The sequence below is a fragment of the Phasianus colchicus genome, chromosome 25 (genome assembly GCF_987193195.1).
Source record: "Phasianus colchicus chromosome 25, bPhaCol1.hap1.1, whole genome shotgun sequence".
Lineage (NCBI taxonomy): Eukaryota > Metazoa > Chordata > Aves > Galliformes > Phasianidae > Phasianus > Phasianus colchicus.
The window spans coordinates 4429388-4539217 of NC_143460.1; the positions used below are offsets into that span (position 1 = coordinate 4429388).

Here is a 109830-nt window from a genome sequence, read left to right on the forward strand (position 1 = left end):
GCTGGGAGGTGGACACCACGCTGCACGGGGGCTTCTACTTCATCAAGTAAGTGATGAGGGCTGGGGGGAGCAGCTCTGCCTGCTGCTCTGGTGCAGTTTACAGCTGTAACCGATGCTGCACCCTATGCCTGCTTCTTCCCAGGGCACTGTTATGGGGTTTGCCCCTATCTTTTGGGGGTGTTGGTGCTGCTGGTCTTATCTTGCAGCCTTCTCGTGTGGTTCAACCCAATGCCAGGCAGTGTGGTCTGGGAGGCTTTTGAATAGATTGCCTGCTGGTGAATGGAGCTGGAGTTCATGCTGAGTGCCAAAGCATGAGATGGAAGGTGGGCAGGGGGTTCCTGTGGGTCATCCGTGCTGCTGCAGATGCAGTTGTGACAGTGCTGTGGGTACCAGCAGCCAAATGACAGCAGAGCTCTGGCTGGTGCAAGTCTTTGCTTTCCTGACCCTGGTGAGGACATGGGCAGTGCCTGCACTCCTGCATTCCTGCACATGAAGGTTTCCTCCCTGCACAACTTCCTTTGTGCTCCCCTCACCACAAAAGCCATCGAGGGCACAGGACCTGCTCCGTGCTGCAGGCAGCTCCTGCACCAACTTCCCATTGCAGATGCAAACAGCTCTGGGGATCCCTGGGGCGTGTGGGCAGCCCTCTGCCCCCTGCCCCACATCTGGCACTGTTGCTGCCCTTGAGGAAGGGTCCCTAGAGCCACCCTGACCCTGCGTGGGGAGTTTGGTTCCAGGTTGGTGCACTCACTGGGGACAAGAGCAATGGGATCGTAGCTCCACTGGGATATGGGTGATGGTACTGTCTGCGTGCACTGAGGCTGTCTCGCCTCCTGGAGCCTCATGCAGAGCTCCAGGTGAGGTGAGGGGATCACAGATGGGATCTCTGAGCCTTATCTGCCTCACTCAAAGGCTTCACCATGTGCTCAGCCCATGCTGAAGCCTTCAGAGCAAAGATCCTGAGGCGAGCGAAGGGCTGCAGTGAATCACTGTGATTATTGGGCTGATCTGCTGAGCAGAGATGGGTGTCCTTGAGTCAGCCCTACTTTGTGTGGAGCAGCATAACACTGCTGGGAGCAGGGCTGGATGGGTGAGAGCTGCACAGGTGAGCCTCCTTTTCAGGTTTGAGTGCCTGCAGTGCTGCTCCACACCAGGGATCTTCCACCCCACCACTATTGTTTTGTGCTCAGTGTGCCAGTTCCCCATGTGATTATAGGATCAAGCTGCACCATAGCAGCTGGGCAAGCTCCAGTGGAGCAGGGAGAGAGTCATGGCTGTGGCTGGGGGGCTGCCACCAGGGCTGCTCCCCCCTCCAGGCTGCATTTTACAGGAGCACCCACGAGGTGCCATTGGGGATGGCACCTCTGCACATGAGCCATTGGTTGCAGGGATGGGGATTCTTGCTGTGGAGCAATGCTGGATGCCATCCCCATCTGCACCAGTCTGTAGGGGGGAAGGAGGCAGCATCCAGCCCCTGCCCCGCTGAGTGTAGCTACAAAGGGCCCTTTTCCGCCCCACTCCTGCCTCAGGCTCGCTGCCCGGTTGGTGCCAGCAGAAGAAAAGGCTCTGCTGTGTCTGTGCCTTGGGGCTGAGACGTGATTGGGACCGATGTGACAGCACTACGTGGCTTTTGTCCCTTTGTAAGGGGGGGATAGGGAACAACTCGCCCCCCCCCCCCAGCCTGGATGGAGTTGCTGCACCCTTCCTGCCAGGGCTCAGGGCTGGTGAAGCTGGGGGTCCCCTTAAGAGCCCCCACTTCCCACGTCTGTGGGCTGTTCCACAGTTCTCAGGGCTCCTCTGGGTGACAACGGGGGGGGGCAGAGTCTCACAGTGTTGCCTGTAAGGTGAAGGGGTGCTGGGGGCAGGGGAGAGGGGTCCCTATGCAGAGCAGGGAGGGAGGGGAAGGAGGATCTCACCCATGAGCTGCAGGGGAAGGAGGGGGAAGTGCAGACTGCAAAGCCTTCAGTGAAAGCCACCCCCCTGCAGCCCCTAATACCTTGAGGCTATGGGAGTGATTATAGGATCAAGGGCAGCCGTGGTGTTTTCCCTCTTGGAGAATCCCATCCCTCCCCACGCCAGCACACGTGTGCTAAGCATGGAGAATCCCTGCGCAGTGTGGGGTCCGGGCTGGGCATAGGCAGGGTCCCTGATGGCTGTAGCTGGCAGAAGTAGGGCGGTGCCATAGATTGGGACACGGTGCCATCGCTGTAGGGCTGGAATTTGCAGATCTGCAGCTCAGGAATTGCTGTGTTGCCAGGCACTGGGGGTGGGTGCTGAGCAGGGCTGGGGAAGGATCTCTGTGCCCCAACCTGTGCCTGGTAAACTCCCCTGCTGCCTGGCCTCTGGGCACCTACTCCCTGCAGGCTGCTCTCCCTGGGTTGCAGAGCCTGGAGGTGCTTCCTGACCCCCCCCCCCCCCACGCCTACATACTCCGGAGGGGTAACAGATGTGTTCCCCAGCCCTGGGAGATGTGGGCTGCAGGGGATGAATGGTCCTGGCTATTTCCCAAAGCTGGGATGCGGGGTTAGGGCTCGTGATCACGGCTGTCCCCCAGTGATGGGATGCAGGGGGTGCGTGGTCACCCCCCTATACTGAGATACAGAGGGGCTGCACCCCCCTCCCCCTCCTCGTGCTGCAGAGCGGCAGCACGATGCGTTCGACCCCCCGGGGATGCAGAGATACGGGGGGCGCACAGCGCGGTCCCCACTTCCCGCAGTGACGCAGGGAGCTCCGAGCTGCTCGGAACGGTGCCGGGCAGAGGGAGGGGGGCACAGTGCGGCGGGGCGGGGGTGGCTGCTCTGTCTCCCCCCCCCTCCGCTCGGTGCCAGCCCGGCATCACGTGCCGCTCACGGTCCCCGAGCATGCCCAGCTCCCGCTCCGGCTCCCGCTCCGGCTCGGGCTCGGGCTGCGGCTCCGGCTCGGGCTGGGGCTGCCCCGGGAGGATGCTGAGCCCCTGAGTAACAGGGGGGGCCCGACCGCTGCCCGCCCTGCACGGTGAGTGCCCCTCGGGGCTGCCCCCACCCCCCTTCCTTCCTTCTCCTTTTCCTTTTCGGGTTTGCGGGGGGGGGTGAGGTCGTGAAGCGGCGGAGCATCCCCAGATCGGGATGTGTGCTATGGGGCCGGCGGGGGGAGTCCTTTCTTGGGGTATCTGTGCTCCAGAGGGGGGGCTCTGAGTGTGCTCTGAGTGTGCCCCGTGGTGCTGCAGAGGTGGCACCTTCTGGCTGTCCCTGGGGAACCCCTTTCTGCAGTGACGTCGGTGAGACGTGGGGCCCCCCCCAGCTGTCCCCACGGTGTGTCTGTGTGCTGAGTCCTGCCTTGTGTCCCCAGCCCCACCGCTGTAGGAGAGATCTGTGCTTTGGTGGGGGGGGTTCTCTGCATCCCTAAGCCCCCACGCTGATGGCTGGGGAGGCTCAGATTGTTGGGTTCCCCCCAGATATGCAAGCTTTGGGCTTGGTTTCATGGCTTCATCAGGATGGGCTGCAAGCAATGCAGCCCGGGATGTTGTCTGGCACTTCCCTTGGCTCCATCTCACTGCCCACTTGTTAGCAGCACTGAGCCCCCCCATGGCTGTGTGTCAGCAGCGAGGTGCTGTGTTTTCTCACCCCCCACCCCAGAGCACTGAGGTGTCTGGCAGAGCTGGAGATGGTCCCTGAGCAGTCAATGGCAGCTTTGTGACGCTGCTGCTATATCTGAAGGCACACGCTCTGCTCCGTCATATGATGGTGCATGCTAAATTAAACACGAGTCTGCGAAACCCATGTGGAAGGGCTTGGATTGATCACCCCATGGCAGTGGGGAGGGGGCACGTGGCCATTCCTGGGGTGTACAGGGGAGTGGGCAGCTCTGCTGGAGGCCAAGCACCAAGGGGACCTGGGTGGCATTTGCTGGGGATGATGTTCCTCCAGGCAGATGAGGCTGTTGGTAGGCAATGCATGCTGCTCTGCAGCTGAGAATTAGCAGCATCCGTCGGTTTCTCCCACTTCTACATGCTAAAGATTTGCAGCCCGCTGTGCATTGCGTGGCATCCCGCTGTTCATCCCATTGCACATCACATTGCATCCCACTGTGCATCGCAGGGCAGAACCTGGGCATTCTGCTCTCCAAGAGGGATTGCTCCTGACCTGCTCCGATCCGCACTTCTTGACCCCTTTACTCTGCTGGGGAAGAACTGGTGCAAGGTACTGGTGGAGCAGACAAGCAGCTCTCTTCACAGCTTTGGGCAGCCAGACCAGTGCCAGCCTCACTGGGAGCCGTGTTTTCCTGCTGAGTTCCCATAGAAACCGGCAGGAGCAGCAGCAGGGCTCGTAGGACTGAGGAGAGGAGGGACAGGCATGGATGGAAGGGCGAGCTGCATGCCTGGCACTGCAGGAGGAAGCTGCTGTGCCTGCTGCACACACACACCCCCCCCCCCCCCCGGCTGCTCCCTGCTGCAGGAAGGTGCATCAGCATCACCCCATCTGCAGTGCTTGTGTGTGTGTGCATGGATGTGTGGATGTGTCCGTGTGTGGATGTGCATTTGCACCCGTTGCTGCCTGCTGGCCGGCCCTGTGCTCTGCTGCTCTGCAGCCAGGCCTGGCATTGCCTGAATGCTACAAACATCACCCAGATGGGCAGCCAGGGCTTAATCCCTCGCCAGGCTGCTGAGCTCAGCTTAACCCTTTGCAGCCAGGCTGGGGCTCGGGGTCCTTTCGTCCTCCATCTGTACCCCCAGGAATCAGCTGGGCTGGGATTTCTCCTGCCTGTCGTTGCTAGCTGGAGGGGAAAGCACTGCTCCTCCGCCTGCCCTCCTCCCTTTCTCTTCTCTCTCAGGCATTTGTAGTAGCATCCCCCCTTCTGTTTTCCATAGCTTGAAACACGATAATCCACAGCAGGCAGAAAGAGTGCAGCAAGGAATGCGCCGTCTCCTCTTTAGCCTCGTTTTCCCCCAGGATCTGCCAGCTCTGTGGCTGCAGGGGGACACCCAGCTGTGCAGTGCTGCCCCATCCCAGTGGTACGTGGGGGTGTTCTGTGCTCCCCCAGCCCCAGATCTGTGTGATGGGGGCAGCGGGATGCTGAAATGTGCTGCTGTCGCGTTGGCTGTGCTGGGGCTCAGGTTGTGCAGAAAGGCTGTTGTTGGGTTGGTTTTTCATTTTGGTGTTGTTGGGTTTTTCTTTTTCTTCCTGGATTTTTGGTGCAGTTTTGCTTTTGGTTCAGTTTTCACCCCGTGCAAAGCAATGAGAGCAGCTGCTGGGGTGAGGTGGCAGGGAATCAGGTTGGGTGATGGCAGCGGCCGGTGGTGGCCTTAATCTGTGAATTTACCAAAGCTCTTTAATAAAGATTCAAAGTCACCAACTTCTCAATTAAGGGATGAGACAGCGCTTGATCCACGTTTCTGGGTCAGCCGGAGAAAGGCCGTGTCAGCCCCGGCTGATGGCTTCCCTTTGATGTTTCTGAAGGAGACATCCTTTGCATAAGGACCGTGCTGTGATGCAGCAGCAGGGCTGCGCTGCTCCCTCACCCCCCGGAGCCCCGAGACCCGGGGAAAGCCTCTCCCATCCCCTGTGTGCGCTGCGGGGACACGGCCGGGCCAGCGCCACCACCCCGGGGGTGACACCGCTCTGCTCTGGGGCTGGGTGGGCTGCGTCCTGCCGGAGCCCCCGGCGACTCCAGAGTGCTCATAACCCTCTGTTTACTCAAACAGCAGCCTCTTGCATGGGTGTTAATTGCAGAAGCTGGCAAAGCACTAATTAGGGGATAATGAGACGGCTTTTGTGTGCGCCTGGCGTCCCGTCGACAGACAAACTCCCTGCTCTAAACATGCTGTTCCGTGTCCACGCTCCCTGCTTGGGTGATCTTATGGGTCGGGACGTTCTATGAGTTTATGGCGATTCCCTGCTCCGTGTTATCATCCTCACTCAGGGTCCTGCCGGCTCACCTCCCCCCCCCCACGCACAGCACTTTGGGTGCTGCTCTCTGCCCCCATCCCAGCATAGCAGGGCAGCTCAGGGTTTCCTTTCACACCCCGTATCACCGGCTCCCCGTGAAGCCGTGCGATGCCCTTCTTTTAAGGGTTCCCCTCACTGCAGCAGAGCGGCTCGGGTGCAGCTGTGCTGCCCTGTGCTGGTAATTAAACGGCAGCCAGAGCCTTCGCAGAGCAGCCCTTTGTTCTCAGCGAGGCTCAGGCTGTCCCCATCCCCCGGTGGGAAGGGGCACGGGATCGGAGCTGAGCGCAGTGGCAGAGCAGAGCATCCTCTGCAGCCTGCATCCTCGGGGCGTTCACAGCTCCGGCACCCATCTCCCGCCGAGCAGCAGAGGCTGCTGTTCCTCTCCTGCTGCCTGCAGTTGCCGGGGACTCACAGCAGCGCTCTCCTCCTTGCCTGCCTTACGTAAGCAGCGGCAGCTCCGACAGCTCAGCACCGCCGGGGCCTGGAGCCTCGCAGCCCAGGTAAGAGTCACCCCTGCAACGTGTCTGGAATAGGTGAAGGTGCTGCTGCCGTGCTCAGCCTTGGGGTCTCACACTGGGGGTGAGCTGGGAGGAACGTGCAGTGTTTGGATCCGTCTCCATCCAGGCTGGCAGCTGGAGGAACAGCCAGGACCAGTCTGGCAGCACTGGGAGCACTGAGCTCCCCATCCAGCTTGGCCGGTTCTCACCCAGCCTTGCACTCCCCATTCCCTGGGCACCGTTTTGGAGATGCAGTGGGCGCCGTGCTCAGCACCTTCCTGGGTTCTGTGCCCCCAGGGGATGGTGCTCGGCGCCGGGTGAGGATGGGGTGTGTGCACCCATGGCACTGTGCCCCACACGCAGCCGTGCTGGGGCTCAGCATCCCAAGGGCCAAACATCCCCATCGTGCTGCGTTGCACCCGTGCTCCAGGCTGGGTATCTGAAAGCCTTTGGCGGACCCTTTGTGGTGGGTGCTGAGCTGTCGTGCAGTGCTGTGATCTGGCAGGTGAGGGCTAATTGTGGCTTCAAATGAGCTGATGCAAAGGGCTCACCTGGCGCAGGTGGTGTGGGTGAGGATGAGCCTGGCTGCTGCTCTGCATGGCTGTTCACAGCACTGTGTTCCAGAGGCTCCTCCTGACCTCTCCACGTGCACTACAGTCCCTGCTCCTCTTTGGGATCACAGGAGGTGAACCCCTGGGTTGTGCAGGGATTCCCTTCCTTTAAATCCACGGGTGATTTGGAGGTTTGGGTTTGAGCATCCCTTGGGTGCGGGATGGGGTTGGGGGCAGCGAGACAACACCCATCCCCATAGAGGACCCTTGGAAGCATTAATTCAGCAGGGCTGGGGGGGCCAAGTTCTGTTGGTTACAGAGGGAGGGAACGTGGCTGTCTGTGCAGTGCCCCAACCCCCCCTGACCCCACAGCTTCAGCAGGGCTCAGCTCTGCTCCTGCTGCTGTTTGGGGCATGGTGGTTCCCCAGAGCCATCTGCTCGATGCTCCGAAACTAATTTTCAAGCCTTTATTCTTCCGGAGAATTTGAAAACGAGATGAAACCCTCAGGGCCCGGGAAGCAAATCGGGAGATGGAAATCTGTGAGTTTCGCGTGTGGCTGATTGCTTTAATTGCAGAGTGCTGGGCAGTTGGGCAGGCAGTGCTGGAGCAGAGCTCCGAGCCGCAGCGCTCCTTTGCGACGCATCCTCCGTGTGAGCGTGGGATTTCTTTTCCTCCTCCTTTTTTTTTTTTTTCTTAAGCGCATATTTTGTGAATGTGCAAACGCAGTGACCTTTGGCAGGGGCCGCCTGCAGCTCCGTTGCTGCCTGCCGGCTGCTCTCCTGCCTGTCAGGGAGATGAGGGATTTGAGAGCTACGTGCGAACTCCGCAGCCCCTGGGCTCCAACTCTCAGCTGCAATCGTGGTGATGAGTTCCCCGAGGGGAGCGCAGAGCTCCTCATCTCTCCCTTTGTGCCACGAGATGTAGGGCCCTTCAGCAGCCGTCAGAGCTGCTGCTTCGTGCCCTGTCCCTCATCTCCTCCCTGCCAGCTGTGAGCTGCTCTTGGAGTGACCTTGTCCTTGCTGGCATCATCGCAGGAGGAACGGGTGCTGGTGCATCCAATGGGGTGGGCAACCAGGAATGGGGCCAGCGGGTCCAACTCCTGCCTGGGACAACCAGCACCTTATGCTGCCCCATCTCCCAGTGTCCTCGAGCACAAGATAGGGCCATGACCTCCTATGGGCTGCAGACAGATCTGTGTGAGCCCACTGGAGATAAGGGCTGTGCCGGCGGGGAGCCAGCAGGAATGTGATTTATGTGGTTAAAGTTCACCTGCTCTTAGGGGCCGTCCCCACTGATGGAGGGTTTGGAGTGGCTGAGGGCAGCGCAGACCTTCCTATGTCTGTCCCCAGTTTGAAGCCCTGGGATGGGGTTTTTGGGGCTCCTGGGGATGCTCATGAGGATGCAGCATCCTGTTGAGATGGGGATGTGATGCAAACGAAGCTCCCACACAAAAACTGAGATCTCTGAGGATGGTACGAATGCAGAGAGAGGTACACCACTGTGCTGGTGCACAAGTGGGGAAACTGAGGCACATCCCTTCAGTGGGGATCCAGGAGTCCTCTCTCTGCTGTCTTTTGCCCTGAGGTTTCCTTGGGTGTGTGTGTGTGTGTGTGCGTGTGCACACGCGTGCAGAATCCTGGCATCCAGCAGTCCCATTTCCTGATCGGGGTTTGGGTGTTACCATAGGATAATTATTCTGTAATTGCTCTCTAATGAGGTAGCAATCCTGCGGCAGGGCTGCAATTAGGGCTTCCCCCCACTGGGCTGTGCCATGAGCCCTGGCCTCATCCACAGAGCCCCTGCAGGTGGGTGCCCCTCACTCCTGGGTTGGGACAGGGAAATCTGGGCTGGGATGTTCTGCAGGAGGACTTTTCCTCTACACCCATCCCCCTCTCCCAACCAGTAGCACTGGGGACACTGGAGGGGGCTGGGGTCTGTCTGTGTGTTCCCACATTGCCAGCACAGTGCTGGCACACAGCCCTGGCACCGACCTGCACTGCTTTTCACTTCCTCCTGGCACCGTCTCCGCTCCCATCAAGGCCCTGTGGGGATTTCCTCCAACTCTCCTCCTTTTGCCTCTGCTGGCACAGCTGCTTCGCTCCTGCTTGAGGCATCCCATCCCCACTCCATCCCCAAACTCCCCTAAGTGCTGACAGACTTCAGCTCAGGATCCATCCTGCAGGATCACTGTGGCCAAGTGGACAGTGTGCATGGTCCCTGAGGCTCAGGCTGGCCCCGGCCAAGCACTGTGCTTTCTCTTTTCCTCCCATGCTGCAGGGCTGTTCCCTTCAGTCCCTTCCTAAATCTGGGTGCTGCTCAGAGCCAGGGATAGTGGAGCTCCGGCATCCGGTGCTGGTATTTATAGCCTGGCATGATGCTCGGAATCAGGCAAGGAGGGGGGTTGTTTTGGTGTTATTTCTCCCCAAATCCTCCTATTTTCAAGGCCAGGCTGATTCTGCTGGAGCTAAAGGCATGCAGTGGGGTTGCCCTATGTCACCCCATGAGGGATGCTCATACCTGGGGACCTCGGATGGGATTTTAGCATCAAGGAGGAGAAGCAGCCAAGATGGGGTCAGGTGAAGTCTGTGTGCCCTGCGCTCACCCTTTGGGTTTGTTTTCCCAGGCAGCATCTCTCCTTTCAGCTCAGCTGAGCAGCAATGATTAGCAATTCCTGCTTTCATTGCAAACCCAATGCGTGCTGCATGCTTTCCCCCCCTCCCCCATCACTTACATTCCCTGCTGGGGGGGACCTGCTCCACATCTTCTGATGCAAACTGTTTGTTTCCGTGTGCCTTTTATTATTTGGTTCTTTCTCCTCCTCATCCCAGAATCAAATAGATTCTCTAATTTGGAAACAACGAGCAGCAGTCAGAGTGGGAATGTAATGAATCTTTTAAAGCTCATTAGTGTGAGAGGTTGCATTGCACTGTGGGGTGGCCAAGGGGTGGCCACGGTGGGGGGTCAGTGGGGGTCCTGTAGGACAGTGCATGCCATGGAGCGTGGGGCTCAGCCCCACATTTTTGGGATCATGGGTCAGGACCAGAGCCTGAAGGGGCCGGGATCAGCCCCAGTGCTGGAGCAGAATTTGGGGTGTGGATGCTGAGACCTTGCTTAGATCCCACAGCCTTGGGGGGGACAGTGCAGTGGGACAGCAGCCACCCCGTGCTGCAGACTGGAGGAAGGGCTGCTGATAGTGAAGAGGCTGCTTGGAGCCTTGTCTTATCCCTTATGTGCTGGGCTTATCAGCAGACGTGCTGGTGCTGGAGATAAGGGGGACCTTGGGTTCAGGCTGAGGCTGGTGGGGGGGACTGATGCTCCTTGTGCTGGCACTGGGTGAGCTGTGGGGATGCACGGACATGGGGGGTGCAGCCTCTGTGGTTGAGGACTGGGGAGGAGTCCCCCCAAGGCTGGAGCATGGAGCAGCCCCTCCAGCTGTGCTCCCACTCCCATGGTGGTGGCCATGGGGAGGAAATCCCTCCCTGAGGCTGTCTGATTCCCACTGCACCCAGTGCAATCTCATTGCTCCAAAGGCAAATTTGCTCTTCTGAAGAAGCATCTTAAGATCTCAGGGTCAGGGTGCCGTGTGGGGTTGGATCAGCTGGGATGAACTGGTCATGGTGCTCTGCGTGCTGCCAGCACTTCCATGGGAGCAATGGGGATGAGGAGACAGGAGGTGGCCCTGCCCTGGGAGGGACAGCAGAGGGTGCAGGGAGCTGCGCATGGAGCAGGGCTTGGCATGTCTCCTTGCAATCAGGTGGAGCAATGGTAGAGGAGGAGGAGGAGGAGGAGGCAGGTGCTGGGCCTCGTGAACAGGCTGTGATTGTTTGTACCGTAGCATCGCCCACAGCTGCTTGTGCAAGCGGGGCAGGGAGTTGGCTCAGAGCTGTGCTGGGCTCGTTACACCTGGGACAGAGGATCTTCAGGTGAAATCCGGCCCCAGGAGCTGGAGGAGCACGGGAGAACCCTGAGCTGTGCTCATGCCCTCTGCTCTCCCAGCACAGGGATGCCACGTGGTGAAGGGTCCTCATGGATGTACCCGCAAAGAATCTCTCTGTGCCAAGGATCAGCAGTCCTGGGGCTTCCATTACCCAGGAGCAATGCCCCAGCCCTGTGTTCCCCTTGAGGGGGCACAGCTCCTTCTCTCCCCGCGGGCAGCTGCAGGATGAAGCAAGCAGCCGAGCGTGCAGCCCGGCCCCGCCAATGGTATGTGGCCGCCCCGGTTCTGGGCTGCAGGTGAGCCTGGAGAATTGGGAAAAACAGGGCAGGGTTTTGTCTTCTCGAATGTTTCCTCCCACTGCAGGAAGTACAGCCACGGTGGCACTGGCACAGAGAAGCCCCACGGTGGCACTGGCACGCTCTGGTTGTTAGGAGATGGCGAGCAGAGGGGCTCTGCTGTGGGGATGGCAATAGGCACTGGTTTAGGGGTGAACCTTTTGGTGGTCATGACCCCATCGTGGGTTGTGCATGCAGCACCGCTGCCTATTGCTGCTGGGTGAGGGATGCAAATGTGCTCGTGAGCACGGGCATCTGCTTGGCTGACCCTGCGTGCTGCTGAACCCCTCCATCCGACGGTGTGAGGTTTCCATACTGCTGCTCTTAGCACCCACGTGGCACTCAGCCAGTGCCCACCACAGGGTCACAACTCCTTTGCCAAGAGATGCAGAGCTGGGAGGGGGGGGGACAAAAGCCCACGTGCAGAATGCCATACCCCAGCACCAGGCTGTGCTTGGAGCCCAAACCGGCGTGCTTAAATCCAGCACTGCTGATGGGGGTCTCAATGGCACGGCTGTGCCCGGCGGAGTGCTGGCGTGGCTGTGAGCAGGCGGGAGTGGCGTGCAAGCTGGGGGTGTGCGTGTGTGCGAGCGCCTGTTTATATAGCAGGGAGCCAACCTGCAGTCTCAGATTTCAGACCTTGCTTATCAGCCCCCGGCAGCGCTCGCTTGGACGTGGCGGCTCTCGGCGGCTGCTTCTCCCTTCCCTGCAGCCTTCGGCAGCTCCCAGAGAGCAGGTCAGGCTGTGCCTGGGTCTGGGTGGTTGGTGGAGCTGGGGATGGAGGGAGGGGTCCTGGAGGAAAAGGTTTGGGATAGTGGAGGGGGAGCAGCAAGCTGGGCTTTGCTGGATGTTGGCTGCAGAGCTGCTCATGCAGCGCTGAGGAGTCGGATTGGAGCTGGCACCGGTGGGCACGGATAAGGTGAGGGTGTGCAGGGGTAGGGGCACAGAAAGGCTGAGGATCTGCAGGGGTGTGGGCATGGATAGGGTGTGGATTTTGTCCCCATTTGCTGGCAAACACAGCATACAGCCAAGGCTCTGTGCCCACGAGCGCAGCACGGTGCCCATGTGCAGCCTGCCAGGGGTTAAATGCCCTACAGGGAGCTCAGTGGCACCTGTGGGAGCACCGATAGTGCTGGCAGGGCTGGGAGCAGGGCAGGGGCAGCCCAGAGGGCTGAGCACACAGCTGGAGTTGCAGCAGGATGCAGGCTGGGGTCCTGCTGTCTGTGCCCATGTTTTGTGCCATTGGCTGGCTTTGAAACCAGGGAGAGCCCCAACCCTTCTGGCTGGAAGATAGTGCAGCAAGTTGCTTGGAATGCTGCTTCGAGCCACCTCTGCAGCTGGAAGCAGGACATGGTTGCATCCTTCTGGTCGTCAGACACATCTCCCCTGCAGTTCCCACAAGCTGGTAGGGCTGCCCGCAGCTCCTGCATCCCCTCCCTGGGGTGTGCATGGATGGGGACACGACGCTCTGCACTGAACCCACGCTGCTTTTCCATGTCTGTGGTCACAGCAATTGAGTGTGGCAGCAAATCTGTTGACAGGGCAGTGGTGGCATCTTGTGTGTCAGGGTCTGTAACCAAGCCATCCCCACATCTCTTATCTCCTGCCCTGCTGAGATAAGGCAGGAAGCACCCATGCGTGTGGTGCAGCTGCAGTTCTGGATGGATGTGCAGAGCTGGATGTCATCTCTGCTGTCTCTGCATGGTGCCTGCACCATCCTGCTGAGCAGGAATGGCACATGGGGAGGGAGAATAGGCCTGTGAGCCCAATGCATGGCTGGCTTCCTTCCACTCAGTGGTCCCTAAGGAGTTAAGTTTGATCACAGCTCCAGGTGCAATCCCTCGATTCCTGAGGACTCCTAACATCCTGGTCCAGAAATTTCAGCCAAATGTGGCTGAGATCTGCAATCTTCATGCATGGTCCTACGGTTCTGAGTGGAGATCTGTGAACGAGCAGAGCCATGGCACTGCATGGATCACTGTGCTCTTCTGTACCTGCCCATGGAGCAGCAGAGAATCCAGCTCTGACACAAACCCATCCAGAACTGCTGGGCTGCCCCAGAACCTGCTGAAGGCGAGCACCCACCTGGATCTGCCTGTCTCTGCCCTCCAGAAACTCAATGCCAGCCTCTGGCTCTTCCCAGCGCCGCCTTCCCGGAGCAAACCAGTTCTTTATAGAGGGCAATAACCAGCTTTGCTCATCTCAACTGGGACAAAGAGGAAGCCTGATGCAATTCCTCAGCCCCTGCTGCTGGGAGCCTCCTCCAGGGGATGCTGCAGGCAGGTGCAGTGGCAGAGGGATGCAACCAGGCTCCAGCACCAGCTCCCCAGCTCCCATCCCACCTGCGTCCCTCCCCAGGCGCAGCTGCAGGCACTGAGGTCGCATCAGGCTGTCACCCACTGCCCAGGGCTGAGAGCAACACCGCAACCTCTGTGGGATGAGGACAGAGTCAGGGCTGGGCTGCAGACAGAGCCTGAAGTGCTGCATCTCCCCGCCTCGCTTGGAGCTGGATTTATTTACTGGATACTGGGGGAGAAAGGGGAACTGGCAACAGGCTCGCTTGCAAATGGGATTTCTGGGAAGTGGAAAGCTGGCTTGCTTTCAGCCTGAACTGTCCTGATTTCCAATTGGAAACATCCCACGGTGACTAAACTTCATTCAGGGGAAGATTTCGTTGTGTGGAGCTGACGCTGCTGTGCTGCACAGCGCAGCCGTGTGGAGGTGGTGACAGCAAAGGGCCGTTTGGTGGCAGAGAGGCATTGGTGGCAGAGAGGCACTGCTTTGGGTTTGCACTGACCTGAGAAGCTCTGTTCCGTGGGGCCGCAAAGCATTGCAGCTCCTTTTGCTTTTCCCACAGCAAATTTCTCGCTTTTCTCCCTGCAAATTCCTTGCTTTTCCCCCTGCAGCTGTCCCTGGGACCTCAGTGGGAGCACTGCTGAGGACACAGCCTCAGTGATTCATCACCAAGCTGTGCCCTCCTGCCCCAGTTCAGCCCTGCGACACGGGGTGTGATGGGCTGGAGGCAGCCATAAACCCAGGGCACGGCCGTCCCATCACTGCTGAGCCTGTCCCAGTGGCAACTGGGCTGAACCCCGGGTACTTTAATGGCTTGTGGAGGAGGCTGATGGCAGGGTGTGCAGTGAGCCCAGCCCTATCTCCTGCAGGCTGCACCACGGCGGTGCCACCCTTGGTTGCATTGCTGCAGCACTGATAGGAACCAGTCAGAGATGTGCCAGGAGACACAGCTCTGTTGGGGGACAGCGAGGCAACACCTTTTGCCCCAGGTCCTTGTCCCATCCTGGGGGTCTGATGGCCGTGCTGGGGAGCTGAGCCCCTCCATGCTTGGTTTGTGGGATTTGCTCTGAGTGCTCTGAAACACTGATCTGCCTCAAGCCGTGCTCTGGATGTGCAGCCCCACTTAGCCCAGCGGTGTTGGTGTCCCCCACCTGTCCATGGTGGCACTGCTACTGTGCCCTTCTGAGCAGAGCCACTCCTGCGGTGAGCTCGGCCAGCCCAGCCCATCCCATCCCTCTGCCTGAGCTCCGTGTGTTTGGTTTGGTCTGAAATCTGTTTGCTTACAAACAAAGCTCAGGCTGTGGGGAACCTTTGGTTCCTGCTCTGTTTGTACGTGGAGGCTGTGGCGTGGACGCGTGCGCATGCTGTGCTGGGGGCTGCTGGTGACAGAGCCAGGGCATGCAGCACATTGCTGTCACACTGGAGGTGCCACTCCTGGATACTGGGGAGCCCTTTTGGCTGCTCCTCCATTGCACACCCGTGCTATATTCACGTGCTTCTCCCAGGGCTGCGTGCAGGGCTGTGGGTGCTTGCAAAAACTGAGAGCCCCATTCACCCCACGTAGATCAGGGCTGCTGCCTGCACCATCCTTGGGAGCTGCCTGGCACCACGCACTTGCACAACCAAGATGCATGTGCTCTTGCATCATAGCACGGTTGCAAGCTGTTTTGAGCCTACAAAGGCATGGGATCAGATCTAAAAACAGTGAGTTTTCCCACTGCCACTGTCACACCCATGCAGAGGTACAGAAACACAGCGCTGTACAAGAAAGGCCCTTGGGATGGCAGTGGCTGTGGCAGGGTGAGACTGTACCAGCTTCGCTGCAGCATGGGGACTGTGAACTACAGCACATGAGCCTCTTTGCAGAGATCCAAGCAGGCTGCTTGTTCCCACCCCTCCTCTCCACTGTAACAGGTGTGGGGCTGCACACCGCGCCGGCACAGCCGGCAATGCCAGGAATGTGCCGAATGCGTCGGGGCTTGACTGCAGGAGGTCTGGGCACAGAGCAGCCAATGAGTCACTTGGAGGGCTGGCAGCAACCCATGAACCCACAGACAAGTGAACCCAAAGTCTCCTCAAACCCGAATCCACGCAAGAAGCAGCTGCCCTCCAACCCACAGCTGGCTGGATGCTCTGAGCCCATGCTGTGCCGTGGTGGTAGCAGTGGGGCTGAGGGTTTGGCATTGAGGGTGGAAGCAGAATGATGTTGTGCCCCCCCAGCATCCCGAGCTGCTGCCCCAGGAATGGGAAATCCAAAGGCTGCACCCATATGCAAAAGGGCCGAGCCCTGCTGCAGGCAGATCTTATCAGCCGCCGCATCTGTGCTTATTTACGGCTCACTCCTGTCTGTGTGGGTTTTTTTGGCCGTTCGATGGTCTTCTATCTTGATTAAAACCATCCCCACGGCAGCCCTCTGCTTTCCAGCCTGCACAGGGTGGTGCCGTGCAGATGTTTGTCCAAAGCTATTTATGAGCACTCGCAGCCTGGACACCCCGGGGTTGCAGCCAGGGCTGAGCTGCTGGAGAAGACAAAATCCACTGCGTGTCGGTGTCCGAAATCCCAATCTGCATCGGGCTGTGAGTACCTCTACCCCATGGCTGCAGCAATGGGGCCGTGCTGAAGGAGGGGAGCATGGGCTGAGCGTGGATGTTTGCTCCATTATTGCAGGAAAAGGGGAAGCATGGGGCTGGGGATGGAGATGCTGCAGCTTTCCTCACCCTGGGGGTCTCCGTTGGTGGCTGAGCTTTTTCTCATCCCCTCTGTGGCTGCAGGCACTGATGTGCTCTGGCATGGGATGGTGGGGGCTGGCGGCAGCTGCAGCCCAAGGTTAATCATCAGCTGCCCCACAGGTTGGCTAACAGCAGTGGGAAGGGGAGGAGATGTGTCCAGTCCCTGCAGCACTGGGGGGGGTCTGTGCCTGGGGAGTGGGGAGATGTTCCTGCCAAGGGATTAACCCTTCACTGACAGCACGCCTGGCTGCAGGTGGTGACTTTTGTTTGAGGGAACATACGCCCTTCCCAGAGACACAGGGACGGTGCCAGCTGTGTGCTGCACACCGAGGTTACCTTGCAGCATCCCCCTCTCTGCTATTCCCCGCTGCTCATTGGGCTGCAGAAAGCTGCAGAGTCCAGCCTCACTGCACAGAGGCAGGATGAGACCCTCAGGATCTGCACTGTGCGGAGACACGGAGCAGCGTGGGATGCTCATAATGAGGACTTTGCAACCCCCACCAGGTGCAGCCGCTCAGTGCTGTGGGGACAGCCACAAATCCCCCAGGATGCAGAGCCCGTTTGCATTGGGAGAGGGTGGATGGATGAGCCGCACCGTGGTGACATGCGAGGGGCTTTGGGACAGCGTAGCCAAAGCCGACGGAAGAATCCTACCGCTGCGGCGCGGTGCCGAGGGGGTTAAAGCAGCCGGGCTGCGGTGGCTGTTAATGATTGATACTGACCGCGGTCCCGAAGGGCTCTGCAGGAAATCATCCAGCGGCAGCGCACAGCCGCCGGCGTTGGCAAACGGTGCGGACGGAGGGGACGCGCGGTGGCAGCGGTGAGTGCGCGCGGTGCGGTGACACACGTGGGCCATTGTCTGCGGCCGGGGGACCGCGGGGTGACGCGGATGTGGCCGCCGAAGTGTCACTGCGGTGCCTGTCGCCGAAAGGATGCTGTCGCGATGATCGTGTGCGGTGGCTTAGGCAGGTGCTGAGGATTTAACCCGAAAGGATTTCCCCACGCTGCTGCCGTAATCCCCCACCCCTGACCTGAGTTGCCCGAGGAGAGCTCGGCTCTGGTTTGCTTTCTGCCTCGATTGCTTCAGACAGGTATTTCTGCTGCTGGAGGTGGTTTGGTAAAGAGCTTAGGGAGAGCTTTATATCCCCTAGGCCAGAGGTTGGTGTGCGGTTCTGTGGCCATATCTGTGCAGCACCTGGTTTGGAGGCTTTGCCCACAGCACCGTGCCAGACCCTGCGCCCACGTCCCCACTGTGACCACAGTGCCAGGGGGATGGTCTGCAGATCCAGAATGGTTCCAGGTTGGTGGGGGCTGTGGTGTGTGGGGGGAGGCTGATGGCTGTGTCCTGAGCTGGGTCATGCACTCCACGTCTCGTGTCTGCTTGCCCTCACTGTGCCATGTGCATCTCAGTGTCTGCACGGCTCTCTGTGGGCACAGTGGGTGCTGGGATGTGGGTGTGTTTGTCCCCAAGGAGGAACAGCGGGGTGATGTGGCTGAAGTGGGACACAGAGCTGTGTCCCCATCCTCGGTCACTGCTGTCACACCGCTGTGACATTCCCCAAATGTCAGCCCATGGATATGGGCTGCCCCAGGCTCTGCATCTCTTCCAGCACCGCATTTCAGCCAGGCTGTCCCTCTGAGGGATGCCTTTGCCTCTCCCACTGCCAGAGCCGGAGCTGTGATGGAGCAGGAGTTACCAGGGAGATCAAACATAAACTCTCTGCTTTCCCTGGACTCCTCTCCTTGGCCGGAGCAGGAGGGGAGCATCGGCCCCCCCGCCACAGGCAATGCTGGCTGCCAGCAGCTGCTTTGTTCTCTGGAAATCCCCTGAGGTCCCTGGGCTCCATCCCGCCCTGCAGTGCTGAGCACAGAGGGGGCTTCGCCATCCTATCTTCCATCTATCAGGGTTGGGACCCCAGCCCCATTAGGTACCCCAACCCCATAGGGTCCCTCAGATGTCCTGCTCAGTGCCACCTCCACCCAGCTGCGTGGTGGTGACGTTATATGTTGTGCTCACTGATGCAGAGTCACCCTGTGGGATGTGGGTGTGCAGGCAGCCACCGTGCTCCCTCCCTTCCGGGGACTTTGCCCAGCAGCTGCCAACCCCAGTGCTGCATGCAGGATCCAGCTCAGGCTTTGTGACTTTCCTTCCTTGTGCATCTCCCATGGATTTACTGCCAGGGTGTGTTTGCAGCCCGGAAAGCCCAGCCTGGCTGCGGTGCTGGTGGGCTCAGTGGCCCACCCCGCAGAGTGCACAGGATGCAGCAAGCCATGGGTGCAGGCTGACATCAGTGATGGATGGTGAGGTGTGGTGCTGTGGCAGCTGATGTGTGGTTTGTCACCAGGGTGGGGTGGCAGAGAAGATGGGTACTCATGGCACTCTCCCTCCTGGGGCTGCTCAGTGTTCCCTCCCTGCATGGCCAGGCTTGGAGGTCCTAAATGGCACGTGATGGCCAAAGTGGCCCAGCAGTGTCCCAACACCAGGGCCACCTCCCAGGTCCAGAACAGGGCAGGAGGTCAAATAAATGCATTGCATCCCCAGCAGCTGAATGGGGAACACAACAGTGCATGGGCCTATAGGAGCAGGGTGTGCAGATGCTGCTCGGATGCGTCCCCGCGCCGTGCCAGGAGCAGCAGGAGCCAGGAGCTCGTTGTTGTTAGCGTGGGGGCTGTGCTGGCTGCTGGCCCCCATCCCTGCCTCGGCGGTGAATGCGGCTCCGGAAATGCTCTCTCAGCTCAGCTGGCGGCGTGGCTGGGGTCAGGGCATGGATTGGGTTACGAAGGAAAACCGGCGGTGAGAGGGAAACCTCCATGCCTGGCTGTGCACCCAGCGCGGGTGTGTGGGTGCCCACAAAGTGCTTTCATCCCACGGCTGAGCTCAGTGCATTTCCAAGCTGTGCTGAGCCCGTGGCAGTGCCTGGTTAGGAAGTGGGGCAGGCCAGGGGGTTGCGTGGAGCTCTGTCCTCCTCTCTTTGCCTCCATCTCCTCCTCTCCCTGCAGCCTTTTCCCTTTCAGCCCCCCCCAAGCGAGCCAAGCCTCACGCATAACTCTTGTAAGCAGAAGAGAATTTGGAAACACTGAGAGCAGCAATTCCCAAACTTCTCCTCCATCAGCTCTGCTCCTGGCCACCGATTCCCCGCTCTTCCCTTTGTTCAACTGAATTCCTGTCCGCTTGCTCTGCCCGTCCTCCCACAGTGCTGTGACCCATGCTGGGGCTGTCACCGTGCACCACACAGCGAAACAAGGAGGGTGCACACCCCTTGTTATCCCACTTGGATCAGTTGGAATGGCTGCACAGGGAGCAGCCCGGCCCCCTCCTGCTGCCTTTGCCACGGCCCCTCGCTTTGCGTGGGGACGGCGGAGGAGCTGAGTGCTGGCGCTCATCCTCTGGCTGTTGGGTTGCTGCTGCGCCTGCAGAATTGCTTCTATTTATTTTTTTCTCTCACATCCAATGTGCAGAACTGAGCCTTGTGCTCTGAGCAGCGCACAGAGGGTCTGGTTTATTATCGCTCAGGGGGAAATAAATCTTCCCAGAGCGTCGCTGATTCCTCGCAGACAAAGCTGCTCCTTTGTGCTCCTGGCTGTGCAATGGGGCTGCTGTGTGGATGGAGGAGAAAGGCTCCGTTTCCCAGTGCTTTGCTCCCAGATTTTTGCCCTCTGCTCCCCAGCAGGTCAGGGCTCAGCAGTTTGCATGGGGCTGCTTGGAGGTGGGTTTTTCTCCCACCTCCTCACAGGGTGCCCATGGATGACACCGTGGGTGCCGCCGTTCCCTTCTTCCTGGGAAAACAAACAGATTTCAAGGGCTTGGTCAGAGGACAGGGATGTGGCTGAGGAGGAGGAAGAGAGGTGAAGAAAGGACTGGAAAAAACAGAGGAAGGAGGCCAGGATGAAGGGAGGGTTTGGCTCACAGCCACCCGAGCCCCTCGCCCAGGAGCTGCCTGGATGCTCGCCCTCGAAGCCGTTGTCGGAACGTGCGTAAATGCTCCAGATTTACACCTCCAGATTTACACTTCCAGATTTACACGGGGCCCCTCAACGGGGCTGGGGCCAGGGGCTGGGGAAGTGCGTGCAGAGCTGAAATTCAGGTTGGGGTGTGGGAGGACAAGGTGCTTCGTTCCTGGTGGCTTTCTGCCAACACGGGAGCTGGGGGATGCTGTTAGCAGGCTGGGAGCGCTTGGAGGGGTTGGCCTGGATTCAGCCTGACCAAGGAGGGGGGGGCAGTCAGGATCCTCTTCCTCACAGATCTGCTCTGGTTCTGGTGCTTGGCTGGTTCCCAGGGATGGGAGGAGAGGCTGTACTCCCCTACTCCCCTCCAGCTCCCAGCCCATGTGGATGACAGCTCACAGCCTCCACACCACAAGGATGGCCACAGTGTGGGAACGATTCCTGGGTTTTGGGTGCAGCTCAGAGGTGACTCGTTCTGTCCCCAGTCCTAGCTCTCAATGTGCTTTTTGTATCCTGGTGTATCCAGCTTGCTGTGCACACTTCAAGGAGCTCTGCCAATGCGTGGTAGCAGTGTGAGATGGGGTTACCCCGTGCAAAGGAACTGCAGAGCAGACTGGGCACCTGCATGGATGTGGAGCCTTATGCACATGACAAGCACTGATGGAGAGGGGCTGTGCATCGTGCCCTGGGGACCAGGAGGGGTCCTGACCTCCTGGGCAGGCAACTGAGGAGGAAGATAATGGGATGCAGAGAAACTCCAGGCAAAAGCCTGAGCTGCTGGGAACAGCTCGTAGGCAGAGGCAGTCAGCTGTGAATCCTGCCAGGAGTGCAGAGTGCCACTGATGGGCTTTGGTGATGTGCATGTGGCACAGTGCTGCTGCTGCTGCTTGCACCAAGGGGGATTGCAGAAGAGGGATGCACCCATGCAGCACTTTGGCCATTGCAGGGTCCTTGGATTGTACTCCTGGCCATGTCCCAAGCTTTTGTTTGCAAACGCTGGGCAGCAGTGACCTTCACAGTGCAGGAAGGGCACCGGGTGAGCCAGGAGGGTTTTCCCCATGGGGAAAGGGTGGGGTTGTCCTGCGCTCAGCAAACTTTAACTTTGGGGAGAGGGAAGAAAAGCAGCACCCAGAGAAAGTTTGTTCTTCACTTCCTGTGTTTATTCCCTTCCCTTTCTCCCTACCTTTAAGAAAAAGCAATAGGAGATTGAAAATATGCTTTTTGTGTGTGTGTGTGTGTTTACCCTAAGGAAAAGCCCCAGCTCTTCTCTCCTGAGAGATCCAGGGCAGCCCCCATCCAGAGCTGCTGCTCAGAGCCCCAGTGTATGGCTGCTCTCTCTGGCACAGATGTGGCCACAGCCATGGCCACCCTGGGCGACTGATGGCTGTGACATGGCCCAGCTGGCACAGGCAGAACAGCGCTGCTCTGAGATCACACAGCCAGGGCTGAACCCCACTTCACAGCTGGGAACCACTTCAGGCCACCACTGAGAGAAGCTCTGTGCCACCCTTGTGTGGGACCGGGGATGGGGCAGGAGGTGAAGCATTGGGGTGTTTGCTGGCTCTGGTGTTGATGCTGGCACTGGGTGCACAGCAGCGGTTTGGCACGTGCCCATGGGCCGTTGGGGGACCTTGATCACTGGTAGCAGATGGTGGCAGTGATTGGGGAGCTGCAGTGGTGTGGATGAGTGCGTGTGTCCCACCCCACAGCCAGCGGCGTGCCAGCAAGAGGAGCAGTGCATTGCTCCTGGCTGCTCCCAGAGCAGTGTCAGCCCGTGGTGCTCTAAAGGGGTGCACAGGGTTGACTGGGAGCTGCCACCTCAGCCTTGCTGGAGCATCCTCTGGCCTGGTGCTGGTGACATGGTTCTCATCCCCAGCTTCTCCCCGCTGCCCTCCTGGCATTGACAAGGACTGTTTGTGCTGGCCAAGGTGAGCATTGGGGTTGGCACCAGCATTGGGGTGGGCACCAGCACTGACCCTGCTCACCCCAGTCTGGTCAGTGAGGGAGGCTGTGCTTCCAGGTCTTGATTTTGGGAGGAGCAGGTGAATGATGCAATGCTGCTGATGCTGAGCTGAGCAGCACTGCATGCTGGCGGTGTCCCGAGGTGGTCCCAGGGCACCAGCAGAGCAGGGACGTGGTGTGATGGAGGCCAGCTGCTTGCTGCGCTCCGCTTCCTTCTTTGGAGGTTTCCTTGGAGGGGAGGGAAGGCAGCGCTGACATCTCAGTGCATTATCATAACAGTCCTGGTGCATTCGCATTGGTTTTTCAAAACGCCGTGCCCAGGGGGAGGGCTGGGTAACCCCGACTGTGCCTCCCCCCTTCTTCTGCTGGGTTGCAAAGGGCTCCCCAGACCCCATCCCCGAGTATCGAAGCCCCACGCGGTCCCCATCCCCTGTGTTGCACAGCGGTGGTTGGTGCTGGTGGGGGTCCCGTTGCTCTCCTGATGTGACCTGGGAAGGGACGGAAGCGCAGCAGGGAGGGAGCGGGGAGGGTTTGGGGACAGAAGCAGGGGGAAGGGACGCAGACAGCGAATGCAGGGCAGAAGCAGCGCCGGCACCGCACGGCTCCCTTCCTCACCGCCGCACCGTCCCCTCCCTGAGCACACCGCTCTGTGCTGGGGGGGGGGACCCCGCAGCCCCGCTCGCCCTTCGCTCGCCGGATCGCTGCACCTGGGTTTGGGGGGGGTTGGAGGCGGCGAGCTCTGCGCTGCCCTTCGCTTCTCCTCTGCTTGGGGACGCGAACGGGAGCCGCAAGCTTGTCCCCGCTTTGCTGCCTCGCCAAGCCGCACCGCATCGGGGCTGCCAGCGCCCGCGGGAGCCGCTCTCTGAGCTCCACCGCTGCCACCGTGGGAAACACCGATGCCACCGGCGCGGATTGGCGCAGCTGGGAAAGGACACCGAGCCCCACCGCGCGCTGCCGGTGTCCCACTGCCCGTGCGGCACCGCCGTGCCCGGGGCACGCGTGGCATAAGCGGTCGTTGGGTGGCACGGGATCTGCCTTGCCCGCTGCTGCCATGGTGGGAGCCGGCAGCCGGCGCTGAGCTTGGAGGGCATCATGCTGAAGTTTCGGGCGGATCGGAGGGTGAGGTAGGAAACCCCGGGGTGGGCAGGGGGAGGTCGGTGGTGCGGAGGTGGTGGCGGTGGCTGGGGACCCTCAGGCAGGGCAGGGACTGCTGCATTGCAGTGCCTGGGAGGCGATGTGAACTCGGAGTTTCTGGAGCAGGGTCAGCCGAGACAGATGGTTTTGGGGGGGGTAAGGAGCTTCTCTCATGTTTCTGAGGCCTGGGGTGGGAACAGTGCAGGGAGGGAGTGTGAGTGCCTGGGTTGGTGCCAGGAGGAGGCACAGGGGCTGTGATGCTGAGCGGGCAGCTTGGCCTGGGGCAGAGCTCGGCCTTTGGGCAGAGAAACCCACAGCAATGTGTGGGTGGTGGGCAGGGCTGGGGACTTAGGGGATCTGGGGGATGTGCTCAGTGGAGGCTGGGTGGTACCGGTGGCTCAGGGCAGCCCCTACTATGCAGGGCTGAGGATCAGGGTGCTGCTTGTTCACTGCATGCACCCTCCCTCTGTGTTAGCATCACAAGCTGCCCTGTCACTGCTGTGCTGTGGCTCTCCAAACTGGGGACAAACGGTGGCAGAAAGCCCCTTCAAAGCTGGGAGCCTCTGCAGAGGACTCACATCAGATGCGCTGGCAGCACAGAAAAGCCCGGTGCCAGGAGAGTGGGTGCTGCCCTTGCTGCAGGTTGCAGATTTTTAGGGTAACCCCCAGCAAAGGAGAGCTGGGTTCAGGACCAGGGTGGGACCTGCATGGGGGCAGCTCCCAGCAGGGCTCTGTTTGGCAGAAAGCAGTGGCTATTCCTGAGCCTGGCTGCAGCCCAGCCTCGGGGTGAAGCGTGCATGGATGGGATGGTCTTGGCAAATATTTTCTTGCTCAAACTTCCCCTGTTTTGCTGACACTCAGCTCTTTGGCAGCATGATGGGCTGTTTGCACGCTGTCTTCTTGGGTGGCCATGGGCAGCTGTGTCCCCATGCGCATCAGTTTTGGGGGACTGTCACCAAGAGGGCGTCCTTTGCACCCCCTGTTGCAAAGCAAACTTCCCAGGATTGATGTGGCAGCCCCCACCCAACATGAAGCAGCTGTGCTGCATTTTGGGCTCAGCTGGCTGCCAAAACCCCACCTGGGGATCTGCTGAGAGCCCCCCACACACACACCAGTGGGGCCAGGTGCTTTGTGACCCTGGCATTGTGGCAAATGGCTCTGAATCCAGCGAGCCCAAGCAGAGGATATGACGTCGGCGTTGTTGCTTTCAGCTCAGCCCAGGCTGAGCCACGGCTGCTGCTCCTGCAGCGATTTATTCTGACAGCTGGGGGGGGTTATGGAAATGTCTCACCACGCGACAGCCGCTGCTGTGTGATGTGTCCAGCAGAAGTAATGAGGTCTCAGCTGGCAGAGACCTCATTCCGGCTCTTGGCGAGGCGAGTGCAATCTGGGAAGCGCAGGTGAAAGGCGGTGCAAATGGTGCAAGAAGCACAACAAAGCGCTGGTGCTGGAGCAGCAGAACGGTGCTAAAAGCAAAGGGATTTGGGGAGTGAGCAGGGATGGATGGAGCTCTCTGCTTTGCATAGGTGGGTGGGCAGCACCTCTCTGGGTTTCTCTGTACCCTTGGACCCCATCCTCCCCTTTCCTGGGTGCTAACAGCCCACTGCATTGTGTCTTGCAGCCACAATGAAAGGCGGAACACCTTCCTGCACCCAGTGACGGGACAACTCCCGGAAGAAAACTCAAGAATAGACTTGCAAAAGTAGGTTGGGTCCCACCTCCCTTTGGTTTCAGGACCAGGGTGGGCTGCGGGGTAGGGAAACATCGTCCGGGGGAGAGGGGAGTGTGGGAACACAGCCATACTGACAGCCCCATCTGTGCCAACAGGCCGACCTTGGACATGTCAAGCAAAGCAGGCAGCAAGCGCCCGGCAAACAGCAGCAGCAGCAGCGAGCCCTCCAACCACACCATGGTGACAGAGGTGGCTCCGGAGCGACCCGGAGGCCGGGTGCGTGCCCGGGTCCACGTGGCACAAAGGGCAACAACGGAGCAGATGGGAAATGTGGGTCCCCCCCGGGCACTGAGCTCATCCTCTCCTCCTCTGCAGGCGTCGCGCTCCTCCCGTAAGGGCATCGCCTTCGGGAAGCGCTCCAACTCCATGAAGAGAAACCCCAACGCCGCCGTCACCAAAAGCGGTTGGCTTTACAAGCAGGTGCCCCAGCCCCTCTGTGCTCCATCCCAGGGAGTGCTCCTCCCAATGGCTGCGTGCTGCCAGCATCTCACTGCTGCTCTCTTGCAGGCCAGCTCGGGGGTGAAGCAGTGGAACAAGCGCTGGTTTGTGCTGGTGGATCGCTGCCTCTTCTACTACAAAGGTACAACGGTTGTGGGCGTTCTTGTTTTTGCAAGTGCTCACTTTTGTGGGTGCTCACTTTTGTGGGTGCACGCTTTTGTGAGTGTTTTTGCTTCGGCAGCTGCTTGCTTTTCATGACTGCATGCTTTTGGGGGTGTCTGTGCGTTTTGCAGGCGTTTTTGCTCTTCGCAGCCGCTTGCTTTTTTGCGGGTGCTCACGTTTATGGGTGCTTGCTCCTGTGGGTGCTCACTACGCTGGGGCACTGAGGGGTTAATGCCCTTCGCCCGCCTCCTGGCAGCTCACTCAGCTCAGTTCTCCTTGGCAGCCGAGGGCGAGCATGAATTATTGAGCAGGTTGGCGTGCTGAGCAGCGGCACTGCTTGCAGGGGAGGGTGAAGCAACAGGAAGGCAGCGCATTGCCACAGGTGGGCTGCTCACCATGCACGCCCGCTGGGTCCCACCTTGCCTCTAAACGCTCCTGTTTGCCCACCAGATGAGAAGGAGGAAAGCATCCTGGGCAGCATCCCCCTGCTCAGCTTCCGCGTGGCAGCCGTGCAGCCCTCTGACAACATCAGCAGGAAGCACACCTTTAAGGTGAGTGTGGGGCCGTGTGGGATTTGGGGGGGTGAGGAGGGGCTGATGCTGGTGGGGTCCCTGCTGTGCCCTCCTCTCGCTTTCTTGGTGGTGGGGCATGGAGCATAGCCCAGCTGCGGAGAGGGGAACTGCCAGAATCCCCTGGGATGTGCTGGGGAAACTGAGGCATGAAGGGGGCAAAGCAGCATCACCTCCCACTGGGTGGGCTGGGAATGCTTTCCTCTCCAAGCCCTGTTCCCATCCTGCCCATTCCAGTGGCGTTTCTCAGCAGAGCTCTCTCTATCAAGCACAGAGCATCCCCAGCTCCATTTTTTTTGGCTTGCTTTGACTGGTGCATTAGTTGCTGCTCATCAGCCCTCCCTGCAGTGGATGTAGGAAGGGAGAGCTGGAAGGCAGAGGATGACTGTCCCACATTTGTCTCTGAGCAGACCCCATCTGTCCCCTCCACAGCGATGCTCAGTGGCACTCACACAGCACTGGTGGGTACCAGTGTGCACCTTGAGGCACTGCTACCCCTGCTGCCATGGTTCCCAAGCACCTCCTTGCTGCCTTGATGCACAGCCCTACTTGTGCAAAGCTAAGCTCACGTTTTCCTGCTCGTGAGCTCCACAGACACATCCCTGCACCTCTGCACTCCCTCAGAATGCACCCAGACAGACCCTTCTATCAATAGAAGTACTGAGCCAACCCCCAGTGCTGGAGCTGGGGTTAGGGCACTGCAGCCCTCACCTCTGCACATGGGGTTTCCCATCCATGAGCAACGCACACCGCCAGCTGTGGGCTCCAGCACCTCAAGCACTGCTCTAAGTTTCACTGTGGGGATGCTTTTGCAATCTGAAGGGCATATTTTTGTAGTGCCACCCTGAAACCTAGTGCGAGCATGGCTTAGGGTGAGTACTGACAAGCAGTGATTACCATGTGCCCGTGCCCAGGAAGCTGTGTCTGTCTGTCTGTGTTGGGAGCAGAGCAATGACCCAGAAGTGGCTTGTGATGTGGTTGGGGAGGAGCCCTGGAGGGCTGATATTCACCAGCTGAGCTCTAAGGATGAGGGGCTGTGTTTTTGTGTGCACCCGAGGGTGCCCGTGGATGGCTTTGTCCCATCCCTGGAGGTGCCCGATGTCATGGATGGAACCCTGGGCAGCCTGAGCTGGGGGTGGCAGCCTGCCCATAGCACGGATGATCACTAAGTCCCCTCCAACCCAACCACGCTATGGTTCTCTGATTCCTGGGGACTCTCCAACCATGCTCAACATACACCCGAGCGTCCCAAACCTGCGGTGTCACAGTGATCCCCATCCACCTCCAGGGCTGAGCAGTCCCCAAAGCAAAGCGAGGGCTGCGCCCGTGCTTCCCCTGCTGTGCTTTGACCCCATCTCTGTGTTTCCTCCTCTCTCCGCGGGCGAGGATCCCCCAGGGCAGGAGGTCTCCGTGCGCCCGTCAGCCACGCCAGCACCCAGCATAGGTACATCAGCTTGTGTTATGGGTGCATGCAGAGGGTGAGGGGCTGCATGCTTTGCTCACCCCGCTCCCACTAACCTGGGGAGGAATTGGTTTGGTTTGAGCTCTTGTTCAAAGCTCTCGAGCTCTACGAGGGCTGGAGGGACCAGGCAGGAGGGCGTCCCTGTCCCCAAGTGGAAACCCCAAATGGAAACCCAAGGGAAGGTTCTAATCAGAACCTCCTTTTTATTTTTGGTTAATTAAAATGATAAAAATTGAACCCTGAAGGTCTTTCAGGAGGAAGAATCTGCTTTTTTTTTTTTTTCCATTTCTTCCTCCTTGTTGCCTCCTGTTCCTCTCCAGAGAGGGGGAAAGTGGTTGCTTCAAAAAGGCCTGGGGCAACCAATTCTGCCTACAGCACAGGGTGGGGTGTGGGCATGGAAAATGAACCCAAAGCGAACTTTTTCCCCCTAAAACATTGTCTGAACCAAGAAGCCACCTTCCCCCTCGTCCTGCATGAAGGGTAACACTTGGACTGGCTGGGGGTGAGGGCATCACAGTGAGCCTTCCTTCCACCCAGTGCTGTGAGGATGCTCCTGGGGAGGGAAGGACGGAGCACTGCAGCGCCAGGAGCTCTTGCCAAGCAGGAGATGGAGCTCTCACACCTCCTGTCTGTCTCTCTCCCCACTTCTCTGCCTTCCTGCAGGTGACGGTGTGCTGGGTGGAGGAGGTGCCGGCGAGTAACGAACAGTCCCTGTCTCCCCAGGCCGAGCACGCTGGCATCCGGACGTACTTCTTCAGTGCTGAGAACACAGAAGAGCAGGAATCCTGGATCCAAGCCATGGGCGAAGCTGCCCGGGTGCAGATCCCCCCAACCCAGAGGTCAGAGCGTTGTCCCTGTCTCACAGGGCTGGAGACGCTCCTCTGCCTCTTGGGAACGGGGTGGGGAGGCATGGGAGCAGAATGGAACTGGGAAGCGTCAGCATCCCGCTGAGGCTGTGGGAAGAGGGTTGGGATGTTGACAGCCATCCTGAGGGCGTTATGAAAGAAAGGTAATGCTCTGCTTGCATCTCCGTGCCCTCCAGACACGAGAAGACGGATTCTGAGAACATCCCCCCCAGCAAACACCACCACCACCATCGGAATACTGTGCACCACGAGCACCCCAAAGCTGACCCCAACTCCAAGACCCGGGGTGAAGGCGACGGCCGTGGCTCAGAGAAACTCGAGAGGAAACCAGAGAGGATGGAGAGCAAGAAGGAACCCTTGACCAAAGCCAACGGCATTGCTGGGCAAGAGATACCCTCTGAGCCCGGCAGCCCTTACCCCGAAGCACCTCGGGTGCCGACGAGCACAGAGCGGCCGCCCCAACCCAATGGTTGGCCCTACACATCTCCCAGTCGCCCTGGCAGCACTGCCTACCCCCCACCCGATGGGGAGAGTGCTGCCCACCGCCGCAGCTTCGCCCCCCGCACCAACCCCGAGAAAATCGCGCAGCGTAAGAGCTCCATGACGCAGCTGCAGCAGTGGGTGAACCTGCGCCGGGGCAATGTGCCCCCCGAGGAGCTGCGCAGGTAAGGGCTGGGATGTTCTCCTTTTCTCCAGGGCGATGTTCTGGGTATATTTGGCCTCTTTCCACCTGTTAAATCCCCTTTTGGGATCAACAAATCACGTTGGCTCCAAGCTGTAGGATACCCCAAAAAGCAAGCAGGGTGGGTTTTTGGAGAGGATCACCTCATGGTCCCCAGGACGAGGGACACCAGTCAGCTTTCCCAACGCTGCTTGCTCTAAGGGTGTCCTTGCCTACAGTGACCGCTCAGTTCTCACCCCTCTCTTCTCTTCCAGCCCCACCAGGTTTTACCCCGTGTCTCGCCGGGTGCCTGACTACTACCCCCCATACTCACCCCAGTACCCCGAGGACTATCAGTACTACCCACCCGGCGTGCGCCCCGACAGCATCTGCTCCATGCCCGCCTACGAGCGGGTCAGCCCTCCCTGGGCATTGGACAACAAGCGCCATTCCTTCCGCAATGGCAGCCCCTACCAGCTCCAGGAATGGAAGGAGCACCCCGGCTTTGGCCGGCAGGATGTCCCGGTCTGGCTCCCTGGTAGGCAGCCGACTTATTTCGATGAGGTGGATGCTGCCTCGGGGTCACTGAGGAGGATGTCACTGCAGCCCCGCTCCCGCTCCGTGCCCCGCTCACCCAGCCAGGGATCCTACAGCCACACTCGGGTCTACTCCCCGGTGCGCTCTCCCAGCGCCCGCTTCGAGCGGCTGCCGCCCCGTGGAGAGGAGATTTACGTCGACCCCGGCACCTTCATGATGAGGAGATCCATCAGTTCTCCCAAGGTAAGCGCTGGGGTGTGTCGCAGTGGAGGGGGAACCTGGTTGAGGGCTGTAGGGTGGGGATGCTGCAGCGCAGCTTGTCCCCTCCGTGTGCATGTGTTGGCCTCGAGGTGCCACCAAGTCCTTGATGTGCAGCTTTAGTTCCTCTCTTAGGACTTCCATGAGCAAGGCAGTCCCAAATGGGGCATGCTGATGCTCCTGCATGGCTGCTGCATTGCTAAAAGCCAGCCCTGACCCTGCTGCATGGCTGGGCTCTGCGCAGAGGGGAGCAATCCGCCCCAATTTGCAGCAGTGCAGCATAGAAAAGAGGGGATACAGGGAGATACCACGTACCCCTCACCTGTCCATGGGGTTTGATGGGGGTCTCCTCTCTCCTCAGTACGACTACCTGGGTGACAGGCGGCCCATCCCTGCAGGAATGTACCCCTACCACTACCCAGGATCCCCAACGGTCCATGACAAGATGGTACGTATGCTGTCAATGTCAATGGGCTGAGCTGGGGGGTTCACAGCCAGGAGGTTCACAGCTATGTGCTCCTCGCTGCCCTCAGCCCCATGGGATGGGGTGTAGGGTCTGTTGTGGGGCACAGCTCACCCTGCCTTGGATGGGTGAGAAGGAAACGGCTGCTCCAGAGGGTTGGAGATGGGTTGCAATGAGGCAAGTTGGGACCGTGGAGCTTGGACTGATGCCTCTGGTCCCTCCTGGACATGCTTTATGGAAAGCCCCTGGCCCCATGCTGGGGTTGAGGGTGCACTGAAACACCCTTGCACCCTCCCTATGCTCTGCGATGCCCATCTTGTCACTGCTCCCCTGGGGCTGGGGTGAGGTTGGCGTGCTCCCTGCACCTCTCCTCTCCTTGTACCTCACTTTGGGCTGCTGCTGCTGCTGCTTGTCCCTAGATGGTGGTTTTTCTCCTTGATCGTGGAGCTGGACCTGCAGGTTCACATAGTGCAGCACAGCCCTGAAACTTCATGGCAGGAGCAGCCACTGCAGGAGGGAGAAGCAAAAATTTTCATCAGCTGTCCATGCTGCCATCCATCCTCACCAGCAAGAGATGTAGGGACAGTGAACAAAGCCCCAGCATAGGGAGAGGGACCTGCACCATCCGCAGCCCTCCTCGCTTTGGGCAGAGGAGGTGGCACTTTGCTTCCCCAACCGAGGGGTCTTTGCATTTCTGCAGCCTTCACCTAACCGCTTTGCTTCTTCTTTTATATGTTTTGTGTGTTCGTTTCTTGCCGCATGCCTGCTGGCTCCGGGTAGGATGAACTTTTAGACCTTCAGTTGCAAAGAAACCTAGAGTATTTGGACCAGCAGGTAGGCAGAGCTGGCTGCAAGCCTCACGCTGCTTACATTCCCATGTGCCCCATCCCCAGCAGCGTCTCCGTCCCTCCCAGTGCAGCATCTCGTCCCCTAACATCCATGTCACCCTTCTTGGCACTAAAGCAGCACGTGTCATCTTTGATTTGCTTCCTCCATCCTCCCCCTCCGTAGGGTTGTTCATTGCTTGGCAGAAAACCACCCCCAACAGTGTCTTCTGTGTGGTGTGCTGGAGCTGAGGGGCAATGGGGGGACATCCTTGGGTCTGGGGGTGCCTACAGCATCAGTGCTGCAGAAATAGTAGCCCAGGGCTGGGCACAGCACCCTATGACACCCATAGGCACGGAGGTGCTGGGGGGTCGCCCAGCATCCACACAGTGCTGCAGGGGGAGGAAGGCAAGCATGGTGCTTTGGTGATACGCTCACCATGCGCATCCTCCAAGGCTAGAGGTGGGATGCAGAGCTCGGATTGGGTGACCGGCCCTGAAGTGACAGCTCTGAAGTTTGGCATGCTGTGGGGTGTTTGGAGGAAAGCCACAAGCTGACCTCATTCTGGGAGCAGGGTGAGGGAGAGCCTTGGGGACAGCTGTGGGAGTGGTGGGGTGGGAATCGCCAGCACCAGCTGCCACCAATGCGGGGTCCAGAGCCATCGGTTGTTGCTGCCGCCTGGTGCTCGCTGCAGGAGCCAGGTTTGCACTGAGGGAGCTGCTCCAGTACAATCTCATTAGTCTGTGAATCCCCATCGGTGCAGCAATCACCAAGATCTGTGTCTGCCTTGGAGCAGAGCCAGGGACACGCAGGAGCACTCGGTGCAATAAAAGCTCTCTGGATTATTTCAACGCCGTCAGCAGCAACGCTCCCTCACCGAAGCACTTTAAAATGCTCCCTAAAAAGGCTTTCCATCTCCTCCTCCTCTCCTGCTGACCTCTAATTCAGGGCAGTGCTGCCAAGTAGCTCTTTTAAAACAATTCACCTCTTTATTTTCACTCTCCACGTTTATCCAGAGAGCTGTGATGTGTCACCAGTTGGCTCCCGTGGCTGCACCCCAATTGGTGCTGCTCCCCAGCGGGGTCCTATCCTGGATCTGTGCTGCAAGGGCATCACCTCTGTCTGCAGCACTCACATGTAACATATCCCCATGGGAGCACCCAGCTCTGCTGCTTGAAGCCACCAAGCTGGAATGGGGGACACCGCTGTCCCCATCCCCACCTGAGCAGGGCCATCCCTCTGCTATGAAGGCAGGACACAGAGCTGTTTGTTGGCCTGACCTGTCTGTCTGTCTGCTGGGGCCATGCAGTGTGTTGCAGCAGTGGGCATTGTGCAAACTTGTGTCTGTGTGTGCGATTTGCTGCCCAGCCAAGGCTGGGTTCAATTTGTTTTCATCCCCAACAAAGCTTTCAGCTCCTGGGATGCTCTCAGCCTGAGACAGCTGATTCCTGGTGGCTCGAGCCCTTGGGACATCTCTTAGAGGTGGCACCTTGCAGCACAATGCCCTGAGGGTTCCTGGCCAGCGCTGCGCCCTCACCTCTCCGCTGACCTCTGACATTTCCTTCCCTGTCTGTCGCAGATGAGCGAGAGCGAAACCCTGATCAGTATGGTGAACAGGATGGTGGAGAGCTCCTCCCCTAGGGCTCAGCTCTACATGCAAGTAAGCCTTGCTAATGCCCGTGCATGGCAGGCCACGCCAGCCGCCCCATGCCATCCCTGAGGTCACCTCCTGCCATTCTGCTCATGCAAACTCCAGCATCCACACAGTGCTGGCACATCACGCTCTGGGGGTCCCGCTCGTCCATCCCAGGCTTTGCTAAATCCATCCATGAGCCATTCCAGCCCTGTAAATCCTTGTGGTTCTCAGAGCACAAGGTTGGGAAGCAGCGGTCCTGAGCTCTCATCTGTGTTCGGGTGCTTTTGTGTATCAATGTGACCAGAAGGTCGATCTGGAGGAGCCCAGCCCAAAGATCTGCAACCAAAGCAACATCAGGGAGAGGAAGCAGCCCATGCACACGGCTGCTCTTTTTCTGCCTGGAGATGGAAGAGACTGCAAAAGCCTGGGGACATCTGTGCTGATGGGTGCGGCTCCGAGTGCTGATGCCCTGTGAGGAGGGGAGGGTGTGTGGTCCCATCCCTGTGCAGCAGGGATGTGCTTCAGGGTGAAGCTGGAGCTGTTGTGATGCCTTCGTTGGCTGAGCTCTCTGCAGGGTCTGCATCCACCAGGCTCTGGCATTTCCCAGATTCGGGTCTGTTAAGCATTGTCCTGTGGTTTTAAAACACTCTGAAGTAGCATCTAGCTTTCTAGCAATAGTGATCTCCTTCTTCCTATATTATGCCTTTCATCTCGAGGTCTTGGAGGCATTTAATTGGTGAGGTCCCATTAGTAATTTAGATTTCCAGGAAAGGCAAATGACTCACAGAGAAGCTGGATGGTAAACAGGTCCTGATGCAGCAGCTGATTTATAGGCGCTCTGACTCCACTCAGTGGGATTACAGCTTAATCTTGCTGCCTTCATTTCCCTGCCCGTGGAACGGTGGCAGCTGTACACCAGGCAGTTAATGAGTCACGAGACATCTCTTGGCGTCAGGCAGAGAGCTTGGCTCGGTGCTGCTCACCCAGCCCATGGCACTGGGGCTGGCACTGGGGCTTCCCAGGGCTGGGGCAGAGGGGCTGCTCCTCTATGCAGGGTTCCTGGCAGCCCCTGAGACCCCGGAGCCAGGCTGACCCCATGCTCTGCTTGCAGGTGACGACACCTTTCCCAGAAGCCTACAGGGAGACTCTGCATGCCTACAAGATAAGCGAGCAAGACACTGATGTAAGAGCAAATATCCGTGCTGCATGTTCTCAGTCTGTCCTGTGCTATTGCCTCTGTCCCTGTGTGCCCTGTTTCCTGCAGGCTGAAACCCACACATTGTTCCATCCAACCAATGCCATGTTCTATGCCCTGGCTGCATCCTATCTCTCCTGGAGAGAGATCAGCCCACTCTTGGCCCTCCTCTTGGCTCTGTTTGCAGAGGTGCCTGGAGCATCCCACAAACCCATTTCTGGGTTCTCACCCTTCTCTTCCTCTTTTTCTTGCTGGGAACAGAAGCTGTTGGGGAAGCTCTGTGAGCAGAACAAAGTGCTGCGGGAGCAGGAGAGGCTGGTGCAGCAACTCCGAGCAGAGAAGGTTCGTGGTGCGCATGGTTCTGCATGGTGCTGCTGCAACACCAAGTGCCCCAGGGCTGAGTGCATCTGGGGATAAACCCCACTGCAAGGCAATGGGGATGGCAAGGAAGTGGCATGTCCTGCTTTCCTGGCGTTCATCTGTGGGCTGGGGGAGATGTGCTCATGTCATGGTCCCATGCATTCATGGCCCATTGAGAAGGGAGAAAGCTACTCCTGCACCAGGATGCTCACAGCTGCAGCACCTCTTGTTCCCCTTAGGAGAGTCTGGAGAGTGCCCTGATGGGGACGCACCAGGAGCTGGAGATGTTTGGGAGCCAGCCTGCCTACCCTGAGAAGCTGCTGCACAAGAAGGAGTCTCTGCAGAACCAGCTCATCAACATCCGCGTGGAGCTGTCTCAGGCCAGCACGGTAATGGTGCTGCTCTGCATTCCCTGTCCCCACCCATCCATCCCTAAGGCATGGAGCACCCAGCAGAGCTTACACTGGAGGCAAATCCACCAACCCAATCCCCCTAATTCCTTCCACAGGCCTTGGCCAACAGCACAGCTGAGTATGAGACCCTGGAGAGCGAGGTGTCTGCCCTGCACGACGACCTCTGGGAGCAGCTGAACCTGGATATTCAAGTGAGCATCCCACGTTGTCCCCAGTCCTGTGCAGGTGGAAGCCACCTGGTTCCTCTGCTGAGAGCTAATTTGCAAGCAGCTGCTGGTGCTCAGCGTCCTGCTTTGACCTTGCCTAGCAGCACGTAGGTGCTAATGAGGGTGCTTTGCCTTGGGTGCTGATGAGGGGCTGCACAGGGCCAGGGGGGGGGGTTCCACCAGCTCCACACCAGCCTGCAGCTCCCTGTGGGATTTGAGCTGTGGGTGCGATGGCTCAGCACCCTCAGGGCTGTGTCTGTCCCAGCTGAACACCCCAGGCCCCGTCGCTGGGATGCAGCCAGGATGGGATGTGCAGGGCTGGGTGTGGGGTTGGTGGCAGCAGGGGCTGCTCTGACCGCTGCTTTTCTCCCCCTTCACAGAATGAAATGCTGAACCGGCAGATCCAGAAGGAGATCTGGCGGATCCAGGATGTGATGGAGGGGCTGAGGAAGAACAACCCATCCCGCGGCACTGACACTGCTAAGCACAGAGGTGAGATGGCTCTATCCCAGCATGGCACAAAGCCCAGCATGGCACGTCCCTGATGACAGCACTTTTGGAGGCACTGTGCCATGGTGCATGCACTTATTTCTGCTTTTCTCTGCAGTGGCTATTGGCCCCTCAGGCACCTACAGCTCCAACAGCCCTGCCAGCCCACTGAGCTCCGCCAGCCTAACCAGCCCCCTCAGCCCCTTCTCCCTCATCTCTGGCTCCCAGGGTTCACCCACCAAGCCAGGTCCTAGCGAGGTGAGTGAGCCAGGATGTGCTTGGGGAGCCCTTTGTCACCGTCAGGTCCTTCCTTGTCACTTTGCTCATGGGTTGGCCCAGCCTCCTTGCTCTCAGGTGATGGATGGGCACATGGGGGGCTGCGGGGTCTCCTGGAGACATCTGAGTCTGTGCTCCTCACAAGGTATTGCAATCTTTGGGGTCCTACACCAAGACTTGCTCAGCTCTTTTTGGCACTGCAGTCCCTGCTCGCTCAAGGTCCGGTAGTGCTGAGCTCACCCACATCCTTGTGAAGTTGAGGGTGAAACGTGGGGACTCCCCACAGCTGTGCCAAGCAATGCTGATGTCTCCTGGAGGCTGACAGCTCCAGCCCTGCCTGACCCTACTGGGAGGTGGGAAAAATGCCCCTGTGCATGGGGATACCCAGCAGGCAGCAGCCGCTGCGCTCCCTCCTCCTGTCCTGGCCTTTCACTGTGTTTTGTCTCGATCTCTTTCTAACTCTCTTTTCCTTCCCATCTCTTAGTTTCTCTGCTCTCACGCCTAATGCTCCTCTCCACCCCAGGAACCCGGCCCGCCTCGACCTCCCCTCCCCAAGTCGTACATCCCCCTGGAGCCTCCTCCGACCGTACCTCCACTCCCTAGCGAGAGCCGCCCCTGGCCGTACCCCACCTCCCCTTCCTGGCAGCGAGGCGGCGAGTCGCAGAGGGGACAGGTACCAGAACCTCTCCAGAGCAGCCCCAGAAGCGTCCCTTCCCTCCATCCCTCCCTCCCTCCCTCCCCAGAGGCTGGTACCAGAGGATGGAGCTGCCCACAAAAGTGATGCTCGGGGGACAGCAGCACGTGGCACTGCCTCTCCAAGGGGCACAACGGGCAGGGTCCCCATGGTGGCTTCGCCATGTCCTCTCCAAGTCCCCTGTGCTGGTGCACATGCTCAGGACAGGGACAGGCTCCTCCTGGGCAGCTGGAGGAGATGCAAATCTGCTGCAGCCTCTCTGCTTTCCTCTGCCCTGTCCTCTCTTGCTGTCCTTCCACTCACCGCTGTGCCAGGGGCTCAGCTGGCCTGGGGTGACCACATAAGTACACTCAATCCTAAGGATCTCTGGTGACGTCTCTGCCTGGGAATGGGACCATGTTTGTACTCTGGAAGACAGAAGCAACTTGGTGGTCATGAGAGGGGCTTAGGATGTGTGCATGTGGGGCTGTGAAAACAGGGAATGTTTGAGCAAATAGCACCTCCAGCATCCATGCAACCACAGAGTAATCACAGTTGTGCCATGGTTGTGCCAATCTGTATGGTGTAAGGTATGTTGGGGTGCATCATCTCCATGCAGAGTAGAGGACGGCAGTGTGGGGTCACACTGAGCTCTTTAGTCTCTCCCTGACCCTCTCCATCATGCTGGATCTGTTGCACTGTTATCGGGCAGGACTCTGAAAGCAGCCCTTGGCTTGCTCCCTGCTGCTGTCTGCTGTCCTATAGGGCCCCGTTCCCTCCTGCACACAGGGACTGGAGTTCAGCATTGGGCACCTCCATCCTGCAGCTCTTGGATGCCACCTCTGAGCCATGTCAGGACTGTCCTCCTGTAGACAGCTTGTCCCACACAGAACTGCGTCACCAGGACGGCGTTGGGTGCCTGGCCCCAGTGGGTTGAGGCAAGAGCTGTGGAGCCCTCCCAGCCCATGTCCCCACTGTTGGAGCTCATTTGGGGAGCACAGATACTGCCAAACAAGTGCCTGTGTGTCCACCTGCTCCTGAGGCTGTGTGCCAACCCATGGCAGCATGCTGTGCCCAGGCAGTGTGTGGCCACCCAGCAGAGCAGAATCTCACCACAGACTCACTTTCTCCCCACAGCCCAAACCAAGCTTGGAGCAAAACAAGAAGGAGATGCAACGAGTGGCTGCACCCGGCCCCACTGCTGAGGGGCTGCAGAGCCGGCAGGAGCAGGAGGCAGAGAAGCAAGCTGCCCTCAACAAAGGTAGGTGCCACCCAGTGGGTCTCCTCCAACAGGCTCACTGAGCTGCCCCAGCATTTGTACAACATGCTGCAGCTCTCTATCAGCTCTGTGCATGACCAGGACTCTGCTCTGCATCCCCAGAAGGGTTCAGCTCCATGTTTTGCTTTGTTCTGCAGTGGGCATTGTGCCACCCCGAACCAAATCCCCGACGGAGGAGGAGGTGGTGCCCACAACAGGGATGCTGAGGAGGAGTGCCAGTGGCATGGCCAACGGGCTGGGCTCCCGGGTAGGGGCTGCTGCAGGGGGCTGGGCAGGGTGGGCAGTGCCAGGGGCTGGGCTGGCAGCTGGGGGCTCAGCAGTGTGGTCTGGAGAGGAGGGGGAACACATCTCTGTGTCTCAGCACTCGGCTGGGAGACACCCAAAAGTTTGGGTGTCCCAGGAGCAGGCTGAGCGCAGCAGCCCTCTGCAGAGTGATGCAGTACAGGTGGATGGGGTTGGATCCTGTTCCATTTGGGGGGGGTGTGACAATGGGGTTGGGCTCTCCCCAGGAGAGACCGAAGAGCGCTGTGTTTGCCAATGAGACAAAGGTGAAGATGAGCGTGGAGGAGCAGATTGACCGCATGAAACGCCACCAAAGTGGCTCCATGAAGGAGAAGCGGCGCAGCCTGCAGCTGCCTGGCAGCCAGCAGCCAGAAACCCCTGGCACGAAGGCACCCGCCTCATACAAAGTGGTGAGTCCCCGCACCCACACAGCTGGGTGCAAAGCAGGATTGGCTTTGTGGGGTGGGCTGAGGTTCCTGAAGGAGTAGAAGGGGCACTCGGGGCTGTGGCAGGGCACTGTTTGCTGGGTGTGGGGGCTCAGCAGGGCTGGGGTTCCCATAGGTGCGCCGGCACCGCAGCATCCATGAGGTGGACATCTCTGACCTGGAGGCAGCGCTGCGGTCTGATGAACCTGGCAAGGTGCACGAAACACCCCGAGAGGAGATCGCACGGCTGCGCAAAATGGAGCTGGAGCCACAGCACTACGATGTGGACATCAACAAGGAGGTGAGGACAGGAGCTCCGTGGAGATGTGGGCACGGGGTATATCCCCTTTGCTGGAGGATCAATCCAGCCTCTGCACTGTGTGGGGCTCTGGTGCTGGAGTGAGTGCTGCTTCCATGCCTGTGTCTGGTGTAGTGGGAGCTGGGAGTGGTTGTGTAGGGAATGTGTGTGCTGGGGAGGGGATGGGACCCTGCTGAGCAGTGCTCAGCTCAGCCCTGCACCCAGCTCTCCACGCCGGACAAAGTCCTCATCCCTGAGCGGTACATCGAGCTGGAGCCTGACACACCACTCAGCCCCGAAGAAATGAAGGAGAAGCAAAAGAAGGTGGAAAGGATAAAAACCCTCATTGCCAAGTCCAGGTGAGGTGCAACGCCCGCAGTGTGCACCCCAACCCCAGCACCCCTGTGCATCCCCCTGAGCCAGCGCTGTCCCTGCAGCCTGCAGAATGTCATCCCCCTGGGTGAGGGTGAAGTGGACACTCCCCAGGACCCCGAAACACAGCTGCAGGAGCAAGAGAAGAGGATAGAGATCTCATGTGCTCTGGCTGCTGAGGCATCCCGCCGGGGCCGCATGCTATCAGGTAAGGCATGGAGGGATACAGAGGGTCCAGGGCGCCCACCCACTGCCTGCCAGCCCTCCAGGAGAGGGACTGGAGGTACCAGATGGGCAGGAGGAATTGCTGCAGTGTGGAACAAGCAGATTCAGTGAGTGGGTGATGGACCAGACAGGCAACAAAGGAACAGGGGCTGTGCACACAGAGAGCATCCTGCATTGCTGTAAGGCAGCACCGTGCAGCAGCCAAGCCAGGTGATGCTTGCAGCTGCCAGGACAGCAGCACCGAGCATTGCAGAATAGAATGCTCACCATCAAAATCTGCCTACCGCACATCCAAGGGAAGGAACCCAACTCAGGGATGAGGAAGCACTGACCATGTCCAGTGGTGGCACACAGTGCCCACAGCCTTGTCCAGGAGGAGCCCTCTGGGAGCTCACGTGTGCGTGCTGCAGCCGGGCAGTGGCTGCTCGCCCTGCTTCCTCCCTTCCTTCCTCTTGGTTTCCTCCCCTTGCTAACCTGCCCGCTGTGCTGCCTCCTCCCCTCTTGCTGCTCTCAGCTTGTGTTCTTCATGCCCTTCTCCCATTTCTTGTTTCCAGCTCAATGCACTACCCCAAGCCCTCCCACCTCCCCAGCTTCCCCGACTCCACCGACCAACCCCCTCTCGTCTGAACCATCCCGGGTCGCCGACTGCAGCCATTTTATGCGTGTCTGAGCCATGAAGTAAGCACCTTTTCTCTTGTACTTCATCCCATCTTCTCCACCCAGGGATGGGCGGGGGGTGCCACTCCCCCCGATGTCTTTTCCACCCGGCCTCCATCCATCACTGCTTGCTCCAGCTAACACCTCCGAGCCACGTCAGCCCCATCTCCTCCTATGGAACAAGTGCAGTGTCCTCTGTGGTGTGGGATCCAGCCAGGGACCCCGGTGTGGGCATGGGGCTGAGCTGGCTGCTGCCCCCCAGGATGTGTTGTTCCCCAGGAGGTGCTGGATGTGGGTTTGAGTCTGTGGGGTTTTACTCCAGGCTGCTCAGTGGGCATCTGTAGGGATCACAGCACTCAGCTCTGCTCCTCTCCCTCCAGCTCAAGCCCTGGCAGCCGCTGGTGCCATCAAGTCTCATGGGGCCACGTTCTAGTGCAGCACTACGTGCGCCCTGGCTCGACACTGACCCTCTCTGCGCCATCGTTTTTGGTTCTCCTGGACCCCCTCCCTCCTTCCCATCGATGGCATCACCATCGGGATGGATGAGTGGGGAGATGCAGCCCCAACGCTCTGCCCCATCCTGGAGGAGCAGATGCCACAAGTCCCCAAGGACTGGGGCCACCGAGCTTCCACCCAGCACTGGGACACAGCTGTGTTGTCCTGGGTGCGTGGAGGGACGCGTGCAGCTGGGACAGCCCTGGAGGAGTGCAGCATCCCTCAGCTCTCCGTGCGTTGGTCACACAAAGGGGACCGTCTGCACTATGGATGGTGCATTCTCCACGTGCATCTGTGCTCCTGGCTGTGCCCTGAAAGCTTTCAGCACCTTGCTGGAGGGAGGTGCCAGCCCCATCGTGGCTGCAATGGGAACAGGGTGCACGGAGAGGAACACACAGGTGTCCTGAGGGCCAGGATGATGAGGGCTGCCCAGCACAGAGCCACGGAGCAGCAGGTGCAGGCAGGGACAGGGGATGTGGGGAAGGAGCAGATGAACGGAGAAGAGTCGATGGGCCAAGCAGCAATCTGCAGGATGGATGGGGATGGTGACAAGGAAGGGACCGGGCTGGAGCCGTGAATGCATCCAGGTGGTAGCAATGCTTTGCTCATGGTCACCTCTATCACAGCCCAGGTGACCCAGCAGGATTTCCATAGGACTGCACACATCCAGCACTCCCTGGTCAGCCCTCTGTGCTGGAGGAGGGATTCCTTCTCCCGCAGCACCGGGGATGGATGTGGGGACAGGAAGGGACATCTCAGCTGCTCAGCATGGACTGAATCCCTCCGGTCTCACCACACAGCCTCGCCATTGCACTCCAACCACATCAGCTTGGTCATTTCTCCTCCTGCAAGCCTTTATTTCATTTTATTTTCGCTTTCCAAACAGAGGGAAAAACGCTGTTTCTGCCTGAAAACACAGCACCATATGTGGGGGGGGTGGGGGGCAGAGGTGGGGGGTGGGTGGTGTCCCCATGGCCAGATCCTGATGTGTGCCCCCTCTGCATCCCAATCCCTCCCCCCCACTCTTAGCAATACTCATAGCATCACAGGAACCCCCCTCCCCCTCCTTCTGCAGCCCCCTTAGCTCATAAAGCTGGCCCTTTATTTTGCTATTACATGCCTTAATATATGTTTTATGGAGAATTATACATTTATTATATATATATATATATAATATATATATATATATGGGGTTTGGTTTTTTTTTCTCTTCTTTTCTGGGAGGTAGTTTTGTGCTGATCTCTCCGCAGGGCTGTCGGCACAACAAGAGCAGATTCTTTGCCAGTTTATCAGAAAATAAAAAATTAAAAAAAAAAAAAAATTAAAAAACTATTAAAAAAAAAAAAATATATATATATATATATATATACACATATATTTTTTTCTGCTTTTATGAAAAGCAAATTTATTTAAAAATAAAATACATATATATATGTAAAGAGACTGTAAGGTGGAAGAGGTGACGCCTTTATTTCCCCAGCTGGGGGGCGCACAGGGCAGAGCCCTTTGTGCAGGGGGGGTTGGCTGGGGGGCAATGGGCCTCTCCCATGGCTGGAGGAGATGGGAACCCTCTGTGTCCTCATCCCACAGCTGCTGCAGTGCAATGGAATGGGGTCATTTCGGGCTTTTTTTTTTTTTTTTTAAGAAAACGACGATTACAACAACAAAAAAAGGGCAAAAAAAAAAAAAAAGAGTTTCGATGCTGAGTTTTTATTTTGGTTATTGTTTTTCATACCACTTCATACAGCAGCGACTTGTAACAGAGAGAAGAATTGGCATTGGGAGGAAATCTATTTATGCACTGGGTGTGGGGGGGGGTTGGGGGGAAAAATTTTGTTTTCTGGATTTTTAGGGGGTTGTTTTTTGTTTTGTTTTGTTTTTTTGGCTAGCGTTAGAGAAATAAAAGTATCTCTGAAACGACGTGGTATTGGTGTTGTTTGTGCAGAGGTCGGATTGAAGAGGAGTGGGACAGAAAAACCTGTGCAGCCCAATGCTCAGCCCGTGTGTGCTCTCCTCTCATCCTCATCTGGGGTTCCTTTTCCCACTGAGGTCTCTTTTCCCAGCAGGGATTATTTTGGATGCAGCTGCAACTGGAACAAAAAAAAATATCACATTGATACCTAGCAAACGTGCCCAAAAAACCTCAATGGATTAAAGCATCCCCTTGCAAACAGAGCTGTGGGGTGAGCCAGGGTTTGCACGCGCCCCATAGGGAGATCCCCCCCCTCTCCCCTCTCACCCCGAGCAGATCCAGGGCCGTTAATGATTTGCAGGATGACGTGGGGACTAAAGGGCTTTCCAAGGGTCACTGCCAGGGAGCGCCCGACACGAGGAGCAGTGGGGCAAAATGGTGACTCTGAGCGACTTCCAAAGTGAGTGGGCACCAGGGTGAGATGTGCTGGGGGTGCTGACCCTACAGTGGGGCTGAGGGCACAGGGGAAGGGAGAAGGGGTGATGGCAAACTGCATGGTGTTGGGGTCACGGGTTGGATGTGATTCATAGGGGGATTGGCACAGTGGGGTGGGGGCTGTGTGAGGAAGGCAAGCAGGGAGGTGCCCAACCCCTTGCCTCCACCATAGCATCTGATCCACCCTTCGTGCAACCACCTGGGATAGTGTTGGGGATGACCTTCCTGGTTAGTTTGTGATTGATTCTACACCTCGCAGCCACCCTGAATTCATTGGTTTTTCAGCCTCCCCAGGACTTCAGCAGGGGGAGAGAAATCATAGGGACGTTTCTGGGAGGGAATGGGACGGGGTGGCCCTGAGCAAAGCAAGCACTGCCTGGGGGGGAGCAGAGCAGTGCACCCAAACCCTCATTTCAGCCCATCCTCTGCAGGGATTGGTGTGGGGCTGGTCGGCTTCGGCATCTTCTTCATCCTCTTTGGGATGCTCCTATACTTCGATTCGGTGCTCCTGGCTTTTGGGAACGTGAGTATGGCACAGCAGGGGGGATCTCTGGAGCAAAGGGGCCATAGGGCAGGGCTGCTCTCACCCCTCCTTGCTGCCTCGTCCCAGATTCTCTTTCTCTCCGGTTTGGTCTTCATCATCGGCTTCAGGAGGACCTTCACCTTCTTCTTCCAAAGGCAAAAGATGAAGGGCAGCAGCTTCTTCCTTGGGGGGCTCCTCATCGTCCTCATGCGGTGGCCGCTCCTGGGGATGCTGCTGGAAGCTTACGGCTTCATCACACTCTTCAGGTCTGCGTGGACCCAATCCGTGCCACCAGCATCTACCATGGCAGGCTTAACAGAGCCTTTTGTTTCGGTGCAGGAGTTTTTTCCCAGTGGCTTTTGGCTTTTTGGGCTCGCTGGTGAATATCCCTGTTCTGAACAAGGTGAGCAGGGTGCTGGGCAAGGCGTCACCTCTGGATGCGGACCTTGGGGGATGCAGTCCTTGGGGGATAGAAACTGCTGGCATTGCTGCATTGAAGCAGCATTGTGGGCATGCAGGAGGAGGTCGGCACGGTCTCCCTGCTGCTCCTGGAGTGTTGTGCTGCTAATCAGGAACGGTTCATCTTACAGCTCTTGGAGAAACTGGGTGACAGCAGCTCCATAGTGTGACCACGGGATGGATGATGTCACAGGTGGGACAGCACGAGTGGTCCTTCAATCCTGCTGGGGGTTGGAGATGGTTGTGCTGCAGGGATGGTGCCTCGCAGGCTGCGCCAGGCAGGCTTTGTAATTATTATTATTGTTGTTGTTGTTGTTGTTGTTGTTGTCTTTCCCTCATGAGAGCTGGATTTAATTTAAAAAAGTGTGTCTGAGACCATACTGAGGCTGTGATATTTTTCTGGGGCTTGGAGCCTACTCTTAATGCCACTAAGAAGCATAATGGCCATGGCTGGAGGTGACATGGAGACCTTCCCATGGCCACGACTGGAGGTGACATGAAGACCTTCCCATGGCCATGGCTGGAGGTGACATGGAGACATTCTCATGGCCATGGCTGGAGGTGACATGGAGACCTTGCCATGGCCATGGCTGGAGGTGACATGGAGATCTTCCCATGGCCACGACTGGAGGTGACATGGAGACCTTCCCATGGCCATGGCTGGAGGTGACATGGAGACATTCTCATGGCCATGGCTGGAGGTGACATGGAGATCTTCCCATGGCCATGAATGGAGGTGACATGGGGGCAACCCCAGTGGCTGCAGCTGCCTTCCCACGCACCCAGCAGGACCGTGGGCTGTGGCAAGCAGAGCCCAGGGAGCAGAGGGAGAGGGCAGGAGAGGTTAGGAAAACACCCATTAAACCATAATAACATTTCATGACCTGATCGGAGGAGAGTAAATTACCCCTCTGAAATCCAGTCACCATGAAAAAGCAAATGACATCCAAGATTATGAATTAATTGAGATATTGGGGTGGAAGAGGGAGGTTGAAGCACTTGTAGGGCAGCACGTGGACACGGGGCTGCTATCTGAGCACTCACATTTCCCACAGCCCCATTTCCCATGGGATGCAACCAGCTGGGAGCAGGGCTGGGTGTACTGATGGCAGCACAGTGGGGCTGGTGTAGGGCCAGTTCTGTGAGCAGGGGACAGGAACTGCACTGCTGGGGTGAAGAACAGCCTCTCTCCAGGAGAGAACAGGTTGGGTAACACCACAGCTCTGCAGTCAGAGGAACGAGCTCAATGGATACGAGCTGGGATTCTATGAGCACTTGGGAAGCAGGGTGCAAGCAATGAGTTTAATTAAACCAGGGCAATCACATCAAAGCTGGTCCCTGCACAGATACCTTTCTTAAATGGCAGGAATTAATTAATGAGTTTGAATTAAACATGTTCCCTCCTGATTGGAGCGCAGCCTGAGCGTATCTGAGGTGCTGGCAGGGTCTGCAGCAGGTGAGAGCAAACTTGAAAACAGCTCAGCTGATGTGGAGTGGTGTCTCCTCTGCCACACCTGGGGTCCCAGAGCTCCCCAGCAGGAATAAAGCACGGTAGCCCCCTGAGCTTGGGGTTCTTCTGCTGTATGTGGGGCTGTGCTTATGGGATGCTGCTGTCTGGAGGGGGGGGGTGTCTGTAGTGTGAGCACAGGTTGCTAGATCTTCTCCCCTTGAAGCTTCCTCTGTGGTTTCCTGGTGCCTTGGAGGATGGCAGAAGTGGGGCTGGTCCTTCTTTAAGTCCAGCCTTAGTGGCAAAGCACTGAGGATTGGAGCTGGACAGTTGCTTGGTGAGCCCAGCTGGGCTTGGCCACTGTGCAGGTGAGTGGGACCCACAGCATCCCTGGTGTGTGGCTGTGATGCTGTGTCTGCTTGCAGGTAAAAAGCCTCATTTGGGCTATAAAGCAACTTCTTATGGCCAACTTGCACCTTTTGGGATGTTCATAAAAAGATTTTCAGTGTTTTTTTCCCTCCAGTTCAATAGGATGCTATTTCAATGCATCCTGCTGCAGCAGTGCTGGTATTAAGAAATCATTTTAGGTGAAGCCCTGACACTGCTGAAGTCGATGGCCCAGTTCCTTCAGTGCTGGTGCAACCCAGACCCTCCATAGTTCTTCCCAAAAGCTGCTTTGGTGCTCGAGCTTTTCAGTCATTCCTTGCAGGGAAGCTTTTGTTTCCCTTTGGAAAGCATTTTCCTTCGCTTTTAGCTTAGTGATTTGGTTCCTTGAAAGCAGGCAGGAAACCACTGAGGAGTGGCTTTTATTCCCTTTTATTTCCAGATATGTTTAATTTCCATCTCTGTAGGATGAGGAACGGTGTGGAGCAGCTGGTCCAACACAGCAGCAAGCGAATCAAATGGGGGGAATTTCAGCCTGACATCCTCCCATCCTGAGCCTGCAATCTCAGGTTGGGTTGATGTGGGGAGCAAAGCTCCTCTGTGCTGTAAGGCTGCATGGGAAGAGCTCAGCATCAGCAGCTCTGCTCTCCCAGGGGGTGAAGAATAACATCACTGAGTCTCAAAGCAGCTGATGTCACTGGGTTTGTTCCCCCTGTGCTGCCCTCCAGTAGGCTTAGCAGTGCTGCTTTCCCTGCAGCTCTGTGCACAAATGCACCCTTTGCTGGTTGGCTGAAGCCCTGTGCCAGGTCTTTCTCTCACTGCTCCCGTGCACCAGCTGCTTGTTCTACTGGTGGTGGAAAATGCCTCGTGGGGTTTTTCCTTGTGTGGAGGGAGGTTCTGTGCACTGAGGAACATCCTTGGGGTCCTGTGGATGTGCTCCTCCTGGTTACAGCAGAGATGGAAACCTTGGAGCCCCATGCCCTGTGTTCACCTTCTTCTGGCTGATGTGGCCCCTTTAGAAGCGATGCTGTACCCCGAAGTCCCTCCTCTGGGGACTTGTGAGCACTCAGGATGCCCGGAAAGGGGATTTATGCTTGGTGGCTCCTTGCCAGGGATTGGGCTGCTGCCTCCTGACCCCACAAGGCTGCCCCTGGTGACGCAGCCCCAGGGCCTGGCATGGGAAAAGACGTCAAGGCTGGGAGAAATGAGGCCGTGGCAGATGAGGTGCCCACTGAGTTCAGCCCTCTCCTGGCTCCAAACACTGTGACCCAAAGCCCCGGGGAGTTTGGGGTGGAGGAGGCTGTGAATCCCCAGGTTTGGAGGTGAGGTGGGGGGGAGACCCTCCTTGTGCCACCCCAGCTTTTGTGTCCCCAGGTGAGGGTGCCAGCAGTGCCCTGAGCAAATCCTGGCAGCAACAGGAGCACACCAGTGTGTTTGTGTAGCTGAGGGCTTCAAGGAAGGGGCAAGTGTGTCATCAGGTTTTTTTCTGAGAATATTTTTATTGCTGCTGCAGTCATTTCCCACCAAGGTTCCCTGGGTCCTGAGGTCAAATGCTGGGCTTGGAGCCACGGGGCTCAACCCAGCAGCCATCCCCCATGCACCAGGGCTGGGTGCTGAGCAGGGAACTGCAGCAACGAGAGCTGGGAGCCAGCAGCACAACTTGTGTGAAGGAGTCCTTTGCTTTGCAGTTCTTGAGCAGCTCAGTTTGCTGTCTGCATCACCTGTGCATCCCCATCCTGTGCTTCTTGGGCATCGTGAGCTGTGCTCCTCCACACTCTGCAGTGATCACATTGTGCCTGGCCAAGCTGCAGCTGCTCATACAACTGCGATGAGTTCAGCTGTTCTGTGCACGAGTCTCTGCTCCCTCACTGGGGTGAGAAAATGAGGGGGAGATTTTCCCCCGTGCTCAGAGCAACCTGCATGAGGGCAGCAGGATTTGGTAGGTTTATGGCCAAGGATCTGTTGTTGCCATTCCTACCCTCAATCCTATAGGAAATCCCCATTCCTCTTCCCCTCTTTCTCTGCTCCTTAGCAGCATAGCCGGACCAGACCTGAGCCACCACCCTGTGTGTCCCCACCACTGTCCATCTCTCCTGCCTGATGGCAGCAGGCATTTGGCCCATGCCCTGCATGCAGTGAGCTGTTGGTGCTCAGGGCTGACATAGCAATGCTATCATCTGCAGAGAACAGAGGTTATCAGCTCCCAGCTATCCACAGCTGCCCTTGCTAGCCCTGATAAGGGGCTGTGCCCACCTACAATCATGCTGCCCTCCATCATGGGCAGCCTAACACTCCCTCAGCCAACTGGGAGGAGAAACCCACAGGGAGGCAGAAACCCAGCCTATAAAGCATCCTCTCCTTTGGGATGTGGAGAAGTCTCCGGTGAAGGAGGAGGCCACGCTGGGAGCACGAGATGCTGGCAGGAGGCAGCAGGAGGGTGCAGCAGTGTCTGCTCATCGTGACCATTGCATGGAGCGCTGGCTTCTTCCACTCACCAGCCCTGGCTTTACAAAGGTAGAGTTGCTGCTAAAGGAGCACAGCATGCTGGGTTTTACCATCTCCTTGCTTGTTTGTTTGTTTTTTGGTGTTGAGGACCACAGAGCTCTCTTTTCTGCTCCTCCAGGCTGCTGAGAAACACCTTTCCTCCTCCTCCTCCTCTCTCTGGCCCTAAGCACACCTCACCCTCCTTGCTTCTCTTCCCCTCTCCCTCTGAGCACTGCAGCACTTCTCCCTCCATTCCAACCTCCGAAGCCAGCACGACGCCTTCCACTTGCAAAACCAACGAGCCGAACCTCAGCACACCATAAACCCCCCGGTGTGTGTGGGGTACCCTTACAGCACGGTGTCCCATCCCCGGATCCGCGCATCCCTCTGCGGGGCCGGGACCCAGCGGGCAGCTGCTGCCACCTAGAGCTCGGATCTTCCAGGGCAGGGAGATGTGGTCTCCTGGGGGTGTCCCACAGCCCCCTCCTCTGCCCGCAGGATCGCTCTGCGGAGGATGCCTTCCATCCGACAGACGCTGCAGGAGATGGGCGTGAAGGTGTCGGACGTGTTCCCCGAGCTGCGGCAAAAGCGCGGCGGGGCGGGCGGCCCCCAGAACGGAACGGCTCCCACCATCCTCACCAACTACCTGGATGTGAGCTCCTCCCCACGCACGGAGTATTTGTTACCCCCCTCCATCCTCCCCACCTCGCGGGTTCTGTCAGCCGCAGGAGGACCCACCCCGAGTCATTCTGCTGGCGCTGTGCTTCTTTCAGACGCAGTATTACGGTGAGATCAGCATCGGCACCCCCCCGCAGACCTTCAAGGTGGTCTTTGACACGGGCTCAGCCAACCTGTGGGTGCCGTCCTGCAAGTGCTCCCCACTCTACAGCGCCTGCAGTGAGTGCTGGGGGTGGGAGGAGACGCTCTCCATCCTCGCCCTTTTGTTTTCCAGTGGGTGTGGGCAAATCCCTTCATCTCAAGGGATGCTCGGAGCTCTAGCCGGCCCTGCTGCCCCCTCCCTTGCTGTTTCTGATGCCTTCCTGCCTCTCCCCAGTTTCCCACAGTCGCTATGACTCCTCCAAGTCACGGACATACATAGCCAACGGTACAGGCTTCGCCATCCGCTATGGGACAGGCAGTGTCAAAGGCTTCCTCAGCCAGGATGTGGTCATGGTGAGAGCACACCCTGAATTTTGGAGCAGTTGGCTCTGCTCCCCTTATGAGTACAACCATTTACCCAAAAGTATGGGAGCTCTGCTGGGTTTTACCCCCACCCCCCTCCCCATCTCCATGCAGAGACCCTTGTGCCCTCCCCAGGTATCGGACATCCCCATCATCCAGGTTTTTGCTGAGGCCACGGTGCTGCCTGCATTCCCTTTCATCTTTGCCAGGTTTGATGGGGTCCTGGGCATGGGTTACCCCAGCCAGGCCATCGATGGCATCACCCCTGTTTTCGACCGGATCCTCTCCCAGCAGATCCTCAAGGAGGACGTGTTCTCTGTCTACTACAGCCGGTGGGTTTTGAGATGGGGAGGGGGTTGCTTTGCAGGGCTGGGTATTGCAGCCTGAGAGTGCTGGGGATGCAGCTTGGACTGTGAAGAAGCTATGGCTGGGGCTATGGGACCCAGGCTGGGTGGAAGTTGCCTGCAGGAGCTGGGCTGGAATGAGGTAGCACAGGAAGCAGATGCATGCCTAAGTAGAGACTGTAGCTCTTTATCCCATCTAAAGATGGATTCTTTAATAATGCATGAGTCCCAAGGATGCTAGCTGCCATTGCAGCCTGGTTGGGTTGCTGCTTCAGTGCCCTTGGCACTCTGGGATGCAGCCACCCACAGACCACAGGCTCCCAGAACATCTCTCTCTTTGCAGAGCTTCAAAGTAAGAAGATGAAAAGCACGAACTCTCTGGAGGCAGCACCCACTGACAGCATCACAGACCCCAGTGCTGGCTCCTATGAGCTCCAGCCCTGGGCTCTGCCCTCTCCTGTCCTCAGCACCCACCTGCCCCAATCCTCACCCCTGTGGTCTCGCATCCCCTTCACTAACCCAGGGTTTCTCCTGCTTTGCCACTGCTCACTAGGCTAACAGCACTGCATGCTCCCTGCCCCAGGAACCCCAAATGAAGGAGGGTCACCCTGCTGTGCTTTGCACCCTAGGAATGCTCCTCTGAAACCCGGTGGGGAAATCATCCTGGGGGGCACCGACCCAGCCTACTACACTGGGGACTTCCACTACCTGAGCATTAGCAGGAATGGATACTGGCAGATCAGCATGAAGGGGTGAGGATGTGTGGCACATCATCCAAATACTGTCCTGGGCACACAAATGTGGGCTTGGGAGAATGGGGCTGTGGGCAGTGGGATGCTTTCTACTCGAGGAGGGAGAGGGAGTGGGGTCAGTTCCTCCAGCACAAAGCTGCACCACGATGATGCTCAGCTCATCTCACAGTGCTGGGGAATGCAGAGGGGGAGGCACTGTGGGTTGATTCCACTTGGAAGCTGCGGTGGAAGAATTTAACCCCTGTCAGCCTGCAGGAGCAGTGAGAGATGCTGAAACAATTCTGCTTTGTTTAGCTTAAAAAAAAATAAAATAAAATAATAAAATAAAATACCACCGCCAACACCAACAAAAGATACATGATGAAGCCTTGCTTTCACATTTGAGGAACTCAAAGGGAGTGATCCCAGAGGGTTTGTGTGCTGGAGGCACTGGGATCAGCATGTGCTCTGGCTTCTGAGCTGTGAATATCATGAGAGCTCAGGATTCCCTTCCGTCCCAGGGTGTCTGTAGGGGCTGAAATCTTGTTCTGCAAGGAGGGCTGCTCAGTGGCCATTGACACCGGAGCATCCTACATCACTGGCCCAGCTGGCCCTGTGTCTGTGCTGATGAAAGCCATTGGAGCAGCAGAGATGACTGAAGGAGAGGTGAGCAAAGCCCAGCTGCACCCCTATGCTCTCCCCAGCCCATCCCCGGGCTCAGCACCGCCTCCTCCTCCTCCTGCAGTACATGGTTGACTGTGAGAAGGTCCCCCAGCTGCCCAACATCTCCTTCCACCTGGGTGGGAAGGCATACACGCTCAGCGGCTCAGCCTACATCCTCAGGGTAAGCTGTGCCCTGTGTGAGGGCAGGGATGGGACACTGGTGGGGATGCACTTCTCCTGGAGCATCCCTGCAAGCAGTCACAGAGATGCTGCTCACTGTTTCTCCACATGCAGCAGAGATGTGCAGGTGAGGCAGAGCAGCCCACTGCTGCTCCCTTGGGTTGGGGGATGGAGCCAGCAGAGCCAGGCATGGGTATCCCTTTGTGGTAGAAGGGAAATCGATGCCAAGCACAGGGCATGCACTGAGCTGGAAATCTCCCTCCTGCCACCTCTACCATAAAGTCTGCTCCTCTCCGCAGCAAACCCAGTACGGGGAGGACATCTGCGTGGTGGCTCTCTCAGGGCTGGACGTCCCCCCTCCAGCTGGACCCCTTTGGATCCTGGGTGCCAGTTTCATCGGGCATTACTACACCAAATTCGATCGTCGCAACAACCGCATCGGCTTCGCCACCGCCCGCTGACCGCCGGGGGGGGCTGGGAAGCAGCTGGGAGGCAGGGAGCATCGCTGGGGAGAGAGCGATTCAACACGCAAACGAGAGCAGAGCTTCCTTAAAGCACAGCCACCTCCTCTCTCTGCACTGAAGCAACTGCAAAGCGTCGTGTTCTCCCACTCCAAAACCCCCGCTCTGCTTCCCGAGAGCCTCCGCTGCCACGGGGGGAGAGCAGAGCCTGGGAGCATCGCACCGAGGAATCAAAGCAGGATCCTGCAGCTGGAGCTGCACCTCCCGGGGCTTTGCAGTGTGATGTGCATTGCTGCTGGCTGGGGCAGAGGAGCTTTGCAGGTTGCAGACGCTGTGGTGTGATGTTTGGTTGCTGTTCTTGTTGTTCTTAGATGGGAGGCAAATTAATCGGTATCATTAGGCTGCTTACAGTGATGGTTCTTTCAGCTGGTGTTAACCCTGCTCCTATCTGTAATTTAATATTAAACGACCCCAGAGCAGCAGGAAGCTGAGCGTTCTGCAAGGAGGGAGAAATGAGGAAAAGTTCCCTTATGGGAACTGGGGAAGAAGTGTTCTCTGCTGGGATCCACCACTGTGCTGCACTGCAGGCTGCTCTTCCCTGTTATGTTGGAGAGCTGAGAACCAGCTGCAAATCTGAGCCCTTCCCAAAGCCAAGCAGCTGGCAACGCTCTCATCTCTCCCTGCTTGTGAGCACAGCTGAGCCCTGCGAGCACACCTGTAACGAGCACAGCACTGTGCTGCAGGAGCTTCTCCTCCTCACCCTGCCACCAGCAATGGCTGCTGATTTCCCAGAGTGATGGTTGGGAGCAATTCTCCTTCCAGCACAGCATGGGATGCTGCCAACCAGGCTGCAGCCTTGCCAACTTCCTTTCCTGCAAGGCCCAGGCTCTGAGCAATGGCCAAGTGTCAGTTTTTGCCCTTGGCAGGGTGTTGGGCAGCGTGTAGCCAAGCTTGAGTATTCAAACCTCTTACCACCAAGCTGCACATCCCTGGGATGGGAAAGGCACCCTGGGTGCCCCTTGCTGCTTTCCATTCCCTTTCTGCAGCGCTGTAAGGCAGGGAGAGCAGTGAGGATGGCTCTCTGCGTGGGGGCAGAGGGAAGTGACCCCCCCACCACCACCCGCCCTCACCCGGTGCTTCCTGAGCACTGTCACAGCGTTCAGCTGCTCTGCAGCACAGGAAACCCAGGGAATGGGGAGAAGCAGCCGCGGGGGGGAGGGGGGTCTACACGGGTCAGCTCTGGAGCCACAGCCTTACAGCCATAGGGAGATGCTTGAAAGCTGTGGGGCCCATCCGAGACAGGATGCATCTTTGGGTCTGGTTCTGCTCCTTTTCAGTGCAGTCGCTCGGAGCAGCAGGAGAGAAAAACGTTTGGGCTGCTGCTGGCCCTTCAGCCTGCCCATTAGCACCTCTAATAGCCTGTGCCAGGGCCATTTCCTGGTGCCTGCTGTGCAGAGCTGGCTGCAAGGCACTGCTAACCCGCAACTGCCCCGTATTAACACTTGTGATCGTTACAGGCGAGCAATTAGGCCACGCTCGGCCCAGCAAAGAGACCGGAGCAATTACGGCCATCCTATTAAAACTGACAGCGCTCGCTCTATATATAGCAACGCAGGGAACTGGTTTATTTTCTTCCCCTTCCTTGAACGATTTTCCCCAAGTCTCCATGGTCCATTTAGTCGGCTGCAGCCGCAGCCAGCTGTAAACTTTGGAGGGGGCATTCTGTGCTCGGAGCCGTTGTTATTTGCCATGATAATGAACTGAGGCTGCAGCGGTGTCAGTGGGGCCGGCGGGTGGGTGATGCTCTGCCTTTAACCACTCAACCTCTCTGCAGCTCGCCTGTAAATCCCAGTTGATGTGAGGTGAATGTATTGCCTGGGTCCGGAGAGGACAGCACAGGGAGAACTGGTGGAGATTCTAAGATTGTAGAATAGGATTTTTTGATTTGGAAGGGACCCAGATATCAGCTTTTGGGTTGGATGGGACCCACTGAGTGCAGCTCCTGGTGGAGATTACAGAACTTCAGAATATTTTGATTTGAAAGAGACGCAAACAAATCACTGAGTCCAACTTCTGAGCTGGAAAAGAATCCAACTCATGGATGGGCATCACTCAATCCCCAAACCACAGGATGCCACCCAGTTATCTCAGGGCACAACCTGCACCTCGGGGTGCCGCATCCCCTCCCAACCCCATCCTGACCCCTCGCCGCAGCCCTGCTCTAACCTCCTTCCCCTCACATTTAAACCCCGATTCCAAAGCCCAACCCTGATCCCAAATCCCCCAGCAACGTCAGCATTGCCGAGGGGTTTCGGAACGCAGCCCGCAGGTGCGCGGGTCGGAGATGCCCGGAGGCGGCGAGCGCAGCGTTCGGAGCGCTCTCCGGTGCGGGGCCGGTGCGGGTCCCGCTGACCTCACAATGCGGGCGGGCGCTGGTGCGGGAGGCGGGCGGCGGGAGGCGGGCCGGTGACTCATGGCTTCCCAACGACGGGCGGCTCCTCCCCGCGGCCGCCGGCCCCGCGGCAGCCCCCGGCACATGGGCCGCGGGTCGGGGCGTTCGGAGCCGGGGATGGCCGTACCGCCCGGCCGCTGCCCGGATTGCTGGGATACGGAACGGGGAGGCGGTGGAGGTGGAAGTCGTGGGGTTCCCGGCGTGCTTCAGCTCGGTGTGTTGGTGGATGAAGGAGACGTGCTGCCCGGAGCGCTGCGGCTGATGCGGGAGCTGAGACCCAGCTGGGAGCCGGCCAGGGTGAAGACCAAGGTATGGGGGGTGCACGGAGGGGGTCCCGTGAGGGGGGTTGTAGGATGCTGTAAGGCCTGACGTGGAGGGTATGACACACCGGTGCCCCGTTCTCTCAGGGGGTGAGCAGGTGTGCAAAGCTCTCGCACACCGAGCCCCCACCCCACCCCCCCCACAGGCTTTGGGGACACCGTGAGGAGCCACGGAATGGGGACGGTGGGTGCAGAAGGTCTCTCGGGGCTGGAGGCTGGGGGTCGTGCTGTCAACCCCCGGCATTACCCCACAGGTGCTGCACTGCACCGGACACCACATGTCACAGCTGCAGGACTTGTGGCTTAGCAGCAGGCTTGCACTTTTACCAGGTCGGTTCCTTTGCACAGAACAAGTTGAGATGGGTGCTGACATCCTGCATGGAGCAAGGCTCACCTGTCCCAAGCTGGCACAGCAGTTCCTGGGACTTAGCAGCTCCCGTCCTCTTCTTCCAAGCCTCTACCCAGGTGTGGGGTGCAGAAAGGAGGCTGCAGGGGGCTGCAGTGCCATGGGATGTCTTGGGATGGGCATGGAGCAGGCAGGCAGCGGAGCTGGATGCACTCAACCACGCGTACGTGTGCATGCATGTCCTCTGAAGGCACACGCTTCCTGTGTGCCTGGAGTGCCATTAAAAATGTATTAATAGCCAAGTGTAATTAAATCCAAGAAGCTGCAGGAAAATACATACGAAAGGGCAGATGGTAAGGGACAGGAAGCTTGGAGTTTGAGTTCCTCAGGCTGCATAGTTGGGAGGGCAGGAAATGTCCCAGGCGCTGTGCAGCACCTCGCACAGCTCTGTGGTGCTTATGGGGAGCCTGGAGGGAGCAGGACCACAGCTTTGTGGTGGTCAGGTTCTGCCCAGGAATGGAGAGGAGTTTGCGTTCAGCAGCAGCTTGCGTGTGCTGTGAATGTTTTTAATTTAGAAAAGAAAAAGAAAAAAAAAAAAAAGAATAAAAGAAAACTTAGGAGACATCAAGGGGAAATCCTCCAGTTGCATTTCTCTCTGCAAGAGGTATTGGGAGAGGATTGGAGCGGTGTGTTGTTCTCAGCTGGTTCCTATTAGTGTTCCTGTTAGCTTCCCTCTGCAGACTGGAGCAGTGCCTGGTTCACACCGCCTCGGTGTGCAGTGTTGGGGCACAGCTGCCTTCAGGGACTGTACCAGGCTGTGCCTGCAACATGGAAAACCCTCCCGGCGCTTGGGACAGGGTGCAGAAAACAAGGAGGTCGGGTGCTTGGCCTCATCCAACTGCCAGGCTCCTCAGCCCCATGCACTGCATGTTGTGCTGCTCCTCATCCCTTTGGTTCTGCTCCCTGGGCAGCAGTATCTCCATGCTGGTGTGGTGTCACAGTGACTCAACCAGCATAAACACCTCCAAAGGGAAGCAGCAACACTGAAAGGATTCAGGCACGGCAGAGGGCTCTGCTGTCACTCCTAGGATTTGTTTTAGCCTAACTTTGGCAGCAAGATGCTCTGCTGCAATAAGGGCCAGCGCTGCTGTGATGTGCTTGGTGCTCAAGGAGAGCCAGCGTGGGCATGGGGACACAGGGCTGCAGGAAGGGGGCAAGCAGACACAGAGCTGCACCTCTTCAGTATCTTTGCACAAGGCTTGGGGCTGCTGCACAGCTCCTGGTGCACTCGCACTTGCTTTCCCCTTACACACACACAGTGCATAGGCATGCAGGTTGCTGCCGAGCCATGTGCGTGCAAGTCCCCAAAATCAATGGCCTGGAATTCAAAGGGGATAAGGCTCTGTAATCCCATTAAATCCACTGGAAAGGGCTGATGGGGCCATGAGGCAGCAAAACCAGGCGCTGCATGGACCTGGCATGGAGGCAGCGCTGAGCACCTCGAGGAGGAGCTGCTCACCTGTAGATGTGCACGTGCAGCTGGCAGACATCGGCACAGCGCTGCAGCATCTGCTGCATGCTGCATTTCTGGAGCCTGGCAGGGCAAGGAGAGCTGAAATCGTGGTGGGAACACAGATTGGCCGGGTAGGAATTGCAGCTTGGTTGCTTGCAGCATCACCCTGCCCAGCTGCGGGTGTGAGGATGATGGACACCGCAGCTCGTTACGCCTGGCTGTGTAATTCCAGTGCAGAGTTTCCCTCGGCAGGCTGCATAGGGAAGCCCTATATATAGGCACCCCACATAGGAGCGTGAGTTGCCGAGTGAGCCATCTAAAATTAGCTGTCCCACCCCCGAGCATCGCTGCTCCCTACCACGCACCCTCCCAGCATCGCACCGGCTCCGTCTCGCCAAACAGCGAGGAGATGAAGGGAGAACACACCGGGGATGCTTCCCCTCCGTGGCTGAGCATCCTGCCTTTGTGATGGGAACCCAAACCTCTCGTAATACCCATAGAGATGGCGGCTGCTCCGTGCTGCAGCCCAGGGCAGGGTGAGGACCCCGGCGCGGGAGGAACGGGGCCCGCATGTGCGCGGGCAGGCGGCCAAATTGGGGCTCTGGGAGAACAAAACTCTCTTTCCATCTGTGAGGAACCATCAGAGCAATGACAAGAGACGTCCCCAGCAGAGACGTCCCTGCCTATCAGCGACTCGTGGCTCCGCGGGGAGGGTCAGGAGGAGGAGATGGGGTGGTGGTGTTTGCTCAGCCTTGTTTGCAGTGCTTTTGGTGGTTTCTGCCAAAAGGGGTTTTTTTGGGACCGGTTCCCAGGGTCGCTGAGATGCCGGTTGTGCTTGCAGCACATCTCACTGCCCCTGAGCAACAAGGTGAAAAACACCAGTGGGTTTCCCCCCAGAAACACTCACAGTTTGGTGCAGCTGAAGCCTTATGCCCATGCAGGTTGTGCCTGACCCCATGCAATCTTACGCCACCTCCCATAGGAGCTTTTCCTGCCATCCTGCTGCTGCGTGTTCCCCTTTCCCCATTGCCCATAACTGCCAGTGCTGTATCTGTGCCATGAGGAAGGGGGTTCCCAGTGCCCACCCCGCATGGCAGGGACGTGCGGGCATCGCTCTGCCGCCCCTTCTCCCCTGCAGCTCTTCACCGACGGCATCACCAACAAGCTGGTGGCCTGCTACACGGACGAGGACATGGCAGATGCAGTGCTGGTCCGTGTCTATGGCAGAAAGACGGAGCTCTTCGTGGACCGGGAGACAGAGCTGAGGAACTTCCAGGTGCTGCATGCCCATGGTTGTGCCCCTGACCTCTACTGCGCCTTCCAGAATGGGCTCTGCTATGAGTTCCTGCCTGGCATCGCCTTGGGGCCCGACCATGTGAGGGACCCCCGCATATTCAGGTGTGTGGGACACCCAGTGCTGAGTCATATGGGGTCAGGGAGGGAGCAGGATGAAGTGGGACCGTGTTTTCAGTTCTCTTCCTCTCTGCCTTTGCTCCGAACTGGCACCCAGGTGCTTCAGTCCTATCCTTCCCTTGCTCAGATCTGGGTGGTGATGGGGTCAGGATCACCAGTGCTGTGCACCCAGGTGGGGCCGAGTCGGCAGCTGTGATTTTATGCAGCTTTTTGTGAAAGGAGACTGCGTGAGGATCGTGGCTTCTGTCTGAGCTCACCTGGAAAGGTGAATGCTGTCCCAGATGAGCGTTTGAGACCCTTCAGAGGCTCAGGACTTGCATGGAACAGGGAGTTAGCTGGGCTGTGCTTGTGTTTTGGGGCATCTCTGTTGAGCCAGCTCCATTCCCCAGCTCAGACTTAATCACACCTCTGCTCGTTTCCAGGCTGGTGGCACAGGAGATGGCCCGGATGCACGCCATCCACGCCAACGGGAGCCTCCCCAAGCCCATCCTCTGGCAGAAGCTGCACAAATACCTCACCCTCGTGAAGATGGACCTCAGCCCAAAGGTACCCAACCCCAGGTAAAGGCAGAGGGATCCCAAAGAGCCAGGCTCTGGCTTGGGCACCCACTGCCCATCCATCTGTAGGTCTTCCTCCTATGGGACGTGGGTCTCCAGGTAAAGCCTCTGCTGGAGTCTAGGCTTTGTGAGCAGGGGCTTGGGGAGTGCTGGCCACGTGTGATTTGTGGTTCCTCCATGAGCAAAGTTGTGGACAAACCCCTGAGAGCTTGGGGTGCTCATGGGATGGAAGCACCCCTGCCTGCTGCAGGAGGAGCTCTGTGCTATGGTTGCACAGCACCTGGGCAGCATCTGACCTGAGCCATAAGACACCCATGTGCTGTGATAACCCTCCTCCTCCCTGTGAATCTGGCTTGTGTTTTATGCCATCATTAGAAAAAGATGGAGCCCAAAGCCCTTCTTACAGTGGGATCTGAGCAGCAGGGTTCTGCTAGCACTGCTGGAAGGGATGCTGGCAGCCCAGCCCCATTTCAAAGTGCTTCATCCCATTGCTGGGAGGGCGATGCCATGCTGGGAGCCCGGGTTCGTGTCAGGTGAGTGAGGGCACGTCAGCTCTGTGGAAGGATACAGGCAGCTCCCAGAGGTGGCGGAGGTGAACGAACCCCAAATCAAGCAAATAATTAACCCTGTCCCTGGGATGGGACGCAGGGCTGTTCCCAGTGCTTTACCCAACTCTGCACCTTACCTGCAGCCAATGTGGTAATTATTAACGTGCTCCATTCTTGGAACTGCAGCTGCAGAGGTTACTGAGTATGGGGCCTGGAGGATTCAAAAAATTCCCATCACCTTTGGGTCGGTCTTAGAGATGAAGGGAATGGCTGAGGCTGTGCCATGTGCCCTGGGGAACATAGAGGATGCACCAAATTACCCGAGCTGAGCTTCCCTGCCAATGATTGCTCTGTGTCGTTAATGAACTCATTTATAACATGCACAGAGGGAAGTGGGGGCAACGCTTCCCCTCTGCCCCTATGGGAGCTCCCCGTGAGCAGAAGTGATTCCTCCCCTTCCACTTCCCCAGCCTCCACCAGGATGTGCCCAGCTTGGAGATGCTGGAATACGAGCTGGCCTGGATGAAGGACACATTCTCACAGCTGGGCTCCCCGGTCGTGCTGTGCCACAATGACCTGCTCTGCAAGAACATCATCTACAACAGAGCTCAAGGTCGGTGGCAGCAGCAGAGAGGTCACTTTGTTCCCCCCTCCCTGGTGCTGATGGCTCCTGCCCCAACCCATTGCTTTGCTTTGCAGAGCACGTCCGCTTCATCGACTACGAGTACACTGGCTACAACTACCAGGCTTTTGACATTGGGAACCACTTCAATGAGTTTGCAGGTGAGCTGGCTCCTATCCGTGGCTCTGAAGCTCCCCCTGGGTTGGGGCAGCTCCCCACTATCTCCCCATCTTGAAGGAGAGAGCTGCATCTCTTGAGCCACGATGGGAAATGGACGCAGTTCCTCGGGTGATGTGCAAGGCAGCATCTCTGCTTGCCTTGATCCACTGGTTGAGGTGTGATGACTGCAAGAACTTAGCTCTATCTACCACGTGGGTGCCTCAAATCAGAGGGCTGAACACTCTGTGCGAGCCCAGAGCTGCAGTGGTTTCACTCACAGGGGGAAAACACCCTGGCCACATCAATGTGACCTGAAAGAGCCATCCTGTGGCCACCAATAGCCCCTCTCCTCTTGCAGGTGTGAAGGAAGTGGACTACCGCCTGTACCCCAGCAAGGAGACCCAGCTGCAGTGGCTGCACTCCTACCTGCAGGCTTACAAGCAGCTCACCCAGGGGGGGCAGGGAGGCAATGGGGTCACCGTGTCCGAGAAGGAGCTGGAGGCTCTCTATGTGCAAGTGAACAAGTTTTCTTTGGTGAGTGCTGGAGGTGGGAAGGAGCTGACTTTGGTCCCTGTGTTCTCCTTTTCACTCGCAGGGTTCAGGTGCTGCTGGGGTGAGGGCTGGGGGCTGCCCCACAGAGCCTGGCTGTGCTCGGAGGTGCTGAGCTCCAGGGCAAGGTCAGAGATAGTGCTGGGTGAGGACACTGGGATTGCAGATGGGATGGTTGGCAACCTGAGCAGCTTGCTTTTGCCAAGAGCGTTTACGAAACTGAGTTTCAGAAAGGCTGAAGCAGGAGCTGTTTCTGTGTCTGACAGCTGAATTGCAGCCCTTTGAACTGAGGCAGGGAGCTGTGTGCTGGGACATCTGTGCTCTGCCCTCACGCCTTCCAGCAGAGCTGTTTGCTGCAGCAGGGACCTTCCCCAGCATGACCAAATCTCATGTTGCTTGTGGGGTCAGGAGGGATTTCCAGCAGCAAAGCTGTACCCTGGGCACTCTGCACTGCTGCTCAGCATCCTTCCTCACCTGGGCTGCCATCCACCTTTGGAGCTTATAGAAATCCACACCTGGGCTGTGCTGCTTCTGATCCCTGTTCTGTCTGTTGCAGGCATCCCATTTCCTCTGGGCATGCTGGGGCCTGATCCAGGATAAATACTCTACCATAGACTTTAACTTCTTAAGGTGAGTCCATGCTGAGCTCTGCAGAGCTGAGGGGACCAATGTCCAAGTGCTCAATACTGGATGGATCCCAAAACCCTGGCTGGGTGCGTGTCTCACGTCCATCCCTCTTTTGGCAGATATGCAAAGCTAAGGTTTAGGCAGTACTTCAAGATGAAGCCGGTGGTCACAGCCCTGCAGATCTCCAAATAGCAGCTCTGGCCCTTGGGACCCTGAGTTATTTTGTCCTTGCTGCATCCACAGCCCTGGCACCTCCCTCGCCCCCTCCCCGCCCAGGGGTGAGGGCAGGTCCCGATGGTGGGAAGGGAGAAGAGGAGCTTTACCCCAGCCACCGATTAAAGGAGACCCTGGACATACCCAAGACTGGACCATGAGATGCTCAAGAGGACCACGGAGGTCCCTGCCTACACAAGGACATCTCACCATCGCCTTACAGCGAGCCTGGCTCAGCCCTGCTGCCTGACAGCCCTGTGTCCTGCTGGCATTGCTGCTGCTGGGCCTGGCACTGGGAGGAAATGGGACCCCTCATCCATCCATTCAGCACTGAGCACTGCTGGGTTGCTTTAGCTGCCCCATGCTCACACTGTGCCTGTTGGCTTCACTGTTCCCTCTTGTTCCCCTCTGCCCTGCCTGCTCAGCGCTCTCGCCCCCCAAAACCACCCTCCGTAGGTCTGTGTTCACCCCAGAGCTGGGGCTGTATCTGAGCACGGGACCCTTTTCCAAGTGGGATGGGTGCTGCTGTCACCCAGCTCCAGGCTGAGCCACGGTGCTGCAAGACAGCGAAGGCAGCATCCTCAGCAGTGCTTCAAGCACTGCTCTGTGCTCAGCCTGGGGCTGCACCTCCCCACGGCCCCATTAGCTTCACTTGCAGCATCCCACAGAGCAGCAGGGGGGCTCCCAGCCCTGTCACCTCCTGTATCCCCCAGTACTGGGGGGCTCAGTGCAGCCCCAGGTATGGAGTGTGGCTGCCCCATCCCTGCACTCTTCCTCCCATCGGTGCAGCTCTGGAGGCCCACATGAGATGCCCTGGCAGGAGATGGATGGAGCCGAGCTGTCCCTAGAAGTGGGCACAGCTTTGTCCTCAGCTGGCATTTGGCTGCTGTCCCCTCTGTAAGGATGAACCCACCCCACTGAGCACTGCCCAGCTCATGACAGTGGTGGTGCATCAGGTGGGGGCTGGGGGACACGGTCACTTGTCTCAGCTGCTTGGCAGATGCCAAGGGACAAAGCGTCTGCCCCCTCTGCCAGGGCACAGGAACCTAACCCAGCAAAAACCCGCGACTTTTGTTGCATCTGGTGTTTGTTTTGGTGCACAATAAAAGCTGCTGGTAGCTGGAAATCGGGGGCCGATGGATCTGTGGTGCCTGGTTCAGGACTTGGGTTAATGCAGAAGCTGAGGGGGCCTCTCATCACAGGGTGTGCTGCTGCTGCTGGTCCCCTCTGGCAGAGCAGTGTCCCTGCTCCAGGCAGGGCAGTGTGGAGCATTTGGCTGCAGGAGGCAGCGGGCAGAGGAGGCTGAGCCCCAAATGTGGGGATGAGACAGGTAAGAAGGGAGGGGAGGGCAGGGGAAAGAGCAGTGGAACAGCACAGAGAAAGCATCGTATAGAACAGGAAGAGGGGTGGGAAGGGGGAAGGAAACCCCCAGATCTCTACGCTGGAAGCCTGGATCCCAAGCCCTTGGCTTGGCCAGACCCAGTCCTGAGCTCAGCTCCAAAACATCATCTTTATTGTGCCAAGGGGTGGGGAGGGCAGTTTGTAAACAAGTATGTGAAATATACAGGTTAAGTTACTCGTCGTCTTATTAACAAAATAAAGCTCTATCTATATTTACAGTCTTAAAAACAAAAAAAAACAAAAAACAAAAAACAGAGAGAGGAAGAGCTGCCCCTTCGGTGCGCGCGGCCGCAATCCAGCCCCCAGCCTGAGCTGTGCCATGGGGGGAATAAATAAAGCACTGAGAAAAGGGGGGGTGGGCAAAGAGAAAGGACCCCCACTGGCTGCTGTGGCCCTGGAGTGCGAGGGAGCAGCAGTGCTGCTGCAGCCCCTAGCAGAGGTGTGATGCGTGCAGCACGGCTGTGCCTGGCTGCTGCCACACGGCGGTGCATGTGCTCCGTGCTGCTCCCAGTGCTGCATGCACAGCCAGTGCTGCACCCACGCTGGGTGCACGGGTGCTGAGCAGAGCCAGGTATTATTGTGTTTTTGTGTTTTTTTTACCCTTTAAATCGCTGCTATTTTTTCCTCTCCCCCCCCTTTCTTTCCCCTCTCCTCTGCTGTTTCCACGATGCATGGGGTGAAGCCTGCGCTCACAGAGCTGCGGTGCAAAGGAGGCACTGGGGGATGCGTGGACCCAGAGCAGTGCTGTGCACTGGGGCTGCCCAAGGGCTGGGGCACAGCCAGGGAACAGCACCCGCTTTATTTACAAAGTGGGACAGAGCGTCGGAGCATAAAGGGCTCCTCAGTGCCCTTGGCTCGCACTCGGGTCAGGCAAGAGCTAAAAAAGGCTCCATGGGAATTCACTGGCAGGCTGTCACGGGGAACTGCAGTGGGGTGGAGAGGGCTGGGCTGAGCTTATGGGTGCCCCCGCGGCCAGGGGGTGGCAGGTGGCATAGGTAGGGAATACAGGGCTGGAGGTTTCCCACGTCCCAATCATCTCCTCAGGTCCTTACTGGGGGCTGCAGGCTCCTGAACCATCAGCTCTCAGCCAAGCTGCAGAGCCCCATTCCCTACAGCACCAATGGCACCACCACGTACCCAAACCCCCACCATCACCCACCACTGCTCATCTCATCCCTGCAGCTGCTGGCTCTTTGCCTGCACCGCATCGGGGGTCACCAGCGCCTGGTGCCAGCCAGCCCTGCTGCCCCCCACCCGGCCCTTCAGTCTGTCAGCACCACCAGCTCTCCATCGCTCTTCTCCTCTCCCTCCGAGTCCTCCTCCTCGCTGTAGCGATACATCTCACCATCCGCCACCGAGTGCCCGTCGTCCCCTCCGCCGTCACCTTCCTTCAGGCTACGAGCGCTGACGATGACGGGCATGCTGGGGTCCACACCACGGGGCAGGTAATGCTCCATCAGCGGGGACGGCAGCTGCATCCCCACCGGCCGAGGGTACAGCACATCCGAGGAGCCGGGGGGCAGCTGGCTGCCCTGAGGACTGTAGGATAAGGGGGAGGATGGGGAGGGGATGCCATCAGCTGGACGGGAGCGGGGCGAGCCCCTCGCTGCCCCCAGGGCATCCCTCTGTGTTACCCTATTAAATAGCCCTGCCGGGCATCCTGCCGCCGGTTCCTCATCAGCGCTTTGTATTCCCCCACGCGCAGCCGTTTCCCCTCCACGATGCACGTGCGTTTGGGTCGGGGTTTGTACTTATAGTCGGGATATTTCTCCAAGTGCTGCCGGCTCAGCCGGGCTTGTTCCTCGTAGTAGGGCTGCTTCTCCTGGTTTGTCATCGATTTCCAGCGGGAACCTGAGCACAGAGGAGCCACAGGGTGTGCTTAGCCACTGCCGCACTGCAGCTTCCCCATGGAGATCCGTGTGCACGACCCCATGGTAAGAGGGGATTCACGCTCACGGGGGCTGGATTTAGATGATCTTTAAGGTTCCTTCTGACCCAAGCCATTCTGTGGTTCTAGGAATGTTCACACGCTGCCCTATGCACGCTACACTCGAATGCGCAACAGTGGGACACATCCCCAGATTATGGGGCCCTCAAGGAGCCAGGGCTGGGGTTGGTGGCACCCCTGGGATCCCTGCCATGCATGGTTCCCAGTCCTGACCTTCTGGGGCACCTCTCCAAATGGGTGCTGTGGCTGCAATAGGCTGTCCTGGTGTGCGATTCGGATTCCCCCAGTGGCTGACCTGCATTGTCACCTCCACCTGCACCCAAGGCAGGGGGGGAAAGGGGAGCACAGCACAAGGCTGCTGGCTGGGGAGGGGAAGGATGGGATCAGGGGCTACAGCCAGACCCATGTCCAGGTCTGGGGAGTGATGGTCACGCTGGAGGGATCGCATGATTGCACCATGGGGTGAATCTGGGATGGCTCAGCCCAAGAGAAAGTGCAGGGGCTTTAACTGCAGCTTCCACTGCTTAAAGGGCATATGGGGAAGGGTGAGCCCAGCTCTCCTCACAGGTGCACCTTGAAGGACAAGAGGCAGCAGATGAAAGGCAAATTACAGCTGGGCATGAGGAAACAATTCATCCCGCTGGGAGTGGGGCAGCCCTGGGAGAAGGTCCATGAAGGGCATGGGATCTGTGGTTCTAGGAATGTTCACACGCTGCCCTATGCACTCTGCACTTGAATGCGCAACAGTGGGACAGACTGTGGGGCTCTCAAGTGAGATAGGAGCCAGGGCTGGAGTTGGTGGCACCTCTGGAATCACCCTTAGAGATGCTCAGAGCCAACAAGAGAGCCTTGAGCATCCTCATCTGATGATGATGCTAGCAGTGCTTATGGCCTCAGACTTCCAGAGTCCCTGCCCCCATTCCCTAAACCCTCCCTCGGGTCTCCATCCCCTAGAGCTCATCTCCTTCCCCTGCACCACCAGTTGGGTATTCTGGGTAAATCAAGGCATGAAGCCACACGCGCCCCACATCCTCCCCCTGCTCAGCCCCTCGTGCTGCCTCAGCCCCACGTTCTCAGCAGCAGCCACACAGGAGAGCACACAGCAACCAAAACCCCCAGCCTCGAGTGAGCACCGGTCCCAACCCGCTCGGCTGCAGGTTAAATTTGCCCCAGTGAACAGCGAGCAGCCCTGGCTCCCCATGCAGAACTGCGCCAGCTATTTAAAGCCACGGACACTGAATGTGACAGCAACCAGAACACCACACGCGTCCGCTCCCGGACCCCTCTCCGACCCCCAGCGGTTGCGAGCAGATCCTGCCTGTGTGCTCTTTCAAAGGGAGAAGCTCAGAGGTTGTTTCGGTTCTTTTTTAAAGAGCAGAGCTGCTAAAACGAGGTGGTGGCGGCGGAGCAAAGTGTGTGTGAGCCTTCAGATGGGGTATTGGGAGACCACACCGATTGCTTTTAATAGCTGGGGTGACAGCGAACTGCTGGTGGGGAGCTGGGGGACAGGGCTGGAGGATGCTGCCAGGTAATTGGGGATGGTGCAAAATCACACAGCAGCATGGGGTGCAGAGAGCATTGCGGGGGTAAAGGGGTGGCAAGTAAAGTGCTGCACTTGGTGGAGGATAGCAATGAAACAGTGCTGAGCTCTGTACCCTGGCATAGGGGGGCATTTGCCCCAAAGGTCCCTGTCCCACAGGATGCCCACAACCTGCTGCTCAGAGCAGAACTAAGGAACCCAGCAGTGGGTCCAGGTCCACCCTCACCCTGAGCATGCAGTGCGCCCTGCTGCTGCCTCAGCCTCCTCTTTGCACACCTTTGTCAATCTGATATCATGGCCCCATTGCTGTGCCCCCCAGTGCTGTGGGATGCGCAGAGAAGGCTTTCCTTCTCCTTTCCATCCCACACCACAGTTGGGATCCCCCACCCAGACACGGTGAGGCAGGGTGGACGCAGAGCACTCACCCAGGATCTTGCTGATGCTGGAGTTGTGCATATCTGGGAAGGCCTGCAAAATCTTCCTCCTCTCATCCTTCGCCCACACCATGAAGGCGTTCATGGGCCGTTTGATGTGGTTGTTGTTCCTGGACTCGGGGAAATGCCGCGTTCCTATGAGAGGAACCCAAAGGTTGGGTCAGAGCAGGAGGAAGGAGCCATGTGGCACTGCCCCACGGCACCCACTGTCCCCATACCGTCCATCTCACAGCTCAGCAGAGTCTCATCCAGGCGGTGTGTGGGTGTCTCCTCCATCCTCTCCTTCACAGGGGAAGCATCGATGCCAACGTGGTCCTGCAGGAAGAGTGGATGGAGTCATCGTGGGGTGCAGTGATGGAGGGGTTGGGGGGTCAGTCTGGGTTCGGCTCACCTTGCGGTAAGGGTGGCTCAGCGCTCCCTCCATGGCACCACTGTGGCCATGCAGCAGCTGCCGTGCATCCTGGATGGCTTTGGTGATGGCATCGCCCTCGCCCAAGAATCCTGGTGGGAAACCAGCCCAGGGCACCCATCAGCACCCCAAAATCCCATAATGCCTATCCCCAACCCAACAAAAAATGGGGCTGCGTGGCCCTGTGGGGCGGCACGGTGCACCCAGAGCACCCCCAACAAGGTGGGACTCCAAGGAGCAGAGCTGTCTGCTGCCTCTGGGGAGGTGTTGTGGGGAGGTTTTAGGACCCTCCATGGGTGGAGGTGATGGGAACCCACCCAAGGGCAGGTTGGACGGGCTGCTCTGCAGGTCTCGCACAGCCCCATGGCTCGGTGTGAGGGACTGGCAGCTGCTCATCTTCAAACTGGGTGAGCTGGAGGCACTGGGGAGCTCGGAGCCTTTGGGTTTGGCCGTCAAGTTCAGCGGCTGCGAGGTCTCCTGGGGCAGAGGGAAGGCAGGGTGTGATGTACAGCCCCTGGCACACCCAGGTGCAGGGGAACGGTGGGTGCTTTGGGGCTATAGAAGCACTTTGGGGCCATACCTGCATCTGGAGGTGGCCAGAGCCGCTGGGTCTCTTTAGCGTGGGAGGAGGAGGGCTGTGCAGCAGCTGCACGGGGTAATCCACTGCAGGGAACAGAGGAAGTGTTGGGGGATGAGGGCACCCCACAGGCATTCCTGCGCCCTGGGGACTCAACTCACCTGGCTTGCAGGGGATGGGCTGGATGGGCAGCGCTATCTGGGGGTCCTGGGTCACGGGAAGGGGCTGATGGCTGGGGGTGAAGGCAGGGATCATGACGTAGGGCATGTTGACCTGCTGGAGGAAAGAGCACCACGGATAACGGTTGTGGGATGGCATAGGTGGGCGGTGTCCCCACTGTCTGGCTCTGCAGGTGGGTACAGGGGTGTCCCCCACCTTTACCTGGATCTGTTGCTGCAGCAGGTTGATTTTGTGCTGCTGCTGGATGAGTTGCTGCTGCTGCTTCGCAATCTGGAAGAAAGGAGACAGAGGGGCTGAGCAATAGGAACAGGGGCTCCTGAGCCCCCATGGGGCTGCCTAAACCCAAAAGGGATGTTCCCAAGGGCATGGTGGGCTCCTGTGGTTGGCCCAGGAGATGTCTCAAGGGCCACAGGGAGATAAATGCGCTGGGAGGGACCATCACCATACACCATGTGCCAGAGATGCCAGCCCTGCACTTGGCACCGCTGGGTCACCCATACCCTGATGTCATCCCCAGACTTAACACTATTAGGGATAAGAGGAATAAATCAATGTTCAAAGAGCAAAGGAGGGGGTGGCCAGGAAGAGGCACGTTAAGGACTTCCTATGATTCATCCTCAACATGTAGATAAGGGATGGAGAGCTTTGACCCTGAGCCACCCCATAGCAAGCAGCAGGATGGGAAGTCTTGGGATGGGCACAGAAACAGGGATGGTTTCTGGGCAGATACCAAAAAGAGCTTCTTCCTCACCACTTCTAAAGGGATTCTGTCCCCTGATCCCTGTCCCTCTGGTCCTGCCTCTGTAATCAGAGGGTACCAAAGTGACCCCTGAAGGTACACAGGTCTCCTGGGAGCCCACCTGCTCCTGCTGCTGCCGTGCCAGCTCCATCTGCTGCTGCTGCTTCTCAAAGAGCATTGCAGCCATGTTCTTCTGCTCTGAGTGGGCTGTCAGGAGCTGATCCCGCAGCGTGGACAGCTGGTTGATCATGACGAGCAGCTGGAGCTCTTTCTCTGCCAGGCTCTCCTGGGTTCCTGCATAGGGAAGAAGTTGGGGGGCTGCTCAAGAGCAGCATCATCACCATGGATGGGGGCTGTGGTCAGAGGGCTGTTCAAAAATCCCTCTGTGCCATCAGAGCAAGGTTTTAACAGGAACGCCCAGTTCTGGGTAATGAGTATTTTGGGTAAAAAACTACAAATCTCCACAAAACATGAGGCTGCAGACACACCTCCCCTCCTATTGATGGGGGAACGCAAAGCCATGCGGGCATCTGAGGGGGGCACAGAGCACTGAGGTGGCACAGAAGGGACCTCACCCTTCACTTCTTTGGTCTCAGCAGCGTTTCGGCCCAGCAGCCTCTCCTTCCAGTCGCTGGAGAGTAATTTCTCAATGGTTGGCATCACTGTCCCCATCAGCAGGCACCGCAGTCAGCAGAGCAGAGTGGGGAGAAGAGAGCCAGGTGAGCACAGCCTGAAGCTCTGCACCGTGGCTCTTCCAATCCCAAACCTTTCCAAAAACAGAGAGGTCCCAGAAACCTTTCTTACCCTCTTTTAAGTTCTTGTTGAAGTCCAGCTTCTCCTGGCTGCCAACAGCCGGCTCGAAGGCTGAGCACCGCGGCTCCAGAGCATCACCAGCAGGTGAGCAGGATTCCTGCACACACAGAACATCACTGGGTGGAGAACCCATGGACAGGGACATCTACATGTCTCCAAGCAGGAGACACCAAGTTGATGGGGTGCTCAGAACTGATTGGGTGCTTGGAGCAAATGGGATGCTTGGAACTGATGGGATGTTTGGAGCTGAGGGATGCTCAGTGACATCCTGGACCACGTGCTCCTGCAGCACTTCCCCAGCTTGAAAGCATCTCAATGACTAAGCCCTGCTTTGCAAGAGGTTGCTATCATTTCTTTGGAGTGCCCTGCTTCTCCAAGCCCAGGGACTGAGAATATTGAGCAGAGAGAGAGGAATCTCGAGAGCAATTAAAACAGGAAAATAAGTGTGGCTCCTATCCTACACGTGGGGACAGTGGAAGATGTCTGCAGGTGGCCCTGGAGAGCTGAATGCCAAAGGCAAATCCCAGGGCTGACCAGAGAGCACTGACAGCAGCCAAAAAGCCTGAGGGGAACCTCAGGTTTCAGCTTCATTTCCTCAGGATGAGGAATAAAAGCTCAGGAAAACGACAACCTCTGTCTGCCTGGGGTGGGATGCAGCGCACTGCCAGCCCAAAGGGACCAGGGCTCAGTCAAAGCCAGGAGCAGAGGTGGTTTCAGTGATGGGACCCACCTGTGGCAATGCCTGGGGGTCTGTGCCCTCTCTTGGTGGTGGTCCCGGGGGGTCGTTGGGATGGGGCTCAGTGCTGGGGGCAGCCCCTGGTGGGCTCTCGTAGCCACTCTCCTTCTTCTCCTCCGTCTTGATGCTGCAGTTCACCATGCTGCCCGCCCCATCGAGCTCCAGGTGGGGAGAAACGGGGCTCCTCATGGACATCCTGCAGAACAGCGGGGCTGTTAGCAGAGAGATGGGGGTCTCCCCTCCCCCCCACACACCAGGGGCACCCCTTTGCCCAGCCTTGCCCTGTGCTGGTGGTGAGGCTGAGCCCTGGGTGCCCTATGGGCTCTCCATGACCAGCACCCAGAGAAGCACCGTGGGGCTCAGAAATGTCCTAAGGGCATCCAGTGGAACACCAAGCATGGCCAGAACCAGTTTTTTTTCTCATGGGATGTGCCCTCAGCAATGTGCCACAGCCACATCCCCCACGCAGCCCCAGCTTGGCACAGCTTGTGTCCCCAAATGCAACAAGCTGGGATCCCACTGCATCCACTGCAAACTCCCAGCAGGAATTCCCCCCCCCTCCCCAGACCACCAGCCCTCACAATGCACAGCAACAACAGCACCAAATGCCCCCTCCCCACCTTTCACCTTTCAGGGAGGAATAATGGGAGAAGGAGACCATCAGGGATGGGATTTACACCGGGATGAAGGGCACAGGGGTCACGGTGTGCATCCTCCAGCAGGGAACACCCAGCCCTGCACCCATCAGGGGGTCCTGCCTGCACCCCACCATCCGGGGGCCCCCAGGACAGGACCGGGCTGCACCATCGGGGCAGCAGTGACACAACAAACAAAGCCCGGCTCAAGCTGCGAATTAATCAAACTGCTGAAAATAAAACCTTCCTCTCAGGAACTTCAAACAAAAGAAACGAAAACAACAAGGCCGGCTGGGTAATGAAAAGCCAGGGCTCTGAATAGGGGACAAAAGGAAGTGGAACAATAGGGTGTTGGACAAAAGCAATAAAGTAAAGGGAAGTGTGACAGCTCAACAATGGGGCACTGTGCGCGCCAGAGTTTCTGATCTTAGCAGGGCTTTTTTTAATCTCAGTTCCCTGCCCTTCTCTGTACAAACCCACGGTGCTCTCCGGGCTCTGGGCTTCCTCCCAGCTCCAGCCCTGCACGGTATCTGCCCGCATCCTGCAGCACCGCCCGCTCCCCCTTCCTGCCCCCTGCCCACCTCGGGGGGCAGCCCGGCAATGAGTCCATCCCACCCCCCCCCCCCGGGATCGATGCTCATTAAAACACCCCGCGGGATGGGGAGGAAATGGGCGCTGCTGGCAGCAGGAGCAAACAGGCGTGCAGCCAGCGGGATGCTGTGCTGTGTGCTGTGTGCATCCAGGTGCCCCGCGGTCTCCCAGAGCCTGAAGTGTTGCAGGTGGGGAAACTGAGGCAGCAGAGCGCAGCCCCGGGTGCTTTTGTGGCTCAGGAGTTGGTGAAGGAGTAAAGAAAGGAGTTTGGGTGGGCGCTGAGTGCTGCTCCACGTGCGTGGGGCTGCAACAGCAACAAGCTGAGCTCGGTATGGGAGAAGAGAAGCAAGGTTGGTGCTCCTTCCATCCCTTTTGAAGGCACAAAGCCCCGCTCTATGCGTTCCTGCCATCATTTCCCCTCTCTCCCTCCCGCAGGGATGCAGTCAGCCCAGGGATGCCCACACAGTGCACAGCACAGAGCGATGCCCGAGGCTGGAGGAGCACAAAAGCAAAGTGCCAGCGCTTGGTCAGGTCACCTTCCCATTGTGCTTCACCTCCCGGTGCCACTGGAAGTTTACTCTTAAAACACGGCCGGTGCTTTAATAGGGGTCCGTGTGAAAGGGGCCTCATTGTGGGATTATTATACGGTTTGCTGAACAAAAAAATAAAAAATAAAAAAAAAAAGGGGGGAGAAGAAAAAGGAGAAAAGTGAGTGGTGATCTTGTTACAGGGCTTGTTCCCATAGCAGGGCTGTGCCGGCTGTCTCAGGTGTGCTCAGCTCAAGGGCTCCTCTGTTGCACAGACAATAGGGCCAGGAACAATTGCCTTGGCACAGGGAATACATCTTCATGTAAGAGATCTTCGCCTTTAATGTTTGCTATTTAATGAAGGGCGGAGGGGAATGGAGCGAACAGAGCACAGATGAGCAGTGCCAGCCTGGAGAGCCACAGCCAACAGTGCAAGCATGGGGACAAGGTGCACCCACAGATCAGCACGAATGGGGCTCCTTTCCAAAGCCCTACGGCTGCCACCCCAGTGCACATTGCTTTGCTCACCTTACCTGCAACCAGGCTGCCCCAGCTAAAGCCCAGAGCTGAGGGCTGAGGTTTGGGGATGGCGACAGGCAGCTTTTCCTTCTCCATTCGTACCCCTCAATGGCACATCCTGCAATTCTCCCCTTGTGCTGTGCCACCCTTCCTGGCTAGGAGCTGATCCTATCTGCCCCGTTTGTGTCGCAGCCGAACAGCTCGTTAGGGCAGGGGCAGAGCCAGCAACAGCCTGGCACCATGGGTGATGTGAATGTGACTCTTGCTAAGCCCCCTGGACCCCTAGAGCATCCCCTCATTCACTCACCAGCCTCCAGGCATTGCAGAAGACAGCACTCGCCTCTGCAAAGCAACAAGGGGGAAAAAAGCCAGCAGAGATGCGCTGCAGGCTGCACCAGGCTCAGAACTGAGGGTTCCTGCCCCTCAGCCCAGGGTAATCCCACTCCATGGGATGGCAGCACTGAGGGATCCCACAGAGTGGAATGTGGGAGAACATCCCAGCAGCTGATGGGGTGAATTGGGTTGCCTGGATTTTAGGATCGGTCCCACCTGCCCATCACCAAATGCACCAGCGGAGCTGAGAGGCAAATGGCTTTTTTCTTTTCCTCTTTCCACACAGAAAAAAATGTCAATTAATAGATTCCCTTCCACTTCCCCACACACACAGCAAGCCAGGGGAAAAGCACCAAGCATAGCCAAGCACAAAATCCAACAGGGGAGAACAGCACACAGCACAGAGCAGCGGGAAAGCACCGCAGGCACGAGCTGCGAGCACCCCCAGGAGAGAGAGCAGGGGGAAAAATAAACCACACACAGGTTCTCTCCTTCCAAGCAGGGCCCAAGGAATCCCTCCGGTCACCGGCACAGACAATAGCCCGTCTCCTGCCAGACGAGAGGACTGCTTTCCTGCCAGACTTGGAATGTCCTTTCGGGGCCCTTTCCAAGCGTTTCCGCCCAGCGTGCCTTCGCACATAAAAGGAGGGATGGCTTCCTCCTGCCACGGCCACTGCGTGTCCAGGGGGGTGGCTGAGGTGAGGGACACAGCTGGGAACTTCACGAGGTTGCCATCCCATGGGGACGCAGGGACAGCGGGGTGCATGGCAGGGAGAGGGCAGCACTTCCTACCCTGGGATCGGGGCTCTGGTGTGCGTAAAAATAGAGGGTCATGGGGTCAAGTCTCACCTTTTTGAGCTCGCGAGGGATTGCAGCCAACCTCTGGCACTCCACACTAAGGCATATCTGCTGTCCCCAGCGCCGTGCTGTCACTAGCAGGAGGAAATGGTGACCTTTGGGGATGCAGCAGAGCTGGAAGCGCAGCCCGTGTGGCTTTCAGCCAAGCAGGACTCAGCAGCGGGGCTCCTGCACAGAGCCATTCACAAACACCCAACAGCTGAGGATCCATGCCCAGAAATGTCCAGTGTAGGACCATGAAAAAGCAGGTTTTAAGCCCGAGAGACACCTGGATGTCAGGATGCTGAAGTCACCCAGAAGCCACGGATGGCTGAAGCCATCCTGCTGCAGAGCTGCCATCACCTCGTGGCAGCCACAGCTCCACGTGTCCCCGCCAAGCCAGGCAGTGCCGCAGCGGAAACGCTCTGCGCTGGGGCGAGCCGACGCTTTGCACATCCTCTGCAACACCTCACCTGCAGAAAGCCCCAACCTCCACCTTCCCAGCATGCTGCCGAGTGCTGGCGTTGCTGAAAAGCTGCAACATCAGTGCCGAGAAGGGAGAGATTTGGAAAGCATTGCTCCCTGTTCATCTCAGCAAAACTTTGGGGGCTCACGGGCAAAACCGCAGCTCCAACAAGGGCTGGGATTTCCCAGTGCCCACACGGAACACTGTACTCTTTGTCTGTTCACCGAAGGCTCCCCGTGGCTCTGATTGGAGGGTGATGGCCTCCGGAAACGTCCCTGTGGGCTCAGAGCACAGCGGTGACACCAAGGTGACAGAATTGGCATCATGGAAACTCTTGGCAATGGGCACGCAGGGGAGGTCACCCCTCTGTGTGCCACCCCGGCACCTGCTGCCACCCACATCCCCTCCATTCCCAGTCCAGTCAAGCCTGAGATCCATATCCCACAGGGAGGAGGATTCTCCTTTTGCTTCTAGAGGCTCAACTCTCCAGCACTGCCATGCTGGGGCTCTCGGTGGGGTGGAGCAGCAATTCTGCATCGCTCAAGCGGAGCGTAGAAGTGCACGGCTCCTGTTGCTGCACAGCCCATGAAGCTTTAACCCTAAAGCAAGAGGAGGATCCTGGAGGAGCAGAGTGGTGCTGTGGGATGCTCAGTGTGGGGATGAGACAGCAAAGCCCCGCATAATAATAGTAAGAGGTGAACACTGTGTGCTGCCATCCCTGGCACATGGGTCCCTTTGGCACAGCCTGCAGAGGTCTCAACCACACCACATCCCCGGGGCTCCTGGTGGTCCTTTTTACTCACAGTTTCCAGCTGGCTGTGAATTCTGCTCTCACAGGGCTTCCTAAGCTGCTCCTTACCACGCTGCTCTGGTTTCATACAAGATGGCAGAGGGACACATCACCGCCACGAGGCGCCTTCCTGTCCCCCCCCAGCACAGGGGCTCAGCCAGGACCTCCCCCTGCTGCCAGCACCCCACACCGAGATGGGGGCAATGAGCCTCACAGCACAGCTCTGGGAGCATTAAATCACATCCAATGTACCCATATTCACCCCAAAGATATAACACAAGCACTACGTGCCCGGCAGCAGCATTGGAGCCACACAAATAACCCAATGCAACAGCAAGAGCCTTTCCAGGGCATCAACTTGTGCAGGTCCAAAGCAACAGCCCCAGCACGGGTTTCTTTGATGGGACGAGCAATAGGATGATTTAAGTAGAGGAAAAATCAAAATGACCATCAGGTAGACCTCCCTGATGGAGCCCATGGGATTTATTGGGTGGGGATTTATCGGCGCATTCGAATTATTGAAGACCCACCGAGGACCAGGCACAGGGAGTGGACCTGGGCAATGGGACATGTGGTCATTCCCCCTTCCCAGCCTCGGGGTGAGGTTATCTGCCAGGATTTCTTTCTTTTTTTTTCTTTCCCTTTTGGTATCACTGAAGGGAAAGCACTGCGCATCGCCAGTGCTGCAGCCAAATGGGTTTAATGCCCAGGTTGCATTTGGAAATGTCCTTAGAGAAAGGTCTGGAAGCACCCAGATGGGAACCACGACACAGCAGGGACATGGGTAGCATGGGGACAAGGCGGCACCGAGGGTTGGGTGACTCCCTATTACCATGTGCTGGGCAGGGAGCAAACAGCACTGAGCATCCCCCCAAGCCCTCACCCTCTCTGCACAGCACGGCAGGAAGCTGTGCAGCCATGCACAGCATTGCTTTGCACGCCGGACACTCAAAGCGTTCTCATCTGCACGTCTTCAAGAGTTTTTTCACCCCTGCATGTCTCTAAATACCACAGCAAAAAAGAACAAGCCCCACAGCTGTAATATTTTCCAAGTCCCCCTTCCTACTGAGCCTCTTTTCCCCTTTTAAATACTTTTTAACGCAAATCTTGTCATTCGTGGAAGGCTTCGTATGGGTGGAATGGCCACAAGACCCAGAAGGGTCTGCAGGTGCTGATCACACAGGGGTGGTCGGGCCAGGACCACAGGAGGTCCTCAGAGCCCCTTCCTGACCTAGGAGCCCTCAGAACCCCTCCACCCCCCCCAGCCATCCACAGCACGCTCAGCTGCCCACCCTCTGCCCCTTGCAGCGCAATCAATTCGCAAAGAAAGAGCAAATAAAGGAAACCTTTCCCATCATGGAGATGAGGACGGGGACGACTCACCCGGCACGGCGATGCCGGAGCGCACGGAGCTCCGTCTCTGTCCTCTTTGTTGCAGTTTCTGCTTTCTCTTCACCCCCAAGCAGCCCTCGGGTTTATCGCAGAGGCCGATCTCGGTGCAGGTTTGGTGCTATTTCACTCACTCAGCGTTTCCAGGCAGAGTTTGTTCACAAACAATACTTTCCAATCGCATGACGGAGGGGCGAAGACATTTGACCCCTTTCCTCTCCCGCTCACCACCTCAATAAGAAGGAGCTCAGCTCAGCCAGGCTCAGCCCAAGCACTTGGGGACTAAGGGATGGGATGGAGCACGATGCTTCCCAAGGCACGAATCCCCCTTTCCCACCCCTTGCTGACCACCTCGTGCCATTTTACACCTTCCATCAGCGGCACTTTTTTCCAATTGCCCCCCCAGGCTTTGAGATTTTTGGGGAGCTCCTTTTTGGGAGATTCAACTTTGGGAGTTCTTTGGGGGTTTCTCTCTGGGGGCTCTTATTTGGGGTACTCAACTTTGGGGGACTCCTTTTCAGAGGTCTCCTTTCTGAAGGGTACTCAATTTTGGAGGGTTCTTCTTTGAGGTCTCCTCGTTGGGGTTTCTTCTTTGGGAGCTCCTCTTTGGAGGCCTCAATTCTGGGGACTCCTCTTCGGGATCTCTTTTTTTAGGGGACTCAACTTCAGGGGCTTCTCTCTGAGAGCTCCTCTCTTTTAGGGTCTCCTCTTTGGGGCTCCCATCCCATGGTATTCTGGTGTTTCCAGGCTCACACACGTGTACCCAAAGCAGCTCAGGGGCCCCTTGAAGACAGCACCAAACCCCAAGCCCCGCAGCCGCACGCTTCCGCCCGTGCCAGCTCCGCTCTCCGAAACCCACATTGCCCCAGAAACCGTCGGCTTCACCTTGTATGGGTTTGTAACAGCAGCAAACAGCCCCGTGCACCCAACTGCTGCTTGGCCACAGGGGCATAAAGGCTCCATCGAGCCCACCGGGGGGGATTTCACCCTCTCCAGCTGCCAGGGGGGCTTGGGGAAGGGGTGACGGCCACCTCCCAGCTGTTGGGGCCGTTTGACATTTCAACAACAGATTTTTGCTGGTGTGACGGGAGCTGATGGCACCATGGGCAGCTTCCTTCGGAAAGCAGAGGGAAGCTGGATGTCAGCAGTCACAGCCAGGTGGATCGGGATGGAGAACCCCAAGGAAAACGCTCTCAGTTGGACTTCTCTCCCTTATTACTGTGAGCTCCGGTCACTGTGATGGTGCTGATTTATGGGGCAGATCTGAGATCCCGTGCTAAGAACTGAGTGGGGAGCTCGTTCCTCATTGCTCTGTACCCCTCCAGCAAAGAGTCCCTCCCAACACAAGGAGGTCACTCCAAGCCCAGCTCTGGGAAAGGGACTTTTTGTGGCACAGCCCCCTCTGAGCAACAACACTGCATCACACTCACACATCCCACGACCACCGCACGCACTCAGGTTCACCTCTTTCCCTCCCCTGCTCATTTCAGAGGAGATCACAGACCGTGAAAACCATACAGAGAGATGTGGGGACAAGCTCCTACTGGCCCGCCAGGATTATTTTCATTGCACGAGGGCGCAGGCTCTCCAGCAAGCTGCAGACAGCCCTCCCTGCTGCCATGGGGTGTCCGATTGCCCCTGACCACCCCCATGTCCTGCAGCACACAAGGGGCTCTTTGTGCCCAGGCAGCCACAGTGGCACCTGTCCCCCTCTGTGTCCCCACATCCCCTCAAGTCCCCAATCCCCCTGCAGCAAAGGGCTTAGGCTTTACGTGCCCAGCTGGCTCCTGCGTGGCTGAGCAGGGCTGAGGGAAAGCACAGTTGCTCTGTGCACACATATTTGCAATCCCTGCTGCTTTGCACGCTGCTTTTTGCCGTAGGGGTGCATGAGCCTGCTGTGGGCTCCTCTGGGCTGTGCCCACCTGGTGGCTGCACCTGGGAGAGCCGCATCCCATAACCAGCACCAAGCAACCCTCCCCTGCAAAAGCACGCTTTCCCCAGCTCAGTTCCCAGGATGGACCCACAAACCTGATGCAACACAGCAAGAAGAGCTGGGCATAGGAAGCCCAAGAGCAGGTGCTGCAGGTGAACACACAGACCACAACCCGAGAGCCCCCAGGAAAAGCAAACATTGCCCTCTTTCTGCCCACGCTGCAGCCTACAGGGGTACAGAGGGGTCTCAGAGCTGCACAGGCACAGAGTGCCCTTAGGACCCCCCCATACAAACCCTCCTGAAGTCCCCTTCCCTGTGCCCGTGTCATGCACAGCAAGAAAGGTGAGCAGGAAAGCTCCTGAGCCTCATCCATTGGGGAATTCACCTGCAGAGCCCCAGGGGCTGGGGATGTCCATGTCCAGGTTCGTGTCCTCACTGCCAGCAAAGCCCCACGCAAAGCAGCCCCACAGGCGGCTCCGTGCAGCCCCTGCCCCAGGGGACTCGCTTTCCGGCTGGGCGTGCAAGGTAGAACAATGGGGCCGAGCCCTCTATTGTTCCAGACAAAAGATAAGCCGGGCTCTGGCATTCCCCAACCGGAGGGCAGGGACTGGCCGAGCCCTTCCCTGCCCCGGCTCCATGGGGACAGGTGGAGAGGGGCCGCAGGAGGTCCTGCCCCTTGCGCAGCCCCCAGCTCACACCTCCACACACACACACACGTGCACACCCTTGCACACACGCTCCATCCCCACAGCCCTGCAGGCTTTGCCCCAGCTCTGCATTGCCCTCCCATTTCTGCAGGCTCACGGTCTCCATGTGTCCCCATCTCCATGTGTCCCCATCGTCCAGCTGTGCACCCAGCGCCTCCCCAGCCTCCTTCCAGCCCTTGGTCCCATTCTTTCCTCTCCCTGAGCTGTTCCTCTTCTCTGGGACCAATTTATGGGAAGGATGAGTGCTGCTACCCCAACAGCTCACAGCACCTTGCACGGCACAGCAGGCTCAATGCACCCCACAGAAATGGGGCAGTGCAGCAGGGATGGGGGTTGCCCAGTGGAACTGATTGGGGCCCCCCAGCCGTGTCCACTGCAGCCCAACCCATCACCCACACCTTCACTTTTTCTGTATTTTCTCAGAACAAGGCTACCAACACTCCCCTATGAGAGAGGAAGAGCACAGAGTGCTGCGTGCTGCATCCACGGGGCACCCAAACAGGAGCAGAAGGTGACAGCCTAGGGGTGATAATTGCTGCAGTGGTCATTAAATATGGAATGTGTCCATGCCAGGGAACAGCACCGCTGTTGCACAGTGCTGGCAATGCCTGCAGGTACTTCTCTGCCCGTTTCTATTCCTTTGCTTCTTTCCAGACTCCAGCCCAGCCCTCAGTAACTCCATTTCTCAAGGGCAAAGAGGACCAAATACCCCTCTGCCATCCCACACCCTTTGAATTCTCTTCGCCACACATCTCCTCCCAGCAGACAACCAACTGCCATTCGCCCCCTTCACCAACCAGAACAAACAAACAATGCCTCAAACCATCAGATCTCAGCCAGGGCCACCCAAAATGCTGCTGGAAGGATGAGCCCCATTACCTTGTTCCTCTAAGATGAAGCAGCCTCGGTGGTGGGGCTGAGCTCCACTTCCAGCACGTGCTCACGACTTGCATCAATGCTTTGTGGGATCCGATTTGGCCGCTGCATTCCCCACACTCCTTTTCTCCCTGACCCATCCCAGCAGTCCCAACACCAACCAGCAGTGCTCCCTGCATCTCCCCAGTGCCAAAGCGACAGCACCGGGCACACCAAGTGCCCTTGTTTGGGACTGGAGCACATCCAGCATTGGACATATGGCCCCGGAGCAGGTGGGGTGGTAGAAGAGAGGAGGGGGAAGGGAGAGCTTCCAACTGCAGAACCATTTCCAAAAGTCGGTGCCTTTGCCATCGCTCCTCCTGCTGGGAGCGGCCGGGCTGAGGGAGCCCCATGCTGAGCATAGGGCACAGCCCGAGGGAGAGGGTTTGGCTCTGAAATATTCTCCAAAAGGCATAGGATGGGGGGAAGGCACCGACTGCTTTCCCAGCAGCACTGTCACAGGCCGCCCTAATTTATTTCCCTTTTGTCTGTTCTGTGCTGTGCAAAAACTGGGTGGAAATGGGGTGATGCATCGCGACAAACTTTTGAAGCAGCCCAAATCTTCCTCCCCCCCACGCAGCACAATGAGACCCAAACCTCCAAAGCTGATGAGAAACCAACAGCAGAGCTGGGGACGGCCCAGAACTGTAGGGACACCATGGGGCTGCAGACCCCCAGGGCTGAGTCCCCATCAGACCACGGCCAGACCCGGCTGCTGCTGGATGCACAGAAAGAGGCAGCTCACATTTCTAGCAGAAAACAAACACATTTCACCAGCAGTTTGCACTGATGCTCTGCTCAGCACACAGCCAAACCAGAACAGAACAAAAGAGTCCAATGGGTTTTCCCCATGCTGTTGTCCAGAGCTGCATGGACAGGGCAGTGTTTTGATTTCAGTACACAGTTGGTAGGAAAATAAACATGATGCATTTTACCAGCACAGCGGAGCACTTTGGGGTGTAAAAGCAGAGCAGAGCTGTGGTGATGCGCGTTGAAGGCTGTCCATCTGGTGATAAAGGCTTTTCTGCTCTGCAATCACACGCACAAAGCAGCTCCAACCCTAAGTGTTCACAATAGGATGGGGCTGAGCAAGCAGGAGTGCAGCATCGTGTCGGACAGACAAAGCTGGGTGCACATTGGGTGGCATGCCCTGTGTCCACGAGGAGGGACAGCCAGGAGAAGAGCCAAACTGCACCAAAACCCTTTCAACTTTGTTTGCTGCCTCAGCTCCGTGGCCATCCAAGCATCCCATGTCCTGCACCCCACAGACCACCCTCACCAACAGGGTTACTCTGAGCCACCCCACGTGCTCAGCAGCAAACTCCAGACCCTAAAGCCATCCCCGCCCCATGGCACCGAGCCCCCATCATCCCCAAGCACTCACCTCAGTGCAACCCACACTGTTGGCCACCAATGCCCCCATCCCCAACCTCTGTGACAGCAGCCCAGCATCAGTTCCAGGAAGGCAACAGGCAGCAAACCCCTCCAGCAAGTAACAAATGTAAAAATAAATGCGCTGAAAGGAAAGATTTACTGTGCTGCTGCTGCTGCGTGCCCTGCATGGAAGGAAAAGCCCATCCTCAGCATCCCATGGATGGGGTTAAATCCCCTCCAGCAAATAGCAAAGTTTACGAGTTGCTCCATCTCACTGCTAGGGTGCAGCTCCCCATGAGAAATGGGGGGACAAAAAGCTCAGCTATTCCCCCCCTGGGGCACTTCAACCTTCTGGAACAAACTCTGCTCTCAGGATTGTGCAGGCTCTGTGATTTAGGAGTCAAAAGCAGCAGCAGGGAACGCACGCCGCGGTGCGCTTTGCTTTGCGCACCCAACAGCTCCTACCAAACAGCCCCCAGAGCAACAAACGTACTTCAAGGAGAAGGAACAGGGATATATATTTTAAAGTTCGTGGTCTCTGCTCCTACCTAATGGTGCTGCTCGCTGGGTGCTGAGCTCCTGTGGGGCGATGGGCTGGCAGTGCAATGAGAGCTGCTAAAAAATGTGGCACCCGCGAAGCCCAACCTGCACCACCTCCACCAAAGGACAGCGGCTGTTTTTAATGCGATGGCCCCGAAATCGCAGCCTTTCAAAGAAGAAGAAAAAAAAAAAATCGACCCCATGCTGTATCAGTGTCAACAGAATGGATTCTGTGCAAAATTAAATTGAACTAAAAGGAAATTGCACGGATTACAAGCGCGGGTTATTGGCTCAATAGGGGAGTAACTGAGCGATATTATCTGGTCTGCGCTACGGAGAAAATAACATTAGCTGAGCTAATGGTCCTTTTTCACTCCTAAAACCTATTACTCCAGATCTGCTTTGGAAGCAGAGTATATTTCCATGGAAGTACCTTGTGAGACGGAGCAGTTTGAGCGCTGTGCAGCCACAGTCTGACATTTTTCCCAGAGAAATCCCATGTCCACCACTGGCAGTCAGGTTGGGGTGGAAAGGAGCAGAGCTCTGCATCTGTTTGCGCACTTCACATGAAAACTGCTCAACTGCAGCTCAGGGTGACACAGCTCTGGGTTCCTCTCTCCCACCACTAACTTTATGTGAGCTGCCCTTCGGGTCCCACCACACACATACCTGAGCCGAGGGGTCACACCAGATGGAAACCCCCACATCACAGCAGTGCAGGACCCCCAGGATCCCACTCAGTGACCCAAATCTGCCCTGAACTGTCCCAAACCACAGCTCCGGTGCGTGGCTGCATGATGCAGTGACACGGATCAGCTGTAATTTGGGCTCAGACAGCAGACAGCTCTGTGCTGACTCTGGCTGTGCCCCGTGGCAGCGCCGCCGCTGCACTGTTGGAGCATTTTGTTGGATGGACAAACAGCCGCACGGTGCTGCCAGCAAGTTTTCCTGCCCTGCGCTCTGTGCCGGTATCCCGACGGCGCTGCAGGGATGTAGGGGGGATCAGAGCGATAATACACACGGGCAAATTGCCTCTGCCATCCAACAAGGCAGCAACAGCACATCCATCCCCTGGGGGAGAAGGGACGGGGACCCAAAGGACGGGGACCCAAAAGACGGGGACCCAAAAGACGGGGACCCCAGCCCCGCAGCCCTCCGAGCTGCGAAGCCCCACACGGCCGCACGCAGCCCCGCACACCCCGTGTGTGGCCGAGTCCGGCTGTGCGCGGTGTGTGCCGGCACATGGTGTCTGTCTGTCTGGCCGTCCGCTGCGTCCGCCTGCGTCGGCGGGGCTTCCAGCCTTTATAACCCGCTGCCCCTAAAACAGCCCTAAAACAGAGCGCACGACACGGCACGGACAGGAGCTGGGACGCGTCCCACTGGGGGTCCTGGGGAGGGGGCTGCAATGGGATCACACTGAATACGAAGCGGAGGGGGGAGGGTGCCGCGGATTAACCCCTTCCCTGCCGCGCTCTCGCTCCCCCCGGCGCTGCTCTCGGAGGAGTTTGCAGCCCCACAAGTTTGTAACAGGACTGGGGCCGTGCGGGGAAGGACGCGGAGCTCCGCTTTCCCCCTTTCCCATTCTGTTTAAGCAAAGGGTTGATGGGGTTCTGCCATGCGGCCGCACAGCCGGAGTTGGGGGCACCACGACCCGGGACGGTGCTCAGCGCCCCAGAGCCGTGTCCGTGCACTCCCCTCTCCTCTCCCCCCACGCAGTGCCCCACATGGCCGTGCCTCTGCCCCGCTCCCCGCTCCGCCCGCACTCACGGCTCCGCCGCGCTGCAGCGCTGCGCCCGGGTCCCGGTCCCGCTCCGGTGCCGTTCCCGGTCCCGCTCCCGGTGCCGCTCCCGGTGCGGGCTCCGCCGCCTCTCGCACGGCTCAGGTCCGCTCCATGTCCCCGGCGCCTCCGCTGGGAGCTGCCCCGGCGCCGGGCGGAGAGAGGGAGCGGGGAGGAGGGGGGGTAGGAGGAGGAGGAGGAGGAAGAGGAGGAGGAGGAGGGCCCAGCAAACCAGCAGCCGGCTGAGGGGCGGCCCTTCTGCCCCGTCCCCTCCCCTCGGGACCCCCTGCTTTGCCCCGACGGGGGACCCACGCGGGACGCCGCTTCTGCTCCGTCCCGGACTCGTGGCGGTGGGGAGCGGAGGAACCCCCAAGGACTTGGGCAGAGTTTGGGAGACGCGTCCCCGTACCCCGCATCCCGCTGCCAGGAATGAAAGGCGGAGGGTCGCGGCTACGCTGGGAGCGCAGGGATGGTTGGGGCACACACGTGTTGACAAACGCTCTGCTTTGCAGAATGAGATCTTTAAAATGTTATGTCAACATTGAAGGAGGACTGTTTACGTTTTGCCAACAGGGAAAATTCCCATTGACTCGAAGCCATTTCCTCCCCCCACACCATCGTTTTCTTCCATGGGAATTTCTTTTTTGTTTTCAAGCTTTGTTTTCATCCAGCCCCAGGAGCATGACACAACAGCTCCGGGGACCTCCTCCCACTCCGTGCAACTGGAAATTGGGCTTTCCGGGGGGAGGGGGGGGTTATTGGACCCCCCCGACACCCCATGTCCACCCCTCACCATGGGAAACCTCTCCATCACCACTGCAGGGAAGGGAGCAAAGAAACGTGCTGAGCTGCAGCCACGCTGTGGGCACAACGCAGAGGGAAGAGCGAGGTCAGGAGTGACCTGGGAGAGCTCCTGGCATCAATCAAGAACATTAAACACAAAGCACGGGAGCGCTGGGAAGCAAGAGTAGAACCCCGCAGGTCAAAGAGCTGCATCCACCTACGTTCCCGTTTTACATATGGAGAAACTGAGCCCTGCAATGCACGTGGAGCTGTGCAGAGAACTGCAGGCCTGCAGCAGGGTGGGATGCAAAGGCAGCTTCCCAATCCACTGCCCCCCGACCCTCCCAAAGCCCCCCATCTTATCCCATAGCAGGAATAGCCCCCGGCCGCCCCACAGACCCCACAGCCGCTCTGCGGGCAGAGGCGCATCCCCTGAACCAGAAAGGGAAACAATTAACAAAGGGGCTGAGGACCCACACAATTAAACCCAAAAGAGGGAGAAGAGGCTTTGTTCGGGTCGCCATGGCAACAGCCAGCCCGGAGTAGCGGCCACGGACTTTCACTTTCCGTTCCTTCCTGGCGGTGGTCGTGGTGGCCCCGGTGGCTTCTCCACTGAGTGCCGGTGCCCATTGCAGTTCCCTGGCTCTGGCATCACCCCCAGATGGGTGCTGGGCTGAGGTGGCCCAACTGGGGCTGTCACCACGCATGGACCCTCTCCTCAGCCCAGCTCTGCTCCTTGTCACATCCTCCTTCAAACAACACCAGGTGCACCTGCACCTTCTCTCCACCTCCTGCAGGGCACTGCCAGGACACACAGAACATCACCAACAGCCACAGAGCATCACTGGGACCCACAAAACACCCCCGGGACCCATGGAGCAGCCCCAGTATCTACGAAGCATCCCAAGATCCACAGACCAACCCTAGGACACATGGAACATCACAAGGATCCCAGGACCCACATAGCATCCTCGGGACCATGGGCACGAGGTGGATGTGATGGTGCAGAGATGGTCCTCACCCCTCCCAAGGGGCTCACGTGGTGCCTCTGTAGCTCCATCTCTCCCCACCTGGCCACATCCAGGCTTACAACCAGGGCAGCTCCATGGCTGTGGTTCCCCCTGCAGCATTCTGCTTTCCTCAGCAGAAGGAAGCTGGGACAATGGGTGGAGGGACCAGGAAAGCTGGTGGGGGCAAAGATCCCACTGCCTCCAGTGCAGGGGGCATGGAGGGGAAAGGCACAGCCAGCACTCGCCTTCCTTTTCCCAAGCCCCCCCACCCCTCCATGCAGCCTGCAGGGCCTCCAGCCACGGTAGCAATGCCTCCTGCTTTGTGCTGGCTGCAAGTCCCAGCCTCCAGATCGCAGGATGCTGTTGCCTGAGTCATGGAAATGGTTCAGACAATGGCTTGGCCCCTTTATAAGTGGCCAGAGGGGGCAAAGCAGGGAGAACAAATCCGACCTTGCTTCCTGCACGGAAGTGGGCCCATTGTTTGGGAATGGGCATGTGCTTTGCTCCTCACCAGCCTGGGAAAGCTGCAAAGCCATTGCGAGCAGGGAGTGAGCCACACAGCTCCCCATCCATACAGGAACCGAGGCAACGCTGCTGCCACTGCCCTCAGCAGGACCACTGCTGAACCACTGCCCCAAAAGTCCCTCACACATCCAAGGGATGCACATGTAACGTGGGCTTGCACTGTGTCAGTGTGCACACACACACACAGAGGCAGACAGACACACATCTGCAGCCCATTAGAGCCGAGCTGATATGACTGTTAATGGAGAAGCTCAAACTCTCTTGAAACTGAGTGGCAGCTCCAGGGCTGTCCTCACTTCACCTCTTTGCACTCGCATCTTGAGGGCCATTGGGACGTGGCACACCAAGGGTCCCCTGCAGCCAAAGGACCAGGTCTGGGGCTGAGAGGGAGAACACAGAATCACAGAAACATCCAATATCCCAACTTGGAAGGGACCCATCAGGATCATCGAGACCAATGTAGGCACTGGGGGAAGACTGCTGTGACAGAGGTGCCCAAAGCCCCCCACACCTGCAGCATGTCCCCTGCTCATCACAGCACAGGCTCTGAGCAGAGCTGCAGGAATCAACCTGCTGATTGTCCCCACCCAAACCCTACCATTCCCCCGAGGTGCTGGGAGCTCCATGCTGCCTTCCTCCCTGGCGCAGGCACTGCTCTGCTCCTGCAGGGAGTCTGCCCACAGCCTCACAGGCTCTAATCTGGCTGTAATAAAACCAAAATGCTCTGGGATGGCTCTGCGGGGAGAGCAGCTCCACCAGCACTCAGAGAGAGCTCGACAGAAAAAAAAAAAAAAAAAGTAAAATTGAGCAAATTGTGGTTCTGCAGGAAAGCAGAGCTGGCTGGGGCAAAGGGCTGAAGGCACAGGTGAACCTCAGCCAGTGCACGAGCTGAAAGAGCTGAGCAGAAGGAAGGGAAAGGCTCCCTCCAGGCCAGCATGCACACAGTGCCAGCTAAAATCCTGGCTCTCACTGTGCCCTGGACCACCCCTCCCAGTGCAGACCCCGACCACAGGTGATTTTTGCTGGCGTTTGCCCACACAGGAGCAGAGAGGCATCCTGGGCACAGGGCTGGAGCACAAACAGCATCCCAAGGTTGGGGTGTCAGGAAGCCCCCAGCACTCTCCAACTTCCCAAAACCCTGTCACATTTGAAAGACACGGGGGGGCCCCAATGCTTCCAAATGCATTGCAGCTATAAGCAGCTAAAGCACTGCAGGCAGGAGGACAGAGTGCAGCTGTGAGCACCCCGGGCTCTGGAGAGGCTCCTGCCCATCACCACCCCCATCCATCACCACCACCTCTGGCTGCTGTGACCATCACCATCCGCCCAACCCTGGGTACTCATTGCATCCCCCCAAGCACCAACAGAACTCCAGTTCCAAACTGGGAATTGACAGGGAGAGCAAACCACGACGCATCTCTGCCACTCTGTACCCAACCTGAACACCTCTGTTTATCCCTACCCAAAGCACAGCCAGCCCCGTGGCCACAGCTAGCCACACACGTGGCAACGGCCTGCTGCTGCTCTCCTAGGGTGAGGCCACGGGGTGGGGAGCACACAGCCATCCTGGCAGCCTGAAGCTGTGCTGGGGCAGTGCTGGGTGATGCTGAGCAGGCCGCACCACAGAGCTGCAGGGGGTGGGAGGGGGTGCCTGGACCACCCAGCGGGCAGGCAGGGCTGGGGGCAGCGCGGTGGCACAGCCACGTCCCCAGGCTCCCTGCTGCCACCCGGGATGTGGCGCTGGGGGACGAACCCATCGGCTGTGTTTCAAAGGCAGCCATGGGCTCTGGGGCCCTTTGCTCCCAGTTGGGCTCCAGTAGGAGCACGGCTCTGCCTGTGCCACCCACCGCCCACCGGCCGGACCCTCCAGCACAGCAACAGAGGGTTTTTTCTTGTCCCCCCCTCTTTGTTTTCTATTTTGTGCTTTTGTTCTCCTCTCTTTGGTCCTTTGTTCCAGCTTGTCCTTTGTTCCAACGCCTTTGGTTTCTCGTCCCTTTGATGCTTTGTCACTCCCTTCATCTTGGAGCTTTTCTTTCCCCGGGTTTTGAAGCTGGCGGTTGTTTTCTGTCCCCGCTCTGTGCTTGGCATTTTTATCCTTTCTCCTGCCTCGTCCACTTTTGGGTCACATGGGCCCGGCCCGGATTGTCTTCAAAATCCCCATTTGTCTTGTGTCGGTGCCGGGTTTCCCTGCCTTTATGTCCTTTCTTAAGAGACTCTCAGCGAATTTTTCTCCTCGTTGAGGGAAGCAGGGAGGGGGGATCGGGCTTAATTAATTACTGAGCGTAATCTTTAGATGCGCGGCACTGCAGGATGCGCGGAGCGTTCTCACTAATCGTTACGATTGTGATCGGCGTGTTAAGGGTTAGCGAGGGTTTAAACACCAGCTAATTGCGGCACAGAGCTCGGACTTCGCAGAACTGCGTCGGGAAGAAGCAGGGCTGAGAGAGGAGCAGCACTGCCACACCACTGCCGGGGCAGACGGTGAGCAAAGACACAGCAAAGGGCTTGAATTTTCAGAGAGCGCTGCAGCACGGCGCCTCGAGGCAGCGCTCACAGCACAAACACGACCACAGAATCAGATACGGGGCGGTCAGGATCAGGGAACCGTTTTCCTCCGAGAGCGACTTCAATGCGCGGCGCCGTTGCTTTGCTTTGATTTAATGCCCCAAATATTTCCCCCCACGCCCCACTCAACCCCTTTTCCCCATAGACCTCGGTGAAGCCGATCCCATCGGGATCTGCAGGGCACAACTCTGCTCGTTGCAGCATCACAAGGGCTCGCTATGCGACCATGGGGTCCCTTCCCACCAAACACCACCACACCCCCTATGCCATCCCCAAAACACGCGTTTAAACATCTGTATCTCACAGCAGTGACAGCTGTTAACCGGAGGAAGCAGCCAAACTTAGCAACAGGATGTACCCTGAGATAACATGATGGATATCAGCAGCGAGTGCCGGAGCCCAGCTGCAATGCTGGGTGTCAGATCAGCACCGATATCAGCTTGCTCTGATGCTGCCTTCGCAACACCCAGAGTTCTCCCCCTATAAATCACTTTGGGGTACCTCAGTGACATCCCCGTGGTTCGTCTTGGCATGGCAGCAGCTCTCAGGGGGACATCACACCATGGCCGAGCAGATGGGGTGCTGCAGGTTGGGTGTTTTGCCCTGCAGTGACAGCCCTGTGCCATTGACAGATGCTGCTGTGACCCCGGTCCAGCATCAGGGCCAGGGCACAACGTGGGAGGCTCTGCAGAAGGATTTTGCATGAGAGAACGGGCCCAAACGTGCACCAGATCCACCGAAATCCACAAACCCTCCTGAAAAGGCTGGGATGGTCACCTTGATCTGCAGGCTGGATGTCTGCAGAGCCTTGACCGACCCTCAAGGCGATGCCATCGCCATGCTGGGTGCCTCTTCCATGGTCACAGAGCTGGAGACAGGCACAGCAGCGTCCCAGCCTACTAAAAGTCCCACATTCCTTCCAATGTTTCAACCTCCAGTGTTCTGTTGCAACAGCAGCCAGGAAAAGCCAACCTTCTGGTCTGCCTGGTTCTGCCCTCAGGCTCACGAATGCACACGGGGCTGATAAGGGCTGGATGTGAGCCATCCAACACCCCACCCCAGAGGCTGGCTGCTCACCCCGGGGTGCTGCCCATACCACGGCCATGCAGCCACACTCATTGCTGCCAGGCGATGCTCCAGCAGCCCTGCATTGAGGTCTGTGCTGCCCGCCTGCCCTGCCCAGCTCTCTCAGAAGGGCCAAACCTGTTCTTATGACAGAGCTGGCACCGGGAAGGCAAAGGGAAAAAAAAAAAAAAAAAAAAGAACGAACCCCCCTCTCATCTCTCTATCTGCAGCCATGCAAGGAATATTGTTCAGCGCAGCACAAAAGCATCCCTGAAAATAGAAGCGCCACGGCCAGGCCTGCCAGTGGCTGTGTGAGATAACGTCTACTTGCAAACAGTGTGCCTTTGTGCCGCTGTCACTGTCCCCATTGTTCAGGAGCCTATTGCCTCGGGGATATTGTTCCCTCCTTTTGTCTCAGCCCGGCTCCTTTTTGTTTGACTTTACTTACCATTTCATTCCTCTCCTTTGTGCCGGGGTTCTTTCTTTTGTCTCTCTCTCTCTCCTTTTTCTCTGTGTGATTTGTATTTAGCAATTGTTCCCGGCCCATTGGAAGCACAATGTGCTCGGGGCTCTTTTCTCTCCTCCATTCATTACCTATTCAGGTGGGTTTGGCTGCCGGTAGGTAAGCAGGAGGAGCGGGGGCTCAGAGCTCCATCCCAAAGCTCGGAGGAGGCTGAGCCGGGCACTGCCTTGGGGCAAAAGGGGGTCCTGTTGTTCCCCAGCCCTGCGCTGGGTTCCCAGTGGGGTTGTGACACGTGGCAAAAGAACAGAATACAGGCAGAACGTCACCCCAGCTTTGCTCTCTTAGCAGATGATTGCAGATCTCACCATGCGCAATGGTGACCACATGCCACAGCCTTTGTCTACATCAGGCCCGAGCCTGGCCAGGCAGCCCTAGTGGTTAAAGCTACCTTAGAGTGTCCTGGGAGCCAGCTATGGGATGAGCAGCGCTGCTCCCAGTCAGCTCCCAGCAGCTCTGCAGGAGCACGGAGCAGCTGCAGGCCTGGCCAGGCTCCTTTGGGGCTGGCTGGATGCAGCCAGGAAGCAGAGACAGAGAGCAGAGATGCCCTGGAGTGGCTCAGGACAGAAGAAGTGCAGCTCCTGCAGGGAAATGGGACCCTGCATCCCATCCTCGGCTCTGCCTCCCATGCAGTGCTCGGGGGTTTGGGTGTCTGGGGTGGGCACTGCTGTTGTGGTTGCTACTCCCCAAGGAGAGGACGTATCAGGAAACCTTCAGAGCTGACAAGAGGCCATCCCCAGGAACAACAATGCCGCATTGTTCTCCAGGGCTCGCACCACATGACCTCGCAGGACCGCTCCATCCCTAACGCTGATGAAACCCCGAGGATCAAAGCTCTGCTGGAAGCCGCTTCCTTCTGCTCTCAGGCACAACCAGCGAGGGGCTGGGAGGCTGCAAGACCCCGGGGTTCACCCCACAAACAGGGGACAGATGGGAGAGGTGGGTGCAGGATGGGAACGGGGCCGTGGGCTCCTCGGGGACAGCGCAAAGCCCCGAGGCCAGGCAGCACCGGGCAGCGGGCGGAGCGCAGGGGGCGTGCCTGGGAACCAGCGAGGCGGTCTGGGATCCATTGTTTCATTGTTACGGCTTCAAAGGACAATGGGGCATTGTTGTCTCTGGGGATCCCATTGTTTGCTTTCGCTGCAGATCCCAGCCGCGCCGTGGATGGAGGTTTCCCGAGGGCCAGGCAGGCTCCGTGTGTGGGACACTAAATAATGAAGCAGGCATGTTCCCTTCCCACCCCTCTCTTTGCCACCCTTCCTAAAAAGGCACGATGTGTTGAAGCACGCGTGTGCCCACACAGGCCAGGGTGCAGAATGGGCAGGGGCAGTGGGACCACCCGTCCAAGCAGGGAGCAAAAACCAATGCAAACAAGGGGAGCCGAACCACACTCTGCATCACCAAGCTCCTGTGCTGCTGCCGAGGGAACCAGGGGTGTCCAGGGGTGCCCCAGCTGTGGCCCTGCCACGTTCCACTGCCCTGTTGGAAATAGCTGCTGCTGATCCCTCTGAACCCACAGGACATGCAGGACTACTTTGCAGCATCTCAGTGTTTAAGCCCATGGCATCCCCTGAACGCCATCGCTGCCCAAGCACGTGGCACAAAGGGCATCTGCCTGTCTGCTGCAAAGCACAGCATCCCCTTCAGTACCTGGGGAAAGGACAACTCAGCTCTGGGTCCCTGCTCTGCTGCCTGTGCAGCACCCCAGGATGGGGACCTATTTGCGTAGCACCTTCCTCTGTAAAAATAAATCTGAATGCTGTGCAAAACTGAGGAGGGGATGGAGCGGGGAGTTGTCCCCAGTCCGTGGCTGAGCCCTGCAGGCCTGCCACTGCCCCAGCACAGTGGGAGATGGGCAGAGCAGGAAAGACATTCTCCAGGACACCCTTAGAGCAAAGAGCTGCTCCAGGAGCTGGGGAAGGGAGTGACTCACCCACAGAGCTGAGGGTGGGCCTGGGGAGAGGGCCAGGGACATCACCCTGCAGAAATTCAAGCAGATTGGAACAGCTCTGCCATACTCTGCCACCAGGCACAGAGTAGAGCCCCCTTTCTCAGGGGTCTGTGCACCCCCCCAGATAAGCCAAAGGAGCTGAAAGAGCTATTCTGCACAGTCTGCCCTCCCTCTACTCCCCCCCACCTTCTGGATGGCAGCCCTTGCGCCAGAGGGCTGAAAGGACGCGTGAGATCTGTGCTCAGACCAGCTGCCACTGAGCGTCTTTCCCCACTGCCCACGTGCACCTTGGTGCTGTCTGGGTGCCAGCTGACCCTCAGCCCCTGCCACCACCCCAGAGAGGGACAATCACATTGCAGGGGAGCAGCAAAGCTCAAGCACAGCACAGGCAGGTCAGCCCCAGGCTGCTGAAAGCTGGGAGGGGATACTGCTGGCGGTGACCATCCCCAGCCCTGATGCCACACAGATCTGGGCAGTGATCCCATCTTGCACCAGGAGCTCGCTCACGCTCCCAGCAAGGCTCACTTACACAAATACAGACACACACGCATGCGCTCTCAGCCCCTCAAATAAAACAATTTCCTCTCAGATAAAGAGTTCCTACCGCAGCCCCCCTTTCCCTCTCCCCCCAAACTAGCGCACGTCTCACGCACCCATTTCAGAGCCCACCTTGGGCTTTGATATTATCTCACTTCCTCGATATGAAATATTAGCTCTGTTGTTGATTTACGATAAAGGGATGGGCTCCAAAACACTGTACTTTGGGGAGGAGGCAGGGGTGCAACAAGGTCTGCTGTGCTCCGAGTGAGAACAAAGCCTTTGAAGGAGCGGATGCTGGTACCCGCCACCAGCGCTGCCCATCGGTGCCCTGACACCTGCATGGGGCAAAGTGGGGGGCCCTGGGAGCAGCCAGCACCTCCAATGCTCTGCAGGGAGCTCGGGTGCTCTCACTGCCCCTTTGTTTGGTAACTTCCTAATGCACAAAAGGCAGCCCAGCTCTGGAAGCTGTGCACGATGCCCCACCAGCTGGTGCTGGCCCTGCTACCAGCTCAGCTCACAAAAGCCACCGCTTGAACCATCTCCTTAACTCTGCTCTGAGCCCCCATTCAACCGAGAGCACAGGAGATTGTCCCCGGAAAACACAGATTTATTTGGGAAGCAGATTGGCAGGCAGCAGGAGAGCTGCAGAGACGGCGGGTTGGTGTGCAGTGCTGCTCCGCTCAGCCGAGGACTTCGCATCGCTCCATCAGCCACCACCCCCAGGGGACTATTAGATATTGCTCCTATTTTGAAGATGAGAGACTGAAGAATAGCAGATAAGGGCAAAATCTGAAAAGCAGCAGCCAGCATCAGGGCTGGGCAGGGAGGTGAGTTCAGTTTACTGTTGGAGCTCTTGCCCTTGCAACAAAGCAAGCCCTTGGGCAAACCTGATCCCATGTGACTTTTCTGGTGAAATAAGCAGAATCTGGAATAGAACTCAGGCATCCTGGGTCTCATGGTGAGTAATGAACACTCATGTGTGAGCAATACAAACTGCCCAAACCTCCAGCAACCACGTGGCTTTGTTTTATCGTGCCCCAAGTCCTGCAGCGAGATTCCACACCAAGCAGAGCTGTAAAGAAACATCCCCATCCCTGCTGCAGACAAGCTGCAGGAGACCAAACCTAACATTATGCACCATGACAACACGCTGGGTAAGGAGCACGGCCCAAAGATAAATGCAGAAAACCTGGGCTTAAATATCCTAGCTCGAGGCACAGGAGAGAAGACAACCTGCAGGAAAAGGGCAAAGCAGCACCTTGTGCTGAACTCCTTCTGTGCATTCAAAGCAGGGAGTAAAACCCTCCCTGGGGCCCAGGTTAGGCTGGCAGAAAAGCAGCAGTGTCAAGCAAGCTCAGCAACACAAGTCCAGCTCCTTGCACGCAGGGCCCTGCTGGTATGCGAGGCAGCAGAGCAGGGGGCGGGCGTTGCTGCTGCTAATGTGGCAGAGTGTCCCTGCTGAGGGCAGGCAAAATGCCCATGACTCATTTTTCCAAGAGATGTTACAAACAATAGTAATGATGCCCCTGGTGGGTATGAATGTGAAAAGGCACGATGGGGGGGGGGGCAGCCATGCTGGGCACCTTGTGTGTGGGCTGCCAACGGAGGGTACTGCTGCGAACAAAACCTGCTGCAGCCAGTTCTTGGCATTGTGTACGGTGAGAACCCTTCAACAAGGACTTCAGGGGGAGAAGGGTGAAATGGCTGCACAGCAAACTCCTTTCTCCAGGCTTCTGATCTGTTTTTGACGGATACCAATCTTGTCTTCGGACTAAGGAAAGACCATTTTTTATTACTCATAGAGAAGAATGGAGAAAGAGGTCCCAAACTATTCCATCTCCTTGCAGGACTGGGACCAGAACAGCAAGCAGGGACTTCAGGGAAATGTTACAGCACCATTTCAGGCCGCTCTCTCTTCCTGAGCTCCCGTCTCTGTCCTCCACACAAGTTTTCCCTATTCAGATGCTGCCCTAAGGGTACAGCTTCTGAGCCATTTGAGTCTTTGACCTTCCACTGTTGTCAGTTTGATACTATTATTTTTAGGCACACAATCCTTAAAACATACCAGTACTTGAAATATGCTCTCAGATTATGTGCACTAAGCACAGTGCGGTGAGGACCTGAGAGGAGGACACTGTGGGATGGAGGGAAGGCGATTCCACCCTTGTAAAACCCACACAGATACAAATCCCATCCCCACTCCCACCTGCGGTCCTCTTGCCAAGCCAGGCCTGTGTCCTGCCTGGGGACTGAGCCCAGCACCTCCACAAGCCTGAGAGAAGTGAGCAGAAGTGCAGCAGTGACTTTCAAGAGCAGGGAAAAGCACACAGAAGCACTACTGGTGACTCCACTGAGACCAGGCTCTGATATCCAGGTTCCAGCACAATCACCCTACATCCTACCAGAGAACCACTGAGAAACTCTACGTCAAGAAATCCAGGACCACTCTGCCTCCCTGCTTGGAGCTGTTTCACAAGCACAGTCCCATGAAACTGGGCTGGGCCAGGGCAAGCAATTCCCAAGCGCAGCAGGGAAGAAATGCAGTCTTTTTCCCAGAACCCTGAAGCCAGCAGCAGAGACAGCAGGCAAACATTTACTCAAGGTACCCTCCAGTACTGTTAAAGGCGATAGCAGCTAAAAGAAAAAAAAATAAAGTCAAAGCAAACATTGCACAGCCCCACCTGGACCTGAGAGGGTCGTCATCTGCCTGCCACAATCAATGCAGTGGTCTCAAAATGAAATGCTGTACCAAGAAATCTCTGTTTTACTCAACCTGTGCCATCATTAGCACAGACACAGGTCTCTATTACTCATTTTTTAAGAACCAGCTCTATTCCTACGAAAGGGAAGAGCGAGGTGGTATCTGAACCTACCATCAGCTCAAGTTTTGCTTCTGACAGATATCCGAGTGCTGTTAGTGGTGAGAAAACTTTCTCTGGCAATCTCCACCATGGGCATTTTCTTTCTTGGAGATGTGTGAACGCTACTGTGTGGTATTTTTTTGCCACAACACAACATCACACCGCAATAATCCAGCATGCAGGGCACTCCTAATAATGACACCTCAAAGTAGCACCTTCGTAAGGAGCCTTTAGCCACCCCCAGACCCACCCCGCTCCTCCTCACTCCCTCACTGAAAGGAATTTGCACATTATAGAAAAGTACTTACAAAAGCAAACACAACAGGCTTCAACACAGCAGAAAGCCAAGCAACGGGAGCTTTCTAAACACAGAGCTCAATTGTAAGCATTCACTCTACCTTGCTCCTCCTCACTGCCTCTTGCTCAGTCAAAACCAGAGCCTCGTGCTCCTCATTCCGTCCAGGAGCAGGACACCTCAGCAGGGATGAGCCAGGGAAGGAGAGGGCACCCTGCCTGGCTGCTGCCTCGACAGAGCACAGCTCCACGCCAGACAGCCCGGTTTGCTTTCTTCCAGGTTGTTTGGGAGCCAATGAAGCTGCTTGAATGCTGGGGAACTCTGTGTTCCTGCGGAGGCTTATGACACTTAGCTGGAGGGGCAGGGAGCTGGCCGAGCCCGCAGCACCCTCTTCTGTCTAACGCACTCTTGTGCAGCCAGCTCGGGTCACTCTCCATCTGGCACTGCACACTCAGCCCGATGAAACATCACCTTCTGGCTGCCTCCAGCTTGGAAATGCTCAGGAGGCTAGGAGGATTCGGGGTTAAAAAAAAAAATTCGGCAAGCATTTAGATTAGTCAGCCCTGTGGTTTTTATGAGGACAGACAAGTGCTTCTTGGGAAGGCAGTTCGGCTAAAGCAGAATTGTTTTTGAGCCCCATCTGTGTGCTGGTAATGCCTAGAAGCTCTGTTCTCAGGCTGCAGCACTCCATTGCCAGGCCCTGCACAAACAATGGGGCTGCATTTCCTCCTGGCCATTCACACACATTCGGACTCTCCTGGAGGCTCTCTGCAGTTTGTGTGGCTTCCTGCTTGGGAGCTTCTCATTTTCTTCTGCAGCAACCCCACGCAAACAATTACTGCCTATTTTGGTGCCTTATCATGAGATGCTTCAGAGCTGATTAGCTTGGACTTCCTTCCTCCCATCAGTAGCCTACTCCTATATTGACGTTCATTTGCACTAATTTGATAATATCAGAGAGCAGAGGAGCTCTAGGAAGCATTACAGTGACTCGAAGTGCACAATTTGGAGTTGGCAGCAGCACTACTGATAAGAATGAGCTGTTTCTCCTCATGCCCAAATCTCACAAAGCAGCTACGCACAAGAGGAAAAACAGACCCTGGCAGGTTCTGAGTCAATGCTACTTCAGTGGCCCTAAACTGGACCCAAGTGGCATGAGGCAGCAGATCCCCTGGTAAATAAGCTCTTCCCAACTCCATTCCTGTGTGGTATTTCCCACATAAACTTGGCAAGAAAAACGATTAACTCAAGTAATTAATTTTAGGTAAAAGTCTCAAGGCTACCACCTTTCCATAACAACAAAGAGATGCAGGCAAATGAATTTTACAGGCACTGCATCATAAATATCCCTCACTCAAAGCCTGTGAGTTACAATTATAGCAAATAATTTCCTATTTCTGAGGTGTTTTTTTGTTTTTTTTTTTTTAAATCAGAAAAAAAAGAGGGGATGGCTCATCCCAAGCAAGCCAGGGAACTGACCTCTGGCTGATGGACAAAGAAATTCAGCTCTCTTATGGAAACTTAAATAGGACGGATCCTTAAATGGATGATAAAAGTAAATCAAGTGATAAAACCCAGCCATGTCTGACATCCCAGCTTACTTAACAGAAGAAGGATTTAATCTTGACACACTGTCCAAAGAAGAAATTACAGATTTAATCCCAACCAGCTGCCCTCTCCAACCATATTTTACTAAAGTACACGTATTAATAAATTTGTGATGCTGGATCACTATACCACAGCCTCAAATCCATCACCAATCCACTAAGAGGCTTTTACTGATTGATCCATAATTAACACATCCAAGAAATTAAATCTCATTTATCTTACCAGAAAGCACCCAAAGAACCAGTTGCTGTGACAACTGCATGTAAAACCTCTAACAAACTTAATTAGAATCATGCAAGCTCAAGTCTGCAAGTGACACCAGAGCCCATCCTGTCTCATACTGCACATGTAACTTCCCAAAAAGCACAGAGTTATCAGGAACTTATCAGATCTTGATAATTGATAACTTGATGATTACTTCCCTGCCTTCTCCATTCACAGAAAGACAAGAATAAAAACAAGCAGATTTACATTTACAGTCAATGTGAAAAATGTTTATTTGGGAAATACATCCTGTATTGTTTCAAACTACAAAAAAAAATTACTCCCACAAAAGGAGGAGACTTTTTAGCTCAGCATGCAATGCCAGTTACATGTAACTTTCTATCTACCAGCAGGTCAGGCTCCCACCAGAACTTTCTTCATTCACTCAAACCACTCTGAACTGCAATCACTGCTCTAAGAACAGCAATTTCTAGTTAGAAACACTTTGTAGAAGAGTGATATTGTCCCCTTTTAACATGATCCGACCTGCAACACAGAAAGGAAACAGGGGATTAGAGAAATCCCAGAATCCAAGAATAACTTCATGTTTTCAAAAAATATCTCACGACAGAAGATCCCTGCAAGAAGATGCCCCTACTACACAGGGGGAGGGTTGCACTGAACCCCTTTCCTGCTGGCAGCCCCACACGGAAAGCAGGGCAGGGCCCACACTCACAATCCACTCTCAACTCTCAGTCACCATCTCTGCTCCAGCAGCATGCTGTCCCTGCTAAAATCTTGATCTAAATCAAAGCATCCCTCATCACAGACAGTTTTTATCTTCGCCAGCAGTGGTAAATAGTAAATACCACCACTCCTGCTCCAGCCCAGAGTTGACCCAGCAGGTGTGAGAATTGCTCAGGCTACCAAGTTTAGAAGCAGCCAAAAGGAGTTTTGACCTGATTCCTCCAGACACCTCAGCTGCACAAAGACAACATATGAAAGATAACAACTTGTCTCAGGCACAGAGAGATTCTCCTTTACATTCAGCAAAATCACCACCTTTTAAAAAACAGCAGAAACAAAGACTGAGCCACCACCTGCCCACTGTACTTCCAAACCAACGCTTGGCATGTGTTTTTACCTTCAAGTGCTGCTACCAGCAAGGCTCACCCAACCAGCTTTCACAGCACACACCATTCAGGCTACACAAACATGCTGACATACCCAATTGCTTCCTTGATTTTGTTTTGGAGTGAATCTCCTCTGCATCATCCAGCACCAAGTTCATATATTCATCAAAGCCCTAAAAATCAGCAGCAAAAGCACTCAGTTCAGCAGCAGCAGTACAAACTATCATTAGTTTTCCTAACATGGGCTGGACATTGAGACTAATCATTAGAGAAGTATGAATAGTTTTTTCCCTTGTACTACCTTTTCTTGGTAGCAAGCAAGGGGGGGAATTCATGGGGAAACCAACAGTAACATGAGGACATGTTGATACTCACAATGATGCAGCCTTCTATCCGCATGTTCACCTGCTCATAAAGCCACACCTGGATCCTGGACCTCTGCAAAACGATGGGGGTGAGCAAACTGGAAAACAAACACTTCAAGCAATGCTATTCTTTTCTGTGCATTAAGAAAGGACCTGTTGCTAGCAACAAGAAATCTCTGCAACCAACAGCCCCTCAGTTCTGAAACACTCCAAGGAGCAACTCCCAAACGCAGAACCTTGTAGGTGTTGGGCTATTGGGTCTGTGCTACAATAGAACACGCGTTTTGAAACAGCCACAAAGGAAAACGGCTGCATGCAAGGGCAGTTCCCGTTACAGAGATATCAGTGCAAAAGGGGAACGGCTCTTCCCATGCACCAGAACAGCACCAATCCTTCGTCCAACGCCGACGGGCTCCGAAAGCCACCAAGAAGCTACAAACCGAAATGCGAACCCCGCCCCGCGGTACTCACGTTCTGCAGGTAGCGGAAGATGAGGTTCTGAGCGCGGCGTTAAGGACGGAACGACTCAGCGATACGGCCCACGACCCACAGGGCCGCTCCCACCCTCCGCTCCCCGTCGGCCCCGTTCTGCACACCCCTCCCCGGCCCGGCCCGGCCCCGCCCCGCCGGAGAACCCGCCGGAGAAGGATACGATGGGCTGCACCATCACCTTCTGCACCTTCTGGCCCTGCCCGCGGTACGCCATGGCTGCTCCCGGCCCGCCGCCACCGCCGCCACACACTCCCGCCGCCACACGCTCCGCCGGAAGTCGCAGCGCTCACCGGAAGCCGCTGAGCAGGGCGGGAGCGCGCAGAGGATGCTGGAGATTCGCCCTCCGCGGCCGCTCTAGGAAAGCGGGAGGACCGCGTCTCTACTGCTCCCGCCGCGCACGGATAGATCGCACTACTGCTGTCCCGCACCGGGTTAATTTAAAAGCGCGGCCGAGAGCTGCCGGGGCGAGCAGCACAAAGATGAAACGGAAGCATAAAATATTCACAGGAACAAGGGCATACACAAATCCCCTCCCAGCCCCTCTACGCCCCGCGCTCTACCAGCCATCCCCCCCCCCGCAGCCTCGTCTTATGGCCCCGCCCACCGCTCCCGGCAGCGCGGTGACGCACGACGCAAGGGGCGGCGCATGCGCAGTGGCGGCGGCGGCGGGGCCATGGCGGGCGAAGCGCCGCTGCCCTCGGCGGCGCGGGCGCCCCCTGGCGGCGGGTCTGGAGCCGTGGCCGGGCCGGGCCGGGCCGAGGGCACCGAGGGGCTGTTCGTGGTGCTGGGCGCCGGGCTCGCCGCCGCCAGCCATCCGCTGCTCTACGTCAAGCTGCTCGTCCAGGTCCGGGGTTTGGGGGGTGTGGGGGGGTGTGTGGGGGCTCAGACCCCCGTTTGGGGGCAGGGAGGAAGGCCTGCGGTGTTGGCGGGGGGGATGAGGGCATCCTGCGGTGTGGGGCATCTCTATGGGGTGACGGCCTGTGTCGTGATGGGGAACCCCTTCCTCCTTACAGAGGGCTGTGGGGTGAGGTGTGAGGACCCCCGTGTAAAGGGAAGCCCCGTGTGTAGCAATGGGAGCTCCTTATAATGTGTGTGTGGGAGGGGGGGGTGGAGGACCCCCTTGTGGGGGCAGTGGGGGGGGGCACAGGGTGTGAGATGGGATGGCAATCTGTCACCACGATCCCTGTGTCACAGAGATCCCAGCTGTCACTGAGAGGATGGAGGTGCCTATAAGCTGGGGAACGAGGATATTTCTGCATCAGGGACGGCTCTGTAACAGGGAATGGGAAATCATATATAACAGTACAGAGCCCTTTGTGTGACAGGAGTGAGGAGCCCGTAGAATGGGACAGATGAAGATACCCACACCGTGGGGATTGCTATATAACAAAGGATTGAAAACCCTTCTAAATCTTTATATGACACTGTGGGTCATCATCCCTTTTCATCCTGAGAACCCCTCTGTAATAGGGACCCTTATAAAATGAGGGGGATGAGGGCCTCCTGTACCCCAGGAACCCTGTGGGACAGGAAGGGGATTGCCCATGTCACGAGAGCCCGGTCTGTCATAGGGTGATGGAGGGGGACGCAGCCATTCAGGCAGATGGGATTGAGGCCACACGGTCTGTCAGGTTCAGACTGCCAGAACTGCACTGGGGATCTGCTCACAGGGTTTGTTCTGCAGGTCGGGCACGAACCACTACCTCCAACTGTTGGAAGAAATGTATTGGGAAGGAAAGTACTGTACTTGCCTGGCTTTTTCACCTACGGTGAGTCTTCCTGTGGCCAACCCATGCAGACTGTGCTCTGGCAGGGCAGAGTGCTCTCTGTGCCTCGGCTGCTTCCCAACTGACAGCAGCCTGGTGTTTTCTTACCCAGCCAGACACATTGTGAAAGTGGATGGGAAGAGAGGCCTCTTCCGTGGCCTTACTCCTCGCCTCATCTCAAGCACTTTATCAACCATCACCAGGGGGAGCGTGAAGAAGGTAAAGGTCGGCTTCTCTCTCCATAAATCAGCTTGCTGGGGCAGCCAGTGCTACTGCAGCAGAGCCACAGAGGCTGCACATGCTTGCAACCGGCCATGGCTGCGTGTGCTGTCTCCAAATAGTCCTCCAGGACAAAATGAAAAAAGTACCCATATCCCCAAAACTTATTTTATTGGGAATCTTAGTTTAACTTGAACGATAATTTGCCTTTTGTCTTTGGTAAGCAGTTTTGTGACAGTTTTCAACCATTTTTACTTTCCACCCACCCTTCCCCTGTCTTTCCTTTTTCCTGGATTTTTTTTTTCCCCTGCATTTTAGAGCACAGCTGTTCATGGTTTTCCTCCTCAGAAGTCAAGGGCTTGCAGGTCAGCATCTCCATCAGTTTTGACCATATGTTTCTTCTCTTCCTCCTCAGGCCTTTCCACTGGAGGACATGGAACACGTGTCTAACAAGGATGATGTGAAGACTTCCCTTAGGAAAGTGGTGAAAGAGGTGAGAAATGGATATGCAGTGTCAGTGAGTGATGAGGGAGACCACACTGGGGATGTGCCTTGAAAGCAGAGGCGGTTTAAACTGTGGCTTGTATGTGGAATTACTTGTGGAGAAATTCCAGGTAAAAAGGCTGCAGTATTTAGTAGCCACTGTATGCAGATGTGAAATATTTCGTAGAAATAGAGGCTTATCACAAAAAACAGATTTAAAAGCAGGTCTGGGATCTGAAGTGGGTTTAGCTACACTGGGAGAAGGGACCCAATCTGCACAGGAGGAGCTTTTCATGCCACTGTTCCATTTTCTCCCCAGACATCTCACGAGATGATGATGCAGTGCGTGTCCCGGGTTGTGTCACATCCACTGCACGGTGAGTCCTGTCCCTCTGCCTGTCCTCCCCAGACCAAGGAACCCTGCCCTGACTGAAGACAGCCCCCAAAACTCTGATAGAGAAGTACATCACGTAAACAGAAGCTGCTTTGTATGAAACCACAGAACAGATGTGGGTCCCAAGTATTGTGATGGCTGATGCTCAGATTTGCCACGAGGATCTGACCCATAACTACATACTGAGGGAGAGAACCAGTATGTAACGTGCCTTGCACTGATGAGGGCCATTGAGAGGAGCTGATCTGCATGAAGAAAAGGGATGGCAAAAAGATTGGGTTACATTCTCCTTTGCATCCATTGCAACCCAAACTCACTTCTTTCTTTCCTCTTAGTGATCTCTATGCGCTGCATGGTCCAGTTTGTCGGCCGGGAAGTCAAATACAGGTGAATGGCTGCAGTTCTGGAGAGTTTGGGCACAGAAAAACACAAGCCCTGAAGTCAGGCCTGCCTGGTGATCCCACGCTGTGGGGGATATGGTAATCCAGGAGGTCTGGGAGCCAGAAAAATGAATCTGAGCTATGTTTAGAGGGTGGATGACAGTGGGGTGAAGGGATGTGGGAAGGCTGGACCTCTGTCCCTGGAATCCCTTTCGGTTCAGCTTTGTGCCAGTGGGTGTTTTGGTGGCTGCAATGCACCTTGCTAATTACTCAATGAGTTTCCTGCCTTTTTGTTTTAAATGCTAATAGAAAGGGAAGCTATCCCTTTCTATTAGCATTTAACAGAGACAACCTCCACATGCTTATAGCTCTTCTCCTTTCTTGGCAGTGGTGTATTCAGAGCTATTGGCAGGATATTCAAGGAGGAAGGGATCCTGGGATTCTTTGTGTACGTGAGTTGTTTGAATATCTTCTCCCATAGGTGCTGATGACCCCCTGAGCTCCCTCCTACCAGTAACCTTGTCTGACTGCAGGACTCTCACATCACTCCTATGAGCAGAGATTGAATCTGTGCCTTTGACAGAGCTCCAGTTTGACCATTAAGTTTTCCTCTGATCTTATCTTCAATCATATTTGTAGAGCCCAGGGAAAACTCAGTATTTTTACTTAGCTTTTACCCCTCCCACACTGCTCGTGCTTCTTTGTGTTTCAGCAAAGAAGCATTTAAAGCATTTGTTTGTGCAACAGGCAGCAAGTTCAAGTGCAACAATGAGGCTCCTTGTTGAAATAAGAGCCAGGGCCTGGATAAGAAGCACATTCCTCTGAAAAGCGCCATGGCTACTTGTAATGAACAGGTGGTTCATGCTGGCAGCAGGTTTGCCCATCTGATAGGAGCAGGACATTGCACAGTACAGGAGCACTGCTGTCCAGAGCATCTTGCCCAAAGAAGCTCAGACCCCATGTGTGAAGCATGGTGAACTGACAGCATCACTAAAGCAGAGGTCCAGCAAACACCTTCTTGCTTCAGTTCTTAATTAACACTTCCTGGCTTTTTCTCACATCTATAAGACAGAGCTTCCTGCTGCCTCTGCTCCTGCTGGGGAGGTAGCTTGCTTTATTACTTCAATAATGGTAAAGGCAGCTCTGAAATTTCAGGAGGGGCTTTCAGGCCTGATGTGTTTGGCTCTGGAATCACAAAATCTGAGCTTTCAGATGAAACATGAACACATCAGGGAGAGGCGAACAGGGTGCCTCACTATTTTTCCCCAAGGAGAAAGAGCTGGAGGTCTACAGAGACCCCCCTTAATCAAGTGTCACCACATCTAACTGTTGCAGCCTACAGCTGTTCTGCAGGATCTGCAGCTCCACATCACCACTGAATACCACTTCCTCCACGATGCTCCCTGAGCTTCAGCCTCAGTCCCCTCTCCTCCAGCTCCCTAAAAAAGCAGCCTGTGGAAGGAGCTGGCTATATTCCCTTTTTCCAATAAAATAAACACTGTTGGTAGCCTAATTAAACTTAATGGTTCACAGGAAAGGTTTTAACACAATGCAAAATGTCTCAAGAGGGCTTTGAAGTTATGTATGCTCTGCGACTCCGCTAGGAAATCACACTGCCACAAGGGGAACACAAACTACATCTGCAGGACCAAACTGTTGCTGTCTTGCTCTCAGCACTCCTAATGCCATCTAAATGCCCTTAAAATCATTGAGGACCATTTATTTCAACCTCTGTGTAGCCATAACAGTGGCACATGCTCACTCTGAGGGCATGTCAGCTAGAGAAGAGGATATTTCAGTGGATGGACTTACTTTGCTTCCCCTGGTACCTGCAACAGTCTCCTCCTGCAGGCAGACCAGGACCAGTTCTTTGGGCTCTGAAATGCTCTTGACAATAAAATAGCAAGTGGAGCAGACTGGTCCAGAGTATGTTTTCCCTACTGCTTTTCTACTGCTGCAGCAATCAGAGCAGGAAACAAAACCGACCCCCTGAGGTCCACGAGAGCTCCTCCCTAAAGCCTTCCCTTCTCCTTTCAGTTCCTCCCAAAATAAAGATGCATTCTGGGGAGTGGGATTCCTCCGTGTTGGCAGAGGAAAGGGAGGGCTTGGACCCTTCTGCACCTCACACCTGTGTTTTTACCATTGCAGAGGTTTAGTCCCTCACATCCTGGGGGATGTCATCTTCCTCTGGTGCTGCAATCTCTTGGCTCACTTCATCAACACTTATGCAGTGGACGATAATGTGAGTGGAACTGCCCAGCAAAGGGTTTGGGAATCTGTGCCAAGCACTTCGAGCTGCAAGGCATCAGTGGGGAGGGGAGACTAACACTGAAATAGACTAATCTCAGGCTCAGAGGGATGTCACGTAGCGACAGGGGCAGCCTGGTATTATCCACCTCCTCCATAATCCTTTGGCTTCTCTTTTCAGTTCAGCCAAGCGTCGGTGATCCGGAGCTACACGAAATTTGTGATGGGGGTATGTAGACAACTGCCACATCGTTCCTCTGCCTCCTGCTGTCTGTGGGGTGAGAGCTCGTGGTGTGGGGGCAAAGCGGGTGCTTTTGAAGTCTGTGCTTTACATCTAAAGATGAGGATAACTTAACTAACATGCAAAAGTTAGAAGTCCCGCTTTTGTCACGAACGTCAGAGATGCTAGCAGACTTCTGTGCTTTCAGATTGCAATGAGCATGCTGACGTATCCATTTCTTCTCGTGGGAGATCTCATGGCAGTGAACAACTGTGGGTATGTCCGTCACACTGAGATCTGATGCTTTCCTTCCAGTCTCTTGTTGTCTCAAGCCTTTACAATTGTAAAGCTTCCGTGCAGAACCATAAACTATATGGCACTTTGCATAGTCACCTGCTTTCCCATCCCAAGTTACTTACAGTGTTAGATCAGAGGGCACAGGCAAGCAGAATGAAAGCTCAAATGGAGAGGAATAATTGGGAGAGTTGTGGTGGTGCAGCCTGATCTGAACTAGACCAGAGGCAGAAAGGATCAAAGGGAATATGCTGGCACCAGGGAACAGGCATGAAGAAATGCAAAGCTGTTAATGCAGCACAGGGAGACAGGTGCAGGTAGGAACAGGACCAAGCAGCAGTAGCTCCTTCACCTAGCCTGCTTTCCCAGTTCTACTGCTTCTTGTGTCTTTCTGTGTGCGTGCTTATGGGAATGGGTTGGAATGGATTGGATCTCACCAACTGGCATAATGCTCTCTTGGTATCTGCTCCTTGCAGGTGTAGATATAGCATATAGTCCTGCACTCTTAAGGTATTCAGGTAACACTCCTTGTTTGTACGCTCCTGGGGTAATGAAATTACATGATCCACTGCAGTGTAACAAGCTGGTCATTTGGCCTTCAGCCCAGTGCAGGCACTGTGTCTGTGTCCTCACTTACACTTGTGTTATCTCTGGATATTGTGACAGCTGTACAGATCAGCTCAGCTATTTTTCATTGCCATGCAGGTTGCGTGCCGGCCTCCCTCCTTATGCTCCTGCATTCACATCCTGGATCCATTGCTGGAGGTATCTCAGTAGCCAGGTGAGGGAGCAAGGCACACGCAGTGCTTTGGGTTCCCTTCACTCCTTCCTGAGGGCTCTGGCACCGCCTTCTGGTACCTGTGCTGCATTCTTGATGTCCTCTGTAACTGTTTTCATCCTTCCAGTTACAGCAGTGGTACCAGGCATGGCAGTACTGGTGTGTTCCTGTTACCTTAGCTTGCAGCCTCCAACCTCAGGCATTGCATAAGAGCAAAGCCCCACAGCTCTGCCCTGTCTGTCAAGCACCCTTGATAGAAGTAGCTGATCCCAATGCTCCCAGGGTTGAAGCCCCACTTTCTCTTCTGTAGCAAGCTGGGGTGCTCAGGGCTGGCAGCCCTGCAACAGACACATCTCATTCCTTCCCTGCTAACCTAAAAGCAAAGCAGCACTTCAGCATGGAAGCCCTAACCCCATTGTTTTCCTCCTCAGGGGCAGCTGTTCCGTGGCTCCAGCCTGCTCTTCCGCAGAGCACCCATGCAAGCAGCCTGCTTCCCTATCGACTGACCCCAGCTTGCAGGGAGAAGTACAAACTTGGACTCCTTGAAGAACCCTAAGCTTGTTTCCATATGTATATTTGTTCTTTTTGATCCAAAGTCTGTGGTGCCAGAACAAGACACCTCCTTTCCAGCAAGGCCAACCACCAGTTGGCCTGCAGTGATCTGGCTTCAGGCTCCAGCTGAGTCAAAGCCCCTTCCTCATGGCTATCTCGATCAGGACGCATAGGAGAGAGAGCAGAAGGATGTTTCTCTGGTCCGGGCTGTGAATCTGATGATACTGGGAAAGCCTGTGAAACCAGAAAACGCCCGGATGCTAAAGAAACCAGCCCCAGGATGCAGGGACAAAAGACTGCTTCGTTCTGCCTAAGCTGAGAAGCGGCAAAAGATCCAGGGCTGCCCTGCTGGGAAAGCAACAGCAGCACAACCAGCTCCTGCCTTGTCTCTCGTGGAGAGGGCTGATGTGTGTGGCAGGTAGCTTGTACTGGACAGAGTCAAGACTGAGACGTATATATTTCAGGGTATCTAAACATTAGGGAGCAGCCCAGCTCCCTTGGGCATGAAAGGGAAATAATAATTTCAGAACAGAAAAGAGAAACGGTCCTACTACAATGAAGTACAACATATGTCCTTAAGAGAAAGGTATGAATTGACTCCAGGACAGCATCAGAAGATGGAGAAGGCACTTGTGGAAGGATGTGTGTGTCTGCTGTGGGAAGGCCTTTTGCAATGGGAAGAGTGCATTTAGGATGCACCTCACAGCCCAGTGAAGCTGGGTGTACTGCAGGCAGCGTGCACGTTTCTAAGGGAAGGGTTTGGTCCCTGGTTGGATCAGCCCCTGCTCAGGTACAGTGTTTCTATGCTGCATCACGTGAGCATCTCCCACCCAGGGTGGCATCACCACTCCACTGATGGACAAACACAGAGCCCCGTTATGGTGCTGGGCTGTTGGGAGGTGTTGATTTGCTAACTGCTCCAAGCAGAACGGTTTGTCTTGCAATAGAGGCACCAGGCCCATCACTGTCTGAAGCAAAGGAATAAATCTCAGCCAGCCAAAGGCTTGGGAACAGAGCCACAGCCTTCTCACACATGCAGTGACACGGCAGGCCCTTGCATGGCAGGGCTCACCTGTGACAGCAGTGCAGGATTTATCCTCAGTTCCCAGACACAGAATTACTGTTGTTCCCCTCCTCCCCCCACCCCCCCCACGAAGCAGTCTTTTGCACAGAGTTCAGTGTGTTACTGCACTCCCTGGGAAGAATTTTGGGGCCCTGAGCAGGCTGCAGGCAGGGGCAGCAGCAGCACACATGGAGGCTGCTGTCCCCAAAAGCTCCCTTTGGTGTTGTGAAGTCGGTCCTGTCTGTCCTCCCCCCCCCTCCCATATGGTTTGTGTTATGGTAACAACACTCAATGCATGGCCCTGTCCCCTAACCAGAAGTTATTTTAAAGAGGATTTAACTATGCTCCAAAATACAGCTATAAAACAACTCTCCTTGCTTGTTTCTTTTTCTTTTCTAAGGCAGCGTTGATCTGTTTTGTACAACAGGCTCCTTTGCTCAGGAAGGGTTTCCATTTCAGGCATTTCTTTTAATACAGGAGCTGATTTCCCATGTATCTGAACAGCAGGTGCTGCACAGTCCACATCAGGCAGTGCTTGCCCAGGAACCTGGTCTTTATCCTCAAAATAAAGGCCACCTTCTGCTGGTCACATACCTGTAAAGCCTCCTGTAGCACCTTCACCTTGCACACACCCTGGCTGCCATTTCTGCATTGAGAAGTACTATTTCTCTTAACCACCTCTCTTCCATTCACTGTGACTCACAAACTTTGCTAGAAACAACTCTTAAATGCAGCTTCCGACCAATTTAAATGAAAATCAGGTTTCAAAGGCCTTTAGGTAGCACACAGGAGGTAATGCTCAACCCCAGCCTGACCTCAGAGCAGGGGCCATCACTCACACGGTCTTTAACTTCCTTACCTCCTGCTTTCTGGTTCCTCTTGTCCATTGCTTCACTTCAGGCATCCCTCTATAGGGACAGCAGCTGCACCAGGAACAGGCAAGGAGAAAACACCACCCAGGCAGCCCCTCCCTTTTAATTGCTGCCTGTTAATGGGTGCCCAGCCCCTGCAGCACAGGTGACAAGGATGTGGCCCTGCTGCTACAACAGAGGGGCTCAGGGCTGAAACTGCAGTTGGGAGAACAAATGAAGTGGGATGGAAGGAGGGCTGGGTCTGGCACCGAGGACCCATGCACAGCCCTGGCGTTCCCCTATCTAGCCAGGAAGCAAACTTGTGTTTAAATATTGACTCTCCAGCACAGAAATGGGATGGGTGGAGTTTGCAACCGCCCCGTGCCTGCAGTTTATCGTTCTCCAGTGGAAAGCGGAGATTACTGGGACTTTGGCCTCATCTGCTCCCAGCTGCCGAGGGGACAAAGGAGACAGAGATTGAAGCTGGGAGAGGGAAACTCAGGTCAAGGCAGCCCTGAGCTCCCCTGGGGCCCTTTTCCCCTGCAGAGCTCTGCTGCTAAAAGCCCTTCAGCTAAGACAAAGACCTGAGCACACCTTTCCGGGTGCTGTCACTGCAGTGTTAGGCTTATGGGCAGCAAGGCAATGCCCCGCAGCAATGCTGCCCTCTGCGAGTCTCTTTGTGTGCCTTTCCTGCAGCAGGAAGGTCCGTAGAGGCAAATAGTTACTCAATAATAAAAATAAACCCTGGAAAGGCGACTGGTGCAGCCCGGTCCTGCTGGGAAGGGTTCAGGGTGGGGAATTGGGACTGGGGCACGGTGGTCACAGAGCTGTCCCCTCTCATGAGGGTGGGCAGGAGTGAGGTGGGAGGTGATGGAGAGCATTGAGCGGGACCTGCTGGGGGCACAGAGCGAGAGGCAGAGCAGGGGAAAGAACAGAGGGAAATCCTGGCTGGAGATGAGGACGATAGGCAGCGGTGGGTGCAGCCAAAGCACTGAGCTGCCATGCAGCCGCGTGTCCCCACGCACAGCCGCATTCTCTGGGCAGCTCCGAGGTGTCGAGCAGCATTTCACACCCCCTGCTTTGCACAGAGCCATTTGGAGGAAATTCTGCCCGCTCTCCCAGCCAACCCCCCCATCCAGCAGCACGCGGGGCCCCGCGGCCTTGCTTCCTCCCTGCGACAGAGACCCCGTCGGGCCTTCCTCCCACCCTGCTCCATGGCCCCCCCGCCCCGGGGGGGGGGGGGGGAGGAGAGAGCCGAGGCCACGACATTAAGTCTCCCCCGTTTGCAGCGCAGCTCCTCTCCCCATAGCACAGCCCCACACGGGGGTCACAGCATCGCCGTCCTCCTGGCCGCTCACCCCGCTGCCGTCCCTCCCGGCCGCCCGCTGGCAGCCCCACGCTGTCCCTT

The 109830-nt window shown here is 56.9% G+C and overlaps 7 protein-coding genes and 1 long non-coding RNA gene across 26 annotated transcripts; 5 read left to right on the forward strand and 3 right to left on the reverse strand.

The window, feature by feature from the left end:
• The first annotated feature begins 2827 nt into the window (after positions 1 to 2827).
• On the forward strand, positions 2828 to 41722 carry PLEKHA6 (pleckstrin homology domain containing A6). 12 transcript variants are annotated; one of them, XM_090124485.1, is made up of 27 exons: positions 2943 to 2994; positions 24932 to 25012; positions 25138 to 25258; positions 25358 to 25462; positions 25550 to 25622; positions 26093 to 26193; positions 28337 to 28512; positions 28716 to 29204; positions 29476 to 29980; positions 30357 to 30443; positions 31239 to 31292; positions 32863 to 32943; positions 34031 to 34102; positions 34376 to 34456; positions 34714 to 34863; positions 34983 to 35078; positions 35474 to 35585; positions 35701 to 35840; positions 36382 to 36531; positions 37669 to 37792; positions 37948 to 38057; positions 38320 to 38502; positions 38654 to 38818; positions 39041 to 39174; positions 39253 to 39395; positions 39967 to 40090; positions 40450 to 41722. In XM_090124485.1, the coding sequence occupies exons 3-26, from the start codon at positions 25151 to 25153 to the stop codon at positions 40080 to 40082; spliced, it is 3555 nt and encodes a 1184-aa protein (XP_089980611.1). In that variant the 5' UTR covers positions 2943 to 2994; positions 24932 to 25012; positions 25138 to 25150; the 3' UTR covers positions 40083 to 40090; positions 40450 to 41722. The 12 variants fall into 12 exon arrangements, with proteins under 12 accessions (XP_089980612.1, XP_089980611.1, XP_089980613.1 ...); XM_090124482.1 differs by lacking the exon at positions 2943 to 2994 and adding an exon at positions 22557 to 23300; XM_090124486.1 differs by having other exon boundaries at positions 2828 to 2994; positions 25138 to 25462.
• Positions 41723 to 42836: 1114 nt separating this feature from the next.
• Positions 42837 to 47241, forward strand: GOLT1A (golgi transport 1A). Of its 2 annotated transcripts, XM_031605755.2 has the most exons (6): positions 42837 to 42936; positions 43403 to 43494; positions 43582 to 43760; positions 43834 to 43897; positions 44085 to 45768; positions 47159 to 47241. In XM_031605755.2, exons 1-5 carry the CDS (start codon positions 42912 to 42914, stop codon positions 44121 to 44123), a joined length of 399 nt encoding a protein of 132 aa, XP_031461615.2. In that variant the 5' UTR covers positions 42837 to 42911; the 3' UTR covers positions 44124 to 45768; positions 47159 to 47241. The 2 variants fall into 2 exon arrangements, with proteins under 2 accessions (XP_031461615.2, XP_089980858.1); XM_090124732.1 differs by having other exon boundaries at positions 43582 to 43897.
• A 939-nt stretch (positions 47242 to 48180) lies between these two features.
• On the forward strand, positions 48181 to 53342 carry REN (renin). Its single transcript, XM_090124733.1, has 9 exons — positions 48181 to 48298; positions 48767 to 48920; positions 49042 to 49165; positions 49323 to 49441; positions 49586 to 49791; positions 50424 to 50546; positions 51047 to 51191; positions 51271 to 51369; positions 51668 to 53342. Exons 1-9 carry the CDS (start codon positions 48198 to 48200, stop codon positions 51827 to 51829), a joined length of 1233 nt encoding a protein of 410 aa, XP_089980859.1. The 5' UTR covers positions 48181 to 48197; the 3' UTR covers positions 51830 to 53342.
• Positions 53343 to 53431: 89 nt separating this feature from the next.
• On the reverse strand, positions 53432 to 54332 carry LOC149915057 (uncharacterized). The gene is made up of 2 exons (XR_016459924.1): positions 54243 to 54332; positions 53432 to 53668 (listed from the first exon to the last, which is right to left on the reverse strand). It is a non-coding gene; the product is annotated as an uncharacterized LOC149915057 (long non-coding RNA).
• ETNK2 (ethanolamine kinase 2) lies at positions 54269 to 62757 on the forward strand. Of its 2 annotated transcripts, none has more exons than XM_031606042.2 (8): positions 54269 to 54590; positions 57599 to 57858; positions 58296 to 58433; positions 59449 to 59591; positions 59678 to 59761; positions 60118 to 60293; positions 60865 to 60938; positions 61055 to 62757. In XM_031606042.2, the coding sequence occupies exons 1-8, from the start codon at positions 54303 to 54305 to the stop codon at positions 61125 to 61127; spliced, it is 1236 nt and encodes a 411-aa protein (XP_031461902.1). In that variant the 5' UTR covers positions 54269 to 54302; the 3' UTR covers positions 61128 to 62757. The 2 variants fall into 2 exon arrangements, with proteins under 2 accessions (XP_031461902.1, XP_089980857.1); XM_090124731.1 differs by having other exon boundaries at positions 54454 to 54590; positions 57558 to 57858.
• On the reverse strand, positions 62645 to 97375 carry SOX13 (SRY-box transcription factor 13). 6 transcript variants are annotated; one of them, XM_090124727.1, is made up of 14 exons: positions 95477 to 97375; positions 69920 to 70121; positions 69181 to 69286; positions 68865 to 69038; positions 68498 to 68670; positions 67839 to 67907; positions 67619 to 67733; positions 67461 to 67543; positions 67198 to 67357; positions 66863 to 66972; positions 66690 to 66786; positions 66463 to 66606; positions 64184 to 64400; positions 62645 to 64088 (listed from the first exon to the last, which is right to left on the reverse strand). In XM_090124727.1, the coding sequence occupies exons 2-14, from the start codon at positions 70118 to 70120 to the stop codon at positions 63812 to 63814; spliced, it is 1926 nt and encodes a 641-aa protein (XP_089980853.1). In that variant the 5' UTR covers position 70121; positions 95477 to 97375; the 3' UTR covers positions 62645 to 63811. The 6 variants fall into 6 exon arrangements, with proteins under 6 accessions (XP_089980853.1, XP_089980852.1, XP_089980851.1 ...); XM_090124726.1 differs by lacking the exon at positions 95477 to 97375 and adding an exon at positions 83249 to 83420; XM_090124725.1 differs by lacking the exon at positions 95477 to 97375 and adding an exon at positions 76007 to 76447.
• A 78-nt stretch (positions 97376 to 97453) lies between these two features.
• Positions 97454 to 99731, reverse strand: SNRPE (small nuclear ribonucleoprotein polypeptide E). Its single transcript, XM_031605909.2, has 5 exons — positions 99336 to 99731; positions 99155 to 99181; positions 98694 to 98756; positions 98413 to 98491; positions 97454 to 97731 (listed from the first exon to the last, which is right to left on the reverse strand). The coding sequence occupies exons 1-5, from the start codon at positions 99387 to 99389 to the stop codon at positions 97676 to 97678; spliced, it is 279 nt and encodes a 92-aa protein (XP_031461769.1). The 5' UTR covers positions 99390 to 99731; the 3' UTR covers positions 97454 to 97675.
• A 113-nt stretch (positions 99732 to 99844) lies between these two features.
• MTCH1 (mitochondrial carrier 1) lies at positions 99845 to 107934 on the forward strand. The gene is made up of 12 exons (XM_031605981.2): positions 99845 to 100019; positions 100860 to 100944; positions 101054 to 101160; positions 101576 to 101653; positions 101963 to 102020; positions 102373 to 102424; positions 102806 to 102865; positions 104566 to 104659; positions 104846 to 104893; positions 105093 to 105160; positions 105884 to 105959; positions 106388 to 107934. Exons 1-12 carry the CDS (start codon positions 99849 to 99851, stop codon positions 106460 to 106462), a joined length of 972 nt encoding a protein of 323 aa, XP_031461841.1. The 5' UTR covers positions 99845 to 99848; the 3' UTR covers positions 106463 to 107934.
• Positions 107935 to 109830: the final 1896 nt, after the last annotated feature.

Bases quoted from the DNA above. Each gene is read 5' to 3' on its own strand.
- ETNK2 (XM_031606042.2), top strand. From the start codon at position 54,303: ATGGCTTCCCAACGACGGGCGGCTCCTCCCCGCGGCCGCCGGCCCCGC. The intron at 54,591-57,598 runs GTATGGGGGGTG...TCTCCCCTGCAG, and splicing joins CGGCCAGGGTGAAGACCAAG to CTCTTCACCGACGGCATCAC. The intron at 59,592-59,677 runs GTCGGTGGCAGC...TTTGCTTTGCAG, and splicing joins CATCTACAACAGAGCTCAAG to AGCACGTCCGCTTCATCGAC.
- REN (XM_090124733.1), top strand. From the start codon at position 48,198: ATGCTGGCAGGAGGCAGCAGGAGGGTGCAGCAGTGTCTGCTCATCGTG. The intron at 50,547-51,046 runs GTGAGGATGTGT...CTTCCGTCCCAG, and splicing joins TGGCAGATCAGCATGAAGGG to GGTGTCTGTAGGGGCTGAAA. The intron at 51,370-51,667 runs GTAAGCTGTGCC...TCCTCTCCGCAG, and splicing joins GCTCAGCCTACATCCTCAGG to CAAACCCAGTACGGGGAGGA.
- SOX13 (XM_090124727.1), bottom strand. From the start codon at position 70,120: ATGTCCATGAGGAGCCCCGTTTCTCCCCACCTGGAGCTCGATGGGGCG. The intron at 69,039-69,180 runs GTAAGAAAGGTT...TGATGGGGACAG, and splicing joins CAACAAGAACTTAAAAGAGG to TGATGCCAACCATTGAGAAA. The intron at 64,401-66,462 runs GTGAGTGCTCTG...CTCTGTGCTCAG, and splicing joins CAGCATCAGCAAGATCCTGG to GTTCCCGCTGGAAATCGATG.
- SNRPE (XM_031605909.2), bottom strand. From the start codon at position 99,389: ATGGCGTACCGCGGGCAGGGCCAGAAGGTGCAGAAGGTGATGGTGCAG. The intron at 99,182-99,335 runs GTATCCTTCTCC...CGCCGCGCTCAG, and splicing joins AGGTGATGGTGCAGCCCATC to AACCTCATCTTCCGCTACCT. The intron at 98,757-99,154 runs GTGAGTACCGCG...ATCGTTTTGCAG, and splicing joins TCTTCCGCTACCTGCAGAAC to AGGTCCAGGATCCAGGTGTG.
- PLEKHA6 (XM_090124480.1), top strand. From the start codon at position 23,269: ATGCTGAAGTTTCGGGCGGATCGGAGGGTGAG. The intron at 31,293-32,862 runs GTAGGCAGAGCT...TGTCTGTCGCAG, and splicing joins TAGAGTATTTGGACCAGCAG to ATGAGCGAGAGCGAAACCCT. The intron at 35,841-36,381 runs GTGAGTGAGCCA...TCTCCACCCCAG, and splicing joins CCAAGCCAGGTCCTAGCGAG to GAACCCGGCCCGCCTCGACC.
- GOLT1A (XM_090124732.1), top strand. From the start codon at position 42,912: ATGGTGACTCTGAGCGACTTCCAAA. The intron at 43,495-43,581 runs GTGAGTATGGCA...GCCTCGTCCCAG, and splicing joins TGCTCCTGGCTTTTGGGAAC to ATTCTCTTTCTCTCCGGTTT. The intron at 43,898-44,084 runs GTGAGCAGGGTG...TTCATCTTACAG, and splicing joins ATATCCCTGTTCTGAACAAG to CTCTTGGAGAAACTGGGTGA.
- MTCH1 (XM_031605981.2), top strand. From the start codon at position 99,849: ATGGCGGGCGAAGCGCCGCTGCCCTCGGCGGCGCGGGCGCCCCCTGGC. The intron at 100,945-101,053 runs GTGAGTCTTCCT...TTTCTTACCCAG, and splicing joins GCCTGGCTTTTTCACCTACG to CCAGACACATTGTGAAAGTG. The intron at 102,866-104,565 runs GTACGTGAGTTG...TTACCATTGCAG, and splicing joins GGGATCCTGGGATTCTTTGT to AGGTTTAGTCCCTCACATCC.